At 34.1% G+C, this 142361-nt stretch overlaps 19 protein-coding genes and 1 pseudogene across 27 annotated transcripts; 7 read left to right on the top strand and 13 right to left on the bottom strand.

Moving 5' to 3' along the window:
• Positions 1–3927: 3927 nt before the first annotated feature.
• Positions 3928–4756, bottom strand: LOC140876228 (zinc finger protein ZAT5-like). The gene has a single exon (XM_073280135.1). The coding sequence runs from the start codon at positions 4721–4723 to the stop codon at positions 3932–3934; it is 792 nt and encodes a 263-aa protein (XP_073136236.1). The 5' UTR covers positions 4724–4756; the 3' UTR covers positions 3928–3931.
• Positions 4757–8207: 3451 nt separating this feature from the next.
• LOC140882281 (pentatricopeptide repeat-containing protein At3g49170, chloroplastic) lies at positions 8208–20954 on the bottom strand. Of its 4 annotated transcripts, none has more exons than XM_073288219.1 (2): positions 20939–20954; positions 8208–11543 (listed from the first exon to the last, which is right to left on the bottom strand). In XM_073288219.1, the coding sequence occupies exon 2, from the start codon at positions 10960–10962 to the stop codon at positions 8392–8394; it is 2571 nt and encodes an 856-aa protein (XP_073144320.1). In that variant the 5' UTR covers positions 10963–11543; positions 20939–20954; the 3' UTR covers positions 8208–8391. The 4 variants fall into 4 exon arrangements, with proteins under 4 accessions (XP_073144320.1, XP_073144303.1, XP_073144312.1 ...); XM_073288202.1 differs by lacking the exon at positions 20939–20954 and adding an exon at positions 11783–11932 and having other exon boundaries at positions 8208–11641; XM_073288211.1 differs by lacking the exon at positions 20939–20954 and adding an exon at positions 11783–11932.
• Positions 20955–23233: 2279 nt separating this feature from the next.
• Positions 23234–26674, top strand: LOC140875635 (E3 ubiquitin-protein ligase RZFP34-like). 3 transcript variants are annotated; one of them, XM_073279396.1, is made up of 13 exons: positions 23234–23381; positions 23910–24021; positions 24213–24300; positions 24400–24459; positions 24923–24955; positions 25050–25127; positions 25213–25256; positions 25360–25400; positions 25487–25569; positions 25658–25749; positions 25822–25891; positions 25983–26024; positions 26315–26674. In XM_073279396.1, the coding sequence occupies exons 2-13, from the start codon at positions 23936–23938 to the stop codon at positions 26465–26467; spliced, it is 870 nt and encodes a 289-aa protein (XP_073135497.1). In that variant the 5' UTR covers positions 23234–23381; positions 23910–23935; the 3' UTR covers positions 26468–26674. The 3 variants fall into 3 exon arrangements, with proteins under 3 accessions (XP_073135497.1, XP_073135638.1, XP_073135576.1); XM_073279537.1 differs by lacking the exon at positions 23234–23381 and adding an exon at positions 23472–23526; XM_073279475.1 differs by lacking the exon at positions 23234–23381 and adding an exon at positions 23609–23768.
• A 359-nt stretch (positions 26675–27033) lies between these two features.
• Positions 27034–29511, bottom strand: LOC140875623 (uncharacterized). The gene is made up of 4 exons (XM_073279350.1): positions 29178–29511; positions 28621–28731; positions 27803–27871; positions 27034–27312 (listed from the first exon to the last, which is right to left on the bottom strand). Exons 1-4 carry the CDS (start codon positions 29322–29324, stop codon positions 27262–27264), a joined length of 378 nt encoding a protein of 125 aa, XP_073135451.1. The 5' UTR covers positions 29325–29511; the 3' UTR covers positions 27034–27261.
• Positions 29512–31357: 1846 nt separating this feature from the next.
• LOC140876584 (serine/threonine protein phosphatase 2A 57 kDa regulatory subunit B' beta isoform) lies at positions 31358–34539 on the bottom strand. The gene is made up of 2 exons (XM_073280505.1): positions 33036–34539; positions 31358–31936 (listed from the first exon to the last, which is right to left on the bottom strand). Exons 1-2 carry the CDS (start codon positions 34200–34202, stop codon positions 31634–31636), a joined length of 1470 nt encoding a protein of 489 aa, XP_073136606.1. The 5' UTR covers positions 34203–34539; the 3' UTR covers positions 31358–31633.
• A 2996-nt stretch (positions 34540–37535) lies between these two features.
• LOC140893109 (protein NUCLEAR FUSION DEFECTIVE 4-like) lies at positions 37536–39445 on the bottom strand. The gene has a single exon (XM_073302179.1). It carries the CDS (start codon positions 39364–39366, stop codon positions 37645–37647), a length of 1722 nt encoding a protein of 573 aa, XP_073158280.1. The 5' UTR covers positions 39367–39445; the 3' UTR covers positions 37536–37644.
• Positions 39446–42404: 2959 nt separating this feature from the next.
• Positions 42405–45654, bottom strand: LOC140882255 (ACT domain-containing protein ACR10-like). The gene is made up of 6 exons (XM_073288151.1): positions 45109–45654; positions 44334–44543; positions 44034–44139; positions 43489–43825; positions 43071–43355; positions 42405–42951 (listed from the first exon to the last, which is right to left on the bottom strand). Exons 1-6 carry the CDS (start codon positions 45260–45262, stop codon positions 42811–42813), a joined length of 1233 nt encoding a protein of 410 aa, XP_073144252.1. The 5' UTR covers positions 45263–45654; the 3' UTR covers positions 42405–42810.
• Positions 45655–49543: 3889 nt separating this feature from the next.
• On the bottom strand, positions 49544–51690 carry LOC140875300 (dual specificity phosphatase Cdc25). Its single transcript, XM_073278958.1, has 3 exons — positions 51537–51690; positions 51317–51455; positions 49544–49975 (listed from the first exon to the last, which is right to left on the bottom strand). Exons 1-3 carry the CDS (start codon positions 51617–51619, stop codon positions 49805–49807), a joined length of 393 nt encoding a protein of 130 aa, XP_073135059.1. The 5' UTR covers positions 51620–51690; the 3' UTR covers positions 49544–49804.
• A 478-nt stretch (positions 51691–52168) lies between these two features.
• On the bottom strand, positions 52169–54677 carry LOC140879480 (S-adenosylmethionine synthase 2-like). The gene is made up of 2 exons (XM_073283197.1): positions 54551–54677; positions 52169–53609 (listed from the first exon to the last, which is right to left on the bottom strand). Exon 2 carries the CDS (start codon positions 53600–53602, stop codon positions 52430–52432), a length of 1173 nt encoding a protein of 390 aa, XP_073139298.1. The 5' UTR covers positions 53603–53609; positions 54551–54677; the 3' UTR covers positions 52169–52429.
• A 1277-nt stretch (positions 54678–55954) lies between these two features.
• Positions 55955–60852, bottom strand: LOC140875628 (protein PTST homolog 3, chloroplastic). 2 transcript variants are annotated; one of them, XM_073279358.1, is made up of 12 exons: positions 60388–60852; positions 60067–60186; positions 59611–59753; positions 59314–59505; positions 58142–58283; positions 57995–58058; positions 57802–57852; positions 57653–57706; positions 57391–57510; positions 56678–56805; positions 56535–56586; positions 55955–56256 (listed from the first exon to the last, which is right to left on the bottom strand). In XM_073279358.1, exons 1-12 carry the CDS (start codon positions 60543–60545, stop codon positions 56158–56160), a joined length of 1323 nt encoding a protein of 440 aa, XP_073135459.1. In that variant the 5' UTR covers positions 60546–60852; the 3' UTR covers positions 55955–56157. The 2 variants fall into 2 exon arrangements, with proteins under 2 accessions (XP_073135459.1, XP_073135460.1); XM_073279359.1 differs by lacking the exon at positions 60388–60852 and having other exon boundaries at positions 59611–59748; positions 60067–60181.
• A 14113-nt stretch (positions 60853–74965) lies between these two features.
• LOC140881128 (ABC transporter B family member 1) lies at positions 74966–81413 on the top strand. The gene is made up of 10 exons (XM_073286189.1): positions 74966–75767; positions 75854–75908; positions 75998–76173; positions 76257–76457; positions 76538–76797; positions 76893–77209; positions 77308–77531; positions 78612–78985; positions 79078–79792; positions 79884–81413. Exons 1-10 carry the CDS (start codon positions 75318–75320, stop codon positions 81141–81143), a joined length of 4032 nt encoding a protein of 1343 aa, XP_073142290.1. The 5' UTR covers positions 74966–75317; the 3' UTR covers positions 81144–81413.
• A 10919-nt stretch (positions 81414–92332) lies between these two features.
• On the top strand, positions 92333–94205 carry LOC140866771 (glucomannan 4-beta-mannosyltransferase 1-like; annotated as a pseudogene).
• Positions 94206–97144: 2939 nt separating this feature from the next.
• Positions 97145–102180, top strand: LOC140881004 (glucomannan 4-beta-mannosyltransferase 1-like). The gene is made up of 9 exons (XM_073285950.1): positions 97145–97462; positions 100018–100116; positions 100201–100453; positions 100713–100823; positions 100925–101061; positions 101152–101265; positions 101373–101572; positions 101671–101862; positions 102021–102180. The coding sequence occupies exons 1-9, from the start codon at positions 97145–97147 to the stop codon at positions 102178–102180; spliced, it is 1584 nt and encodes a 527-aa protein (XP_073142051.1).
• Positions 102181–104462: 2282 nt separating this feature from the next.
• On the top strand, positions 104463–106132 carry LOC140875246 (UDP-glycosyltransferase 86A1-like). Its single transcript, XM_073278884.1, has one exon. The coding sequence runs from the start codon at positions 104516–104518 to the stop codon at positions 105959–105961; it is 1446 nt and encodes a 481-aa protein (XP_073134985.1). The 5' UTR covers positions 104463–104515; the 3' UTR covers positions 105962–106132.
• A 930-nt stretch (positions 106133–107062) lies between these two features.
• LOC140875212 (BTB/POZ domain-containing protein At5g03250-like) lies at positions 107063–109710 on the top strand. The gene is made up of 4 exons (XM_073278816.1): positions 107063–107123; positions 107561–107630; positions 107730–108944; positions 109058–109710. The coding sequence occupies exons 1-4, from the start codon at positions 107065–107067 to the stop codon at positions 109568–109570; spliced, it is 1857 nt and encodes a 618-aa protein (XP_073134917.1). The 5' UTR covers positions 107063–107064; the 3' UTR covers positions 109571–109710.
• A 1011-nt stretch (positions 109711–110721) lies between these two features.
• Positions 110722–113334, bottom strand: LOC140891966 (large ribosomal subunit protein mL102 (rPPR5)). The gene has a single exon (XM_073300688.1). The coding sequence runs from the start codon at positions 113199–113201 to the stop codon at positions 110907–110909; it is 2295 nt and encodes a 764-aa protein (XP_073156789.1). The 5' UTR covers positions 113202–113334; the 3' UTR covers positions 110722–110906.
• A 2100-nt stretch (positions 113335–115434) lies between these two features.
• On the bottom strand, positions 115435–116031 carry LOC140882401 (auxin-induced protein 15A-like). The gene is made up of 2 exons (XM_073288776.1): positions 115996–116031; positions 115435–115817 (listed from the first exon to the last, which is right to left on the bottom strand). Exon 2 carries the CDS (start codon positions 115804–115806, stop codon positions 115435–115437), a length of 372 nt encoding a protein of 123 aa, XP_073144877.1. The 5' UTR covers positions 115807–115817; positions 115996–116031.
• A 6888-nt stretch (positions 116032–122919) lies between these two features.
• On the bottom strand, positions 122920–123969 carry LOC140875944 (transcription factor TCP11-like). The gene has a single exon (XM_073279779.1). The coding sequence runs from the start codon at positions 123729–123731 to the stop codon at positions 123081–123083; it is 651 nt and encodes a 216-aa protein (XP_073135880.1). The 5' UTR covers positions 123732–123969; the 3' UTR covers positions 122920–123080.
• Positions 123970–134526: 10557 nt separating this feature from the next.
• LOC140893436 (UPF0161 protein At3g09310) lies at positions 134527–138022 on the top strand. 3 transcript variants are annotated; one of them, XM_073302523.1, is made up of 6 exons: positions 134527–134740; positions 134873–134942; positions 135047–135106; positions 135395–135535; positions 135768–135849; positions 137699–138022. In XM_073302523.1, exons 1-5 carry the CDS (start codon positions 134615–134617, stop codon positions 135824–135826), a joined length of 456 nt encoding a protein of 151 aa, XP_073158624.1. In that variant the 5' UTR covers positions 134527–134614; the 3' UTR covers positions 135827–135849; positions 137699–138022. The 3 variants fall into 3 exon arrangements, with proteins under 3 accessions (XP_073158624.1, XP_073158612.1, XP_073158618.1); XM_073302511.1 differs by having other exon boundaries at positions 135383–135535; XM_073302517.1 differs by having other exon boundaries at positions 135383–135535; positions 137662–138022.
• A 1026-nt stretch (positions 138023–139048) lies between these two features.
• LOC140874799 (scarecrow-like protein 9) lies at positions 139049–142042 on the bottom strand. Its single transcript, XM_073278212.1, has 2 exons — positions 141988–142042; positions 139049–141704 (listed from the first exon to the last, which is right to left on the bottom strand). Exon 2 carries the CDS (start codon positions 141614–141616, stop codon positions 139301–139303), a length of 2316 nt encoding a protein of 771 aa, XP_073134313.1. The 5' UTR covers positions 141617–141704; positions 141988–142042; the 3' UTR covers positions 139049–139300.
• Positions 142043–142361: the final 319 nt, after the last annotated feature.

Genomic DNA, 142361 nt, shown 5'->3' with positions numbered 1-142361 from the left:
CCGGCTGTTGCTTTGTTTTGTATGTGTACTTGGCAACAGGTGAGTCAGGAACAAGTCAGAAGAGGCATGTTTAGCTTCGAGGGAAAGATGTAGAAGTGAGACTCGGTCTAGAAGTCGATTCCAGCATGTCAATCTAGTTTATGTTAGAACATGTTTAGTTATCGAACTTCATCGTTATATTGTTGTTGCATGTTCTCGACTTTGGTTTGGTTGTTGAACTCCAGAACTCCTGTTTTAAATGGAGGAATCAAGTTTGTAACGCATGTTTATGTTTCGGAGTATTGTATGGCTTGATGTTCTTGTTTTTGGTGATTCTAGCACCGGAGCAGCCAGGGAGGCGCGCCCGCGCGCCTGCGCCCCTTTTCGGGCAGGGCGTCATGCGCGCCCGCGCCTGATGAGGCGCGGCCGCACGAGCCCTTTTATAAAAAAAAAAATGTGTTGGCTTTTAATGCTTGCTTATTTTTAATTACTCCTTTAATTGATGTTTAGAACTGAGGTCTCACATAATACGTGTTTAAATTAGATATTACTATTATTATTGCGTGTTTTGAATTTTTATTTAATTATTTTGTTAAAAAAATAAAATCAAGTTGGTTCGAAATGATAGGATTAGTCTGCTTAGCCGGGTTTGGATTGATCATTTTTGGGTTGATCATGAATTGGGTTCGAGTTGAGAAATTTTAAAATACACCCAAATTGACATCCCTAAATACGGAGACCACAAAAATAATCTATGTGACGGTCTCTTCTCAATATATTTAAAATATAATATTTGTTGTCACACTTTTCTTAACACACATTTGAAACAATAGATATTACATTTTATCTTTTTAGAGATGATCTATACTATATATAAAAACTCTCCATATTAGACAAACGAGAATGCCGTCTTTTTTTTGTTAAAATTGCTCTTATATAATATAAATATTACACTTTTGTTTTTTTTTTAATTTCGATATTTCAAATTACAATTTAGTCTCTCGATAATTTTACAATGTGATAAATTACCTTTACTTGAATATAAATCAAAGTTGTATTTTCATTTATATTCTCGTAACTTGTACATTGTTTTCATTTTTTTATGCTCTAACTTGTATTTGATTTCATTTTCGATCTTTTTATGACCGACAAACACGATAGACTCCGAAAAATTAAAAATGATGAAAAAAAACTGAAGATATCATACAAGTTAAAGAATCAAAATGAAAGCAATATACGAATCACATGATTACAAATGAAAATTCATCACCGTAACAGGATTACAAATGAAAAAAATATGTAAGTTACAAAACTGAAAAATACAAACTCACTAACGTGACTAAAGTTTGAAAAACATACAAATAACAAAACAAAAAATATAGTACCTCTCTCTCAAAAAAAAAAACGAAAGGGAAAAAAAGAAAAGAAAATGGCAATCATATTAGTCTGTATTGCACCAGCAGGTCCAGCACGTTCAAATCATGACATAAATAGAGTAATGTATGCTGCGAATTATTTAAATTAAATGTTGATGAATTTTACGAATTCAGTCTTCTTAGCTTACTCTCCCAGTTTAGGTGTTTTTCCGGTCTAATCAATTTTACAGATTTGCATTTTTTTTTTTAATCTTATTCCTTTTCATCTGATCAATATGGATGTGAAAATTGACATAAATCAAAAAATGATAATGTAACAACATACATTACTGACACGTTTTGTATCACGTCGTCTTTACCCGATGACAAATGACTAAACTTGAAAAATAAAAAATAAAAAATAAAAAAACACTGTAATAGTATAATAAGACTATGAATCGATCGAAAATATGACTAAAAAAACGAACATGCAAATTACAAAACAAAAATGTAATTTCTCATATTAATTAATTGATAAAATCACATCGTTTGGTTCGGGTGATAAGATAAATAGTACCTGGATAAGTAATGTAATGTAATAAAAAATAAATAAAAAATGATAGTTAATATAATATTTGATTTGATTGATAGATTATGGTTTTTTTGATTTGATTGATTAAATTTTATATAGAATTATAAATTACCATTTTGTCCTTTTAACAATAAATAAAATATGAATAATATTATTTATAAGGGATAATATAGTAATTTAAATTCGATGATTGGATTGATGTGAAATAAATAATTAATGATTTGATTGATGTATAATAAATAATTAATAGATGGATAAATAATATGACGAGAAGAACGCGATATTGGACATGATAACTAGTACCGAGACTATTAGTAAAGTAACCAAACATAAAAGTATAATAATGTCGATATCATATATTATCTATCTCCCAAGTAGTTACAACATGCATGTTAATGTAACCAAAATTAATTGATCAGGGCTGGTGTTTATTTTTATCGTTCACCTTGACTAAAGATAAGAATATTTGGAGCATGATGAGTCCATTCCCATTTATTCTCTGAAATCTGAATTGGTCTCAAACGCTATAAATTAATGTCCTCTTGGATGAACAACGTTGTATTTTGAGAGGATACAAATTATTGGAAAATAACCATTTTGGTTTATTAACTTATACTATTTTGGGATTTAATAATTTAAACTAGCCAAATTATGGTCAAAATCTAGTTTATATATATAGATATTTGCTTCTTCTTCTTCTTTTTTCCCCCTTAATCTCGATCTTGTTTAGATCGGATTAATTAATTTGATCGCAAATTGTTCGCTAGACCACGGAGCTTGGACATCAAATTCAGTGATCTTATCTTGTACATGGCAATTTTAAGCCATGCACCTTGACGAATTAGATGACTAAATCTCGGAATGCTCTATTTATCGGACTAAAATGGTTTTTTGCCCTAAAAAAATTAAATTAAATGAAATTACACATTTTTTTAATTAGAAAGAACGCGAAAGCACTTGCATGTGTATGGAACAATTGTGGTTAGATATAGTTGGTTAAAATCAAATGTGAGCCACATCTCTCGGATGGTAGGATAGCCAAGAATTTTTAAAAGTGCAATTTTGTGCGGCAATCATGAAAGAGTGTGACAACATTAATATAAGATGTAACTGAAATTCATGCACAAACAGCAAGAAGCATGTGCACCTCTCCATCAATTAATACCGAAACTTTGACACAAAATGTGTCATTAAATGTATGTGTGTGACATTGCATCTAATCATAATTCTTGCAAGCCACAAAACATGGAGTGTGTTTCTTGTCCCATTTGAACTAGAGACATGTAACTAATAATCGTGGGAAAATGTCAATAACCGAAATTGCATTTGTGGGCTCTAAGAAAATGTTATTACTCATCCATACCGAATTTCGCATGTCAACCCAATAAAAACTATTGAATGAAGTAAAATATCAAAAATATTTTTTTTTTAAAATGCAATCTCAAATACTACTTTAATCTACAATATAGTCATGAAATCGCTTGTTCAAGACGCGTTTCAGCAACGTAAAATCGCTTGTGATTCGAAAAGTAATTTTTGGATATTTTATTTTTTGTGTGTTAATTAATCCTCCTGAGTTTAAATCATGTGTCCGCAAATTGCACCTAATATCCAATGATTTTAAATTTATTACACACGTGATCAAAGCATAATTAATCTAATAAAGTTTATATTATTAGAGAAAAATAGTAATACTTTTGATATCTAGCACACCACTTTAGTTTGTGTTGTAGAGTATGCAATCCCCACATCACATGCTGTCATGTAAAAGAATTCGATTGAAAACCATATAACTTAATAACCAATATTAATTCTTCTACAATATAATTTAAAATTTTCATATGCAAAAGAATTAAACTATATTCAATTGATGATCACATTTATCTATGATCATAAAGAACAATATATAATTAAAAAAAATGTTTACAAATAATTGATTCACAATTTCATTAGCAAGATTAATTAAAAATAATAATAATACAGAAAAGAATTGATCGAAAACTAGCTAGTAATGGCAATTGATTAGAGGGGTACTGGCGGAGAAGACTAGCTCTTCCGGGGCTGGAAGATTGAGGTCTAATAACAATATTTTCCGGGGCTTCTTTTCTTGATCACGTGACTCGCTATGGCTGCTGTTTTCCGACGGCGGCGGCGCCAGTGGCCTGTGCCGCCGCATGTGCCCACCCAAGGCCTGGCCGGAGGCGAATTCAGCTCCGCATATTGAACACTCATGAACCCTTGACTTGTTTAACGTGCCGCCACCGCCTCCGCCTAAGCTCCTGATTTTGAGCGAAAGAATTGTACCACCAACACGTTCTTCCTGATTTTCTGCCGGTGGGTTTCCGCCTTCTGCGGTGGTTGTGAATGGCTTGACCACGGGTTTCTTGTGGCTGGCACGGTGGCCACCTAATGCTTGGAACGAAGAAAAGCTCTTGTCACACGTCTTGCACCGGTAAAATTCCTCAGCCCCCGCCACGGTCGGCGACGGAACCTGGCGGCGCCCTTTGGCCAATAGAATCAAACAATTCGCCATGTCTTCTTCTTCTAATTCTACGTTTTGCTTGAACTCATGATGACCGGAATTCAACGTCATGTAGCGGTCAGAACTGCCGGAAATGTCGCTCAGAACGCTGCTGCCGGTGCTATTACCGCCGCCGCCGATGTTGGCGGTGCTAGATGAGCTCGTGGCCATGGTTAATGCGAGAGGTGAACCCGATCTCGGTCTCTTGCCACGTTTTCCTTTCATGGTATCATCGTAATCCTCGGCCACCATTGCCGTTTGTTCTTGAATCTGCATACACTATACTTTTCGTGTCGTTTCCTTGTTCACTTTTTTAGCTTCCTTTTAATTAAAAAAATAAGATGAAGGAATTGAAGTGAGAAGGAAACTTTGCCATGCATGGACTATATATATACAAGAGTAGTGTGATAGATGGTTTAGTACATGCCGCTGTAGGCACTATCCTGCATGCGGGTGACGTGTAACATCATGATTAGTCAAAAATAATGGGTTCTACGTGGGACCCACTGATTTTCACCAATTATAAATCGCCACGTCACTCGCAGGACACTACCTTGCGGGTAGCGTCGACTCAACCGTGATAGAGATATATAGTACTACTTATAGAAAGGAATGACTTGATCAAGGGTTAGAATCTCGTGCTTGGTTGAGTTAAGTGGTTAACTATTCTTTATGCTACTAGCATTTCAGCTGCCTTTTTTATATTGAGATTATATTGTTTATAGTACTGTCATATCATGTTATCGGAAAAATACACGCAATCTCAAGGAAAATATATGTAACAATTAGTATAGATCATTCATGTTGTGTGTCATGTAGAATAATATCATTTTGTTTATTGACATGAATATGATCGTTTTACAATATAGATCTGTCGTAAGATCGTCTTACTTATAACTTATTCAACTGTATTATGCAACATAACTAAGATTAAATACTCCAATTTATCCTATTAATTATTAAGATTACATGTATCCAATCAAATGTAATTTTGTTCATAGTTTATTTTTTTAAGTATATCTTTATATATATCTATAAAATTTCGAATATAGGAGTTAGCTAGCTCGGTGAGAGTTAGACTCGAACTTTGTGATCATCTACAACTTTCCAGGGAATAGAAAAAAAAAATAAATAAATGAGAGAATTTGTATAAAATGACAACCAAGGAAAGAAGTGGGAATCGGTTGGCTTTGAAGCAAACTTATTACTTTTTTGTTTTGGCAACGATTCCTTGTGGAGGATTAGGGTGCAAGCAAGCCTGGCAACACAGAAATCCCGCTTCACCACCTCACTCCTCTTTATTTTAATAAATATAATATCATATTTTAATTTTCTTATATTATTTCTTCAAAATGCTTTATTCATATGATCATGTCCTTGTAACTAATACTATATATATATTTTGATATTGTCCTAGCTCAATTAATCGCTGCTTTCAAGTTTTCGATTTATTATTAATAGCTTATAATCACGTTGGTGGTTGTATATAAATTGTAAGTAGCTTTGTTTTTTTTTTTTTTTTTTCTTTTTTTAATATATATAACGTGTAAGTAACTAAGTGATAACAAGCTAAGTTGGCAATTAGGTTTCTCAAAGCTATCTATAATTTGATAGATTTAATCTCTTTTTTTCGAGGGTGGAAGTCCTATTTTTTTAGGAAAAAAAATAATATTGTTTCAATGGTGGAGTGGAGTGAGTAAAAGATATGTATTACAAAAATTACAAGTGAGACGATTAATTTGCGAAAATATTGAATCGAAAGTTTTTAATATTATATTAGTTATCTGGAGTCTCGGTATATTTTATTTTAAATTATATTGAATCATTATTCTGTGTACATCACGAAGTATGTATTTACAATACCTTAGTCAATATTATTCATTCATCTTTAATGCATTGTAGATTTTAAAACGAGCAATGTTAAATATATAATCAAATTTGTACAACAATTTTTACACCACAAAAAATTCAATACAAAATTTTAATTTATCAAATCTCACGATATATTGAATGCAAAATCTCACGATATCATATCAAAATCTCACGAGATAATAGTAAAATGTCACGACATAATTGTTGTAAATATCGTTGTACGATATAATGGTTGTACCTCTAGCATTATTTTTTTAAAACAGATATCATGTAATGCAACAAGGACCCCAAAAAAATGTCTTAAAGTTAATTTCGATAAATAATTTTTATAGGAATTTTTGCATTCACCTCCCCTATAAATTAAATATTTGAAATTTATATTCCTGATAAAGTGTAAATAATTATAATATATTAGAGACATAGATATCAAATTTATTAAATACAGCGAAGTGAATAGAAAAAAAAAGAACAAAAAAAATTGTTTTATTTATTTATTTATTACCTACACTTACTATTAATTAAAGGAGACGAGTGGATAGTAATTGAATTTTGATGAAGCTTTTTTAATATGTCAATAATGTATTTAATTAGTTTTTTTTTTGTTTTTCAAACTTTGATTTACTATTTTTTTGTTTACAAATATTATTATTTTATAATTTAATTACAAATATTTAGAAAAAAATAAATTTAAAATAAAATCATGATAGTACAAATATGCAATGTATGCTTCGAGACGCTAGTTATTATGATACGTTGACGAGAGCCATCACTACATTTGGGCCGATGGAGTTTCTTTTGGACTCTCCAATAGTTTACTAATAAAGAATTTCCCACGCAGTTGATGCCCCCAACTATCTGCTCCAGTACTCTGCATTGGCCCCAAATTCGTAATTAAGACCCATAAATTTCGCCGGTCAAATAATTAAATAGGCAAATTTTATTTATTTTTTTGAATAATGAGCATCTTAATTAAATTTCAGCCAATTATGAGAGTTGGTAAAAGTACACATTGCATGATACAACGTTGTCTTAATTCCTAAATTGCTGAATCATATTATGACATCTGTCACCAAATAATCTCGATTTAGTTTATTCTTAAACGACAAAAGTTAGATAATTGATCTGACCATGCTTATTCTTTTCTATTTTCTTGTTTCCAGTGTTTCGTGGGATTTAAGATAATGGGTTCATCATAAATCACATATAAAATTTAACCACATTGACAAGTTACATGTCACCAATGTGTTTCTTGTGAATTAGGAAACTGTTGTTTTTCCGATTCCGTTTCCGCAGTCCAAGCAGTGACAAAGACCGAGGAATATCTCAATTAAGCAGGCAACATTATCATGAATGTTTTGGATATGACTCGTAGAGAGAATTTTGTTAGTTTTTTTTATGCTTGTAGAAATGCAAACAACTTGGCTCATTGTCTAGCACAATTGTTGTAAAAAATATTTTTTCACGTTTAAGTTTGTTTTAAACTCGCTTAAGTTTGTGAAGCTTGAAGTCTGACCGTGACGCTTCGTCACGCTACGCGCTTTTTAGAACTTTGGCTAAATGGTATAAAATAATGGAAGAACTACGTTGGGCTTAGCATAAAGTAGTAGTAGTAGTTATTATTATTATTATTATTATTATTATTATTATTTACACGAAAACCGCAGTCGTTACTATTCGATGTGCACTCATTAAACCCTAAACTAATACAATTGTCTGCAAACTATGATAACCAGATAAACCGCACTGAGCAAACTCTGTACGACAGGGATGCCCGAGTAGATATCGGTGGGAAAGTTTTACTAATATCCCAGAGTGATCAGAGTAAATATGGAAGCTTCGGTGTCGGAAGAAACAAAGGCAGAAAATATACATCCGACTCTTTTATATTTAGGCTTGAAAACGTCAGTTTTTGCTGTTAATAAATATTGTACAATACATCAACAAATCTTGAAGTTTTCACTTTCCATGCCCCTTGATAAATGAATGCATGTTTGTTAATCTAATTACATTAAAAACAAAACAGAAATATCATTTTGTGATCATTGATCTAAGAAGACAAAATCTTTAAACATTCACCAATAATCATTACAGGAACAGCTCCCATCCTTAATATGGTGAAATCTGCTGTAGTCTCTCAATACTATCTCCCTCCCTGTTGCCATGGAAATATACTTCATAGCTGTGTGGCAATCTCCACAAACCCGGAGATTCTTAAAAATTCGAATCGGCGTCGGATTGGCAGTGCTAATGAGGCCAAATGCTAAAGCAATTTTCTCAGTGTGTTGAGACAAGATTTGCTCCTTTAGTTCCTCCTCCACCTCGTGAAGTACAAAATTGGTGTCTGGGACATAACCCATCTCCCTAATCCTTTGTCCCAACTGATCCAATTCTGCATATATTTGCTTAGCTTGGGGATGCTTGGTATCCCCCACATAAAATTTATGCACCTTTCTAGCTATTTCGATCCAACTACACCCCGCCTCCTTGACTAAATTCTGTACTTTCATACTTTTTCTAACTTTTGCCACATTTTCCCATTTACCACTTGACGCGTACAAGTTAGATAGTAGGACTAATGCTGCTGGGTCGCTTGGTTCTTGTTCAAGAATCGCCTTGGCTGCAAGCTTGCCGAGTTCTGTGTTACCATGAACACGACAGGCACCCAACAATGTGCGCCAGACAAGAGCATCAGCCCTAAAAGGCATTGTTTGGATGAACTGCACTGCTTTATCTAAAAATCCCATTCTTCCTAATGCATCAACCATACATGCATAGTGTTCCATTCTCGGTTTTCTCCCTACTTCTTTGTGCATCGAGTGAAAATGTCTCCACGCATCGTCTATTAACCCTGCATGACTACACGCAGAGAGAACGGCTACATACGTGATCTCATTTGGTTTCACCCCAAGATCAAGCATTTGCATGAATAATTCTAGAGCCCTGTTGGCAAAACCATGCTTTGCGAAACCTGTGATTATCGACGTCCAAGATACCACATTTCGATCTCTCATTTCTTCAAAAACCTGAAACGCTGCCTCAATGTTGCCACACCTGGCATACATAGAGACCAAAGAATTAGAAACGTGTTGATTGTATGCAAAACCAGCTTTCAGCAATCGAGCATGCATTTGTTCCCCTTTACCCACTGCTCCAATACTTGCAGCCCCACTCAAGAGACTAGTAAACGTAAAAGCATCGCCACCTGTGCCAGAAATTTTAGTTTGGCTGTAAAGTTCAAAAGCCTCGTTAGAATCCAGATTCCTTGCATACCCATCCATCATAGCGTTATATGAAACCAAATTCTTTTCAAATAATAATTCAAATGCTTTTCGAGCATCGTCCATTCTATCATTCTTGGCGTACATGCTGATGACAGAGTTACCTACACAATTGTCCGATGAAAGACCAAACTTTACAAGATGATCATGTATCTGTTCACCCAAATTTGGATCCAAAAGATTCCCGCAAGCCTTCAGAAGAGCAGCAAAAGTGAAGTGATTTGGTTTAACTATGCCTTCTGTCAACATTTGACGGTATAATTTTATGGCCTCCAAGCCACATTCTCCACTTTGCACATACCCAGTGATAATTGCAGTCCAAGACATGACATTACGTTCCGACATTCTATCAAAAGCCTTTCGCGAATTGCCCATTGAATTATCGACCGCACACTTTGCATACATATCCACCAAACTGCACCCCACACAGACATCCAACCAAAGGCCATTCTTGATAAGCCAGGAATGCAACTGCTGCCCGAAAAATAACCACCCCAATTCGCTACAAGCCGATAACGCGCTACTAAATGTGAAGCGGTCTGGGATATACCCTCCCAAAACCATATCCAAAAGCATCTCAATGGCATCTTTAGGAGACCCCATCTGTGCAGTTCTCGTAATCATCAAAGTCCAGGATACAGAGTTCTTCTCATGCATTTCATCAAACACACTCGTAGCTAACCCCAAATCATCAAATCCCTTGGCAAACAAATCAATTAATGCACAACCAACACACACATCAGACTTAAAATATCCCGCCTTCAACAAAAAAGCAAATATCGCCAGTCCCATCCACGCGTACTCCCTATTCGAGCACGCCTGCAATGCTGCAGAGAAGCAAAACTGATTCGGGTACTCTCCAAATTGCACCATTTCGACGAACTTCTGAACCGCTTCAAAATTTGAACCGCTGTGCGCATAACAAGATATCATCGCGCTCCATGAAACCATGTCCCTCATGTCACCCATGGACTCAAATATCTCCTCCGCCGTTTTCTGATCACCACATTTAGAGTAAAGACTGAGGAGGGAGTTGAGGACAAATGAGTCAAGTTCAAGCCCTGATTCCAATATTCTGGAGTGGACGAGTTGACCCAAACGGAAGTTACGCATCCGGATGCAGGACTTGAGGAGAACAGAGTAGGTGGTAAGGTCAGGGGCGAGATTAGCTCGAGACATGAGATCAAGGGTCGAAATTGCTTCGTCCACATGGCCAACCTCTGCTTGGCGAATCAACTGATCCTTGTAAGTCTCGAAAGTTAGTATTTCGAGAGGTCGCACACCGGTGACCTTTTTGCGGGAGCGAAGCTGGGGTAGTTGGGGTGAGGGCAAGACAGTGGAGGAGACAGAAAGACTTATCCACATCTTCTCTCAAATAATGTCAACTCTGTTTTAAATTTATAAAAACTTTGCCACTCTCTTTTATTGTCACGTACTCTTTGTTCAGGACACCCCGGACAAAAACCCGACCTGGATGATGATGAATGATGAAGGTGACGGTGTTTCGGGGAATCGGATGATGATGAGGTCTCAACTTTGACAGCACAAATTGTTCCGGGACAACTTAATTTTGCATTCTATGTTTCGTTAGTTGAATTTTCGAACTTTGACTAATCAGTTTGTGCCAAAGGTTTAATCTTCTTATCAGATACAGAAGAGGCTTCCCTGAATTTCCCTGATTCTGCAAAATTGCCAAGTTTTGGCCTATGGCCTCAAGTTTTGCATCAACAAAGGAATGGAGGGGTTCGAACCCACTAAATTATTGGCAGAATTTATGTTTGCAATGGGGGAATTCAGCCTCGCAAAGACCCCTCTTAGCTTATACGCAGACTTATCGTAAGCTAAGGCCGCCTTCTTCCGCTGTGTCGAAGGTTCCAAGCCAAAGTCTGGTACTGTTTTTCCGGACTCTAATCGTATAACTCTGGTCCCAAGCCTTCACCCGACACCTGTCCCAATGAAGTAGCCTTTGCTAAACTACTAAATACTAAAGCCAAGCATCCTTATTAGCATATTATCAGCTCATTTCCACGGAATAATTTACTTCCTAATCGAGAAATAGATTCAAACAACATACAAAGCCCATCAATTATCCAGAGAAAAAAAATGAATCATACAAAACCCATCTGCTATCGAGAGGAAAAAATTTGTCGACTTTCAATAGCTGAAACTTGATAACAAGATTTACCTCTCACAAGTTTCGATTTCTCGTCCGCTGGTTTTGGTTTTCTCCTATTTAAAAGCAACGGCAGTCGAGCATCGGAGTTTGGGAAGATAGAACTTAGCAGAGAGTGAGGCCGATGAAAGTGAGTGGGCCATCGCCTATCGGGCCATGGCAGGTTTGTTTACTGGGCCAGGTATTAACATTTTAAGACAAGCCCAAATTCCAAGAGAGGAAGCCATTTAAGATAAGGTCCCAACATTTTGTTTTGTTTTGTTTTTTTTAAAAAAATAATAATAAAACACTTACTCGGTTTAACCGAATTTTGTAATTCATAAACGAACCAAACCTAAATAACAGAATTAACGAAGAATTTTCAAATGAAAACCAAACTATCGAACAAAACGAATCGAATTTTAAAAATAAGTGTAGAAAAAACCTATAATTACTTATTTTTAGAGGTTGTAAATACTCTCTTGGAGGGTAGTTGCAATCACTTACTTTTAAGCTCTGGGAGCTTATAAGGCCCTATTTGGTATCAAAAGCCAAACAAAAAAAAGTATTTTTTGTTGGGAGTTGGGAGTTGGACCGACAACTCATTAATGAGTTGTCGGTAGTTGGGAATTTGGCCAATAAATTCCCCACGACTTGCAATTCAGAAGACGCGTAAAACGCGATTTGCACGCGGTTTCCTCGCCTATAAATAGATAGGTTCTGAATCAGTTTCAAGTATCCCTATTCGAGTTCATTTCTCAGTTTATAACATTCAAGTGTTTTGAGTGTATTTCTATATATATTTGTGATATAGTTTTTCTACTGTATAAGAGAGTGAGTGTCTCTTTGAAAACACAGAGAGATGTTGTAATTCTCGAAATATTATAGTGAAATCTTTTGATCTTGCCCGTGGTTTTTACCCTAATAATTTTTAGGGATTTTCCACGTAAATCTTGGTGTCTTTTTATTCTTCAATTTCCATAGTTTCTATCTCGTGATGCCGCACCTGAGACCAACAAGTGGTATCAGAGCCTTGGCATAAAATTTCTTAAAATTCTGAGTATGCTCTGTGGTTGCAGTTGTGACTGATCTTCTACATCAGAAAATATTTTTTGAAGATTTTATAAGGCAGGATTTTTGTAGTCAAGATGACGGCAAAATACGAGATATAAAAGTTCAATGGGAGCAATTTTTTGCTGTGGAAATTGAAGATGCAAGCAATTCTAACAAAGGAGCGTTGCTTGGCAGCTATTGGAGATAGACCGACGGACGTCACGGACGATCAAAAGTGGAATGATATGAATCACAATGTTGTTGCCAATTTGCACTTGGCTATAGCGGATGAAGTTTGTCAAGTATCTCTGAAATAAAAAGCGCAAAAGTTATTTGGGATACTCTGACAAAATTGTACGAGGTCAAGTCACTACACAACAAAATTTTCCTAAAGAGAAAGCTTTATACTCTTCGGATGGCGGAATCCTCATCGATGACCGACCATATCAACACATTGAATACTCTATTTTCCCGGATCACCTCTATGGGGCATAAAATAGAGGAAAAAGAACGTGCGGAGCTTCTACTTCAAAGTCTACCAGATTCATACGATCAACTCATCATCAATGTTACCAACAATGTTCTTTCGGATAATTTAAATTTTGACGACGTCTTAACTGCGGTTCTTGGTGAAGAGAGTCGTCGAAGGAACAAAGAAGATAGGTTGGTAACGTCAAAGCAAGCAGAGGCTTTACCGATGACGAGAGGAATATTGACGGAGCGTGACTCCAGTGGGAGCCACAAATATGGTAGATCCAAGTCAAAAAGTAAGAAGAAGAATATTTACTGCTTTAAATGTGGCGGTAAAGGGCACTTCAAGAGAAAGTGTATGAAAAGCATCGAAAAGGGATCTCAAGGAAATGTGGTCAGTACTTCAGGAAGTGGTGAAATATTATTCAGCGAAGCAGCAACAGTTGCGGAAGGCAGACACAGGTTTTGTGATGCATGGATTATGGATTCAGGAGCGACGTGGCACATGACGTCAAGGAAAGAATGGTTCGATCAGTATGAACTAGTCTCAGGAGGATCTGTATTAATGGGAAATAATCATGCCTTGGAAATCGCTGGGGTCGGTATCATTAAAATCAAAATTTTTGATGGTACTATTCGCACCATACAGGAGGTACGACATGTGAAGGGCTTGACAAAAAATCTTTTGTCTTTGGGAAAATTGGATTATATTGGATGCATAACCCGTATCGAGAAAGGGATCATGAAGATTGTGAAAGACGCGCTTGTGGTTATGAAGGAAGAAAAGGTTGCTGCAAATCTGTATGTATTGTTGGGGGAAAAATACAAAGAGGCGGAACTAGCTGTTGCATCAATTGGTTTGGGGGAAGAATCAACAGTGTTGTGGCATAGAAAGCTCGGGCATATGTCAGAACGAGGAATGAAGATTCTCTCTGAACGAAAACTGTTGCCGGGGCTTACAAAAGTGAATCTACCCTTTTGTGAGCATCGTGTTACCAGTAAACAACACAGATTAAAGTTTGGCACATCTACTGCCAAAAGCAAAGGAATATTGAAGCTGATTCATTCTGATGTTTGGCAAGCACCGGTGGTGTCCCTAGGAGGAGCGAGATATTTTGTCTTGTTTATTGATGATTTCTCTAGGAGATGTTGGGTGTATCCAATCAAGAAGAAATCAGATGTTTTTGAAGTCTTCAAAGTTTTCAAAGCGCGGGTTGAACTCGATTCTGACAAGAAAATCAAGTGTTTGAGGACTGACAATGGAGGAGAATATACCAGTGATGAATTTGATGCATTCTATTAGCATGAGGGCATCAAAAGACAGTTCACGACGGCTTACACGCCTCAACAGAATGGAGTGGCAGAGCGGATGAACAGAACTTTGATGGACAGAACAAGGGCCATGTTGAGTACTGCGGGTCTAGCAAAGTCATTTTGGGCAGAAGCAGTCAAAACCGCTTCTTATATCATCAATCGTTCTCCTTCAGTGGCGATTGATTTGAAGACTCCGATGGAGATGTGAACTGGCAAGCCTGCTGATTATTCTCGGTTACATACATTTGGAAGTCCGGTTTACGTTTTGTACAATGAGAAAGAAAGATCAAAATTGGATTCCAAATCCAGAAAGTGTATCTTCTTGGGTTATGCTGATGGAGTAAAGGGGTTTCGCTTGTGGGATCCTACTGTCCACAAGCTTATCATTAGAAGAGATGTTATCTTCGAGGAAGATAAAGTGAAGGGAGACAAAGGCACACTGAATTCAGAAACTACTATCATTCAGGTAGAAAATAAGACAGACGAAGATCAAGTTTCTTGTGAAGCAGTACCAGAGCACGAGGTACAAGAACCATTTGAGTCAGAAGTTTCCAAAGTGAGGCAGTCAACTCGAGAGAAAAGACCATCAGGTTGGCTTTCAGATTATGTCACTGAAAGCAACATTGCATATTGTCTATTAACGGAGGATGGTAAGCCATCGAGTTTCCATGAGGCTACTCAAAGCTCGGATGTATCCCTGTGGATGACAACAATGCAGGAAAAATTGGAAGCATTGGACAAAAATAAAACTTGGGATCTTGTTACACTACCACGAGGGAGGAAAACTATCGGTAACAGATGGGTCTACAAGATCAAGCGTGATGACAATAACCAAGTGGAGCGGTATCGTGCAAGATTTGTTGTCAAATGGTACGCTCAGAAAGAAGGTACTGACTTCAATGAGATATTTTCTCCTGTGGTTCGACTTTCAACAGTCAGGGTAGTATTGGCATTGTGTGCGGTGTTTGACCTATATCTAGAACAACTAGATGTGAAAACGACATTTCTTCATGGCGATCTTGAAGAAGAAATTTATATGCTCCAGCCAGAAGGTTTTGCGGAAAAAGGCAAAGAGAACTTGGTTTGCAGGTTGAACAAATCTTTGTACGGTCTCAAACAGGCGCCGAGGTGTTGGTACAAGAGATTTGATTCCTATATCATGAGCCTTGGGTACAACAGACTAAGTGCAGACCCTTGTGCGTATTTCAAGAGGTCTGGTAATGATGATTATATCATTTTGTTGTTGTACGTGGACGACATGTTGGTAGCAGGTCCCAACAAAGATCGGGTCCAAGAATTGAAGGCACAATTGGCTAGGAAATTTGATATGAAGGACTTGGGACCAGCAAACAAGATTCTAGGGATGCAAGTTCACCGAGACAGAAGCAATAGAAAGATTTGGCTTTCCCAGAAAAATTATTTGAAGAAAGTCTTGCAGCGCTTCAACATGCAAGATAGTAAGCCAGTTTCAATCCCTCTTCCTAGTAACTTCAAGTTATCTTCTGAGATGTGTCCTAGCAGTGAAGCAGAGAAGATGGAGATGTCTCGAGTACCATATGCATCAGCAGTGTGGAGTTTAATGTTCGCTATGATCTGTACAAGACCAGACATTGCACAAGCAGTGGGAGCAGTGTAGTAACCCAGAAAACCATTTTAAGATAATAATATGTTAAACATGATTAAGGGTTGGTATTTAACCAATTTCGGAGTGTTATTGGACTTCAGAAGTAAAATTTGGGCTTTTTAATTTTGGGCCGGATAGTAAGCTCCGATCCTAGATAGTAAGCTCCGATCGGAACGGAAGCTCCGATCCTGGAACGAAAGTTCCGATCCCCAGCTGCCAGCAATGATCGATGACTCAGTCGCGAGTTTTGACAAGTGTCGATCATAGAGCAGATCGGAAGCTCCGATCGTAGATCGGAAGTTCCGATCCTGGCGTGGCAGACATGCACGCAATGAGTTGGATCGGAAGCTCCGATCCCGAAATCGGAAGTTCCGATCCTGGCCAAGAAATTTGGCTATAAATAGAGCAGTTCTGAGTTCATTTCAATTACGAATTCCCGAGTTTCCTTCTTCAGTTATATAGTATGAGATATACACTTGAGGGCCCTATCGGTTATAATCGAAGTTCTGGAATAACCAAGTTGTGGTTATAGTCATCCGGGACTAGCGTCTTCAAAGGGCTTACTTCGGACGAAGGTATGGTCCGGGAATCGATTTAAGTTTTGGGAGTACTTATTAGATTAGTTAAGGCTTATAGAACTTGTGTAGTGATACGGTGAACTTTTGAATATAGGCTTGGAACCTAGGATCTACTTTACTTGAACTAGCCTAGAGGTACGTACACATTGACTGAGATTGTCAGCGAGTATACATGTTTATATGTTGCATTTATTTGGCATTATTATATGGCATGATGTATGATTTACCGTTTTCTATACTCATATGTCATGTGCATATACACGTTGAGCCTATTCCTTGTTATACCTGATTATAGAGCCGCTCAACTCTATACTCGATAGTCTGTCACTGAGAGTACCGCGACGGCGGGGGCATTTATGTCTGTCTACTCTGGTGTACTAGACGAGTGTGGTTGCACCCAGAGGTTGATCCGTGCGGTGACAGCACTCATATGGCGCCGGTTCTGAGTATGACTTTTCAGATGATCTTTTACCAGTCATCATGTTGCATGCATTATATACATATGTTTACTCATGTCTATGTACTGGGCGTTAGCGCTCACGTCCTAGTTGTTATCTTGGACACCCTATTCCATGGGGCAGGTCGCAGGATGGACGGAGCTGGTAGTTCAAGGCAGGACTAGGGAGCAGGAGCTTTGAAAGTTTATTATACAACATGATTTGTTAGCTGTATAATGTTTATTTTAAGAATTTCGATATGGTTGTATCATTACAGATTTAAGCCTGGATTATATTACTAAGCTGATATGTAATTTATGGTTAAGTTTCCGCACGTTTTTACTCTGTTAAGTATATTGCTGTATTAAGTTTAATGCATGCTATTAGTTGTCAGTTAGTAGGTGATTCCATGCAGGGTCACTACAAGCAGTCAGTCGGTATATGGCGAATCCTGAACAAAAGCATTGGAGCACGATTAAGAGGATCCTTGGATACATTAAGGGTACCTCGGATGCTGCATTATATTTTGGAGGATCAGATTTTACACTTAGGGGCTATGTGGATTCAGACTACGCAGGTGATCCAGATAAGAGAAAATCTACTACTGGTTATGTGTTTACAGTTGCAGGAGGTGCAGTCAGCTGAGTTTCAAAACTGCAAACAGTTGTGGCATTATCTACAACGGAGACAGAATACATGGCAGCTACTCAAACTTGTAAGGAAGCAATATGGATTCAAATGTTATTGGAGAAGCTTGGACACAAACAAGAAAAGATTCCTCTGTTTTGTGACAGTCAGAGTGCCTTGCACATTGCAAGGAATCCAGCCTTTCATTTCAGGACTAAACACATTGGAGTTCAATTTCACTTTGTACGAGAGGTAGTAGAGGAAGAAAGTGTGGATATGCAAAAGATCCATACGAAGGATAACATAGCTGATATTCTGACCAAGCCAGTGAGCACAGAAAAGTTTGAGTGGTGTAGATCCTCAAGTGGCCTAGCAAAAACGTAAGCAGCGGGAAAAGCAAGATTGAAAGGATGTGTGGAGATGTGTTTGATTCTCAATCAAATCTTCAAGTGGGAGAAATGTTGGGAGTTGGACCGACAACTCATTAATGAGTTGTCGGTAGTTGGGAATTTGGCCAATAAATTCCCCACGACTTGCAATTCAGAAGACGTGTAAAACGCGATTTGCACGCTGTTTCCTCGCCTATAAATAGATAGGTTCTGAATCAGTTTCAAGTATCCCAATTCGAGTTTATTTCTCAGTTTATAGCATTCAAGTGTTTTGAGTGTATTTCTATATATATTTGTGAGATAGGTTTTTTCCTGTGTAAGAGAGTGAATGTCTTTTTGGAAACACAGAGAGAGGTTGTAATTCTTCAAATATTATGGTGGAATCTTTTGATCTTGTCCGTGGTTTTTACCCTAATAATTTTTAGGGGTTTTCCACGTAAATCTTGGTGTCTTTTTATTTTTCAATTTTCATAGTTTCTATCTCGTGATGCCGCACCTGAGACCAATATTTTTTTAAAAAAAAAGTTTTTTTGTATTTGTAATGTGTTTGGATTGACTTTTTAGTGCTTAAAAAAACTTATTTAACTTAAAAATAGAGCTTTTTCAAAAGCACAAAATTAGAACTTAAAAAAGCACTTATTTTTTTTTAAAAAAAAAGTCTATAAAAAGTAAACGGGCTCTAAGTTGTTTTAGGAACTTATAAGTCGTCAGGTCTTATTTTAAAAATAAGATATTAAAGTGTTTGTATGAACTTATTTTTAACAACTTAAAGATATTGATGTGTTTGACATTATAAGATCTTTTTTATTGTCAATACCAAAAAGGGTACAATAATATGAAAATAATGTAAATAGTTATATATATATATATAGTTTTAGAATTTTATTATAAATTTTAAACATATATTAAAAAATAAAACTATTTTATATTTTAATTTTAAAAAAAATTGATAAATTATTTAAAATATGGGTAAAAGCATGATGAATATTTAATAAAATATATAAAGATAATATGAAAAAGTAAAAGATAAAAACAAATATTTCCTAAAAAAGTAAGAGTGACTTTAATTTTTTTAAAGCAAACACTCATATTAGACGGTCTCAAGGGTCATTTTCTTGAGACGGGTCTCTTATATGGGTTATCCATTTAAAAGTATTATATTTTATGCCAAAAATATTACTTATTATTATAAATATGGGTAGGATTGACCCGTCTCATTTGTGAAACCGTCTCACAAGAGTGTTACTCTTTTTTTAAAAACAGCTTATAAGCTGTCAAACAAATTATTTTAACAACTTATAAGCTGATTGTAAAAAAATTTACCAAACAGATTTAAAGAACTTGCTCAACCGAACACCTTCTTAGTTGTACTATAAACTTTTTAATTTTAGTATTAAGCACTCTTCCTCTACACGTACGAGTACTGTGTGTAACATCTCTTTGATCCTCCTAATATTTAGGTAATCAAATTTTTGTCTCATAAATTCATCGGTAATATTTTTGGCTCAAAGTATCAAAAGCATTAGATAGATTTAGTTTCTATCCTTATCTTTTCTTATCCATATACTTGTCTGATAAATATTAGCATATGTCGGTTCTGATCAATATTTTTTTTTTGAACTGATCAAAATATTCTGAAAGGCGAAAAATGAAATTAGTTTTAATTGGACAGAAAAGCTATGTTTCAAAAATTGGATCGGATTCGGTCCAGAATACTCCCAAAAATCGTTCTAAAGGTTGAACCGCTTAAAATCGATCAAAACCGATCGAACCAGTCGAACTAATTCCACCGTTTTTCAATTTTTTGTTTTTGTTTTTGAAAAATTAGTTTTTTTTAAAATTTTAAAACCTTACTTTAATATTTTATTATATATATATACATGTTTAATTTATTTGAAATTTTTACTTCATTAAAAATATTAGTTTACTAATATTAGAGTTTTTTTATTAATTTATTTATTTTACAAAAATATATAACTATAATTAATATTTTGAATATATTTATATAGTTATTTATTTTTCAAACTATGATAAATATATTTTTTTGTCTATTTATATACATCTTTCATTTTTTTAAAATTTAAAATATATTATTAATTATATTATATTATATAAAAAAATTTCGGTCCGACAGTCCGATTAAAACGGTTCGATCGATTGAATCATTTTTTAAAGATAGACCGGTCTGGTTATGAAAAGATTACGGACAGGGGTGTACTTTGGCAACCCTACAAATTTGAAGCCAGCTCCAATTTCAAATAATAAAGTTCAGTATAATTAATTTAATAAAATTTTATGAAGCATCTCGTGTTAACGATAATGTAAAAGAGTAGTCGAAAACAACTTTTTACTATTTAATAGGAAAAACCGTAATATTAATCATTTATATATGTTTATATGTGATGTTGGTTTTATATGTTGTCAAATTTCAGTTTTGTTTATTAATAATTTTGTTTTCTATGGAACATTTATTTGCGTGACTTTGAGATGGTGCTGATGTGTTCAGTATTACAATAGTAAAAAGATAAAATTGTCAAAAACTGAGATATAAATGATTAAAAATGAATCAGACAAAATATAAAAAAAAAACAAAATCGAAAAGAAATAAAAATGTAAGTTTTTCTTGTTTTATAATATGGATTAGTGAAGTATATATATACTTGAGATGCAATTTAACAAAAATAAAACGCGTATACCTCCGTTGTGATCCAAAATTGATTCAAATTGTGACATCCAAAGCCAAACTTTCTAGGTTGGTACATGATCCGTAATATGAGTGGTTAATACCTGAAAAAATAAAAACTCCATCAATAAGTTAGCGACGGGTGATATGAATGAACCGATCTTACACTAAAATGAGAGGTATAAAATATTTGATAGGCACTGCTCATAGAGATGCATTTTATTTTCGGGTGCTCTTTACATAAGAATTCCAAAATTAAACGTAATTCACTTGGGGCAACCTCTGAAAAGTTTCTCATTATTGTGCATATGAGTTGTGATATAAACACGTTGAAAAAACTTATCTAGTTAGAGTGAGATAGTCGACGAATATGCGGCATTACCCAAATACAGTATCCGGATTGGATATACATGGATCGACCACTTACACGTATTTGGCACTACTTTCATCAATATGAATCGAACCCTAGCTTTCATTAGGTTGCGTGCTTCTCAATAAAGGGATCTTTGCAAAAGTAACTGATGTTGCATTGATTGAACCAACTCCAACTATCAAATACAATCACCTTTGAACTCAAAAAACTAACACAAGTCATGCTAAATTTTCGAGACGATTTCGATTTTTTAAAGCATATCACATAAAAATTCATAAAATCAAGTTCACTCGATCACGATGACAACGGTGATAAAATTAACGAAACCATCTCATATTTTCACATTTTGGTGCGTGGATATATAATTAAAGAAAACAAATAAACGAGAGTGGATGGATAAAATAAATAAATAATTAACACCAACAAATCGAACGAAAGCAACAGTGTAGTGATCTGAAATCAAAGCTGGAAACTAGGGGAACAAGTCTTATCTTATGTGCCATTTTGCAAAGTTTCTTTTTATGCTTTTTGGGTCAAAATAATCGTCTTGAATGGACAAAAATGCAAAATTGTGATAAACACGAGGGAGCTTTCAATTCCTCCATTAACCCAGCTAGTTGTTGATGAATTGCTGATACGGACACATACTTTTTGGTCCTTATCCCATCCCCTCCACACTAATTCTTAGATTCTTCAAGCAAATCCGACGGCTTACACATATCTTCGACATAAACTAATACTGAAACACTACACATGGTTTTTGTGAGACGGTGTCATATGATATATTATATAGTGTATTCGTTAAAAACAACGAAAAAACACGGATTCGACGCATATGTGTAAAGCAGAATCTTTACGTATAGACAGCATAAAATGATTCAAAGGGAAGAGTGGAGGTATCTTTCAACACAAAATAAGCAAGGGGTTGCGTTGTAGTTGCATTAATGAGACAAGTTGGTCTAGGATGCGTCACATAAGATGTCAAACGTACGGTACCCTATTCCTTATCACCAAATCTCCCAGTTTTATCCACTTCTGCCCAGAGACGCCACCTTGCTCCTATATATCCCAGCATCTCTCTTTTCTTCTTTCTTCTTCTTTTATTTTTTTTTAAAAACATATTTCGACAACTTTACAATTAAAAGTTGTGTTCCATAAAGCATTATATAGATATACGTACATAAGAATTTATATATACAGAACTAATGTTAGCGTGTGAGAGAGCATATAGATTTATATATGTCTCCTTAATTCAACCTCAAAATATCGACTCGTCAAGCCAATTATGTGAAAACAAATGGTTAATTGAGACATGTTGTAATTAATAAGTGACGGTTCATGGGTCAATTTTGTAAGATAGATATCCTATTCAACTCGATTCATAAAAAAATTAAATACTATTTTTTATGTGTCGAATCGGATTAACCATTTTCAGATTCCATTTCACAAAAAGCGTGCTCGGAAACGAAATGAACAAATACTTCCTATCCTAACTCCCCATAAAAGCTCCTTGTCTAGATGGCTCAATTGAAATCATGTTCAGAACGTATTTAAGGACACATTAATTATGAGTTGTCACTGCAGCAAACAAAAGTATCAAACATTGATGATCGAAAACAAAAACATTGTAAAATGTAATAAGCCCCCTTATACATATTAAAAATTAATTTTAACGTGTGATATTTAATTTTACAATAAGCTCCAAATTCTAAAATATTCCTACTAAATATTTAATAAAAAGCAACGGCTTGAAAAAGCGAAACAAAAAGCATTGAAATCACACTATGCTACGAAGTTTCGATCGCAAAATTTTACGTGTCTACTCAAATACACGTGGGTGGTGGGGAAAGATGGAGCAACGTAAATGTTTTTTCTTCGAAATTCAAAAAAGGTAATAAAAACACATTTTTTTTGAAATATATAAAATTCAAGATTTTTCGATCCAAAGGAGTGAAGGACCACAGATAAAAGTGTCGCGCATATTTTTCCCCGTATAAATACGCCTACGCCAAGAGTGGAGTTATGTCATCATCCCATTTCCCAACTGTAATAACGTATCATTCAAGTGTTCTCTTTGTGTTCGGTACGAATTTTCCTTCACCGCCTCTGTTTCCCCAATAATTCTGAATTATTTATTGATTTTGCTGTTGCGTTTGTAAGAATATTATAGCAGTAAAATAATGGGTTTGAATGAAGCTGGCGCCTGGCGATTGCTTGCGTGTTGCCTAGTGAGTCCTAGTCATCGAGGAATGTGATTACGTTCATAATTATTAATGGCTTCGTGGGATTTTAAATGGGAAAATTAACGAAAAAGATGGAGGAAAATTAAAGGGCCCTCTTTATTTATTTTTATAATCTTGCAATTATTGTCGTAGGCTCATAAAGATCGTTTCTTTGTTGTTGTCTCATTGGAGGGTTCTTGTTTTTCCCTTCAGGATTTTAGCAAATCTTGATCGGTACTCCATTAAGGGTCTGGTTTTGTAAACTTTTCCTTTTTCAAATTTGTATCCTTTGTTTCTACTCGATCGTAGATCTGTTGTTTTTCTTGTTTTAGTTGCTTTGTGCGGAGACTGGTGATAAAAAAAAATCTTATTTGCGATTTCTCGGACAGATTCTGTGAGCTGACCAGGATTCAGAATGGACTGTGGTTTGAAGAGCCAGATGATTTCTCATTCTTCTGCAAATGATGAATACACGATGAAGATGGGTTTTGTTGAATATGGGTATGTTTCTCCGTCTTTTTCGGTGGTCGGGGATTCAAAAGTTGTTCAAATTCATGTTTATTTTGAAATATTTTAGCCCTTTTCATCTTGGTTGTTTTAATACTGTTTGATCAGTCGTATACATTTTCAAAAGATGAATTTGTGTGTGGGAGATAAATATTTATTTGGGGAAATATTTGATTTAATTTCAGGTGCATTCATTACCGGAGGAAGTGTAGGATTGTAGCACCCTGTTGTAATGAGATATTTGATTGCAGGCACTGCCACAATGATGCAAAGGTCCATTTTCTGGTGTTACTAAAGCTTTTTATTCATAATGAACTTAATTACTCTTGTTGTTTTAAATAGAGCTTAAATTTTTATATTCTCTGTAAACAGAATTCGATAGACGTTGATCCACTCGAACGCCATGATATCCCGCGGCATGAGATAGAGAGGGTTAGTTTTTGTTGTTGTTTTTCTTGTTTTTATAAGTGATGTGCACTTGGATGTGTTTTGAATATTACGAGTCATTAAGAGGCATTGAATTGTGTTTTGGTCATCTAAAGTAGAAAGAAGAATTGAAGAAAAGAAATTTTATTCATTTCTGTCAATTTTTCAGCTGGATTACATATCCAAAAATGATTCGATACGCGAGTAAGCATATGGCAATCGTCACCGATTCACAAGAATGCTGCAGCTTCTTGCGCACAAGCCATGGATACTCATTTTAGTTTGTTTTCCCTAATTGCTTGTGTTGTAGCTGAGCGACATGGTTATTTTCTCAGTCTGATCCTTGATTTTATTGTGATCGCTCTCAATTTTGTAGTGTTTTTAATGGCCACGTATACGGATGAATTTGCTCGAATTGTATGTATATTAGTAATTTGATTAACTTGACTTGATAAATATGTGTATTCAGGTTGTCTGCTCTCTATGCTGCACAGAACAAGACGTAAGTCTCAGACCTTAAGCTCATCTGTGGTGCTATTCATGTCATATTGCTTAAGCCTACTTGGATCAGTATTCATTTTTTTGTTTCCTTTTAGGTTCAAAAAACATGCATTAATTGCGGGGTTAATATGGGGAATTACTACTGCGGAAAATGCAAATTCTTTGACGATGATGTAAGCTTCTTTGGTCATGATTTTTTGAACAATGAAATATTTATTGTTAGTTTACTCATTTTAACCACACTACCTATTCTTTTAGGTTTCCAAGAAACAGTTTCACTGTGATAAATGTGGAATTTGCAGGTGAGAATATTATCCTTGTTGTGCATTTTATTGTTTCCTTCTTGCAACTTTGTTTCATTATGTAATGTATCCTTTTCGTTTACACTCATTTTGGTTAAAACAGAACTGGCGGCGAAGAAAACTTCTTCCATTGCGACAAATGTGGTAAGTTTTCTTAAATTTTTGGATTTTGCTCACTGAATCACTGGACATAATATAGACGAGTTGAAAGCACGTTCTCTCTTTTTCAGAATGTTGCTATGCAAACTCATTGAGAGATTCACATGTTTGTGTGGAGAGAGCAATGCATCACAATTGCCCCGTGTGCTTCGAGGTAAATACTTGCAAATTCATATGCACTATGAAAAGTATATTTCTAGCAGACCCATTTTTTTATTAACTTCCAATATCTACAACTGCAGTATCTTTTTGACACGACAAGAGACGTCACTGTGTTGCCATGTGGTCACACCATACATCTTGACTGCATCAAGGAAATGGAACGCCATTTCCAGTAAGATTTTAATCATATTTTTTTGTCGTCTCCCATTTTCAGCGCTATTTTGTTAACAGTAGACATATGCAGGTATTCTTGCCCTGTTTGTTCGAAGTCTTACTGTGATATGACCCGTGTTTGGGAAAAACTTGATCAAGAGGTATATGCATGAATGATACAGCTATGTATGTTTTACACTCGCAATTTTACGACTCTACTCTGATCTCTCTCGCCCATGCCTCAATTTTCAGGTCGCTGCTACTCCTATGCCGGAAATGTATCAGAACAAAATGGTGAGAAGCATCTTTAACTGTTGTCCTATGATTTATTTTGCGTGGGGGATGTAGTTGATTTCTTGAAAAAGGGGACTACTGTATGATCACCTGCTACTGTTCTATTAGAAAATAAAACTGGCTATTGCAGTGAAAAACAAGTCCATGTGGCCTGTCAGTACATTTCAATCACTAAGCCATATAGGCAAAAGCTATCATAGACGACTACAAATTCACGAACCTCAGCACTCCTTATTCTCCCCTAGTTTTAGAAAGATATAAACTGAGATGAATAATTCTTGATGATTCAGGTTTGGATCCTTTGCAACGACTGTGGCGAAACATCCGAGGTGAACTATCACATTCTGGCGAACAAATGCTTGAATTGCAACTCGTATAATACAAGGCAGACCAGAGGAAGCCATGCTTCTTGCTCGTCCAGGATAGCAGAGATGGTCAGATGACAGGCAAATTTGCTGGCATGAACATAGTCCAAGGAAGATGGAGACAAGATGGGTTGATGTGAATAATCGATTTGTTTCTTTGTTACTTTGTTGGTTATTAATTTCATAACTTTATCTCAGTATACTGAAACTTTCCGATGTAGAACATGTTTGCTGTACTTCTTTTACGCTTGTATATGAAAAGAGGACCTATCTTAGTCATTTCAAGATTAGAGGTGTATATTCATGTTTCTGTATGTGATGTGTGTATATATCACTGAATGTTGTAAAGAAAATTTAAGCATTACGATGGTATTTGAAAATGTTTTTCTTCACAAAATTTAAAAACTCAACATTTTCAAACACTATTTAAATCGTGATGGATTATGATATCATCATTTATTTAAAAATGTTCATCATCAGGCAATACAGCGTTGAAACAGTATTCAAACTTAATTTTTTTAATTAAAATTTTCACATAAGATTTTTTTAGTGAGAAGAATTTATTTGGCGGAGCTACTGGAACCAACCACAATCACTCCTCTACAGAGAGGTTTCACTTGAAAAAGTCGAGAGCAAAAACCAGAGAAGTATAAAAGTAGAGCAAAGATTTTCATTCTCTCCATAAATTTTATAGAAATCTCCCATGTACAGAGTCCGGACTGTTACAGTAAATAGTGTTTAGGAAAAATGGAACCATACAAGGAAGAGAATTGAACGAACTTCCTTGAATGTCTGCTTCCAGTATCCGAGCACCTGATATGACCAATCATTCTCACACCAATTGCATAGTGCATTTCACGGCTATCCAAGCTCTAGTTATCGATAAACGATTTGTTCATAAGATTGACAGCTGAATCCATGAACTGCAACCACAAGAAAAAGTATAGCCAATCATATATGAGTGGAGTGGTAGCATGTGGAGCAACATCCAGCAAGTTACGTCACACGTTTGAAAAGGATGCTAGAAGGGAACGCGACCCCCTCCAGCAATTTTACACACTAGTATAATCTTCATGTACGTTACATAAGACTTGATCTGTGTCACCCCCTAAACAATTACTTTGGACTCACTCGTCCAAATTAAAGTTCTGCTCCTATGCTTTTTTCTTTCCCTTTTTTGTCGAAATTTTTTCTATGTTTGATGGTACCTAAGCACTGACGGAAGATGAACTCTCGTTCCTTGTTAGCCACATGTTATTTATGACATTGACAAGTGGAATAAAGCTTTTTGCAACCTCCTTTCCTCATTCATGTGATTTTAAAGAACCCAACAACCTTAATTTGCTGAGATGTAGCATGCACTGAACAGTTCAACAGCTTGCACTCAAAAAACAATAAGAGTAAGAGCTCTACCCTTCCGATTGATTTGAGTTCCCGCGAAACTGGTTCCATGAATTTCAAGTCAATTTCAATGGGCCAAACCTGCAAAAAGGATGTGTAACTAAGAGTAACGAAAATCTTACCAATCATGTTCAAATGTGGTAGTGAAATTTCAGTGAGTTCTTCGAGAACATAACAAGGCCATTAGTGGAGTAATCGAGTATGGATAAAACTTAATTGGACCTGAAGAAATGGGATACAATGAAGCTTGAAAATCTAAAAAGGAATATCACAAAAACGAAACGATAGACACCAGCAATAAAAATGACTAGCGCCTAAAGTTAATAAGTTAGAAAGAAGAAAAGGAAGAACCATGATTGATTGTTGATTGAACCACCACAAGATTTTACAAGATGCACTGGCTCTTTTCTTCTAAAACAAAACCGGAAGGTGCCAGTGAATAAGGGGCATGTAGGTTATGAGCAAACCAATGGATTACAAATTCCAAAATTGACCCAGCCAAAGAGAAAGAAGACAGTACCAACAAGAAAAGTAGCAATTAAATGCCGTACAAAACACAGAAACCGTCATCGAAACATAATATATCTTGATGACAACCAGATAGCAGATATTCGCAAGAGATAACTAGGGATCAGGGAACCATAAGCGGAGCTGCGGACATATAACATCACATGTTATATACAACCATGTCACTCATTTTACGTTTATATTACATCAAAATTTTCTATAACCGAACTGGAAAATTTCTACCTCTTAAGCATATCACAGTCCATTAACAAAAATGGTGATGTCAAAATTAGAATGAAACCAGATGGAGAAGAAAAATACACCTTAAGACCAAGTAGTTTGATAGGTGCAACTTGTCCTGGCACGATGCAATCCGGCCCTGCAGCTTCCACTACAGCCTCTATCCCTAGGCCGTCTCCAATGGGATCTGGATGCTGAAAAATGAACTTCTCAAAATCATAACTAGTTCAATTTAATCATTAAAGAACATATATTTGTGCAACCTTAGAATCAAATAAATGAAAAATCTTCACAAGAAATGTATGAAGGGAACCGAACATCAGAAAGTTTTACCTAGCAATTTCAAAAATATGATAATGTATCATCCACACCCCAACACATAGTAATTGTCTTGACCAAATAAAATCTCAGAAATGCAAAGGGATTACATTCAAATACTTCCTAACTCCCGGGAAAAGAATGGAGCGTCAAAGAATAAAAAAACTTCACCTTGCATTAATACCGATCAACCTCAATCTTTAGACACTTTAAAATTGCCTTTACGATTCAAAAACTTAAAAACCCATGTGAAAAAACACACAGACTGCGACTTTACGCAAAAAGATTAAATACAAATAAAAATATAATACACCACAATCACCTTCATAACAGATATAGCATAGTTTGAATAGGAATTCTGAGACACACGAAGAACAGGCGAGTGATGAATTTTCGGAACAGGCTTTACAGCCGAAGATGCCCTCCAAGGAACATCATCTTGTAAGGCGGCCGCTCCTTTCTTTGACATTGTTTATAAATTTTAAACGAATAATACTGTAATCAGTGTATGTGTATGAATCTAAAAACAGCAACAAATTACAAAAACCAAATATTTACTTGGAGATTTTGTGTGAAGATAAGAATTTGGATTTTGCAAACTAGCGAGTGGTATCTATGAAATGAATGGGGAAGGCCGATTTTTTTAAGTATGTTTCGTTTCGGTATTATGAAGAGTCCAATTGGATTTAAGAGTCTAAAACCTCTTCGAATCAGTTTGGTAAATTTTGTTAAAAATAGCTTATAAGCTGTCAAATCTGTTTAACAGCTTATAAACTGTTTTTAAAAAAAGTAAGGGGAAGATATTTTTTTAAAAAAGATCTTATTTTAACATTTTATCTCTTTAAAATATCCTTAAATATTTTAATAAATCTCCATCATATCCTCCACCCATTAAATATTAAATATTATTTTTTAAAAAAATTTCAAATCACATAAATTTTTCTAAAATAAAATATTATAAAAATTTTATTTTTTTAATATATGTTTATTCTAAAACTATTTTCATATATGTATAACTCGAAACATTATTTTCATATAATTATACCATTTTTGGTAATTTTGACGATAAAAAGATCTTATAATACCAAACACATCAACATCTTTAAGTTATTTAAAATAAGTTTATCCAAACACTTTAACAGCTTATTTTTAAAATAAGTTCTAACAGTTTATAAGCTCGTAAAACAGCTTTTAAGCTCTAGGAGCTTATAAGCTCTTTTTAATAAGTTTAGTCAAACACCCTCTAAAAGAAAATTAGCTTGCAATTATAAATACTAGCATATTTGCACACACATCCACACGACGTGCGTGACGAAAGTTTTTTTTATACTTAATTTTAATAAAAAAAAATCTAATAAATTTATAGCAATAAAAATAGATAATAAAATGATTGTATTATATATTAAATAAAAATAACTAAATAAAAAAGAAAAAAATATAGATAGTGGAGAAAAATAGTTTTAATGTGTGTTTTTTTATAATATTTTTTTTAAATATTTTGACATACCAAAAGACCAACTAAAGGTTTATTGCATAATAATAGTAACATATATATATATGTAATATGATAATATATAATTAATTTAATTTTAAAGAAATAAAAATGCAAATATATAAATATTTATAAACATGTTAAGCATTGAATATATAAATAATTTGTATTATTTGATTCATCGAGAGGAGAAGAATTAATGTACAAAATTAAAGAGAATGAAAATGGCACGCTTCTTTGATTATAAAAAAAAACTTTAATATATAACATAAATAATAATAGTATCCAATAACGAGTTTCTAAAACGAACCAAGCGTGAACCATAGTTAATTTTAAAAATGTATTTTTATTAATTTAATTATGATAAATAAAAAACACACTAACGAATAAAATTTAAAAATAAATATAAATCTAACAATTTTTTTTTTTTACAGTAAAAAACGACCATAGAAGATAATACCATGTTTTAACTATTTTTTTTAAAAATAATTACTAATTAACTTAAAATTCAAGATGAAAATAAAATCTAAAATTTTATCGTATAATCTAGCTCAATCCAGAGTGTTAAGAAATAAGAACAGCGTTCATTGGTGTTGGTGATGGAAGCACGCTAGATACACAAGAGGAATTGTAACTCGCAACGAGTCATCCGAGTGGGATCTTTCTCTACTTATAATATACGATCAGTTAAAAAGTATTAATAAAAAAAATAAATGATGAGTTCAAAAATAAGCCCACGAACATTTGGTGGTATTGGAGCAAAACGAGCAGCTTGACGGAAAGATTCTATGTTTCACCGATAAAAAATACTCTTAATTCTTTTTCAAGATGTTCATGTGAACTTCTAACGAAAAAAAAAAAACTGATACGGCCCGCATGATTTTTCAGTGGCATGTTCACGCGTACATCTGGAACAAAAACATAACAGAGTATTTCTCCGATGCAGCATAGAATATCCCACATCAACCACATGCACATGGCATTGACAGGAAATCGAGCAGAGGCACCAATTACCAACGTCAAAATAATCGAAACATAGACAGACGAGAGTAAAATCATCTGACTACCAGATAGTAAGGACATACATGAAGGCACTTCACGAGCCACTCTAAAATTATGCAGCACATTTTACATATAAAGTCGTCTTCACTTGGCCTGTTGCTTTGCCTGTCATATTTGATGATTCGGCAAAGTCTATTTCTGAAAGATTTATAGATGGATACACCAAAGCCAAGAAATGTCACCATGGTCTAAACGCATCCATCACGGATAACAATAATTTGACTTCAGCCTCCTTGAGCTGCAGCTGCTGCCAATCTCTGCCACGTTATTTCTCGTTGTTCCTCCAGTTCCCTAGTTCTCGCCTCCCTTTGTGCATAATGCCTCTCGCACTCATCGAATAACTCGGCATCCATTGCCAAGAACATTTTTCGGACATTAACAGTTAGACCATGCACTGCCTGGTTCCAGTGTGAGTGGATATTCTTTTCCAAAGCCTCAATGATGATCGGTAAAATGATACCACGATTCTGAGCAATCAAGGACACAATATGCTCGTTATTCCATAGAAAGAGAGCTCGTTCGGCAACCTGCAATGCTCATTAAGTCATAACCACATAAATATCATCACAGTGATGCAATTGTACATAAAATTCATAGTGATGCAAGGGTACATAAAAGTATTGCAGTCCTTTTAATAATCAAGTAGTTGCGATCGGGCATAAAGTCGTTCCATTAAAGTTCTCGAAGTAGAGTTGAGAACAGATTTTCAGTGGATAAATTTTAACGGACAGAAGAATGATAGCGCAAGAAGCAAAACCAATAACCACATCACATTCTCTGTACAACATAAATTACAGTTTTCACTCGTCTTCTTCCAAACTGTAAAGTGAATGGTGCAATGCTAATCCAAGAAAATTTGGAGAAGATGACTGCAGTAATAAACCATTCAAAATTTAACTTCTAGTTTAACAAAAGTAACCTAACCTTTCAGTCATCATAACAAGCTTAATCCAAATTTCCACAAAAGCCACGTGATTTATTAGGCATTATTTGTTTTAATAAACCATCTCTCACATTCTTGCAAGCACCTTCCAATCAAATTATACTCGGTTTCATCATGCAAGTGATTCCAAAAGCACCACAAACAATCCTCTAGCTATCAGCTTTCCTACTCTTAGGCAGAAAATTAAAAATTGGAGGGACATGCAATTAAGATATCACCGGAGCAATCTCCACATAAACTAATGGCGTAATCATTAAAGCAGATCCAAATTCATCACAACAAAGGTGGAAGAAAACAATGGAGACATGTATGTGTGGTTTGGTATCCAAGATATGATATCCCATTCTCTTTTCGGGAAGAAAAATGCAAGTTAGCAAAGAAAGCTACCAAAAGCATGCCATTAACCACGACTTAATTCTTCTTTACAAATCAACATATGTTTTTCGAACGTCTAAAAGGTAAAAGGAAGAAGTACATAAACTACGATGAAATCTAAGTTCATACTTCTAAGAAAATGGCAAATAGAAAATCGGAAAATGAGCAGCATTGATCAAGCTACTAAAGACAATACACAAAAGAACAGAATATAGCTATAAAACAGCTAAATAGATAAACACAAGATCGGAATACAAGTGAGCAGAAAATCAACTGTAATACAAAATACTCGAGTAAATTTCTTACACCTGAAAATGAGAGCTGTTGAGGCAGCGAGCAATCTGTCGAAAAAGAGGGACCATGCAACGTTGAAATGCCGCCGCCTGTGTTGCCTCTAACACTTCCTCGAGTTCCCCTAGAAAGAGAACCTCCTTTTGGCAATTGGTGACCGGCCAATATTTCAGCAAACCCCGAATAACAGTATCAGCCAACTTGTAGTCCTTTTCCACAAACTGCGTGATGCAATACGACAGCTGATGGTGGTACGTGGCTACCGGCTTGGGTTTGTGGAGTGGTATCAAAGCTCTGACTAAAAACAATTTGTGCTCTTCCTTCATTGGCAAGGCAAACCCATTAATTATGCTCCCGAGTATCTCCAAAAGCTCTCCAATCCCGCTGAACCTCTCTGTCTCGTATATAAACCTATAAAAGATATTGTTTATTGCTTTCCTAATAAAGGGCCTATGCACCATGAACTTCCCGTATATTCTATGCAGAATAGTCTTCAAATATTCCCTCTCCCTCGGATCTTCAGAATCAAACAGATCAAGCAACTTCAAAACAAAAGAATGGCCAATATACCTCTTGGCAATCTTTGTATCCGTGTCCGATGAGACTACATATCGCAACAGCAATTCATAAACCAGCTGTAAATGTGGCCACGATGGATCAAGGTACTGGTCCTCCTCTTCAGCGTCCGCATTGTCAGACCCAGTATTTTCATGGGAGGCCGGGGGCAAGCCACGAAATATATTAACAGATACCATTCTAATCATCTCCTCTTGATTAGATTCAGTTATCTTACCTGACCCGGACTGAATAAAATCCACAAGCTCCACAAGTGTTTGTCTTTTAATCTCTTTTTCCCTCACCATCTTCAGTGTATCAGAAAAATCAAAGAGGAAGCAGCAGATTTGTAGCTTCCGCATAAATAAACTCTGACGCTCGGTGACCGCGACATCCTTAAACATAGGTTGATTCTCAATGGAACCCGTTGGAGGAGGCACTGCAGCAGAAATCATATGATGTTGTTGGTGTGAATTCGTAACCGCACCGCCCCGAGAGGCATGGTTGACTACGACGTCAGACGTAGACACCGAGCCGGAGCTCCGGTTCGACGACACAAAGGCATAATCGGCCTCGGATTTGGCCACCTTCCGGTGGCCTCTCTTCATTATCTTTATCTTATTAAACATCCTCGCCCTCCAAATCACATTCAAAACCCTAAGCCTAAACAAGGCATTTGCACCCGTTCATATTAAAATCAAATGAACAGAAAAATTCCGCGCAGAATATTTGTCAAAGAATTAATGGGAGAGAAGAAAGACAACGATCGAAACGGATAAATCAATAAATATTGATAACTGCGGAGATAACGGAGCCAACAAATTGAGCAACGGGAAGCAGAAGCTGGAAAATACCGAAAACGGGAACGGAGGACGAAACCGAGAGCCAATCAAGAATCGCCGGCAATCGAATATTCCGGCGATCAAATGATGGAAGAGAAACACAACCGAACGGTGCTGATATATATTTATACACACACACACCCTATAATTTGTAGGAGAGAAGGCGGATAAACTAATACTTATTACAATAACTCCCTCGATTTTATATATTTATTAATTGGTCCCCCAAATTTATTTTATCTAATTTTTTGTTTTATGAGCAAGAGGAGGATGCTGGATCTGTCTGTCACTCTCATGCGAGAAATTAACAGGTGGTTCGATGCCAGTGATTGAAGCAAATAATTTTCGCATGAATTTCAAATTTATAGATTTAATTTTTAATTATTTAAATGTATTTTTTACGTTTAGAAAAAAATAAATCATACATTTTATATTTACTACTTACAAGTTTAATTAGAATGTTATTCAAGTTCAACCAATAAAAATGTCATATTAAATAATTCTACTTTCTATCACTATTATGCAAAATATTAAAGTATGGATTTAAGATTTGATATATTATTTCATTGTAAAACATAAAAATTAATCGAAATTTATGTATTTCAAATCCATCTTTCCAAGTACACTTTAGAAAATAATTCAATTTCTATGTTTTTTTTTAAAAAAAAATTACATAGTTTGTTTTGCCAAATTACAGTAACCAAAATTATTCAAGATTGTAGCAAGTGTTAACGTTTTTATTTCTTTCATTTTTTTTAACAGTAGAATTTCTTGAACCAAAGCCTTAACAGCGATCATGTTATCAAGTAAAAATAAGTAATGAACTAAGCAATTCGTTGTAAGGAATGATGAGATGAAGCTTGGAATGCTAGAAATTTTGATAAATTGCACAATAAATTTTATAGGATAATATTCTTCAAATATTTCAATGTTGTGGCTCATGTAGTATCTGATTGAGGTAATGTTTGGGTTGAATTTTTGTGAAAGATAAGATGATAAATGCTTTCTAAGAACATTCACTAACACTACCACAGTGTATCAAATTTACGATTCATTCATGATACTTGGTCATGCTCATAACACATATTAGGCCTAATTTAGTATAGGGAGAATTCGGAAGCATTATTGTTAATTTTCACACAAATTTTTTGTTTCGTAAAAGATATTTTTCACGATGTTATCATCGTTTCAACATCAAACTAGCGTAATTCGTGTGAAGGGATCAATTGCTTTCTATAAATAGAGAATGACCAGATTATTGGGGTTGACTTTAGTTTTACTTCACTCGACGCATGACCAAAACAAAGTTTGGTCTTTGGAGTATTGAGAACTTGAAATTGCAAAAAAAAATTAAATAAATAAATAAAAGAGATATTTGGTTATCGGAACGCTGTGTTTGGATTGAATGAATTTAAGTAAATTTAGAATTTATTCCACATCAAATCACATGATGTGTAATTTGAAATTCATATATCAAATCATTCTCAAAATCAAATACATTATCCACTCGTAACAGAGAATATGATTATTAAATAATTAGTACATAAATGATAAAAAGAATTATGGATGTAGAAATGTAATATAAGGTGATAAACTAGTGTTATATTTGATACAACTTTTAATTGAGGGATAACCTAATAATATTTTGTACTTTTAGACAAAATTACCCTTGAACTATATTAAAATTCTATTTTTTCGGGTGTAGGAAAAATGTAGGATTGGAAATAATTGGTGTGATTAAAAAAGTGATAATTAATAAAGGTGGAGGTAGGTTTATTTTCCTTCAACTAATATAATTTTTCATTCGAAAAATAGATCAATCCAATCAAACACTAATTAAATCAGTCAAACCAACCACAATTCAAACTAATCCCTTGTACCAAACGAGTGTACACAAAGATACATAATATAACTCACGTGTTCACACAAACATGATATTGATAACATAACAAAAGCTTATTGGGCATTTTCTTCATCTTTGTATGTCTCTGGGCTGCCCTTATGGTTAGGCCCATTTATAGTCCATTTGTTTAAATTGAAATTATAAATCGAACCAATTTATAATTTGAACATTTATTTGGTTTGCTGTTTGTGATCCGGTTCAAACGGATTTTGATATAGCCCATTTGATTGATCCAGAGTCCAGAGTCCAGACAACCAATCCGATCGAATTTTCAAATACTCAAGATTTTAAATCTTTTACAAGGGTTTTTTTAAATATAATTTTTAGTCAATTTTAACACAAGTTAAGTTGCTAACTTGCTTATTGCCTATTGGGATGATATTAATAAATACATGCGTCCTTTTTTTTTTTTTTTTGACGATTAGAAGCGTTATTTAATTCATAAATTGTTGTTTCTAAAAATAATAAAAATGGGTTCATTCGATTTTTAAGTTTTGGATAATTATTTTAAAAAAAGAAACAGTTCGATTGGAAACCAAACCCGAACCCGAACCCGGTTTGCTCACCGCTATTTGTTCATTCTTTTCGCGACATTTAGTTAACAAAATCAAAACAAAAATAACAAATATATGAACAAGTTAATTTCCTAAAATTGGTTCAAAAATCAAGTCAGACATGCCGCCGTCTATTTTAACTTATTATTGATTTTTTTTTAAAAAAAAAAAAATAGATAAATACATTTGCACTTAATGGTTCAATCATCTATTCAATAATCCGGAAGCATCAAAAGTCAAAGGAAGTTCCATCTACATTCTTTTCATACACATTTCTTTCTAACAACAGTCCATGATTGAAATTGGTAGCATTGGTTTATTCAACAAGTTGCAAGTGTGGTCCTTTTGTACTACCGACCTGTGAGCCCACCTCTCATCAAATGTGGTGGTAGCTTGAAAATGAAAGGATTTTAATAGCTCATTCCCAAACCTAATTGAAATCACGTTGTTCAATGATCATTACATTAAATCAGTTAGAAAATTCAAATTCAAAATTTGTTCTATAGTGAATTTTTTTTTTTAAATGAATAAATCACACCTCAATATGAACCACACTACAAAAATTTTGCAGAACTTGTATGCACCAACACATCCGAAACTTAAAAGGTAACCAAACACAAACATGAATTTCATTATATAAAATCGTCTGTGATATACGAAGACTTGAAATCATCTTGAATATCCGATGATATGTATTGAAATGTATGCAAAATACATAGTATTTATGTTTTACGCTGTGTGTGTCTGATTACTGGTACTGAATGACGATCTTCTATTCCGTGGCCTGCTCTCTAAACTTCTTATATATGTCCCCTTTATAAAATTTCCTCGTCCTAAGTACCAAAATGAAGGAAACAGAGCATCCGACCAATGTCGCCGCCGTGATTATGAGGAAGGCGAGCTTGTAGCACTCGACGCCCGTGCACGACAGGTCTTGGCCTTGTCTCCTCTCCAGCCCTTTAGCAGCCATTTGCCTGAGAGCCACTTTATCATACAAATGACCAGTTATCCTTACGTTGAGGATATATGCCCCGAGTGGGCTTGCTCCCCCGCCTAAAGTATGCAAGGTGGAGTAATATTTGAGCCCAAACAGCTCAGATATGATGGCAAATATGAGCGGCCATTGTGCTCCGAAGCAGAATCCGATGATGACGGAGGAGAAATAGAGCGAATTGGGTACCCCGAACGCGATCAAGAGATGGCCGACGCAGGATAGGAGAAGTACGAATGTGAGCATGAGTGGGCGAGGGAATTTGTATTTGGCCAAGAAAATTTCAGAGCTGAAGCCCGAAGTGACTCGTCCGAGGTAGTTCCATATGCTGACCAGTGAAACGAATGTGGTGATGCTTTTGCTTGGATACCCCAAAGCCTTTCCCATTTGGCCTAAGTTGTCGATGGCGGTGAGAGTTCCTCCGACGCCGAATGTGACGGCGATGAATAGAATGATCATGTCGATGCTGAAGAGAGCTTGCAGTATGTTGTAATCTTCGCCTCTTTCCGGTGGGTTGAACACGTCCCGCCACCAGGGGACCGGCTCTTTGGGACCCGGCTGAGCCGCCGTGTTAGGCGGTGGTGGATGTGGTGTTTCGGCTGATGATGGTGGATTTTCCGAGGTTATTGTTAGCTGAGATTGGTCGTTTTTGGGTTGTAATTTCTGGGTTTTCCGATTCTTGAATTCTTCTCTGATTACCACAGCAATTGGAGCAAATAGGAAAATTGTAACTACGGCGGCGCCACCAGCATATGCCGGCGAACTGAAAGCGAGTGAATTCTGTAAAATAATCAGAATCATGAGGAAACCAGCTAAACCCAGCGAGATGTAGAGAAGATGGTAAAAGATTTTCTGCTCATTTTCCAGTCGAGACAGTTTCATGAGCCGCACAGTTCGTAGGAAAAAGCAATTCACCGCCGCCGGAAGCCAGCCGATGAGAAAGATTAGATCTTTGGAGTTATCCCCGTACATGGCGCGGTAAATCTGCGTGATAATGGCGCCGCTAAGTCCGGTGAACCCCTTGAGCAAACCTATGACAATCCCTCTACTCTCCGGGAAATTCTTGACGCAGGTGACTAACGCGCCTGTGTTCGAAAATGTCTGCGAATTCGCGCCGATGCAGATGAACAGGCACATCTGCCACACGGGGGGCTTCGAAATCCGTCTGGTGACGGCCAGCCATATCATGAAGTAGCCGGAGAAGTTCATGGCCACGCCGACGGCGAGCACGACCCACGGCGGCATGACCTCATTGATCACGCCGGCCATGATTCCAATGTTTCCTCCCAGATCTTTGAAGAATCCAAGGAGGTTCAAGGTTGTTTGATCGTAGGCCAGTGCACTTTTGATGGCGCCGGAGTAGGCGCCGAACATGTAGGTGGCGCCGGACATTGACATGATCAGCAGGGAAGCGAAGACCATGAACCACCTCCCGGTGATCGCTTGCAGGACGAAGCGTCTCGTGCCGCCGCCGCCGCCGGTGATCAGCGTCGCAGCTGCCATGCTGATTTCTTCGTAAACTCGCAAAAGTTAAGCTCCCCACTCTGAGGTTTTGAAATGTCTTGTAAAATCCAAGAAAATGATAAATATATATAAGCTATGTGTTGTGTTAAAACCTTATCTTATTCTCACGTGACACGTTGATACCTCATTTATAAAGATTTACTCGAGTATAATAATAAGTTTCATAAATAAATAAAACAGTATTTGTTATATAAAATACATCCCACGGTGACTTTGCTTGAATAATAAAAACTATGGGTCATTTTACCTCCTACAACTTAGGAATTCAACTGTAAGTAAACACGCATCTTGTCTTGTGGTTGCCATAGAACGAGGAATTTGGGACATATGAAATGTAAAGCTCGTGTGATAGGAAACTTTCATAGATTTGGGAAGTGAAGTCGAATTATCATGCAAGAAAATTTGTATGATATCATAATGTAAATCAATTTTAAAGATGAATCTTCGATTATGATTATTTAATATTAAAATAATATTATTTTTTATTATAAGATACTGTTTCTTTTGCTATATAATTAATCTATATATAACTTATTTTATCTCATCTCACGTTATTTTTGTCATATTATTTATCCATTTATTAATTATATATCTTACATCAATCAAATCATTAATTATTTATCATACATCAATCAAATCATTAAATTTAAATTACTCCATTACCCTTTATAAATAATAATATCCATATTTTATTAATTATTAAAAAATCAAAATGATAATTTACTATTTTTATATAAAATTTAATCAATCAAATTAAATATACTATAATCTATCAATCAAATCAAATACTATATTAACTATCATTTTTTATTTATTTTTTATTACAATATATTATTTATCTTAATATTATTTATCTAATCATTAACTTCCAAAAATACTTAAATATCGATGAAAATAACTCATCCTAATCTCACTTGTGGCAGTGTCGTGGGACTCTCTCACTCGTGAATGATAATGCTGAGTGTGGACCTTCTGATTGACTCTTTTATCGATATAGTCAATCCACCATTCTTGACCCTTATTCATTGTTATCAGTTTAATATCATTCTTTTTTTTAATACATACATATATATATATTGTCTCAATTGATGAACTAATTATTATTAATCCATCAAATTGTAGAAGAGAATAGAAACACTATTTCTATTATTTCATCGATTTTTTACTTAAAATAAATAAAATTATAGAAAAAATTTAAAGCACTATTTTTTATGTTTAAATTTGTAACCGGTCGATTGATTTTTTTTTTTATGATGTGAGAATCTGCATTCACTTTTATTTTTTATATACCGAGACCCGAGTAAATCGCATTGGACAAATCCGATTCGGCAGCTTGTTTGAAAACGTGTAATGTTGATAGAACCGTGAGAATAATCAAACTTATAATCATTTATCAAATATTCACATACTCCATCAATTCAAACTATCATTTAAATACGTAAACTCGATTGATCTCGTAAAGCGTGAAACTTGATAACCGCGATTCATCGCGTTTCATGCGTTTTAGAATATATAATAATTGAATATAACACCGGAAATAATATTTTAGGTAGCAAAACTATCAGACCAAAAAATTACATGTGTTTAATTCAAGTCATTCTTTTGCTAATTACATGTGATAGCACAAAAATCACTTGCAAAAAGTTCACATGTATAAAATATTATATCCTTTGTAAAAGAACATTATTCATTTTAAAATATTTGGTGATTTATTGTAAAATCATTAGGGCATCTCCAACGGATCACCAAAATGGTGCAAAAATGCACCATTTTGATGCAAAATCAATCTCCAACCGACCAAAATAGCGCCCATTAACTCCCAAATTATTATTTTTTTTATATTCTTAAATTATTTTATTATTTTTAAATTATCAATTTTTATTTGTTTATTAAATAATAATGAATTTTTTATATTTTATTAGTTTTTAAAATTATATCCAATTCTTTAATATTTAAATTATTGTTTTAATAATTAAATATTAATAAAAAATTATTATAATAATTCATTTAATTTAATCAATATTAATTTAATATTTATTTATTAAAAATATATTGAATAATATAATATATGTGAAATAAAAGAAATATTTCGAGAATATTCTTTTTGGTGCAAGATTTGGTGTAAATGGGTTGGAGATCAATGTTGTATTTGATGCAGAAATTACTCCATTTTAGTGCAAAACTTGCACCAAAATGGTTTTTGTGGTTGGAGATGGCCTTAGTATGTGTATATCTAAGGATGTAAACAAATCAAACATGTTCGTGAGCTTTTCGAGTCGGGTCGATAAATATTTGATTCGTATTCAAACTTATCGAACTAGAGCCAAATTTGAACATTTTAGAACTTTTTTTTCGGGCCAAGCTCGAGCTAAAATTATTTTGTTTTATAGTTCTCGAATAGTCCGTGAGTCTTAATATTTAATTAATATAATATAATTATATAATAAATATATATAAATTTCGAACTTTTTCGAACATTTCGAGTTTTTCGAACCATAATATCTGAGCAATAGTTCACAAATAAGTTCGAATATTTTGAGCCGAACTCAAACTCGAACTTCATTTCGAGCCGAACTCGAACAAAAATATTTGAAATTATCGAGCTTCGAATCAAACTCGAACTCGAATATACTTATATCGAGTCAAATTTGAGTTTTAAAATTTTAACATTATTCAGCTTGATTCGATTCGTTTGCACCCCTATATATACTCCTAACAAATGGTTATTTGCATTTTAATTGAAAAAAAAATTAGTAAAAATATTTCGAAAAACATTTTTTTATATGTAAAATTTACCGATCAAATATTCTCTTTCGTGATACATATGATACATCACAAAGTTACATATTCCCATATTCGGGATAATATTTGGAGAACTGTGGATATATATGTTAATATTACTTCTTGCTTCAAAATATTATTTTCTTAAAAACCATTATTTTTAAATAAAATGAAGTACCACTTTTTTTAAAAAAAATTTGGAAGCAAGAGAACACTTTTTCAAGAACAAGAATATGTAATTTCTGAAACTTAATCTCTTTATAAAATACAAGAATCGCTTGGCAGATACACAAACATGCTTACAACAAAGCACACATACAGTACATACAAGCATCAAGAAGCTGCATTTCGGATGAATTTCCTACAACAGTCCCAGATTCGTATACTACACATTTGTCGCCACTTAAGAAAATGGAAAAAAACGTCTTTAAACAGATATTTACATCTTCTCCTCGATACCTCGTCTCAAACTAGAAGGTAGGCAGTGTTTGAAGGTAGGCTGTGCAAACACTAATCAAGAATCGCGAGCTAAATTTTTTGCAGTAGATATATACATGGAGTAGACATATTTACATTTCGATGTGTAGCCTATTAAGATTTGAGGTGTACCATGGTTGAGGAGCTCGTTGTATCATAGAAAAATTATAGTTCCCAGCTCATCAGCATCCTCCATACGGTCTCTTCTATCAAGGTTTTTGATACGGCGACATTGTCTCCTTCATCGAGTAAAACTCTGTAGATTTCCCATTCACGATCCCCGATCATGTACCTTCCTATGTCGGCCTTTAAAGATAACATATGTGATGTGAAAAGGTGAAGATCGTAATCATCAATATACAAAAAATAGTACAATAAAAAAAAAAAAACCAGAGAGCTACTCAAGAAGGTTCATTGAGAAGTACCAAAAAGACCCCTTTATCGAGTAACTTGAGAGCAAGGGTTATATCATAGAAAACGAGGGGGCGGCCCTTGCCCGATAACTCTACGGGATTTGCGACTAACAGTTCTGTGTCAGGGCCACGATTGATCAATGCTACTCTGAGAGGTCTGCTTAGCTCCACTCGAAGGCGAGAGTACAACGACTTTTGTTTACTGGGGTCGATTATCTTCTTACCATCTGCTTGCATGATAAATAAGTCCAGTTCACATTCTGACTTCTCTTTCTTTGTGAACCGACCATAAGAAATCTGGGGTACAAAAGCATTAAGCTTACAACGACATTGGTAAAAAAAAGATGTCTGAAAATGTTGTGAAAAAATGACTTAAAATGATGATATGTTTGCATAGGATGTTACGATTTAGAACTATCAAATCACATACCTGGATGTTATAATCCTTAAAAGTTCGCATTACGTCAAACAATAAACCTTTGTGATCTTGGCAAACAATTTGGACAAGAGTGTGACCCGGACTCAATGAGTTATCTATCGTGATGGATGGACTCTTGAATGCCACAGTGCTATTTTGGTGCTCGTCTGGTGTCTCTACGTAGAACATCTCTTCCGTAATTGCATCTGAAAGAAACGAGGGCCCCTGTGACGAATTCATAATTTCTGGACCCACCATTTCGATCTCGCAACTTATCATGGAATCCCCAAGAACAGCTCTTAAATGGTTGTAGGTGTCATCCTTTCTCTTCTTCGTATGCAAAAGTTCCCTAATAAATCATCGAGAGGCATAGTAAGACACGACATAATCATACTCCAACAAAATTCAGGAATATCCAAAAATGGAGCTAAAGCCTAAAAACATGTAATCATGAATACCCCACAAAAAATTTGCCTTTAACGAGCTGCAAAATCAAAGCATAGTTAAACGACGCAAACTCATGCTAGTTTCAAGAAAGTGGTAAAAAAATGAAGAACCTTGTGTCGGTTATGAAGAAGAGATCCATCACTCTTCCATCTGGAGTCACTGAAACCTTCACTTTCTTTATTATTAGCTCGAGCTCACAAAGAACCTCCGTCACATCTGTCAAAAATTTCTCCATATTTTCAACTAGCTAGTGGGGATCTAACAAAGACTACCTTCTCGAATGAGGTACTTTATCATCAACAAGATGACAGAACTAGGGGAATACCGAATGCAAAATACAGAATACAGACCATCACAATTATCCAATTTGAATTTACAGAATCTTACCGCTGCAAAATTACAGCATTTACCGTGCAAAGGACCTTTTCGGTCATGACAACAGAACTTCAGGAGGAAAACATCGGAGGGTTTTGCTTCGTCCTCTTCGGATAATATCACAGATGCCAAAGAACAGGATGGGCACGCCTCCATCAATCTGTTCTTCAATAAAGTCCATCTTGTATCCCGTTTGCCCATCACCCAAAACACTATGTAACACCATTTTCCATCCGTAGACATATCTTCAACAACATAATCAAATGGACAAACATGAAGGAAAATTTACAACATAATTAGGAAAAATCTACCATCTATCACATATGAAGAATTTCAAATGTAACAGCTGCATTTCTAGCAAACCATCTTCTATAAACCGTAAAAAGACATTCCATTTTCAAATGGTCAACCAATATTTTACATAATAAAACTTGGAAAAAAAATAAAACCCAAAACAAATTCAAACTGAAATTTTGGCAGGCTATGTTTAAAATTTTCCCACTTGGCTAAGATTAAGTTTGCACCTGACGGCAGCCAGCCGATTTCTTTTACAATAATCCGGCAAATTTAGAGAGAATAATCTAGGAGCAACACAATATGTCAAAGAACTTTTACACCAATCCAACAGGCAAATATCAGACATATCAATAAAACATTATTAAATCCCAGAAAATATACACAACACAAACTAAATTTATGAAAACAAAACATGAAAATAGATAATCTCGCATACTTTTGAATCATGATGTGTCTCTATGTTCTTGTTCTCAAATGCTACAGAAAATTAAGCTATGGTGAGAAAATATTTACCAGTTCTCACAACTGTTAGCCCGAAGAACAGAATTACACGGCAAAGATCACATCCTAAACCAGTCTTGTCCCGACAATTCACAGTTATCACACTGGGTTCCTCCTCTTCCTCCGACACTCTAATTAACACCGCATCATCGTACAAAATCCCCATCTCTTCCCGCCTCTGTATCCTCAATTTTCAACCAAAAAGATTGAATCTTTCGCTAATAAGAGACCCAAAATTTCGTTTTTCAACAAAAACAACAAAATGGGCAGTGATTTTATTTGGGGACTGGAAACCACTATAACCTCTTTTACATCAAAAAGGGTAACAAGTAGTTTTCACTGGCCGTAGGCACCAACAAACATACTGAAAGAGGACCGAAGTAATATTTCTTTTTTTAAAAAAAAAAATAGGGAGAGAAGGTTGGAACTGTGAAACTGAAGCCGGTGAGTCACTATTTCTTGTGAATCCACTCGTGCTTTTTCTTGGTCAGGTGAAAAGTTTCATCAAAAAAATAAATAAATAAATAAAAACATAAAGAACAGTTTCCTCAAAGAAAGGAAAAAAAAAAAAAAAAAAAAGCATTAAAAAATGGATGCAATGAATGCAGGCATCTCACGAAGTTTCCAGTTTCACACTGACAAAAATCTTGGCCCTATATAAGGGATGGGAGATATCAAAGCATCACGATAAAATTTGACTCATAAATTTATCATTGGCTATACTTTTCCGATTGAAAATGTGCTCTACTATTTTATTTTATTAAAGGGAAAATTGATTTTTTTAGTTTCGTGTGTTTGTCACTATGCGATTTTGATTCTCTATATTTTCAGATTTAAGTTTTAATCCGTTATCTTTATTTATTTTTTTTTGTAATTTTAGTATTTTTTCTGTTGTAGCGCTGATGTGGCACCAATGCAGAGCTGATGTGGAGCTGATATGTATAGTGTCATTTAAGCATTTTCGAATAAAAAATACTGAAAACATAAAGGATCGAAATCGCAAAGCGACAAATATAAAAGATCAAATTTTTAGTTTTTCTCTTATTAAATTAAACATATATTTCTTTTCCAGAACGTTTTTTAAAGGGAAAAAAAACTATAAATTACTTTAATTTTTTTAAAAAAAAAATTGGAAATAGAAATCTAAATAGATAAGAACCGGGTGAGATTGCCCGATGTCACTACAAAATGGTACTGCCAATAATTCGATACTTTATTATTCAAGAATATATATGGGAACTCAATGTTGGGATAAAGTTTGGAATATAAAAATATGGTGGGTATATTCAACTTTCTATTGGGCCAATCTGGGATTTAATGTTCTGTGTAACCTGACACCATTTTCCAAATATAAATCCTGCTTATAATATTGAATTCGACTCCCGAAGAAGCATGGATTCAATAAACTCTTCTAATAGTTTCAAACTTTAAATAATAATAATAATTATTATTATTATTTATATGTTTGTGTATGGTATGGTTTGAAATTTTTTAATTTGATTGAGAATCAATGTTTTTTTTTTATTTATCAAAATCTTTGTCGTAAAAAAGAGTGGCAAGGCCAACTAAATATCTGGTACCATGAATTACATTATTCACATCGAAGTTAAATATTATACGAACAAGTGGCTACAAACTAATGGTATTATATATGAATGGGGACTCCATAGATTCGAGGAAAATGAAATTGTCGATTAGACCAAGCATTAAAAAAGTATCAACAAAAAGCCCACCGTCAGATTTATTGAATTAACCTTTTTTATGATTCTTACAGCCGTCGGATCTTGGTCTTTTAGAACATCTAAGGTCCTCGTGACGCCAATCCATGACGCAATTTTTCGGTATTGATTACGTAAGCAATGGAGGCAGTATTATTATATTTGTAATTTCTTAAATATATTTAGATTAGATATGTCATATGTACTTATCTTGATACAGAGAGATCGAGTCTCGAACTCGATAACTCGTTCAAAATTTAATATTTTTGGCATTAATTGAGATCGATGTTCAATATCACTATACCAGTAATGGAATCATAGGATGGAAAATTGAAGAGGGTTATATAATAACATGAATTCTAACACAAAGAAACAATGTTAAACTACAAGGAAATTTCGTGGGTTAAAACGCAATTAAAAAAAATGATGACTACCAATCCCACTTGATGTTGTCTTTTTCAGATAAATAAAATATTTAAAATAATTCGATATTATAATTAATTGTGATTGGAATCGTTAATGGGAAAACATTTCAAATAATAGTGGGTTAATCAGAAATTTAAATTTTAAATTTAAATTAGATAAAAGTCAATGCACGAGATTATTGGAGAGCTGCCTGCCTGCCCACGTACCTGCTCCGAAATTTGTGCGCATAATGAAAATTAAATTGATAACGACACCATACAGGATATTTTTTCAACTTTAAATTTGAGTGTGGATGGATTTTAAAGCAGAATTAGCTAGAGATGTGTGTCATGTAAAATTTGGTACTTGGAAATTCAGTTTTTGCACTAGTTTGTTGTCATATTGATCGACCAAATTGGTCATTTTACTATCTCGATTATAATTAATAGTATAGACTAGTAGCGTGTTTGTACAACTCGTTTTTTAACGAAACCAAAAAATAAAAATAAATTGTAAAATTTTAAATTGCGTTTCTCTAAAAAAATATTCATAAAAACGCAATAGTTATATCTATTTTATAAAGCGAGTAACATTTTTGTAAATAAATAAAAAAAATCAAAAAACTTAATGTGAATGTCATTTTGGTAAATAACAAAACATCTTTGAAAAAAAAAAGTCATGTAAAATGACTAATTTGCTTAATAATTTCGGTTTTATTGTAAATTAAGTTAAGATATAGTAATAATTTTAAATAAAATTTCATCAATTAATTTCAAATTAGTTAATTAAACGGTATCTACTATAATAATATAATAAGATAAACTCAAAATTCAACTTTCACGTTTAGGGGGTAAAAAAAAAAAGAGTTTCACCCATTTTAAGTTTTATTATTTTTGTTAGTATAATTAAAAAATCCCGAACAATGTGTAAATTTACTTCAAAGCCCTTAACTCAAACTTAAATTTATGTACAGTTCATCTCAGAAAAAAGGTCTTTACTCCCCTGATCTATAAAAAAAACATTATACACTTTCTGGGCTAACATGTTTTTTTTCGAATAAAAGTCGGTATAAAACATTGAAAATATAAACTAATGTATGATTTTTGAATACTCAAAATGTATGCAATTATTGATATTAATGACACATTTGTTTTTTTGGATGAAAATCGGTACAAAACATTGAAAATATGATATTAATATATGATATTTGAGTACCAAATGTGTTAGAACTATTATAAATATATGATTTTTGAGAACTCAAACATATGTTGCAAATGTTGATATTAGCCGCACTTAAAATCCAAGTACTCTACCGTTGAGTTGACAACCTTTTATATTCAAAATCTTATCCGTTATATCGGATCTAAACTAATTAGTACTCCAATATCATATATTGACATCATATTTTAATGTTTTGTACCAAATTTCATTCGAGAAAAATATATGTGGGCCTCCGGGTAGTGCAACAAGTTTTTTTTTTTTTTTCGGAATGGAGTGTAAACACCTATTAGTTTTTTTTTACAAGGTCTAAACACACATTTGAGTATGGGTTTAAGGATTTAAAGTAAATTGACTTCAAAGAATCCCATATTTTTCCTCTAAATTTTTTAAACTATTATTAGACAATCATAAAAGAACACAAATTTGAAAACTATAGAGAAATATAATATTTCCAAAAATCTTGTTCTACTTTTCTTTAAGTTTCTTTTGGAAAAGGAACAAGCTCGAATGATAACGTGTAACTAGCGAGATTGAATGAATTTCCCGGAAAAGAGAACCGTAATTTGGAATGATAAATCCCTAATTCAATAACAAGACTCATGAAAGTCAGTCTGATTTATGAAAAAAATATTATACAAGAAACGTAATAATTTCAAAAAAAAAGTACGAATTGCAACCTTGCTGATAAATTCATAAAATTCGAAAACGACCAATAAAACCGAGATTTTTAAAAATAATTAAATTTGAATTATTTCAATCTTATAAAGAACAATGCTAAAGATTTAACAAATATCATGTATATCACGTGAAATTTTGTATTTAATGTATTATGATATTTTGATAAATAAATTTTTTGTATTGAATTTTTTGTGTTGTATAAATTTCGTTGTACATGTAACATTAATCTTTTGAAAATGATATATATATACATGACATTTAGAATCAGCTAACTTTTCTTAGTTCAGGTTGGCACTCAAAATGTCAATTAGCATATCTTTACGTTTTACATGATATTTCTCGCTGTGTAACATAATCTTTGGATGGATTATGTCTATTCCCACTCCCCGCCATCTTGTATTGATTTTTTTTTTTTTAAAAAGGGATCCGATCAACCACAGAAATTCACAAGCAAAGTCTCTGAAGCTAAAAACCGAAGCCTTTACAGTACATAGGAAACATCGCGACGAGTAAAAGCATATTATCACGTTGAATCCAATGAGTTTAAATTCCTTAAAAAGTCAGAAGAAAACATTATCTGTTATTAAATGATACAATGTAAACACACCATTTTGAGACATAATTTGATATTAATGCTCCAAGACATCATAGCAACATGAGCATTCTTGGTTAACCAGAGCAGAGACTTAAGCTTTCTCCCCCTTGCACGGTATTTCAGTGCAGCGGCAAATGGGCTTTCCAGAAGCCTCCCAACCATTATATCCGCGTTCCAGAACCATGACATTTTTTATCCCCGCGTCTTCTTTCACGGTAGCAAGATAATCGGTAAGCCTCCGTGCGCATTTGGGTCCTCGTACCTGAAAAACAGTTAAGGCTTTCATTGTGGTGGCTTTTCACTGGCATAAGTCAAACTTATGGGCTAACTATAGGCAGAGGTCTACTTTGATTCTAAGCATTCTCATTGCACACTAGATACGTACCTTCAAGTTTTGCTAACCTTATCATGCTCATTGCACACTATTTCCAACTTCTAACTTGGGATGCACACCAGTTTAGACTACAATTTGCAACCCTCTCCCACCCAAATCAAATACCAAAATCCCTACTTTTAGAAGGTTTGATTGATGGGACATTAAACCAGAAAGAAGAAGATCCTGAAGTAGAGTGCGGTTAGTTTGCCTTCCATGTGTCATTTGAAATAGAAGAAGTTCAATGATACAAGATCACGCCATGAGTTTACCTTAGAAATACATAAGTTTTTTGTCCACCCTGAAGATAATTATGAGCAGCTAATGCTTCGGTTCCTTTCCCGAGTTCATAAACATTCTTAAAACCCCGATAATATAAATTTCACAGCACATGGAACAGAAGAGAACTACAGCGAAGTGTGAACATGAAACAGAGGCTAGCATGTCAGATCCACTTAGAAACTTATCTATCTCTTGTGACCTCATTCTTACGATCATCTAACTGATCAATTATTAATGAATACAAGACAAGACCAAAGATATAAAGATTTAGATGAAGATTAAAAGAAATCCCAAAAAGAAGCATTAGAAATTACAAGTACATGCTTTGTGTCTCATTTGAGAACCCCAAATCCCTCTGCCTAAAAAACAATTGTCAGTCTTGCAGTAGGATACTAGTTCTATGAAGACATGAATACTCGTACCATTGGGAAAGTGAGCTTGTTAACAACCAAGTTGTCCATGAGAGCTCAATTTAATTTCCTCAATCTTAAATACAACTCCAGACTTGCGGAGTCGATAGTGGACTCATGAAATTATCCAGCCTTCCCTCGAGGGATTTTTCCCCACCCATGATACTACTTGATTTATGCACCTCGGTAATCAATCACAGTACACAAACTTAGCCAGTCTCGGCCATTCCTAAGCCATCGAGGAACAAGTACTAACGTTAGATTGAAAGAACCCACAACTAGTATACTAAATGAGAAAACTCTCAAACTTAAATCTCTCCATAATGGAATGCAAAGTCAACAGTTAACAAAGCTCAAGATGATTTTGAAATTGTATCTTCCTCGATACCCAAACACGATCGAATATAAACCACAGCACAGAAAACTTATCAGATCATATCAAACAGTTACAAAGATCAAACTCCAACAACCCATACGCGCAATCCAGGGAGAAAGGGAAAAACCATGGCAAAACGAAACGTAATCCAGTAAATCACACCTGGCTGAGAGCACAATGGAAAACAAGGGTATCTTTGCCTTTAGCAGCTTCAATTAAATTGGGCATTTTGTCAACAAATGAGTCGCTAGAAAAGTGAAGCGAACCAGATATATGCCCATCGGTGCTCCTTTCATCATCCCTAAAAAAACATCAACATTTCCGAACAAATTATCAATCATACTCGCAAAATCAAACACAAATGGGTTCTCATATTATATACCTGACATCCACAATGGCGATATTCGGGCTGTTCCTGAGAGAGGAAAGCTGAGAGCCGGTGATGTATGTGATGCTCCGAGCCATCTCTTTCTTCTTCTACTTAGCTTTTAAAACAAGCAAATTAAATTCTATATTTATGCATTCCATATGTCCAAACAGAGTTTGACCCCCTTTTTTTTTTTTGGAAATATTGACCCCGTAAATTTAAGAATAAAAGTAGTTAATTAAAAAAAATTAGAGTAACAGTTATTTAATTAATTATTAAATAATGAGCAAATATCTTAAATACGTCAAAATTAGTAAATATTTTTAAAATCTGTAATTAGAAGTTAGAACTTTGATCAATGAATATCTTATAGCATATATGCGTGAAATTATTTTATTTAAAAAATAAAAATATCATTTTATGGATATTTGTTTTTTATTTTATGCTTTATTACTATCCATTTGTAGAAATATCCAACAATCACAAAGCTACAGAATGAATAGAAACATAACGATTATATTTGATTCATATTTATAAAGGGTAAAAAAACATCTTATAGATCTGTAAGTATTTGGAGGATACATAGACCTTTTAATAAAATAAGACATAATAAAACTAAATGGATTATCTTTCATAAAAGATGAGACTAAAATGAAATTAGTAATACAAAATCTTATTATGAGAGCCGAAACTGATTCGATTCCCCCGATACACAACTGACTTACTATTGATTAGACATCTTCAATGATAACAGACCAACACAAACTTAAAAATAGAAAGAAAAAAAAAACGACACAGATACGCTTCCTTCTAAGAAGCACTTTTAAAATTTGAAGCACAAAACAATCCAGAATCATTTTTATAGACCCCTGCTAAGAACCAGTGATCTTAAGTATCTGGCCACAGATTCAAGCTTTAGGCTTCAGGATTTTAACAGTTTCCCAAGTGAAATCAGTATCATCACGCCCAAAATGACCGTAAGCAGCAGTTTTCTGGTACCTGAAATTTCCCCCTCTCTTCAAATCGAGGTTGATGGCGATCATTCCAGGCCTAAAGTCGAAGTTCTCCTTGATGAGCTCGAGTATGTCCTTGTCTGGAATCTTACCGGTCTTGTAGGTGTCGACAAACACTGAAAGTGGTTCTGCTACACCGATAGCATAGGAAACTTGCACAATGCATCGACGAGCAAGTCCTGAAGCCACTATGCTCTTGGCTGCCTGCCTAACGACATATGCCCCACTTCTGTCCACCTTCGTGGGATCCTTTCCGGAGAAAGCACCGCCTCCATGAGCACCCCAACCACCATAAGTGTCAATGATGATTTTCCGACCAGTGAGTCCTGCATCTCCATGTGGGCCACCAATGACGAATCGGCCAGATGGGTTAAGGTGGAAAATTGTGTTGTCATCAAGGTACTGGGCGGGGATCACAGGCTTGATCACATGCTCTTTCAAGTCTGCTGCAATCTGATCATTCGTGACTGTTTCGTCATGCTGGGTTGAGATGAGAACTGTATGGACTCGGATAGGGATCATGGCCCCATTGTCATTCTTGTATTCAACTGTAACTTGTGTTTTACCATCAGGTCTTAGCCATGGGCAAGTGTTGTTTTTCCTCACTTCTGTGAGCTTGGCCCCAAGCTTGGTGGCAAGGACATGAGTAAGTGGCATAAGTTCGGGTGTTTCATCTGTGGCATATCCAAACATGTGACCTTGGTCACCAGCTCCAATTTCCTCAGGTTTCTTGGTGAGGTGACCATGAACTCCCTGGGCAATGTCAGGGCTCTGCTGTTCGATGTTGACTAGAACTTTGCAGTGGTCAGCATCAAGGCCAACATCAGGTGATATGAATCCAATGCCTCTGCATGTATCACGAACAATCTTCTCATAGTTCACATTTGCCTTTGTTGTGATCTCACCAAAGACCATTACCATATTTGTTTTGGTGCATGTTTCACATGCAACTTTGCTCTCCTGATCCTGCTCCAGGCAAGCATCGAGAATGGCATCAGAGACTTGGTCGCAGAGTTTGTCGGGGTGACCTTCATTTACAGATTCTGAGGTGAACAGGAAGGTATCCATATTATGCCTGAAAAGTATTCCAATGAACGCGTTAATCCATATGCAGTTTTGCGTTGATAATGTTCAGATGAAAAACATCAAATCCAAAGCATATAAACCATGTGCATTAAAGGACGCAACAATGTGGAATCTCAGACAGATCTATGTTCAAACTCTAGGAATTAATACAAAAACAAAAGCAAAATGGAAACACGGAATTCCTTTAAATAAAAAATTAATTTTGCCGCCTAATCTAATTTGCAATGTCAAGTCTCCATCACGAGAATCTCAAATAGAAGCATAGAACACAAGTAGCTGTCGGCGGTTAGAAAACAGTCTTTATCAATTCCACACAAAATTGATAAACCAATATCACTTCCAGTACCAAATTCGAATTCTCGCAAAATACCAAATGAAAATGCATCTCAGAATCCATGTTCACATTTTGTCGATTATTCCTAGGTATACCCAAAAAATCTAAACACAGAACTTCTCAACGAAAAGCAGTTCTCAATCATAAACCACAACATCCTCGCACGATGTGATACGTTCAACGAGATCTGAATCTCACGGGGAAAGAACATGCAAAACCAATTACCTCCACGACAACTGAAAATCTACCCTCTTCAAATCGATTAAAATTTATAATAAAACCGGAAACATGAACGAGAATCATTAAAAGATAGTTCCCATATCGCAACACAAATATGCAACGGATCTGGAAAAAAGAGTACAGCATCTTTAAATTTATTCCATTTGTCCTCATTCTCAGAACATTTCCACCTCAATTAAAATCAAGAAAACTTTTAAAGAAACCATCAAATCTGTCAACATTCAATCTAAAAACATGATTACGAATCACAAAGTAAAAACACACATCACATACCAAGATAACACGGATCTAAACAAGAGAGAGAGCGATTTAACCAGATCTAAAAAAGAAACAAGCTTTAAAACGCAAATGAGTACCTTTAATCAACACAGAAGCTTCAGATCTGAATGTATGTTATTATTCCTACGAAGATAAAGAAGGGAGGGAGATCTGAGAAATTGGAAATGGTATCAAAGTTTGAAGAGACGGGGCAATATATATAGGAACGCGGATCTGAATACATTCTAGTTTCCGTTGGCAAACCAAAAACTACTCCATCGGTAGAGAGTGGGCCCTAATTGGCTTTGATATGGTGCCAGCTGGCAATTGAGAACATCTGACGGTAGATATTGGGTCTTATATTTTTATTTAATTTTTATTGGTAGGTAGTCAAAATTAGGGAAAATTAGATAACCGTCAAAGTTTGCGGTACTTGTACTCTGTGGATGAGAAAGTGTACGTGAGTTGGTGGGATGGAAATTGGGGTTTTGTACATGCCGCCCGCAGGGCACTACCCTGTGGGTGACGTGTAATCCCATGATTAGTCAAAATTAATGGGTCACACGTGGGGCCCATTGATTTTAACCAATCATGAACCGCCACGTCACCCGCAGGGCACTACCTCGCGGATAGCATCTACTCAACCGGAAATTGGAATGGCGCACTCGTGAGTTAGTAGAAATTTAAAATTCACAAATTTTTTCATGAAATTTCACGAGTTAAATCCATCTTGTAGATATATATCCGTGTATATATCCATGAAAACGTCTCACTCCTTATTTTTTTGGCTTAATTAGTATATTAAGTTTACATAGATTGCTATTAATGTTAGAGAAGAACAAAACATTTATCTATATTAACAACAGAAGCACACACAGTTGTGTGTGTGATATAATATATGAGTATTTTATGAATTTTTATTTATAAAATAATATATTATTTAGTAATTGAAAATTAGTTATTGGAAAAATAATAATAATTTAATATGCTAATATAATAAAAAAGGCGGAAGAGAAAAGGAAGTTGAGAAAAATGTTGATAAAGGATAAAATCGAAAGTTATTTTTGATGTGTCAACAGGTACTCAAAGGCCCCCAAACTTTATAAATAGTATAGATTATCTAGTTTTTACACTAGTTCTTGCATTTTTGGGGGAAATTTCATAATATTATCCTCACCTGAAAATATGAACATCACATTTATTGATAATATTAATCAATACATTAGCACACTCTTAAAAAGAAAAATCGCATTTTTATGTTTTAAAATTGAATTGAGAAAGTGACTAAAATGTTTAGTTAGAACTGTAGTTTAATTTAAAAGATTTAAGTTATATAGGTATTATCTGTTGTACGTGAGCAAACCTTAATGATAATGATATGTTATATTAAATTTTGATATTTGGAAATAAAAATGATAGATGCGTGTTTAATTAGAACGGCTCCTCTAGCTTAGACATTAATTAATAGTATGAGATTCATAAATGAACTCGTATGCATGCATCTACATACACCTCAAAACAAATTTATCCAACGATAGTTAACCCATCCAACGTATCTTAGTAGATATGGCTAATGAAATAGAATAATCAACAAGTGAACCGAACATGTGTTAGAAATCTACTCTGATTTAATCTTCTGTACCAAACACTTGTTGAAAATTTCATTTACAAGCTAAGGACTTTGTCCAAGCAAAGGATGGTCTGGTCATCTACCTACTTTAAGGATGTTGTTGTGCAAGGAGTCCCTTGTAACTGATTCCATTGAAGGATCAATCCTCCAATCACCGTCGACCACGAATTTTATCTGCCAACCAGAAACAATATTGTAAGCAAACAAACAAGATGTAGTGTAGAGTGGTAACACATTCAAGAAATGAGTGTGTTTCAAAGAAGCAGTTGAAAGTCGAAGGCACCCCCAAATTTTTTGCAATATTCTTTCATCCTCCTGTGTTCGTAAATAGAAAGAGACGAGTTTTATTGGATTTTTGGAGGGATGTATGCACGATCAGTGTCCCCGGTCCTTGAGGTTCAATTTTTTTTTCTAGATGATAGTTAAGAACACGCGGTGATCTGTAGACAAACCTCATAAATTCCGGGATAGAGCCACAATACTGTTCTCCAAAGTTGTGATCTCCTGGAAAATTTTAGTAGTGTGTTTAATTTGTGATCCTATTCAATAAAATGCATTGGTTGAGCACTGATATAGACGAAAATGAACATAAAACCTTGTTTCAGTAGGACCGACACCAACCGATGATGACTGTGGTGGATCCATTTTTATTTTGTGATGCCAACCGTTGAAGCTGCCGGCCAGTTCTACGATCTCCCCATATCCTGTATATTTGACCTCAACCTAAAAGAAAAGGCAACTTCACCTCAATAAAATTCTTTATCCGAAACAAAGAGATGATATCTTTAATCTTGAGAACAAAATTCAAAATCCACGGTAAAATGAAGTTTGGCAAGGATAGAAATGAGTAGGAAATGTTTCCAAAATGTATTATTGCAACTGGACTAAAGCTCAACTAAGATTCAGTGTTGACTCGACAAAAAGTTTGTTCCGGCCTTCTGCCAATTGCCAAAATTGCCTGTCAACAGCTTTGCCTGCACATCAAGTGTGTCTGTGGCAAAGTTCCAATTTCGAGGATTTCATACAAATTACCTACCATCCACAGACTTTGAATTCATCTAGATAATGAAGTCTATAAAAAACTGTTTTTTTTTTTAGAAAGTCATTTTGGATAGAGAAGTTTCAAGACAGTGCTTAAAAAGGGCCAAAGCTAGAAAATGTGCCTTTTACTATTGTCTTAAAACACAAAATTACTTTTGCTTATTCTAAAAAGCTCTCTTGATAAAATATTTTTATGCTAAATATCTCTGTATCCCTGACCCAACTTTTTTTTTTCATCGTCAATGTAACAAATAGAAAATGTGATACCTCTTTCAGTCCAGATAAGCTTCCTTCGGCAGCGTATAATTCAGTCTCTTTTTCAGAAATAAGTTTCTGTGCTCTGTTGATCTCTATTTCCGCATTGTTTTGTAAAGCAGACAAAGCAGCCTGAAATATTCAATCAAAAGTGTTTTCATTTTCCATTTTCTCATTGAAATGGAATTTCTAGAGCTTTTGTAATTTTTTACAATTGAAATATAATTTAAGCTCGTGAAATCATGAAATAGTTTTCATGCATAAAAATTTGTACCTTTTCTTTCTCAATCTGCTGCTTCAATTGATCTAGTTCTAATTCCTTCAGATGCTAAGAACATACAACAATGCACTAAAGTGATCACATGAGAAAACTCAGAAGAATAATCACCATGTTATAGTATCGTTAATTACTCAAGGATGTACCAGTATGACCTTGAGGCGATTAACCTTGGCTAGATTCTCTGCTTTCATTTTCTGCCGAACAACATCAATAGCAGTCAAAAGCAATCATTCAATCCAGATAAACCAAGGTGAATTTTGAAGAAAATGGAAAAGCCATACAATTTCATGATCCAGATAAATAATGGCCAAGATTGAAATTATGACGCACACGGACCTCATCATCTAAATCATTTTTGTGATTCACCGGTGTTTGCTCTTCTTTTGAGACATAAATGTTCCTGTATAAATCAGACGCAATGATGGAATTGAATCAGGAAAAAGAAAAGTGACTGGGATGTTTTCTTGGAAGCAGATGAAGTACATGGAATTTCCATTTAATGTTTCACCGCCACTAGAGCTATGGATCAAACGATTGTTGTTCCCTTGATCACTTGAGGTATTTTGTACTTCATGTGCAACTTCTGATTCAGTACTTCTCTCTCCTTCGCTGGCATATATGTCATCTGTAATCAGAAAGTCATGATATGAACATTAAGAAAATATATCCGACAAGAATTCAATAGATATTTCCCTGCGAAATATCAAGACATGGAGATAGAAAACATCGAGGAAGATGGACTCGTTTTCTTCACAAGTAATGATCAAATAACCCGATTTGGCAAACATATTCCAACATATTCGAGAAGGCAAAAGGAAGGCATCATTTCTGACCTTTGAAGAAGGTCGCTTCTTACATATAGGTATAAACATTAAGTAAGAACCCACAGCATTTGGAATCAACTATCTAATCCAATTGCAAGACAGGAAAAGTGGCTTAACCCATTTCTTCTTTTCTGGCAACGTACTGTTATAATTAATCATTGCACATTGGAATCTCACTTGCCAAAATTACAAAGAACTAAAATTTCAAATTAGCATCCCGGAATAGAAAGCACTAGGTAACAAAGCCAATGGCTGGAAACATTTCAAACCCGCTGCAATATTTGCTCAACAGATCTATCTCAGTATTCATATTAGCAGTAATCAGGTACAGCCATCAAAACTTTGATATTATAGCTGTTGCTTGTATTAGGAATTGGGAACAAGTTTCCCTCACAATTAGCATTAGCCATTAGTTAGCTCTTGTGAGGAAATGATTCATGGTTTTCCACCCACTTTACCCAACTTTCATAGATTATAACAAGCATCCCAACCAGAGAAACAAGTGTCATTTATTTTAAGAAATATTACAGTTGATGGTGAAATGTAAATAAAATATATTAACCAGACAGGAGCATAAGCACAACCACCTTTTAATTGGTGCACCACATAGAACAATATGGACAATTGTCACTTCCCAGTTCCCAACAATCTTTAATTCAATAAAAACAAAAACAAAAAAAAAACAACAATTTGCATCTAATTGGAATCCAAAAGGTAAAGCAATGACATCAGAGATCAACTCTAGGCGATAAACACATTAGGCCATCGAAGGGAAAACTGTGAAGTTGAGAAATATCGAAGAATGAATAGAAATTAGCCACGAGAACTAACCATCAATTCCAACCAAATTGCCATGCTTAATAAAATTAGCGACCTTCTCCTGAATGAAATGGATCTTTGAATCTGATGCCAAAGACCTCTGGTCACTTGAGACGAGGTTTCCATCTTTTTCTTGATATCTACACAAGTCTCCCTCTTCCATGACATCCCTTGATAATACATCACCTACTTTCTCATTCTGACCTTTTCATACCACAAAATATTCTATTAAATACCAGTCAAATATTTTAAATTGCATATTCATATCAAAATGCAAATAAGCATAACATTAAAGTTCCACGTATTCACCTTCAGATCCCCCGAGCATCTTCAAATTTCCTGTTTTGTCCATCTCTATATCGGATTTGATTAAGTTTGTTGTAGCTGAGGACTCAAGAATCTGTCTAATGAGTTTGTATCCTCTTCGCCTGACCACATGTGCAAGGTCTTTCCTAATGTAAAATAAATGATTGTCTAAAATTTAGAAATGTTATGTTATCCTTACACACCTAAAAACCATAATTGAAATAATAGAATATAGGGGAAAAAAACACATAAACCTGGACAAATTTTTCTCCAATGTATACATCCTCACATCCCACTCCTACACGAGTTCAAACAATACATACATTAAAACCACAGATGATGGATCATGTCTCATGCTCCATCATTGTTCAAATATATGTGTGCACGTTGTCGCAGTGGTGAAATGTAACACCGATCATAACACTAAAAATTAGTAAATAAAATCCATGAAAATCGAACCTTCCATGCTGTGCAAGCTCCTTCATGGAGGGCACATCATCTTCAGGATATCCAACGGTGGATAAAAATTCTCTAATCTCACTGCAAAGATCTTCATTGATTTTCACCTTCTTGCTAGCTCTAAATCAAACACAAGCAACTCAATAAATCATGACCATTGACCAATAACTACAAGAAACAGAAATTTCGCAAATACAAACACCCCGCAATGTTCTATAGCATATTAAGTGCACTAACATGTAAAAAAAAATCAAAAATTTTGAAGCAAATACTTGTACCCTGCATCAAAGAAAGAACCCATTACGAATAATCGACGAATACCTGGATTTCTTGGATGAAGAAGCCAAGAATCTGGAATAGCAATGCTTGTGGCGGTGTTGGTGGTAAATGAACAAGGTCTCTGAGAAGATTTGGTTCGAAAAGAAGATTTTATCAGAAGATAACCGATGAAAAGTTGGAAAGTTGTAACAGGTGGCCATGAGAAGACGGTGGAGTGCGCTGCGGAGTTGGGTTTTGCAGCATTTGAGGGATTTCGCTCCGAATTCCCGAGAATTTGAGTATGAGAACTGCAGTTTATCAGCTGTCTGAATACGAGGCAATCAATTTGGATATATACATATTACTGTGGAATCTCACACATCCCAAAAAAAAAAAGATTACCATTGAACACTGTTTGATTGAAATGGAATTACGGAAGATCGCAAATCATTTGTCCATTCATGGGGAATATTGGGGATCCAAATCAAGTCGAAGTCTTAAATTTTCCGAGGTTTAAGCTTACCAATTTTTTCGATCAAATGGGAGCTTTGGAGCTAGTTGCAGGCTATACGTTCATTTACATAATTTTTTTGTTAATTAATTTTCATATTATTTTAAAACTCAAATAATGAATTAGATATTCAAAATTTTAAGGGTTCGTTTGAAATGTAGGATAAGATAAATAATATAGAAATAAGTAATATATTGTAATAAAAAATAAATAAAAAAAAGATAGTGAAAATAAGATTTGATTTGATTGATATATTATGGTTTGTTTGATTTGATTGGTTATATTTTTATATAAAAATAATAAATTATCATTTTATCTTTTTAATAATTAATAATAATATAAATAATATTATTTAAAGGGTAATATAGTAATTTAAATTTAATGATTTGATTGATTTAAGATAAATAATTAATGATTTGATTGATGTGATTTAAGTAATTGAAAGATGGATAAATAATATAGCCAAAAAAACGTGAGATTAGATAAAATTATTAATACACAGATTATTAATATGGGACTTCAAACATGCCCTAGGAGTGATAATTATCTAATCTAAATCTTTAAAAAATATACATATCTAATCTAAATTTAAAACTTCAAAAATACAAACAAAGATAGCGATATGTCATTTTGGTAAATAATATTGTTTTCAGTGGCTAAAAAATGAGGTGATTATATAAAATGACTAATTTGTCTAATAATTTTGGTTTTATTAAAAATTAAGTTAGAATATAATCGTAATTTCATATTAAGTTTCACCAATCAATTAAAAAATAGTTAATTAGAAGGCCTCTATTATATTCATTGACGGACCTAGATGGTCCCGAAAGGGTGCGACCGCCCCCTCCCCCCCTGAAATTATAAAAATTTTTAGTACTATATACATAATATATTTTTAAATATAAATTTAATTTTGCGACCGCCTCTTTGAATTTTTTTAAAAAAACTTCGTTCTATATATAATATATATTTTAGAATGTTGATTTAATTTTATATTGATTAGAATGATATTTGATGAATAAGATAATAATAAATTTATTTTAGACTATAATAGATTTGATAGTATGCTTTGTATTGGCTCATATTTGTTTTTGAAAAATGAAATGTTTTTTATGCTTGAATGTGACACGAGAAATTTGATTCTGTTTACTCAATTTTATCCACCTGATTTCTTCTTGATGAATTTAATGCATCTTGAGTATCAACTTCATAACTTTATTTTTGACATGCGAAGTAACAATCAATTCTCTAAGGCTGGGGGATTAGCGAGATTGCTAAAATGATGTTCCAATCAAATAAAGATCGATTATATCATTTGGGATATTTACTTTTAAAGTTAACATTGTTATTACTTGTTGCAATTGCTACCGTAGAGAGAGTGTTTTCAACAATAAAAATAATCAAAATATTACCTTGTAATCGATTGGAAGATGATGTGTTAGATGATGATTTGATACCATATATTGAGTGTGATGTGTTTGCAGTTGATATTGAAATTATTTTTATTCAACATTTTCAAACTATAAAAATTTCGGAGTGTATTGTAAAATCATATTAAATTAATATATGAATTTTTATTATACACTTTGTAGTGTAATATTTTTTTTAATTTATTAAATTCACCCCTCCTAGTTGAAAATTCTGGGTATGCCACTGGCTATATTAAGATAGTATGATAATCCAAAATTATATATAGATATAGCCATCATTTGTTGTAATACAGTCGTATAAATTTTGTAAATAAATTTTAAGAAAATATTAGTTATATGTAAAAAAAAAATTAAAAAATTATTCGATATATATATATATATAAATAACAAACGAAAATGATTATTAGGTCAATCACAGACTTTTCTTTTCATTTTTAATTGTGGATTAAGTGTGTTTGTGACCAATTGGTCATATGTTCAATTCTTTGTTATCGATCGAGCATTTTGATGAACTTGTTTAATGTGATTTACTTGTGATTGTAATTTGTACTTTGCATGTTATTGTACTTATCTCGATGAGTTATCAATTTTGCATCTTTCGATAAAGACTTTGAATTCTCGTCATATATAAAAAAAATAAAAGATAAGCAAAAACCCAAGCTCGATTCAATAAAATGTAAGATAATATTTACAATTTACAACGTCAAAAAAAAAAAGTTATAAATTCTTTCTTAACAAATAAATTACTTGACATTCACAGATATATTCCGGGTTTTTTTTTACATGGATCTCTTAGGCCCGAACTATTTTATTAAAAAGCCTTTGGACCTTTTTCTACTATTTGGACCCAACAGAATGAGGAATCAAAGCCCGAGAAAAGGGTAGTGTGGTCTCGTGCTATGGTCATCAAAAAAAAAATTACAAAAAAAAAATTAAAAATTAAAAATAAAACCAAACTTAACCGCAACAATCATTTGTCACAACTTTCGTTCTCAACTAGCTTGATAAAAACGTGGGAAAGAGGCACTACGTGCCACAATTATACCACCACTTTTTCTCTATCGCAATTTTCATATATTTGCACTCCAAATCAAAATTAAAACTACTCACTCACCTTAACATAACAGCCACGTTATGCCCAAATATCAACTAAATTATATTTCAAAATTCATTGCACATTAAAAATATATCATGTTTATTTATTACGTTACACACATAACGTATGTGCGTGGTTGCTAGTATAAATTATCTTACAACGTAAATCAATTCCCATAAAACATTGAGTTTTCACTATTATCTTTAATTTTAATGGATGTTACAAAGATAACAAAAAAAAAATGATTATACAATCTCTTTTTTTTGAAAGAATTTAAATATCGCATTCGGTATTAAATATAATATAAATATATTTAAATGACGTCATTTTTTAATTATAAAATTACCTTTCAAAATTTTGTTAATAAAAAGTTGAGAAATCTTTTTTATATTCAAAATTTGGTTAAGAAAAAAACTAAGAAATATTTTTTAAAAGTTCTCTCAGACATCCCTTAATCTTTATTCAATCAATATCGTGAACTATTAATTAAATTTTCTTTACTCTATTAAAATATTCATTAAATGATGACGAAATGAGAAATTGTTTTATGATTTTACATTTCCAAACACTTTCACACACAGTATTAAAACACATGCAAACTTATAATTGAATGAGACAGATGAAATATTGTTTAAATCAACATTTTTAATCGATTTTCTACGATCTCGATTTCAAGGATTTTTATGAAAAACGAATCCCATGATCTATCATACATCAACGACGACTTTTGTGGGTTGAAATCTTTGATAATTGACTTGAAGCACACAAATTGAATACAAGTTTGAAAACGAAGTTGTTTCAAGTCACTATATATTGTCGGGCTCTCGTTGACAATGTGCGCCTCGGTGAAAGATTTCATACATATATGGCCAATTGGTAGTGAATGCACATTTTTCTTTGGAATTTCACAATTTTATTTTATTATTTACGATAAAAATTTTACCACGTTTTATGTTTTATTAATTATTAATATTAAAAGGATGTGCACACCCAATTTTGTATACATTAGGTTCTCGGGCACGTGCGATTGCGTGCATATTGTTATGGTTTTTAATTGTAGGGTCACACGGTTTATGTTTCACAAAAAGTTATAAATTATAATAAATGTGTGTCTCAAATATTTTAATTACTATGAAGTTTCTAGAATTTAATATATGAGACGTTTGAAAGACATAAATATATATTTTTTGAAATAAAAACAACAACAATAACCCAAAATCGAAGTATTCTATTAAAGGGATAAATAAAAATAAAAAAATGGATTAAAAAAAAAAAAAGAAAGAAAGAAAGAAAGAAAAAGGGGAAAAAAATGTTGGATAAAAATCTAGTATCGGGGCATGGCCCGTTGGGCTAAGCAAGCTTGACTTTTATGAAGACATTTGATTCATGAATGGGTGACTTAGGTGCATCGATCATTGCCTAATTGATAGTGACCTAGAGATTTTTTTTCCTTTTTTTTTTCTGGTTAAAACAAATAGAACCAATTATAATAATACGAAAATTTGAAATGATATAAAATTTTTGATAAAATCCTCGTGATATATAGGTAGTATTTGCAAGTTCTAAAACAAGTGATTATGAATTTTTTATTTACAAATTTGCTGTAAATAAAAAATTCATAATCACTTATTTAGAGTTTGCTACGCTACAATAATATATTTTTATTATTATAATTTTAAATATGTAATGATTGTGAAAAAGATTTGTTTTACGAGTTGTAATTATGTTAATTTTAGGAATTTATGCAAGGTGACGGATCTCTATGTAGATACAATGTTAGTTATGATCCATTCGAAATACACCCGAGAAACGTGTCGTTTTCAATCTATCTTTCAAATTCCTCTTCAAATTAAATCTTCATTTTTAAATAAAATCCATCTATCCAAAACACAATATTATATATCTTTTAAAGAGGATTTTTCTATTCTACCTGTTTAGTATATGACAATTGATATACTTACAACACAACTGAATTTGTCATGGCTTGCGAGCTTCAACAATCCAATTAATTATGAAAATTAAAAAGTATTGCTACTAAATTATCATATATATCATTATATTTCTATGTGAGATAATTCAGAAAAATTAAATTCCAAAACATTTAGACTGATTTTCTTTTCGGAGTTGGAATAAAGTTTGTTATAATTGATTTCGAACTCGCGACATCTTCTGTGGACTGAATTTCTAGATCCACAATTAATTATATATATTAAAATAAAAAATTAATTTACTTTTTTTGTTCTTGTTTTTGTTACCTGCCCCAGGCCCAAAAGTGAGACAAAGTATGACTATCTTTGTCCGTACAATCAAAGCCGGGACGGTGTGCCATGCTTTGACAAAAAGAAAAAGTGGCCAATAAATATTCTTTGGAGCAAAAAAAAAATCTTTGTTTAAATATTTATTTTAAAGGATCACTGGAAAAGAATAAATCTCAGTAAAAAAATTCAAAAATTTAAAAAGACAAAAAAGGTTTATGGAGGGCCTACCTCTCATGGAAGATGCTAAAAAGTGGTCACAAAAACAATCAATGAACATACATAATCATACTCACATTTTCACGCTTGGATACAACTTTCCACCTCCCACTATGAAATTTAATAATAAGAGTATTATGTTTCTTGTGAGATGGTCACGCAAACCTTTATCTGTAAGATACGTAAATAATATTTATATTTATAATAGAAAGTACTGACATAAAAAATAATATGGGTATTGAAGATTCATCTCATAAAATTTACAAGTGAAATCGTCCCGGATTTTTGTGAAATAATAATTAGGGGCAACGTATGCACACTTGCGTTGTGTGAGTATAATTATTATATAAATAAAATAATATTTGGTTATTATAATTTTTAACACTGTATGATTGATTTAATTTGAAATGGTTTGTATAGAAGGGTAGAAGAAGAGATTGAGGAGGAAAATTAGGGAAAGTGACAATTGTAGAATTTGAAGTTACGAGGATAAATATAGAAAGTTTCACCAACACACCAAATACTTAATATTAATGGGAGTTTAATTAACTTTAATATATACAACGTAATAAAGATGATGATGATATATATCAAACTCTGAAAGTTAAAATCATTAAATTATCACTTTTTTCGGAAAATTATTTTATCATTGGATCCATTGATCATGAAATCACAAATACAAATGATTCACTCGCTCTTTTTGCCATTTTATCGAAAGGTCAACTTTAGTACACTTGTTAAGGCATAGTATGCACATTACATAAAATTATAGGGGATCGGATACCAACTCGATCTTTACAAAACAGTTCGCATCCATTTGAGTCATTATTACCATACAAGTTCTAATTTTGTGAATATACCAATATTTAGAGTCATATAATAACATACATACACATATATAACAATTTTCTAATCAAATATCTATCTCATCTATATCACAGGTCGACCATTTTTACACTTATAATGTACGTAAAATAATACTTTTGACAAAAAAAATCATAACATTTATTTCACTCCAATTAACATATTTTATACAGTATATTTTTTTACATAAAAACAATACTTTCATCTCAAATCAACATATACTACACAATGCTTTTTTCTATAACATAATCGACAAAAACGATACATTTGTGACGGAAAATAATACTTTGAACATAAATATAATTCTTTTTAATGGTCGGAACAGAAATTTTTATTACAAAATTGACTTCAAAGGATCTAACAATAGTTAATTTGTGTGTGTGATCCACTTATAAAAATATTTGTGTGTGTAATATTATTAGTTTAATTTAGTTCAAGTTAAGTTTGCCATGCACGGTTAAGGATACCTAAAACTTATAAAAATTGGATTTTATTCTTCTTCACGAGGATCCCACCACCAAGCCGATCGAGAACCAACTGTACCAAAATTCTTAATTTTCATGCAATTTGTTTTAAATAAGCACGTTCATTTCGGTCTCATAATATATTATATTTCATTTTAGTTAAATTTAAAATCAGGGCTTTGATCTAGCTAGCATCTTATGTTATGTCCATCGTAGCTAGCTTAAATATTAATTTTTTTCTCATCATGTGGTGAGAAAAATATATAATAGAGAACATGCATTGCATTTAAAAATGGAAAGAAAGCGTGGCCAATGAATCATTACTACATTTTCTCGAAATAGTTGGTGGGATTTGTGGAGACAGTTGACCTAATACCCAATATATTTTACAAACTATGAAATGAAACTAAAATAAATATAAATTAATTTTAAATTGAAATAACCAAAATTTTTTTTTTGAAAAAAAATTAAATTTACGTGATTGTTCACATTATATAATGATTGTTTTTCATACATCCTTGGACATGATTTCGAGTTAATTTTAACAATTAAGTACTATGATAAAATTGATATTTTAGATTTTAAAAATATTAATATTGAACATGTATATATTGAAATTTTAATATATACCTTTCAATATTCATATATATATATATATATATATATATATATATATATATATATTTTAAAAAAGTAAAATAACATGTGTATCGATGGACATATTTACTGGACCGCTGAGTTTTCAACTTTTCTAGGATGCAATTTTAATTTGCAGCACGTCTGGTTGTTGGTGAATTATATATTTAATATGTCGTAAATAATTTAACGAGATATCATTAGAATTGGTATTATTTTTTAAATTTTGATAAATTGTTTTTAGTTGGGATAGGTAAAGTGTATGCATCAAAGATGATGTTACATTATTAATAAAGAGAGTTTTGTGTAAAATGAATATTGTTACTTTAATCAATTGTGGGAAATAATGTGATTGGCCAAAAATGACACTTATTAATTTGAAGAGAGGTACAAGTAACTTGGAAGGACATGCATTAATAACTTCCACCAAGATTATAACTTATTTTAATTGTCACAAAAAAACAGCTAAAGTTTTATTTGGATAATATATCAAAAAAAAAATTAGTGTTTTATAAGTGAAAACAAATTAAATTATGTGTTTAAATAATATTTTATAATTTTTTTGAAATTTTTTTAATTTTTTTTTATATAAGTATAGTCTTTTCAATAACAATTATGATATTTTTATGTTTTTATAATTGAAAGCAATAATAAAAACCAGTGTTTTAAAAACCGGACCGAACCGGTCGGTTCGACCGGTTCGACCGAGAACCGGTCACTGGTCCGGTCCGAAATACCCATAAAAACCGTTTTAACGGTTCAACCGCTCAGAATCGGTTAAGAACCGGTCAAAACCGATCGAACCGGCCAAGAACTAGCCAAGAGGTCCCAAGAATCGGCCAGAAAACCGGTTGAACCGGTTTTCGAATTTTTTTATTTTTTTAAAAAAATTGATTTTTTTTTTAATTTTAAATCTTAATTTAATATTTTATTATATATATACACATGATTATTTGAAATTTGTACTTCGTTAAAAATATTATTTTTCTATTATTATATATTTTTTAATTAATTAATTTATTTTTAAAAATATAGTATATATAACTATAATTAATATTTTGAATATATTTATTTATTTTTTAAAATATGATAAATATATATTTTTATTTATGTACATCTTTTAGATTTTTAAAATTTAAAAGATATTATTAATTATATTATATTATATAAACGGTTTTTCGGTCCGACCGTCCGGTTAAAACGGTCGAACCGGTTTGACCGTTTTTTTAAGGTAGACCGGTTCGATCACCGATCCGGTTATGAAAACATTGATAAAAACAAAAAATATTAATTTTTAATTGTAAAAACGTTTTACATAATTATTGTTCAAACACATAGTATTCTTAAAACAATTTTAAAAAAATTATAAAAAATTTGTAAAAAAACACTTTTGTAAAAAATGTTTTATAAGTATTTGTTCAAAGAGAACATAAGTTGAACTTTGTATCAATAAAATCATTTACAAATAAGGTAAATATAATGTTTAATTTTAAAAATACAGGGCTGAAATATGCTTGATTTTTTAAACCACCTGGATGTAAAAGCCCATCAATTTTATGCGAGGGATTTTGTAATTTATTTATTTTTTTTACATTTCTACTAGCGCATTGTTTGGTTCAATTGTTAGGATTATTGAATGATTATTAAATGAATGATAAAAGACATGATAAATAAGGATTGATAATTTATGTCAAAAATAGTATTGTGTTTGGTTTGATTTTTAGAAATAAGATTAAATAATGGTTTAAAATTTTTTGCCAAAAATATCATTTATATTTTATTGGATGAGTGATTTTTAAGTTGGAGGGAAATGATAATTATGGAATTTATGTGTAAGATAAAAACAAGGATAAGTAATACTAGGGTGGGAGGAGAGTTTAGTTAACCTACTATAACACAATTTTATCCTTTCTAGGTTAGAATAGTTTGTTTTAATAAAAATCCTACCAAACAATGGATAAAATCAATTATCACACACAAACTTATCTAATCCCTTGTACCAAATACTGCGCAGGTGTAGAATGCAATTTGCCCTATCTTCCACACTTTTTTCTTAAAAAAATCAATTCAAAGAAATGGTCAATGCAGCTAGTGATGGAAAATAAAGAAAGCTTGATGAGTATTATTTTTACTTCTTTTTGTTCTTGAACTTTGAATTGATTTCCCTCTGCATTGGAAGTGAGAATTCAGAATGGAGAACTCCAAACTTTGACATCCCTTTTAAATTCACAAGCTAGTGCCCTCTCAACGAGACATTAAAAACAATTTATATAAATCAGTACTAATTATAAATATCCCTAAAAATTCTCTGCTTTGACTTTCGATTTACGAGTCTCGGTTATCCGATCCTTGAAATTAAATTTTGTTTAAAACTTTTTCATTGGCGCACACATATAACCGACCGATGTGATGCATGGACATGCAGTGAACATCAACTGCTTTGACACTTATGTGATTGCCGGTTGATATGACTTTCTGTACATTCAATAGATGGACGTCACTTCAGTCGATGTTGACAGTAGATGTTCACAATATCAAAAATATATTATACATATGTATATGGTTTAAGTATTCAGAAGTTGGGGATGTGGATTGGAGGTGTACACAAAACCGACTATTAGGATGTGACCAACTTAATTAATAATAATGTCTGTTGGAAAGGAGATGTGAATGGATGATGAATTGAGGAGTCAAATGTTACCTTCCATTTTCACTCTTATTTCTTCCTCAATTTGAATTTTGAAGTTAACTCGGGGGACTTTTAATATTTTACCCGGCTTTGCCGGAAAATGAAAATCATTTGTGCTCCTTTCGGTCTGTAGTATATCTAAGGTTGTGTGTGTTTTTACTTTTTATATATACTAGCGTATTTGCACACTTACGTTATTTCGTTATGAAAAATTGATTTTTTTAATTAAAATTAATCTCAATAAAAAATATATTATGATAACAAAAAAATGAAAGGGTTTTTTTAACTTAAGAATAATAATATAGGAAGTAGTTGAAACTTGAAAGATAATAAATTATATGTTTTTTTTTAAAAAATAGATTATATTAGTTATTTCTCACTCTTTTGTTTTTTAAATAATTTGAAATTTTAAAATAGATAAATACATGAAATTAAGGCTATAATACCAAGAGATCATGCAATTAAGGACTTTTTCCTTAATAAATAGTTATAGAAATTTTTTTGAGTTTAAACATATTTAAATGAATGTTAATATTAAATATGAAAAATGAATTATATATCCAGGATCGATTCCAAAAAGCTTGCAGACCAAGTCAGATCAGATTCACGCTTGCTTTATATGTTCTCAATTAAAATATTGCTGATCACTGCATTGATCAAGGACTGATTTAATTGTTTATATTTTAATTGAGAATATATAAATCATATTGTTTAAATGAGTCGTTAAAACTCATTTAGATTATATATATTATATTATGTTATGTTATATTGTTATTTGGTTGCTAACTCCAGCTCAAAAAATTTTATATATTAAAATTCGAATTGAGACCTTGAAGCCTGAAAGCTTGAAAAGCTCACAAGTCTCTGTCAAAAAAAAAAAAAAAAAAAACCTCACAAGTCATAAATCCTATTATAATTATATAAAAATTATACTTAGACGATTTCACGGATAAATTTTGTGAGACAGATCTTCAATATTAATGAGTCACCCATGATAAAATATTATTTTTTATCTAAAAAATATTACTTTTTTTTTTATTGCAAATATGAACATGGTTGATTCGTTTTATGGATTTATGAAAGATCTACTTTTATAATTAAAATATTATTTTTAAAATTTATCACACACTCTTACTATTTTTTTTGCTCTAGTATTGACTGGATTGTATATATATATATATATGCTTCTACAAAGATATATATTTTTAAAAAAGAGTTGAGTTCGATTTTAATTACTAATTTTTGTTCTCGAACGAGTTTGTCACGTGGAACCTACAAAATATATTTTAATTGTCTAACTTGGTTGCAGGTTATCACGTAGTTTGAAAGTTTACCAAATGCACAACGAATAATAACTATTACATGTTAAAACATCATCATTATATAAAAAAAAATGATGCATAAAAAGTTTGTAGCTTGTTATACTATTAAAAAAATGATAAACAATATATCTAAAAATCAAAATTATATTTCAAAAGTAACAAATACATATATACACACATATATATGTATTTGGTGTGGGCGAATCAAAATAATTGATTAAAATAAAATTCTGATTAATCGTGGGTGTATTATGTTGTACTTGCTTTTAAGACTTTATTAGGTAAATGAACTGATTTTGGTGGAATCATGTGTTGTGTTATTCGACAAATTGGAGCTTAAAGATAAAAGGGTCGTTTGTGGACAAAATTTAGTGGGCATTTTATTGGGACATAGTTGGCATTTGTGACTATTTCATTTGTATTTTTTTTTTGCCTTTAAAATAATATTACGCATCTTGGTAGCATATGCGGTTAGTTATAAATCGTTTTATTCATATTAATTAATTTTTATAAATATATAAACCACAAAAAAGATAAACTTTTTTTTATAATGATGTGTCAAACTAACGTTATGGTCTGTAAAACATGCTAGTCAAAGTATACACACTAAGTAAACCTTGTGTGACATGTTCGCTCGAGATGATTTTAGTATGTAAGCTCATAATCATTAAACAAATAATCATTTATTTTATCAACTTGAACACGCTTTTGATAAATAAAAAAGAGGAACTTATCCATTAAACTAATGGTTCCCATCTAGTGTACGTTAAATCAATAATTGCTTGGGCTCGATATATATAATTTTGTCGAAAAATAAATATAAGAAGCCAACAAAAAAAAAGGACAAAGAAAACAAATACTAAGAAACAAAACCGAAACTACTTAAGGTAGTGAAAATCTTACTTTATTTAATTCCGCATTTTTAATGAAATATCCTATTTTTCCTATTTAAGGGCGAATAATAATAATAATAATAATAATAATAATAATAATAATAATAATAATAATAATAATAATAATAATAATAATAATAATAAATAAATCGAAAATAGAAAAAATAAAAGTGTAGAGGTTCACGAAGTACGAGAAAGCCCGCCGGATTTGTAGGAGAAATACGATCAAAAAGGTTTGAATATGGACTTTTTCACCCGACTTCTAAGTTGTAAGTTGTAACGTAACTTGTACCATAAGCCAAATATTTTAGACCCTTTCAATTAATTAATTAACTTAATTAATGTGTAAAAAGATGAAAAAGTAAATAATCCAACACAAATTAACTATTTTACGCCGTTTTTTTGTACAAGAACTCCGATGAGGTCGAGTTAAACTCGATTGCGATCTAATTGAATCCTAACTAAGTTAATATATGATAATCGAGCTCCAACTTAACCGAATCTCGACTTCGGTAGTAGGAGAATTTATAGGAAATATTTCTAAGATTTTTTTTAATAAAATTTCACAAAATTTCAAAATTTTGTTAAGGAAAAGTTGAGAAGTACTTCTTAGAAACTTTTTCAAACACTACATTTAAATTGACTAAAGAAGTGTTTTGGATAACTTTTACTTATTTAAAAGTGATTTTTGTAGATATTATTTTGAAGTTGGTAAAGCTAAAGTAGAGAGTGTTTGGAAATATAAGTTGAAAGCTAATACAAGCTAAAGTTTAGTGTTTGGAAATTAATTGCTTTCAAACTTAATTTTAATTAAATGACAACCATGTCCTTATTTAATTATTTAATTTTTGATACTCACACACTATAAAAAATGAGTTATATTATTACATTATGAATTTTGTATCAAAAATATTTTATTTTTTTATAACATGAATACTTAAAAAAATATAAGATTAATAAAAATAAAATATAAAAAAGGACACAAATTTGTATAAATATACAAGATATGTACAAAAAAATTATTAAAATGAAATATATATTTAAAATAAATGATTTTAATAACAATGTAAAATTAAAAAAAATATTTCATTAAAAAATTAAAAGCATATGTAATATGTTGAGTTTAAGGATATAAATGTCAATTTGTAATTTTATACCTTAAACAAAAAAGAATTGAAGCAAAAAAAAAATCAAATTTTTTGCTTCTTGCTTATGGATAAATGTAATAGAAGTTAAAACAGAATTTAACATTCACAGATACTCAAAGTCAAAAACACTTTCATGTAGCTAGAAGCTATGAAGCACTTTGTAAAAGGTCTACCAAACACTTCCTAAATTGGTGTCAACTTCGTTTAATTTATTAAAGGTAATTTTACTATATTATGATGAATCTACAAGCCCTTAAATTAATTGTTTTTCAATTAATTTAACTAAGTTTGAGATGAATTTACGATTATATCATGTAATCATAATTTAATTTTCAACAAAAAAATTTACCTCTTATTTTTTAGCCATTAGTTGATTTCTTATTTAGCAAAATGACATTTAATTTGTGTTCTTTGCTATTTTTTTTTTGAAAATGTCATCCACATTTATACAATATATCTTTTCCTATATATAAATAATATGTTCCCTTAAACACCATCTTTTTTTAATACTAACATTGTCCTTGTGTGATATATATTTTAAGTTTTTGTTTTTTTTTAAATTTCGATATTTCAAATTGCAGTTTAGTTCATCGATAATTTTTACAACTAAGATATTACTTTTATTCGAATATAAATCAAATTAATTACAAAAATATTATATACCCATCAAAACACTGGTATATCTAAATTATCTATTGCGTTTTATGATTATTTATTTACAAAAATGTTAAATTTTTTGTTTTTATTTAAAAAAAATACGGAATGTACATGCACACATCGCGATCATCAAATACTAGTTAACATTAATGAAAGACTTATTAGACAAGTTGCTTGTGCATGAAATCGAGACAAGATACTATTTAAGTTTGACAAAACCGAACCCGAATTGACTTTGAAATAATATGATTTCACAGCATTCAATTTTATTTTTTGAAAAAAAAATGATATAAAAAAATAAAATGAAATATATATATTTTTTACCATTGACAAGTGACGGTGCATAATTCATAGTCATTTATTTATTTAACATTCCATAGTATGTTCTATGTTTGGTCAAAAACTCAACCTCTCAAGTTTACACACAGTATTCTTTGTCGGGTGCCAAAAATTTTCTTGCCTTTTCTCTCTCCCTCGCCTGCCTCATCCTCCCTTCATCTGTCATTTTTCATGTCTCTTCTTTATTTTCCAACCTTTTGAATTGGGAGTTACATAGCAAGGTTAAAGCAACTGTCACCCCAACTGTAAAAAAGGAAACTTTAACAAATAGACAGACGACCAATTTTCTTGCCAAACATAAAAGGGGTGGTGGGTAAAAATAACTGGTGTGGACATTGGAGCCGCTGAAGACGACAAAGAGAGTTTATATGTACAAAGGGGAAAAAAAAACACGAGCTTTAAAATATTGAAAAAGATGGAAAGATAATCAAGGGGGTGGATTTATTGTAATCTGTGAAGCGAATAAAAGAATGACACAAAAAGATTTTGAGGAGATAAAGGCGATAGAGCAATGGAAATGGTCTGAAATGCAAGGCCTCGAGCTTGTTGCGTCGGCTAACTCGGAGAACAGTCTTTCTTCTATTAAATCACACGATAAAGTTAACAGAGTGGAAGGATTCTCACAAGATTTTGTGGAGAGAGGAGAGACGGTGGCGGCAATGGAAGTGTCGACTTCTGAGGAGAGGAAAGATGGTGACGGAGAGGCGGAGAAGCCCGGAACCCAGCAGGTTTCTGTTGGGTTTGGGGAGCTTTTCAGGTTTGCAGATGGGTTGGATTATGTTCTGATGAGTATTGGAACAGTTGGTGCCATTGTCCATGGAAGCTCGTTGCCTTTGTTCCTTAGATTCTTTGCTGATCTTGTGAATTCTTTTGGCTCCAATGCGGACAATGTCGATAAGATGACACAAGAAGTTTTGAAGGTTAGCTTTTTAATGGTTTTTTTTTATTTGAAACAAAGATGAAGAAGTTTGATTTATTATTTCTTTGTATTGATGGTTATTTGCAGTATGCATTTTATTTTCTTGTAGTGGGAGCTGCGATATGGGCATCTTCATGGGCAGGTAAATTTGGGGGAAAAAGTGACTCGTTTTCTTGCTCTCGAACATTCGTTTCCTTGATTGCAAGGTAATTCGATTGGTTCTTGTTTCAGAGATATCATGTTGGATGTGGACCGGGGAGAGGCAATCAACGAGGATGAGGATCAAGTATTTAGAAGCAGCATTAAGCCAAGATATTCAGTACTTTGATACCCAAGTTCGAACATCAGATGTAGTTTCCGCGATCAACACTGATGCAGTAATGGTTCAAGATGCCATAAGTGAAAAGGTGAAGTAAAAAAGAAGAAAAATGAAATGATTTGTGTATGATTGTAAAAAGTTCCAGTTTTTCATTCGACCTTGTATTTTCAGCTAGGAAATTTCTTGCATTATATGGCGACATTTGTGTCTGGATTTGTGGTGGGATTTACCGCAGTATGGCAACTAGCACTTGTAACTCTTGCTGTGGTTCCTCTCATAGCTGTAATTGGAGGAATCCATACAGCAACTTTATCCAAGCTCTCTGGCAAGAGCCAGGAAGCTCTGTCACAAGCAGGGAATATTGCGGAACAGGTAAGAAAACTATGAATAGTCCTTGAATCTGAATATAGTTGCTTGTAAAAAGATATGCTGAACTGAAAAATTAATTGCAGACAATAGTCCAAATTCGGACCGTGTTGGCATTTGTGGGCGAGTCAAGAGCATTGAAGGCCTATTCCGCAGCACTCAAGATTGCACAAAGAACTGGTTACAGGACTGGATTTGCCAAGGGAATTGGACTTGGAGCTACATATTTCACTGTTTTTTGCTGTTATGCGCTTTTACTCTGGTACGGAGGATATTTGGTTCGGCACCATTTCACCAACGGAGGGCTTGCAATAGCTACGATGTTTGCAGTAATGATTGGTGGGCTGTAAGTTCTTCTCCATTTTGATGATTTATTTGTTTGAAAAATCTGGTCTTTTTTTAATCTATGGTTTTTGTCCTAATCTTGTTCTTGCTTCGTAGTGCTTTAGGCCAGTCTGCTCCAAGCATGGTTGCATTTGCGAAGGCAAGAGTTGCAGCTTCAAAAATCTTCCAGATTATTGATCATGAACCAAGTGTTAACAGAAACGATGAATCCGGTTTGGAATTAGAGTCAGTAACTGGACAATTAGAGCTTAAGAATGTGGATTTCTCCTACCCTTCAAGGCCAGAAACTAAAATACTTAGCAACTTTTCTCTGACCGTTCCGGCCGGCAAAATGATAGCTCTAGTTGGAAGCAGCGGGTCTGGGAAAAGCACCGTCGTATCCCTCATCGAACGATTTTACGATCCCACTTCAGGTGATGAATCAACACCATCATCATCGCAATTTTACCGAATCATGTCTTATGTTTGTTCATGTACCATTTACAATCTTCCGTGGACAAATTTATTACAGGACAAGTCCTATTAGATGGGCATGAGTTAAAGAAACTGAAGCTAACATGGCTGAGGCAGCAGATTGGTCTGGTGAGCCAAGAGCCGGCTCTATTCGCCACAACCATTGCAGAAAACATACTTTTGGGTCGTCCCGACGCCAGTTTGATCGAAGTAGAAGAGGCTGCACGAGTTGCAAACGCTCATTCATTTGTTGTCAAACTACCAGATGGCTATGATACTCAGGTCACATGCTAGTTTTTTTTTATTACCTAAATATCGATGAATTCATGAATTTCTTGCAATCAGGACTCAACATTAAACTTCATCCAACCAGTATTATTAGGTCCCACGAGTCCTATCAAGATAATTGATTGGATAAGAAATCTCTCTTTAGTTGCAAATTAGAACTTTGCTTCAAGGACCACCATTGATTTAGACATGAACCGGTCACTATTGGAGTATAATCATCTTCAGCCACATGTACCTGTAATCTGTATCTTTCAGCCAAACACTTGTGGAAAAAGAACAAAAATATTAATCGCTAAGTTCAACTCAAACTCGTATTAATGCGTCAAAATAAGAGTTGAAATGATGCATGTACTTTCTAATAGTTGAAAGGGAAAGACAGTGCTCTGGAACTTATTGTGCATTTACTATGCTTAGGTATTAGATGATTTGAAGTAGTGGGCATAGTGATGTTTTGTGTTTCTTTTGTCAAGATATGGATTGACACGGTGATGAATTTTGTCATGTTTCGAGCTCGCGGACCCGTCGGACAATGGGTTGGAAATTCAGCTATTTTAATCATGGCTGCACATCGAATAACCAATGATGTACATGGATTCCGATCCGGCCTCTAGCTTATGTTTCATATAAACTTGCGTGTCACTCTCAATACGTGACAAAAACATATTACAAAGTTGGCCATGGATCCCCACACTTTTGGGTTTTCGAACGTGAGATGTCTGCTTTTTTCATGATATATTCATTGTACCACTGATTGAATGGCATGTTTGGTAAAAATAACAATTAAAAATCAGCCTAACATTCAAGTATGAAATCGAGATGTGGCAAGTTTTTGAACATGCATTAGTTCAAAGTTAAACGATTTCGAGTCATAAGTTCTTGTGCATGACATGGTTTTTATTTATAACTCGTGGAGAAAGCAGAATGAACAGCAGTAATTTTGGTGTAATTAGAAATTTAATTTAATGAACCATAGCATGAACTTCGTGAATCCATTTTTTTTTTCTTTAAACACAGCTTTATTTGCCTACTGAGATTCGTTGCACAGGAAGCTATACTAACTCAATACTGTAACAGGTAGGGGAGAGGGGATTGCAACTTTCCGGTGGACAAAAGCAGAGAATAGCCATAGCAAGAGCAATGCTCAAGAATCCAGCAATCTTGCTGCTGGATGAAGCGACTAGTGCATTAGATTCTGAATCCGAGAAGCTGGTGCAAGAAGCATTGGACCGTTTCATGATCGGTAGGACTACTCTAGTAATCGCCCACCGCCTCTCAACTATACAGAAGGCTGATCTCGTGGCTGTACTACAGCAAGGCAGCATTTCCGAAATTGGATCCCACGAAGAGCTATTTGCTAAAGGAGAAAACGGCGTGTACTCCAAGCTTATCAAACTGCAAGAAGCGGCTCATGAAGCTTCTGTCAACAATGCAAGAAAGAGCAGTGCAAGGTTTCTTGGTCGTCCCCTTCGCGTTTTGAGATAAATTTTCAAATTTTCTTCTAGAATTTAGTGTTCATAGTGTTTTAGTTCTTTATCTGCAGGCCTTCAAGTGCGCGAAACTCTGTTAGCTCACCGATAATCAATAGAAACTCTTCTTATGGTCGATCACCTTACTCGAGGAGATTATCTGACTTCTCAACCTCTGACTTTAGTCTCTCTTTGGAGGCTCCATATCCTAATTATCGTCTTGAAAAGCTGGCGTTCAAAGAACAGGCTAGTTCATTCTGGCGGCTGGCGAAGATGAATTCTCCTGAATTTCTATACGCTTTCTTCGGTTCTATAGGATCTATAGTGTGTGGCTCGCTTAGTGCATTCTTTGCATATGTTCTAAGCGCTGTTCTTAGTGTCTACTACAATCCTGATCACGCTTATATGATCAGGGAAATCGCAAAATATTGCTATCTTTTGATTGGCGTGTCATCGGCTGCACTGATTTTCAACACATTACAACATTTCTTCTGGGATGTCGTGGGAGAAAACTTGACAAAACGTGTTAGAGAAAAGATGTTAGAAGCGGTGCTGAAAAATGAAATTGCCTGGTTTGATCAAGAAGAGAATGAAAGCTCGAGAGTTGCTTCGAGGCTCGCCCTTGATGCAAATAACGTCAGGTCAGCAATCGGGGACAGAATCTCGGTCATTGTGCAGAACTCCGCGCTAATGCTGGTTGCCTGCACAGCTGGTTTTGTGTTGCAATGGCGCCTTGCCCTTGTACTAGTTGCTGTTTTTCCTCTCGTCGTTGCTGCGACTGTTTTACAGGTTAGTACACATCTTGGATATATCTGATAATTGAAATGTCAGCACTGTTCTTTGACAAGACTATGTGATGATTTTAATGCTATTTGGACAGAAAATGTTCATGAATGGGTTCTCTGGGGATCTTGAAGCTGCACACGCCAAGGCTACGCAGCTAGCTGGGGAAGCTGTTTCTAATGTAAGAACTGTAGCGGCCTTTAACTCGGAATCCAAGATTGTTGGCCTTTTCATTTCCAGCCTCCAGTCGCCATTGCGTCGCTGTTTCTGGAAGGGACAGATTGCTGGAAGCGGGTATGGAATCGCGCAGTTCTTGCTGTACGCGTCCTACGCCCTCGGTCTGTGGTACGCCTCTTGGCTCGTGAAGCATGGAATCTCCGACTTCTCAAAGACGATCCGTGTCTTCATGGTCCTCATGGTCTCTGCCAATGGTGCTGCTGAGACACTGACTCTTGCTCCTGATTTCATAAAGGGTGGCCGAGCCATGCGCTCTGTGTTCAACCTTCTGGACCGAAAAACTGAAATCGAGCCAGACGAGCCTGATTCAACCCCCATACCAGACAGGCTACGCGGCGAGGTGGAATTCAAGCATGTGGACTTCTCCTATCCCACCAGGCCTGATGTCTCCGTTTTCCGGGACTTCAATCTCCGCGCCAGGGCTGGGAAGACTCTTGCTCTCGTCGGGCCTAGTGGCTGCGGTAAGAGCTCAGTCATTGCACTCGTACAAAGATTCTACGAGCCCTCATCAGGCCGTGTCATGATCGATGGGAAGGACATCAGAAAATACAACCTCAAGTCCCTTAGACGGCACATATCCGTTGTCCCACAAGAACCATGCCTATTCGCCACCACCATCTACGAAAACATCGCCTACGGGCACGAATCCGCCACCGAGACCGAGGTCATCGAGGCAGCAACACTAGCAAACGCACACAAATTCATATCCTCACTGCCAGACGGGTACAAAACATCCGTGGGCGAAAGGGGGGTCCAGCTCTCTGGAGGACAGAAGCAGAGAGTTGCCATCGCCCGAGCTTTCTTGCGGAAGGCCGACATAGTTCTCCTCGACGAGGCCACCAGTGCACTCGACACAGAATCAGAAAGGTGCATACAAGAATCTTTGGAGCGGATATGTGCGGGAAAGACAACGATCATCGTTGCACATCGATTATCGACTATACGAAGCGCGCAAGTTATCGCTGTTCTTGATGACGGGAAAGTTGCGGAACAGGGTTCACATTCTCATCTGTTGAAAAACTATCCCGAGGGTATATATTCACGTATGATTCAGTTGCAGAGATTCACGCATGGCCAAGCTGTGAGCATGGTGTCGGGGTCGACTTCTCGCGAAGATTAAATATAATGGTAACGGAAGATAAAGGATATTATTAGTTCTTGAAACAAGTTAACATCAAATACATGCAAGCGATTTTTGATATATTTTGAAACTATATAGTATATAAAATTGTGTATTAAATATAATATTTTCCACTGCATTAATGTGTTTCAAGCAAAGCTATGTGAGCTTTTCAAAATTAATTTCTGAATTTTACTTGATCGTTGTGAAGTTTGAGTAGGGAAAATCATTGTTGGTGGTTATAAAGTTCAAGAGTCCAATTTTTTGGATTGGTGAACTGTTGTTATTATTATTTAAATATTTGAATAGGAGATGGAATGATATTAAATAAATAATAATATATTTGATTTGATGAATTAAATTTGCGAGAAAGTAATAAATTGTAATTTTTCAAAGACAGTGAATATAAAAAGAGAGATGTAAAAGATATTGTAATTTGATTTAGTTATGTTATTGGTGGATGATAATAAATAATTAATTATTTGGTTAATGCATGATAGATAATTAATACACAAATTTAGAACTGAATTGAATTATTAATGCTATCAGGCCAAACAAAAGCAACCTAAAAAAATGGGGATTTTTTTTAAAGATGAATTTTTTTTAAAGTACATATACAATTTTGATCTAAAAAACAATCATATAAAGTAAATATCCGCTGTAGACTTGAGACATGCTAATCTTGAAAAAAAGAATTACAAATAAAACTTTTAAATCTGTTTAAATAAATTAAAAAAACTATAACGTGAAACGAACCTGACCAAAGTTGTTTCAAGTTTCAACCTTTAACCTTAGACTAGGGTCTCGTAGATTTTTTAAGATGAAGTTGTCGAGGGGCCTATTATATTGGTTGGGCCTCTTACCGAGATGCAACTATTGGATACCTAGGATTTGGTGGGCCTATTATATCAGTTGCAACTTGCAAACTCTTATCTGCGTCAAGCTTGTCCAAAAAATTATTAATAGGGGTCCAACGCATAAACGGTTTTTTTAAATCTAAACATCTAATTTTCTTTTTCTTCATCTCCAAGTTTTTTTAATAATTTCTCTGTATCATATTCAAACTCAAAATTTACGATATATTTCTCATCATTCGATATAGTTTGATGGACATATATATCAAATAATCTTTAAAAAAACTAATTTTTTTTTTTAAAAAATACATGTTAATCTAAGAGGCCATCTACTTGACGGATTCATGTAACGGAGATGGCCAGATTAATGTGTAAGGGAAAAAGGGTTGCACATAAACAGTTTGAGGTGTTGTCATAAGGTGTTGACAACACCTACAATAACACCTTGAGTAATTTGCAGCGGAATATAATTAAAGCATAAATAAAATAGACAAGCAACCAAATAAATAGACTCAATATGATTTAAGAAAGAGTATAAAATACTCTTGCAGCGCGCCTCAGGGCAAAACTTCACTAGAAAAATAATCAAAGAGTTTTACAAACCCTAAAACTAGTGATTACTGTAAAATTCAATTTCTCAAAACAAGTGAGAAAATAAAGAGTAAAAGTTCTCCTAAAAACATTTTATATGAAATAAAATAACGAAAAACAAAGTAAGGAGAAAAATTTTGAAGCCAACAACACGTAAGACGAAAACACTCTTCGATCAACTATCTTCAAGTGTTCTTCACTGCTTCAAGTAATCACGACCGATACAAGCTTCAACAGCTCTTTCTCAACGTACGTATATTGAAGCTTAAGAAACTCACGACCTCTCTCTATTTTGGTCGGTCACGCCTATCTCAATATATAGGTAAAAAATCCTTCTTCAACATATTTCCTTATAGACATATGATTCTAGATCTTGTTCATTTTTTATCAAGTCAAATCTACATAGTAAAGGAATTAAATCATTAGAGATAAGATAATAAATATTATGATAAACTTAATCATATCTCAAATCAAGTTAAGCAAGAAAGTAAATAACTTATTTAAAATTACTTCATGTCCAAGAAAGATAAAAAATATTAAATAAGATCTTTTTCAAAATAGGACGATTTTAAGGAATAAAATATTCCTTTCAATCTCCCCCTTTTTGCCTTTCTGGACAAAACACATTTAATTCATAAACAGATCAACTCAACTCCCCCTGAATAGATTCTCCCCCTAAGTATATCCAGAGGTGTTGTCGCGAGATGTTGGCAACATCTAGCTATGACACCTTAAATCAGAAACCATAAGAGCAAGGAAAAATACAAACAAGAAATCATACCAGAGTTAAAACCACATAAAAACAGTTTTGATTAGGATCAAGAAAAAATCAAAACTAAACAAAAATAAAAAAACTAGCAAAAACCAAAAAGAAAACTAAAAACTAAGATTAAAATTGATTGTTCTCGGATTCCGCTTCTTCTGCTTCACTTTCTTCTCCCCATTTTTATTCAGAAGGGCCAGCTCCACTTAATAGTGATTCATAGTGAGCCTTTAACCCTTCGTAATAAGCAAGGTCAGCCTGCGTTTGTGCAATCTTCTGCGCAGCATGCACCAATTGAGCTTGTATGAAAGCGGGATCAACATCTTGAGCAACAAAGGGGGGGGGGGGGGTACAAAAATAGCAGTGGCAGAGGAGGTGTTGGCAGCACCTGCCACAACACCTGCGGCATCAGCTGACTCAGACCAAGAAGGTATATCTTTCGATTTCCTTTGAGCAATACAGGTGCGATCTTTAGCAACTCTCCTGGAGCAATAAGTGCTTCATCATCATCCTTCTCAATCTCTTGAGAGAACAACATAGAATAGATGAGTGATGGATAAGGCAGCTTCAGTGTAGGTTGAGCACCATCTGCAAAAGCCATGACTGTGTCAAACACGAGTCGGCCAAAGTTGAATGCAATTCCAATACCAATAGCATACAAGACAGGGGCTTGATGCTTGGTAACCACACTGGAATTTCCGGATGGATTCCAAGTCTTCACGGCAGTTTTATGGAGGACAGAGTAAAACGAAGTGAGCTTGACTGCTGGCAATTTCTTAGGATGAGCTGGGTAAACAGTGACATGTCCTCCAGTGATGACAGATGTCATTTTATCCATGGTAGGCAGAGCAACATCATCAGAGGCAGGAGTCTGGAGAAATCCATTTATAATGGCAGAGCTGAAAGAGAAGATCTGCCCACACACATAAACTTTCCCATACTTCATATATCTAGGATCCTTCACAGCTTCAGTGAGATTGCAGTAGAACTCACGCACCAGTTCTCTGCAACAAGGACCAGCAGTAGTAACAGTATACAGTATGTTCCTTACCTCAAAAAATCTCACCATGTTCTGAGCTCCATAGCTCTCAACATCAATGTTATGCTTCTCCAGAAACTCTCGATCAACATAATTCTCCCAGCAATCAACAATCTCCTTGGAGTAAAAAGCAGATGAATAGGACGAGTTTACCAGATATTCTTCGCCTAAGGTGTTGTCCAGGGTGTCGGCAACACCTTCCTCAGCACCTTCATCTTCTTCTTCAGAGTCATCAGAATCTGACTCTTCTTCCAACTCTTTCTCAGCATCTGAATCTTAACTCGAATCAGATCTGGAACTCTCAGAAGGTTGTGGGCAGTTGTCAGCAAATTCTGCGAGCATCTCCTCGTCTGGTTCATCTTCAGATTCTGGAACAGGAGCTGTAGCAGTGGATGAAGGCTTCTTTCCTTTAGACTTCTTCATTTTAGCCATGAACTCGGCTATTGACATCTCTTCTTCATCGGACATAACAGGAGGAACAGTAGATGTCTCCTCAACAGTAGGAACAGATGCAGGTGCATCTTTCTTATCAGCCACAGCAGCAACAGGTGATGGAGTTTCTGACTCTGTGGAGTCCTTACCAGAGGAATCAAGTGCGGATTTGCTTTCAACAGCAAATGGAACCAGAATAGCATCTCCAGATGGTTCCTGGGTACTCGATTTTCCCCTTTTTCGGCGGACTAGCTTAAAGTCTTCATCAGAGCTCTTATCCCCAGAGGTGAATTCAGTGTCCACCAGAGATGGTCTTGATGGTTGTCCTTTTCCCACGGAATCGTTTGGAGGCAGTGTAATCTGGGTTGTATCCAGCTTGTCTCTTGGAACGGCGAGTTAAGGGTTTAGTAGGAAACACCTTATTCACCATGCTCATGTCTGGTAAATTCTCTACATCGATGGCATTGCCAGGCTCTCCTGGAGCGATGGAGTCCAGAGGCACAGGTTCCTCGGCAACATGAATGATTGCTTGCTCAACCACAGGGTGTGGTGATGTAGGTGCTGTGATACATTCCGCAGCATCTTCCGTATATCCCATCTCAGAACGAATATCGTGTGAATCAAAACCCTTTCATGCCATTAGAATATGAAAGAATGAAGGACAAATAAATTTTGAGCAATTTTGAAAATCGTGAGAACAAAGAATACACTAGAGCGATACGAAACAAGGAAGTAGAATATTTCCTTAAACAGATAAGAACACAGATATATTAAGCACAAAATCTTTTCCTATTCTAGCTCGGATTCTGAGTAGGCCCCAATGGTAACAAAATCCCCAACGGTAACTCTTCAAAAACGGTAACAAATCCGATTTAAAATAGGCAATAAATCCCTTGATTTTCACCGATAATCTAGGCCCAAATATTTCATCAAATATTTCCAAATTTAACTCATCATCAGAAATTAACACCACTGTAACAAAATCCAATCACATTCAAATTCAAAAAATTCACAGGATAGGGCAAAAATCGAAATTTTTATTTGATCAGAATTTGTAACCTTTCGGCCAAATATATTCATAAATATGCATGCCCTAATTATGTTTAAAAACAGAGTGTGACATAAAAATAAAATGCAATTTTATGCACAAATAAATGTTGACAAGTGAGGTGCTATCCACGATGTTGGCAACATCTTCCAGCAACACTTCAGGATTCCGAAAAAATTATTATATCCAATTCATTATTTTTGCAGAAGTGGCTGCACACTAAAGGAATGATCTTCAAATGGACCCCTCTAGGTAGCTTTTTCCATTTGCTTCTGATTATCAATCAAATTTGATGATTGAATCAATTCAAGCTTAGTCATCCTTGTTCTTTTGATATTCTGATTTTGCAAAGTCACTTTTCATTTGGGACAAGATCATGGAATACACGAACGTCCCTCCACTACTTCGTGACTCAGTCAGAATTCTTCTTCAATTTATCCGAATTAAACTGTAAAATATTTTGCAAAGAATCCTGAGTGAAAACCAGTCAATGGTTACAAGGTATCCAACACATCACAAAACAAAATAAATGCATGAATGCAGTATGCCTAAGATCCTAAAGATACACATGCATGAAAAAGTGTTGTCACAGGGTGTTGGCAATACTCCTGACAACATCCCGGTTCTGTCTATAATGCACACATACTGAGAGACTTCTTTAGACTGAAAAATCTCTCGAAATCCAAAGCTTTTGTGAATATATCAGTTAATTGGTTATTAGTTCCAACAAACTCAATTAAGATCATGCTTTTCTCGACCAAATCTCGAATGAAGTGATGTCTAATGTTAATGTGCTTGGTTCGAGAGTGTTGTACTGGATTTTTGGATATATCAATGACACTAGAATTATCACAGTACACAATAGGAGTATCACTCTTAACACCATAATCATTTAGCATTTGATTCATCCAAAGTAGTTGTGAGCAACAACTACCAACAGTAACATACTCAGACTCGGCAGTAGACAGTGAGACACAGTTTTGTTTCTTACTATACCATGACACTAAGTTATTCACCAAGTAGAAACATCCTCCCGAAGTGCTCTTTCTCTCATCTAAATCCCCAGCCCAATCAGCATCACTAAACTCTACCAAATTTGAATTGGTTTCTTTAGTGTACCACAAACCCAAATTCAAAGTCTCTGCCACATATTTCAGTATACGTTTCACAACTTTCAAATGAGTAATTTTTGGGTAGATTGGTATCTAGCACACAGACAAACACTATACATGATATCAGGTCTAGTAGCACTTAAATACAAAAGACTACCAATCATACTTCTGTAGAGGGTGTTGTCAACACCTTCGGCAACATCCTTCCTAGACAATTTTTCATTAGACCCCATAGGTGTGCGCATGTGTTTAGTGTTATCATTCAGAAACTTCTTTATAAGATTTTTAGCATACTTGATTTGACACAAAAATATACCATCATGCATTTGTTTCACTTGCAAACCCAAGAAATATGTTAACTCACCAACCATGTTCATCTCAAATGTAGAAGACATGCACTTCACAAAATCATCAACAAGTTTATCATTTGAAACACAAAAAATTATATCATCCACATAAATTTGGCAAATTAAGATATTACCTTGAGACTTTTGCACAAACAAAGTTTTATCAACTTCACCTCTTTTGAATCTAATATTGAGCAAGTACTCAGTAAGTCTCTCATACCATGCACGTGGTGCTTGCTTCAATCCATAAAATGCTTTTTTTAACTTATACACATAATCAATATGATTTGGATCCTCAAACCCTTTAGGTTGTTTCACATAGACTTCTTCATTTAGGATCCCATTCAAAAATGCACTTTTTACATCCATTTGAAAAAGTTTCATTCCCATGTTGCATGAAATAGCAAGCAAAAGTCGGACAGACTCAATGCGGGCTACAGGAGCAAATTTTTCATCAAGATCCACCCCTTCAACCTGTGTGTACCCTTGAGCTACCAACCTAGCTTTATTTCTAATGATGTTTCCCGACTCATCAGTTTTATTTTTGAAAATCCACTTAGTTCCCATGAAATTACCATGAGCATGACACGGTACTAAGTACCAAACATCATTCCTAACAAATTGTTCTAATTCTTCATGCATAGCATTGAACCAAAATTCATCATTTTAAAGCCTCTTCAACCTTTTTGGGTTCAATGTTTGACACGAAACATGAGAATCTTACCTGAGAATATGTAGAACTCATGCACAACAAACCTGCCATCTTTCGATAATCCACTTTCTCTTTCCTTCGAGTTTGCAAGTCTCCATGCACATCTCCAATGACCTGTGAGGTTGGGTGATTCTTCTGAATTCTGCTTGGAACATTCTTTTTAGCTTCATTTACCTCATTGTTCTCATCAGTAGGCTTTTCAACTTTTGATTCTGGATTTTCTATAGGAGGTGTTGTCGAAGATGTTGGCAACACTCCTTTGATAGCATCTGAATTTCCAGAATTATCCAGCAGATCATTAACTTCATCCTCAGCTGTTTTCTTCTTTAGATCTGCAAAGTCATCAAAAACAACATTAATTGACTCAAAAATAGTCCTTGTTCTCAAGTTATACATCCTATAGGCTCGGCTATTTGATGAATATCCAAAAACATACACTTATCACTTTTTGCATCAAATTTAGCAAGATGATCCCTATCATTCAAAACGTGACATACACATCCAAAAACATGAAAATATTTAAGGTTTGGCCTCTTTCCCATGAGAATTTCATAGGATGTCATAGTAGTATCATTCCTCAAATAAACTCTATTTGAAATATGACATGCAGTATTCAAGACTTCAGCCCAAAAACGTTTTGAAATATTTTTCGAACTCAACATCACTCTTGCCATCTCTTGCAAAATCCTATTTTTTCTTTCAGCAATTCCATTTTGTTGTGGAGTTTTAGGAGCAGAAAATTAATGAGAAATACCTTTATTATCACACAGACTAGCAAAAGAAGAGTTTTCGAACTCCTTACCATGATCAGTGCGAATGCAGATTACCTTCAGATTATGTAGATTCGTAATCTTAGTGAGCAGTTTCTTGAAGGCATCAAATGTGTCCGATTTTTCTCTCAGAAAGTTTACCCAAGTATATCGTGAGAAATCATCCACACAAACAAAAGAATATTTCTTACCTCCAAAGCTTTCAACATCCATTGGACCCATCAAGTCCATATGTAAAAGCTCAAGGCAGCGTGTTGTCACAGATGTTGGCAACACCTCGTGTGACACCCTAGTCTGCTTCCCTTTCTGACACGCTTCACAGACAAATGGAATACCAGATTTTAAGTTAGGCATACCTTTTACAGCATCTAACTTACTTAAGTTCTTTAGTTTCTTGAAATTTGCATGTCCCAATTTTTGATGTCATAGATCAAACTCATTAACTTTGGTGTGTCTACAATCTCTTCTCCGAGTTGATAGTAGTTGTCAGATGACCTAGTACCTGTCATGACACAGAGATTTGAATCATCAAAAACTTTGCATAATTTCTTATCAAATTGCACATGCAAATTATCATCACAAAGTTGGCTTATGCTTATTAGATTTGCAGTTAATCCTTCAACATGAAGCACATTGCGAAGCTTGGGCAGACCAGCAACATTCAGAGTTCCCTTTCCAACAATGTTTTCCTTTGAACCTCCACCATAGGTTACTTTTCCACTTTTTTGTTCAACATAGTCAGTGAGAAACTTCTTGGAACCTGTCATGTGATGAGAGCTACCGCTATCAAAGTACCATGCACCTGAAACATTAGTTCTCAAAGCAGTATAAATCATATGACATTGAATATCAGCTTTTGGTACCCAAATCTTTCTTACATAAGATCTGTTTCTAAGGATATTGTGGGGAGGTGTTGGCAACACCTTAGGCAACACCTTCGATGCAGATCTATACCTGTAGTCTTCCTGCAGCTTAAAATAGTACGGTTTGATATGACCAGGTCTATGACAGTAGTGACATATGTACTTACGTTTCCTTCTATACATTGAAGAAGCAGCAGTATGTGGCTTTGGTTTTGAAGGATCAATTTGTAAGGCCTTTTTGCTTGAGCTTTCTGTACTGCTACTTTCCTTGACAAACACAGGGCCTTTCAAAATTTCACCAACCTCAAATATGCTGTTTTCAAAACCTAAACCAGCCGTACCATCTCTTCCCATCATGAGTAACGAATCAAGCTTGAAAGTTCTTGAATTAAACTTGGCCAATGTAGCATTTGCTTTTTTGAGTTCTTTCTTCACTTGGCTTAATTCCATGTCTTTCTTACTCAGCATGACTTCCAGTATTGACACATCAGCCTTTAGATCAGAATTTTCCTTTGAAAGAATATTATTCATCTTATTCCTTTCAACCTAATCAGTATGAAGTTCTTCAAACATCATCCGAGCTTCTTCCATGGACATTATCTCTTCACCTGTATCATTATCACACATATTATCAGTAATGGAGGAATTCAAACAAACTGACCTTTGGGAGATGTTGCGGCCAGGTGTGGCAACACCTAAAGGATTGACTTGAAACTTTTTCTTGCTCTTCAGTAGGGCCGACAAGGCAGTATGACTTTCTTCATCTTCCTGTTCGTCTTCTTCAGACTCTTCATCAGTCAAAAACGTGTTCATCCATTTCCTAAGCGTGTTGGCACACTCATTTGCATAGTGTCCAAAACCTTGACAAGCATGACATTGAACAGTGTCCAACTTCTTTGAGACAAAATTCTTCTTCCCTTCCATCATCACTCGAGGCTTAGGAGTATCAACAGGTTTCCTTGGTGATTGTTCTGGTTCAGTAATCCTTAAAGGCTTGTTAGAGAACATTGGAGCCTTGAGTTTTTTATCCGTATTTCTTGACTCTTTTATCTTCTTCAGATAATCATTGAATTTCCTAGTAATGAGAGAAATCGAATCATCTTCTAAATCAGATTGATGGACTTCTTGATGAAATTGAACATACTCCTCGTATGAGGGTTTCAAGGCTTGAAGGGCTATTGATTTTCCTTTATCCTTCTCTTGTTCTGTGTTGTTCATCTCAAAAATTTGAAGAATGCTAATTAGTTCAGTCATCTTCATCTTTGAAATGCCTTTTATTTCTTCAAGTGCCCAAATATTCCCATTGAATCTTTTAGTCAAAGATCGAAGAACCTTGTTCACCATAGTTTCACTCGCAATAGGTCCTCCAAGATCATGCGCCTCTGTAGCTATCTCCCTAAGTTTCTTATCATAATCAGCAATAGATTCATTCTCATCCATCCTGATATTCTCAAATCTTGCGTTTAACAATCTCAATCTTGTTCTTCTCATGCTATCAGTTCCTTCACAGTGTTCTTGAAGAGCATCCCATGCATCCTTAGCAACAGTGCAATCAGCTATGATTCCATACATCCTCATATCAATAGTTGCAAAAATTGCATTGAGTGCTTTAGCATTGTAGCTTGAACTTTGTGTTTCTTCGGCAGTCCAAGTTTCTTCTTGCTTGATGATATAGTCTCCATCTTCATCTAGCGTCTTTGGAGGAGTCCAAACAGTTAGAATACTTTGCCAAGCACGAACATCCATTGCTTTAATAGTATATCGCATCCTATTCTTCCACAGTGCGTAATTTGTGTCATCAAGGACCGGAGGTTTCAGGAACGAGTTCGCAACAGACGATGAGTCCATATTATTCCCTGTAATAAAATAAACAAATCAAGATCAGTTCTTAGTGTATCAAGAATATGGCTCTGATGCCACTTGTAAGGGAAAAAGAGTTGCACATAAACAGTTTGAGGTATTGTCACAAGGTGTTGACAACACCTACAATAACACCTTGAGTAATTTGCAGCAAAATATAATTAAAGCGTAAATAAAATAGACAAGCAACCAAATAAATAGACTCAATATGATTTAAGCAAGAGTATAAAATACTCTTGCAACACCCAGGGCAAAACTTCACTAGAAAAATAATCAAAGAGTTTTACAAACCCTAAAACTAGTGATTACTGTAAAATTCAATTTCTCAAAACAAGTGAGAAAATAAAGAGTAAAAGTTCTCCTAAAAACATTCTATATGAAATAGAATAACGAAAAACAAAGTAAGGAGAAAAATCTTGAAGCCAACAACACGTAAGACGAAAACACTCTTCGATCAACTATCTTCAAGTGTTCTTCACTGCTTTAAGTAATCAGGACCGATACAAGCTTCAGCAGCTCTTTCTCAACGTACATATATTGCAGCTTAAGAAACTCACGACCTCTCTCTATTTTGGTCGGTCACGCCTATCTCAATATATAGGCGTAGTGTGTTTTAATAACGCCAAATAAATAGACTCAATATGATTTAAGCAAGAGTATAAAATATTTTTGCAACACCCCAGGGCAAAACTTCACTAGAAAAATAATCAAAGAGTTTTACAAACCCTAAAACTAGTCAAAGCGTAAATAAAATAGACAAGCAACCAAATAAATAGTCAAAAGTCTACACAAAATGACATGCGAATTCTTCTTCCTCAGGTTAATATGCATTACCCATCTTCTTATACCAAATCACGAACATTTTAGAGGGTGAACTGAAACTACATTGAGAGAACTAACGAAAAATGTTATATTTATTTAGGTTTACAAGCTATCAATTGGAGCTGTATCTAATCTTTCATGGCCATCAGACCGACTTATTGTGCAAGTTTTAGATGACTCTACCAATGCAGCCTTACGGGTATTCAGTCTCAACTACAAATTTAGTTATGATTTCTGTCATAATCTTGTCCGTGTACTGATTTCAAATACCAAATTATGATATACATTGGTTCAATTAGAGTGCCAAAAATGGATACGCTGCGGCGTGAATATAAAGTATGAAACAAGAAACAACAGAAATGGTTACAAAGCGGGTGCCCTTCGAGAAGGTTTAAAAAAGACTTATGAGGAAGCTTGTGAATTTGTGGTCATCTTTGATGCAGATTTCCAACCAGAGAAAGATTTTCTCTGGAGGACCATTCCCTACCTACTTGAAAACCCACAATTGGGCTTGGTTCAAGCGAGGTGGAAATTTGGTAAGGCAAAAAACATCATACTTGAAATATATTCGTGACTCAAGTCAAAACACTCAAAATTTGAAAGTATTATTTCATTTAACATACTATTCAAATCAAACGTGTAAGATTTGTGTGCTCAAATATTTAACCATGATCATAATATTTCAATCTTCGATTGAAGTAAATCACAATGGGCGGTGAAATTTTGCCACAACACAGTCATTTAATTTAATTATTTGCTTGTTTTCTTGAAGCTAAAGATAATTTAAATTTACAGTGAACGCGGATGAATGCATAATGACTCGCTTTCAAGAGATGTCATTACAATATCACTTCAGTGTTGAGCAAGAAGTCGGATCCTCAACATGCTCGTTCTTTGGATTCAATGGTTGCCCAATACTGATATTTCAGTCCTGAAAGTTATTTTTTACTTCAAAAGTAAACACTCTCTATGAGTAAAGGTGTTAAAATATTTGACTATTTGTATAGGTACTGCTGGTGTTTGGCGGATGAGTGCCCTAATTGATGCCGGTGGATGGAAGGACAGAACCACAGTAGAGGACATGGACCTTGCTGTTAGGGCTAGCCTCAAGGGCTGGAAATTTCTCTTCGTGGGTGACCTGGCGGTAAGTGTTTAATATATCACGTAAATATGAAATATTTACCAAGATAATATAATTTTTTTATTGTGTTGCACATGATCATCTTTCATCAGGTAAAAAATGAGCTTCCAAGTACATTCAAGGCATATAGATATCAACAACATCGCTGGTCATGCCAGCTAATCTCTTTAGAAAAATGTTCATGGAAATTATCCTTTGTGAGGTAATGTAAATACAGCTGTTCCCTGTTAGTATCAGTGACAAACTAGTTGTACAATTGTAAAATTTGAATTTTTCGAGTGAATTTTCACATACCTTCCTTAACTGCAGCGCGTGTCAATCTGGAAGAAATGGCATGTTATATATGCTTTTTTCTTTGTAAGGAAGATTGTTGCACATTGGGTTACATTTTTCTTTTACTGCATCGTGATCCCAATAACAATCTTAATTCCTGAAGTCCATCTACCAAAACCGCTAGCAATTTATCTTCCAGCTGCCATTACCATTCTCAATGCAGTGTCCACTCTTAAGGCATGTAAATTCAAACAAGAAAAATGAAAAGTTCTACATTACTTTAGTTATCTATCATGGAATTAATTTTTCTATGTTTCTACTTTACTTTGTCACAGGTCTATACATCTTCTAGTATTATGAATACTGTTTGAAAATGTCATGTCTCTTCATAGATCGAAAGCGGCAATAATTGGACTTCTTGAAGCTAACCGATGAGTCCATATTATTCCCTGTAATAAAATAAACAAACCAAGATCAGTTCTTAGTATATCAAGAATATGGCTCTGATGCCACTTGTAAGGGAAAAGGGGTTGCACATAAACAGTTTGAGGTATTGTCACAAGGTGCTGACAACACCTACAATAACACCTTGAGTAATTTGCAGCGGAATATAATTAAAGCGTAAATAAAATAGACAAGCAACCAAATAAATAGACTCAATATGATTTAAACAAGAGTATAAAATACTCTTGCAACGCCTCAGGGCAAAACTTCACTAGAAAAATAATCAAAGAGTTTTACAAACCCTAAAACTAGTGATTACTATAAAATTCAATTTTTCAAAACAAGTGAGAAAATAAAGAGTAAAAGTTCTCCTAAAAACATTCTATATGAAATAGAATAACGAAAAACAAAGTAAGGAGAAAAATCTTGAAGCCAACAACACGTAAGACGAAAACACTCTTCGATCAACTATCTTCAAGTGTTCGTCACTGCTTCAAGTAATCACGACTGATACAAGCTTCAACAGCTCTTTCTCAACGTACATATATTGAAGCTTAAGAAACTCACGACCTCTCTCTATTTTGGTCGGTCACGCCTATCTCAATATATAGGTAAAGAATCCTTCTTCAACATATTTTCTTGTAGACATAGGATTCTAGATCTTGTTCCTTTTTTATCAAGTCAAATCTACATAGTAAAGGAATTAAATTATTAGAGATAAGATAATAAATATTATGATAAACTTAATCATATCTCAAATCAAGTTAAGCAAGGAAGTAAATAACTTATTTAAAATTACTTCATGTTCAAGAAAAGCAAAATATATTAAATAAGATCTTTTTCAAAATAGGACGATTTTAAGGAATAAAATATTTCTTTCATAATGTAACCACGTCTAAAATCATCGCCTCTCTAAAAATCGAAAGCAGTAGACGACCGCCCAGAATACGTCTCATCGAAATACATAATGTTTATTCAAGATGAGAAAATGTTATATGTACAATGAAAATTACGTGTTGGGTTACATATTTTCTTTAAAATTACAAAATTATCCATATACTTTATTTAAAAAAACTCTTTCAAAAATACATTTAAAATATTTCTGTAATTTTAAATGCAATACATAACCGGTCATTCGACAGATAACATAACCCTACAAAATATATATGACTTGAGTTATTTAAAATCAAATTCGAATATATTAGGGATCTTTCGAACCAATGAATTTCAAATTCATCCATATAACGATTCCGAACCAATGAGAAATTTAAAATCAAACTCTTTTCTTAATTAGAGTTTGCCAACGAGTTCGAGCCAAGACTCTCCCGAGCAGGAACTGTCATTTTGTTTTTGGTACTTTTAATATGTGTAAGTGTAAATAGATGGAATTAAACGTCAGCAATCCCATTGACTGATCAGTCAAAAGTCTACACAAAATGACATGCGAATTCTTCTTCCTCAGGTTAATATGCATTACCCATCTTCTTATACCAAATCACGAACATTTTAGAGGGTGAACTGAAACTATATTGGAGAAATAAACCACTTCACGTCTATATATCATCTTTAAGTTCCATATTCACATACACTTTCCAATTAGAACAAATTTACGATCGACTGAATCAAAATAACAGCTAGGTTTTAATTATTCCCAACCATAAACTGGTACTTACCAAACTCACAACTAGTTCTTACAATAATATTATTAATTAATACGATGATGTCTATACCTATTATTTTATCAACTTCAAATTGAATAAGACCAAGCAATGAGTTTGTACACATGCAAGTAGCGACAATTATCATATTGCGTGTCGAAAATATATTTTCAGAGTCATTCATCCACAAACAAGTCGACAATATTATAGATGAGGCGATATATAAACAATGACGACATTCAGCTTTAATGGACACTAAATTACTTATAATTTTCCCATGCCATAAATTAAATAACAAGAAATGAAAATATAATTGTGACATGCATAAAGTATAAAGTTTATCTAATATTGAGGCAAACCATGGTTTTTAGCAGAGGCTCAAATCTGATAATCATAACAATATTAAAATCTTGAAGGTGATTGATTGTATAATAATGCCAACTAGTCAAACTGACCCCGAAGAATAAATCTACGCTGCAAAAATCCAAGTCAACCGTAAAAAAATAAGATCATCAAAAAACCAAGCTGGTAAATAAGCAATTTAAATTTTCAAACATTCATAAACATATTCTTGCTTATTAACTTCCAGTCAATCTTATTTTCAAGTCATTTATTCAATTATTCTAATTTGTCAATTAACCTCTTTTCGCACACTTTTTATTGGGCAATTGACATATATTTACAGTCAAGAAAGTTAGTGGTTCATTTGACACCTCAACTGAATTGATTTTTGAAGCAAAAAATTTTATACGTAGTGTATATTCAACCCTCTCTATACACCAAATCGATCCTAACAAAAGGTGATTTATTGTCTCATTACACATAAGATCATAAAAAAAAACCAAGCTGGTAAATGAGCAATTTCCCTATATATGGTAGGCACTAAGGAGCTGCCTCTCTCTCTCACTATGTAATCAACTTGAGGTAAAAGGAAAATTATCCGTATTTAATTAATTCTTCAACTGTAACATGCATCGATCGGTGAGAAAAGCCATAATTCCAGCTAGCAAGTATACTACGTTGCAGCAACTTCATTTGCATGCACACCGTGTGTCTCTTAGAACAAGCAACTTCACTTTCTATAAAATGTAAACTTTTTCTGCGTCTTCCACCTAAGCCATTTAACGTGTCGATGCACCCTACTACCTCTGGGTTTTCCCCCACGCTTATTTAAAGCAAGAATCTAAGCTGCATGAAAGCAATATTGTAACCACATCCTTTGCATTTTGACTTAATCTCTTGATTTTCTCTTCTTTTTACACTCAATTTATCATGAGAAACGTTGGTTTTACTGGGCTAGAGATCAATGAAACCTACAATCCCACTAGAGGCCTCAATTATGCTTGGGAGCGTATGAGGTTTCAAATACTTGTGCCTCTTTTGCAGATTGCGCTATACACGTGCATAGGGATGTCGATAATGCTTTTCTTCGAACGGGTTTACATGGCTATTGTTATAGTTTGTGTCAAATTTCTGGGAAAGAAGAGATATGCAGCATACCAGCTAGATGCCATAAAAGAAGACCTGGAGAAAAACAACAGCAACTATCCTATGGTGTTGGTTCAAATCCCCATGTATAACGAAAAGGAGGTAAAATATATGCTAGAATTTGATTGCCTGTGTTCATATTATTAGGGTGTCAATTCGCGTGGATTCGAGTAGGGCTGGCATATGAATGCTACTGCAAAATTTTTCAACTCGAGCACCACCTGAACCCAAAATCGGCTAATCCAACTCACCCAAACCAATTTTGGTAATATTTTAAAAAAATAAAAATTTTACAAAATAAAAATGATGAAAATATATTATATTATTATATAATAAGTTTTTTTTTTTTCAAATATACAATATAAAAAAATGTATCAAATTTTTTTAAATTTTATAAAAAATAAAAATAAAAAATTTCGGATCATCTCGGTCAATCCATATTGACCTGAACACTATTAATTTTTTTGGGTTAGTTTTTAGGTCCAATTTATTTCGTCCTGAAAAAAAAATTTCAATCTTAACTCGATATTTTTCGAGTTTATATCTATCGAATTGACAGATTGAGTTCATTTTTGATATTCCTATATCCATTCCATTCCTGTTTTCTTCTTGTCGTATAAAGTGTATCGATTGCATAGCACATTTGCACAAAAATAATGATACATTATTAAAAAATGATTTCATTCATGTCGTATAAAGTCGTATAAAGTGTATCGATTGCATAGCACATTTGCACAAAAATAATGATACATTATTAAAAAAATGATGATTTCATTCATGCATATATATCATTACATGCACATATGATCGAAATAAAAATGATATGTTTTAGTAAGAAATAAAAAATTTGAGTTTCTTCAAAAGTGATGAAAAAACTTATAATTTTTTCACAATAAAATGAAAGTTTCTTGAATAAGGAATGAAGATCAATGTAAATATTGACAAATTTTTCGTGATAAAAGTGAAAGTTTCTCTGAAATAAAAAATGCAGAATGATGCAAATAGTTACTTTATAGTTCAGAGTTTTTGACATCATATCTTGATTATTTTAAGGCTTTAATATCGTATGATTAGGAACATGGATAATTAAGCAGACATCTAGCTAACAACTTGTTACATTGACGGGGATATCTCAACAATATTCATTGCTTTTCTCCCCTGACGCGAACAAAAGACAGTTAGTTCACTCAGGACAAGTAGTTTCTCGCAGCCTTTTCTTGTTTTTCTAAGACGGAATTCCTCGATGCATCCTCATAGGGATGGCAATTAGTTTCTCGCAGCCTTTTCTTGTTTTTCTAAGACGGCATTCCTCGATGGATCCTCGTAGGAATCTCATAGGGATGACAATGGGCCGGGTCCATGCAAAACCCGTCCCATCTGGGGCGGATTAAAACCCGATCAAACGGGTTGTGGAACGGGTCTTATTCAACGGGTCCTGACCGGACCCGAGACGGGTCCCGGTTTTTGGTGAACCCGTCTCGTATATATATATAAATTTATATAAATAGAAATAGAATATATATAATATATAATATATTATGTACATATATATATTATATGTATACGTGAGTACATATTATATATATATATATATATATATATATTATGTACCTATATAATATAATATATTAAATATATATTATATATATTTATATAAAATATATAATTAAATATGTACTTACATATATTATATATATTTCATTTAATATATATGCATGTATGTATATATAAGAAATAATAATTTAATTAATAAATTAAAATTAAATCTAAGCGGGTTGCCGGGTTGGACCCGCCGAGTTTTAATGCGGGGCGGGGTGGATTCAAAAAGAGACAGGTTCGGGTCCAATTTTTACCCGGCGGGACGGGTCTTAGGTTGGGGTGGGTTTCGGGTTTGGCGAAACCCGCCCCAATCCCGCCCCGTTGCCATCCTTACATCCTCGTTTGCGTTTGCTTATGTTGGCATATTAGAAGGCCATTAGACTCACTTACTTCTTCTTTCTTGCGAATTGTCTTCGATTCGTTGCCCTTACCCTGCTAACTCTTTGATAGATTAAAAGTTGCACGATAAATGAAAATATTAACCACTTGTTCTCTCTCTCTCACACACACACATTCACCATCTCTCTATCTATTTTTGATTGATAAAACATGATGAAGTTTTATTTCCAAATTTTTTTTCATGGTTATGCATACATTTTTCCTTTGATCAACAAAAATAAAATTCAGTTTTTCTACTAGTCTGCATTTTTTGTTGCAGCAAATGTACGATGATCATTAAATATAATTATTTCAAATCTTCGTACTTAAATACAGGTCACTCACCTAAAGGTAGCATACATTCATATATAGCAATTTATTAATCATATGAAATATAGTAATTTAACGTACAATAATACTCTTTTACTATAATAATTCACCAATGCCTCCAAAGAAGTTGATCTTTGATCATAATATGCATATAATACACCAAACATTATAGATTTAACACAACAACATTTCAGGTTATAATTTCATATATACGTACTAGTTCATATGGTGAACTAGTGATTCACTCTGAAAATTATTTGATTTTAAATCCTTCATACTATAAAGCACATGATCATTTTGAGAAATGTGCAGCATTGAGAGAACTAACGAAAAATGTTATATTTATTTAGGTTTACAAGCTATCAATTGGAGCTGTATCTAATCTTTCATGGCCATCAGACCGACTTATTGTACAAGTTTTAGATGACTCTACCAATGCAGCCTTACGGGTATTCAGTCTCAACTACAAATGTAGTTATGATTTCTGTCATAATCTTGTCCGTGTACTGATTTCAAATACCAAATTATGATAGACATTGGTTCAATTAGAGTGCCAAAAATGGATACGCTGCGGCGTGAATATAAAGTATGAAACAAGAAACAACAGAAATGGTTACAAAGCGGGTGCCCTTCGAGAAGGTTTAAAAAAGACTTATGTGGAAGCTTGTGAATTTGTGGTCATCTTTGATGCAGATTTCCAACCAGAGAAAGATTTTCTCTGGAGGACCATTCCCTACCTACTTGAAAACCCACAATTGGGCTTGGTTCAAGCGAGGTGGAAATTTGGTAAGGCAAAAAACATCATACTTGAAATATATTCGTGACTCAAGTCAAAACACTCAAAATTTGAAAGTATTATTTCATTTAACATACTATTCAAATGAAACGTGTAAGATTTGTGTGCTCAAATATTTAACCATGATCATAATATTTCAATCTTCGATTGAAGTAAATCACAATGGGAGGTGAAATTTTGCCACAACACAGTCATTTAATTTAATTATTTGCTTGTTTTCTTGAAGCTAAAGATAATTTAAATTTACAGTGAACGCGGATGAATGCATAATGACTCGCCTTCAAGAGATGTCATTACAATATCACTTCAGTGTTGAGCAAGAAGTCGGATCCTCAACATGCTCGTTCTTTGGATTCAATGGTTGCCCAATACTGATATTTCAGTCCTGAAAGTTATTTTTTACTTCAAAAGTAAACACTCTCTACGAGTAACGGTGTTAAAATATTTGACTATTTGTATAGGTACTGCTGGTGTTTGGCGGATGAGTGCCCTAATTGATGCCGGTGGATGGAAGGACAGAACCACAGTAGAGGACATGGACCTTGCTGTTAGGGCTAGCCTCAAGGGCTGGAAATTTCTCTTCGTGGGTGACCTGGCGGTAAGTGTTTAATATATCACGTAAATATGAAATATTTACCAAGATAATATAATTTTTTTTATTGTGTTGCACATGATCATCTTTCATCAGGTAAAAAATGAGCTTCCAAGTACATTCAAGGCATACAGATATCAACAACATCGCTGGTCATGCGGGCCAGCTAATCTCTTTAGAAAAATGTTCATGGAAATTGTCCTTTGTGAGGTAATGTAAATACAGCTGTTCCCTGTTAGTATCAGTGACAAACTAGTTGTACAATTGTAAAATTTGAATTTTTCGAGTGAATTTTCACATACCTTCCTTAACTGCAGCGCGTGTCAATCTGGAAGAAATGGCATGTTATATATGCTTTTTTCTTTGTAAGGAAGATTGTTGCACATTGGGTTACATTTTTCTTTTACTGCATCGTGATCCCAACAACAATCTTAATTCCTGAAGTCCATCTACCAAAACCGCTAGCAATTTATCTTCCAGCTGCCATTACCATTCTCAATGCAGTGTCCACTCTAAGGCATGTAAATTCAAACAAGAAAAATGAAAAGTTCTACATTACTTTAGTTATCTATCATGGAATTAATTTTTCTATGTTTCTACTTTACTTTGTCACAGGTCTATACATCTTCTAGTATTATGGATACTGTTTGAAAATGTCATGTCTCTTCATAGATCGAAAGCGGCAATAATTGGACTTCTTGAAGCTAACCGAGTAAATGAATGGGTTGTTACTGAAAAACTAGGGAATGCGGCTAGGAAGAACAATCCAAAAGCAGTCACGAGGCCTCGATTACGTATTGGTGAAAGGTAAATTAACTTAAGAAATTTTTATCTTTCAATAATACAGAAGTCATGTAAATAGTCCAAATTATAAATGTGGATAAATGAATTATGAATAATAACCATCCTATAAAGAAAATACAAAGATTTTACAACCCATTAACTTAAATTCATTATGTAAACAGGATCCATTTCGCAGAGCTTACTCTTGGATTGTTTCTGCTACATTGTGCCATTTACAACATGCTATATGGGAACGACCATTTCTATATTTACCTATTACTACAAGCAACTGCTTTTTTTATTGTTGGAGTTGGATACGTCGGGACCATTGTACCGAATTAAAGATGATAAAGAAAGGACAAGGATGCGTCGATGCAAACTACAAGATCTAGTATTAATGTCAGTCTACGTATTGACATAGTATGCAAATAAAGGTCATGTAATTATCTATCTGGTTTTTTCATAAAATTAAATAAGTGTACTAAACGGTTTGATCTATTTGTATTTTTTTGTTTTTTGTGTATCTACTTCACATTATGTAATTATGCAACATGATCAAAATGGTATTTTATCACACAGAAATTCCAAATTCGAGGGCATTGTATTAAAAAAAACGTTAACCTTGTTTTTGAAAGTTGGAAGACGAGTCACGAAAAGAAAAATTTTCTACCAGACTATAATTCCTGGTTGAATAATGATCCATCACCTTCTATAATATGATCCCTTGGGAGGTGGGACAAGGGAAACAATATCAGATTAAAACAATTTTAATTCCATCAATATTTTTTAAGAAAAAAATTACATAAATATTGCGCAAGCTAAAATAAGCTCTACAACTACATATAATAGAAGGGTAGTATTTACATTGTTATATAAAGTTTGCAATTTCTCGATCTAAAAACACCCAAATTTCACCACAACAATCCAGTAAAACAAAATCGTACCCTGAATTTATATCAGAATTTTAATTTGACAGCTACCCATAATTCATATATTTACAATTAACGAAATAGAACATAATCCAATTCAAATCCGCAATGATTAATCCCAATTATCCAAATTCAACACATTCATGATTCACCTTATTAAGAATATTAGGGAAAAAATATATTTTCTTAATTTGATACCTTAGCTAGAATAAAATTCTAACACAATCCAAAAAAATAAAAAATCCAAGATATGTCCATCCAAACTTTTGCCGAACATGAATATGCCCATAAAAAATAGCAACCGAAAAAAACATCATTTCACGGTCACCAGGAATCAAGATCGCTGTTGGGATCACCCCACAGACAACTGTTTCTTCGTGGGAATGTGATTTGATTTATCAAAGGTGGTGTGGGCGTGGCGGGATGTGGAGGAAGTAATTTGGGAGTGGCACGTGAAAATTAAACACGAGATTTGAGAACATGCAAGTTGCATCGTAAGCATAGATTTGAAGACAAGTGGTTGGGGTAGGTGGGAAATGTGATTGGATCCATTCACATTAGTTCTAATGCATTTAATACAAATATATTTTATGAATCAAACTTGGATTATATAATAAATGAATAATTATTATTTTTAAGAAAAAGAGTAATATATTATTACAACCAGATCGATATTTACATTGCTTTTAGAAGAAAAAAAAAAGCTTTTACGAGCAAGCACGTGTGCAACTTGGTTAGCACTCCAAAGACGGGACGAAATCCTCTGCTATATTTTGTGTTACAAACCGTGCTATACTTTGTTAAAAACAACCCCGTTTGCACAAATTATAAAAAATTAAATTCATTAAACAATATTGATGAATAAAATATAATTAATCATTGATAAAATGTTCGATTCACCTATTTTTTCAATTAAAATAGGCAATAATTTTTTTTAAAAAAAATAAGTTTACTCTCAAATTATACAGCATCACAAGTTCAACATAAAAACTAAGAGCAATGCTATTTGTACAACCAAATTTGTACATCAATTTGTAAAAAGCAAAAATTCAATACAAAAATTTTATTTATCAAAATCTCATTATAAATTGAATATAAAATATCACGATATAATAACAAAATCTCACGATTTATTTGTTGTAAATATCGTTATACACTATGGGCTCGTTTGGTTACTTTACTAATAGTCTCGGTATTAGTTATCCTATCAAATCTCGCGTTCTTCTCGTCATATTATTTATCCATCTATTAATTATTTATTATACATCAATCAAATCATTAATTATTTATTTCATATCAATCCAATCATCGGATTTAAATTACTATATTACCCCTTATAAATAATATTATTCATATTTTATTTATTGTTAAAAGGACAAAATGGTAATTTATTATTTCTATATAAAATTTAATCAATCAAATCAAAAAAATCATAATCTATCGATCAAATCAAATATTATATTAACTATTATTTTTTATTTATTTTTTTATTACATTACATTAATTATCAAGTATTATTTATCTTATCACTTGAAACAAATGATACCAATATATGTTGTACTTATAGCATTATTCAAAAAGTAAACCATTTCACGAAACAATTTTGTGAAAAATGAATCTCTTGCATACCACGAATGCTTTAAAAGAAATTGATATAACAAATATATTAATAACAGAGCATCAAGGTTTGCATAATTGGCCACTAGCAAAAGTATAACCTTATAAAGTCAAAATTTACAGAAGCAAGAATGGCAAGTTCCGGATCAAGTCAAAAGCAGCCACATGCCATCATGATTTCAATGCACCTGCAAGGCCACCTAATCCCATGTATAAATCTAGCTATGAAGCTTGCTTCCAATGGTTTCACTGTCACTTTTGTTCATCTTGAATTCATTCATCACCAGATCGTCACTTCTCAAAGCGGAGACCAAACCACGGGGATCGACATATTTTCGGAAGCCCGCCAATCCGGCCTGGATATCAATTACGCAACGATCAGCGATGGTTTCCCCCTCGAATTCGATCGTTCCAAGAATCTTGACCAGTTTCTGCAATCGTACGTAAATGACTTTCCGAGTAGAGTGGATGAATTTGTCGGAGAAATCATGCGGACCCATTTGTCTTCGGATTATGAATTCTTCTTGGTTGCTGATACTTTCTCTTTCTGGGCTGCGGAGATCGCGGAGAAGTACGAAATGGTTAGCGTTTCATTCTGGACCGAACCGGCCACGGTTTTCTCTTTGTATTATCACTTGGAGCTTCTGAAGGAGAACGGCCATGTCCCGGTGAGCGGCCGGGAGGAAGAAGTGGATTACGTGCCCGGAATTCGATCGATCAACACGAAAGATTTCATGTCGTATTTGCAAGATTCGGAGTTAACTCTGTTGCATAAAGCAATCTTCGGGGCGTTCGAAGACGTGAAAAGGGTAGATTTCGTTTTGTGCAACACTGTCGAAGAACTCGAAGAAGAAGCCGTTTCGGTTTTACAGAAGAACCAGCCGTTTTACGCCGTCGGGCCTCTTTTTCCCCGGGATTTACTCAAAGTTTCGGTTCCCCGGAGCTTGCTGCCCGAATTCGACTGTACAGAATGGCTGAATACGAAGTCCCCTGCATCAGTTTTGTATGTTTCATTCGGCAGCTTAGCGACGGCTGAGAAAAAGGTGATTCTTGAAATTGCCGGGGGGATTTTGCGAAGTGGGGTGGACTTTATCTGGGTTCTTCGGCCTGGAATCGTGGGTTCCGACGAGGATGGAATGCTGCCTGATGGATTCCGAGACCTTGTCAAAGAACGAGGCCTGATTGTGCCATGGTGCAAGCAGTGGCAGGTGCTGTCGAATCCGGGGATCGGAGGATTCTTGACGCATTGCGGATGGAATTCTACTCTGGAAAGCATATGGTTCGGGGTTCCGATGGTTTGCCATCCTCTGTTTACAGATCAGATTACTAACAGGAAGTTGGTGGTGGATGATTGGAAAGTTGGATTGAATCTTTGTGATGGGGAATATGTGACAAGTGAGGAAGTTGTGGAGAAGATTGGAGCTTTGATGGATGACCAAAAATCTTGTAAATTGAGGCAACAAATCAAGAAATGGAGAAATACCCTGCGGAATGCTTTGAGAGAGGATGGATCGTCGGAAAGGAACTTTGCTCGTTTTGTTGAGGATGTGAAGAATAAAGTTCTCACAAAATGTTAGACTTAATTTGAGGAGTAATCGCATTCAATTCGATGATGATTTAAGTATTTAACAAGCATTGAATAACTTGTTTCATTGGTAGGGTTGACCCCGAAGAGACTATATAAATTTTTTGTGACAATACTTGGTATAGATTTGATATTTACTTTCTACATAGTGATAAAGATTTAAGTGTTTAATACGAGTTTTCCAAATTTTTACGATGCTAGGTCATGTTGTACATTTTTTTAAATGAACGAAAGAATTCATTAAAAAGGTAAATAGAGCATGTATGATTACGCCGGACATTTCCGGGATATTTACGTTCGAAAATAAAACGAAACCCAGTGGCTAAACATCAAAAACCAAATACATCAATCATATTTCGAAAACATACCACGCAAAATAATAATCTTAATACATCTAACCAATTCTTCAACACATGGTTCTTCATTCTCGAAGTGAGCCCAGTTACACGCATTCCAAACAAAATATAAGCAAGCTGCCAACCCCATAACTCTCAGTCATTAGATCATGTACGCAGGATATCGGATTCTAATGATCAAATCTAAGATGACTAAATTTTTTAATGAATTTATTGGCTACACTCGTGGATAGTTTCGCTCAATTTTTTAATTTTTTTTTTTCAAAAGAAAATTATATGATTATATTAGTAATTAATTGGTTTGGATGGATTTAATTAATTAATTTTCTTATCTAGACAACGACTTAGTATAAAAACATAATTTAAATTCTTCTAATTTTTTTTTAAAAAAATATATCAAAAATGAAAATAAACCTTTGAAATTATATTAATGAATTTAGTGTCTTATACACACAGACTCATGCAACGTTCAATGTTCACATCACAGTGCCCTCAGCAACGAATCTGAAGTGTACAGCAAAGCAAGAACATTTGGATAACCTCAACCGATCGAGTTTTTCGCCATTGCCCTTTTCTCCTGTAGACTCGGGCTAGCTCACTCTACAATGGCCACTTCCCCATCGACCAAAACTTCTAACATCACCTTTTCAGTTCGCTTCTGTTATATTTTTGCATCTTCTTTTCTTGTCCGTTCCCATCCCATATATATTTCTTGGAAATTCAGGAGTGACATCGATTCATGGCGTGCCTAAGGCTGGGCTCAAAAACTGAATCGTTTCGCCGCGATGGCCAATCCTGGTAATTAGCTGTGAAAAGAGATTATATTACGCTCTGTTTAGCGTTTGTTTTTTTTTTTTCTAGATGGAAGGTGGTGAAATTTTGTGGGATTTCTTTGTTTGCAGTTATTACTTTTATTATTAACACTTTCATATCTATTCGATGAGACAGTGGAATCTTAACATTTCAGAGGAAATTGGAAAAGTAATGCTTTTGAGTTTCAGCAATCTGGAATAAAATGTTCAAGTTCAATCAATTAATTCAAGCCCATTAATGTCCGAATTTATGAAGCTTTTACTTCGTTTTGTTCAAGTTTCACGGGGTAGTTTAGTTTCATTACAGTTCACAATGGGACTAATGCGCATCGACTGAGCCAAATTTTGCACATCTGGCATATTATTCAACCGCTCTCAAAAAGTATAGAGCTTATAATTCGAATCATTTCCTGTTCCCTTTAGGAATTGCACATCTGGCCTCCCAAGTGATGTCACCATTGAAATCGGAGAAATGTCCTTTCATCTTCATAAGGTATGAAGAGTGGAATTTCTCTGGCCTTCAATTTACTTTATGATTCTGCAAACTTTGATGTTTACACGACAATAGGTAACATGTGTTCAAAACATACAGTTTCCATTGCTGTCAAGGAGTGGATTACTAGAGAGACGTATGGGTGAATCAACTAGTTCTGATGTGCCCGCTTGTGTCTTGCAACTCAGTGAGTTACCTGGAGGAGCCAAATCTTTCGAGCTGGTAGCCAAATTCTGTTATGGTGTCAAAATAGAGCTCTCCTCGATGAATGTAGTATGTCTTAGATGCGCAGCTGAGTTTCTTGAAATGACTGAAGAGTATGGAGAGGGAAATCTCATTGCACAAACAGAAGGTTTTCTCGCTGAAGTTCTCGGCAACTGGACTGATACAATAAGGGCTCTTGAAACCTGTGAAGAAGTTCTACCGTTTGCAGAGGATCTTCACATTGTGTCGAGGTGCATAAACTCGTTGGCAACGACAGCTTGTGCCAATTCTAAGTTATTTAATTGGCCTGTCTCTGGGTTGGTAGAGACTGGAAGAGCAGCTGCTGATGCTGTTTTGTGGAATGGAATATGTACCTTTACAGATACGAAGCCAACAACTGATGACTGGTGGTACGAGGATGTTTCTTTTCTTGCTTTTGCTCGGTTTAAACGCTTCATCCAGGCTGTTGAAGCAGGAGGTATGAAACACGAAAATATTGCTGGAGCCTTTGTGTTTTACGCCAAGAGATACATCCCACAAATGAGCAGACAATCGAGTTTTAAGAACTTGAATTCAGGGTCAATGATTTCCATTCCTTCCGAGGCAGATCAAAGGGCACTTCTTGAAGATATAGTGGAATCACTTCCAAACCAGAGAGGAGTCGTACACACAAGGTTTCTTCTCAGGCTGCTCCACACTGCGATTGTTTTGCAAGCCAGTCCATCCTGTAGAGAAAATTTGGAGAGACGTGTCGGGGTGCAATTAGAACAAGCTGCAGTGGAAGATCTCTTAGTTCCAAACATGGGTTCGTCTGTTGAGTCTTTATACGATACTGACTGCTTCCAAAGGATTCTTGATCATTTCATATCAATGGACCAGGCATCAGCTGCTGCGTCTCCTTGCATTGTGGATGAAAGCCAACTAATGCAAGGGGTAAATTCTTTGGCAGCTATAACGATGGTGGCTAATCTTGTGGATGCGTATCTGGCCGATGTTGCATCAGATGTGAATCTGAAGTTCCTGAAATTCCAGTCCCTTGCCGCTGCCATTCCTGATTATGCTAGACCAGTTTCTGATGGGATTTATCGCGCCATCGACATATATCTGAAGGTAAACTCCCGTAAATTCTCTCTCTTACAATATACCCAGAGGATTCAGCTGTAGAAATTTTTTATTTTCAGATGTAAATTGTACTCTCACTTATCAAAATACAATAATATCAGGCACATCCCTGGCTCACAGACTTGGAGAGAGAGCAAACCTGTAGATTGATGAACTGCCAGAAGCTCTCGTTGGAGGCCAGTACACATGCTGCTCAAAACGAAAGGCTGCCACTAAGAGTGATCGTGCAGGTTTTATTCTTCGAACAGCTGCGTCTACGCACTTCAATCTCAAGTTGGTTTTTTGTTTCAGACAATCTTGACAGCTCTCGCAACCCAGATTCAGCTCTTGATCTTTCGAACCACAACGGTGGTCGCCAGAGGGGCGTTTCACATGGTAGAGGATCGAGCTTAGACGATGTGAGGGAACGTGTTTCTGAGCTAGAAAAGGAGTGTGACAGCATGAGGGAGAGGTTTCAGAAACTGTTGAAGACGAAGAGGAGTTGGAATATATTCTGCAGGAGGAAATCTCATCAATGCAATAACGAGACATCCAAACATAGTGACACGAAGCCAAAGCCACAGCCACAGCCGCAACCACAGCCACCCTTTGTTACCGGACATCGGCAACATTAGATGGATCGTAGTGGTAAGCTTTTGTGGGCGTGGCGGATGAAGCTTCTCTTGTCATTTTGTGGTTCAATGTTTGCAATAAGTTGCGTAGCCTTTGGCAGCAGAAGTGAGAATTGAACTGGAACTTATGTGCCAAGTCATGCTTAAACTTGATATTGTGATTCACTTGGTATTTCTTCTTATGTTTTTAACATATAAATAAGTAAAACCTAACATTTAAAACAAATAAAATTTCGTGTATATTACGTAAAAGTGGAACATAAGATTTGAAGGAATCATTTGTCACAGAACGAAAATTTGGGAATAGTCATGGAAACATTTGATTCGAGTTTGGTTATTGTTGAATACGAATACATTTTATATTATCCTTGAGGATAATTTTGATCACCTGCACCTACGTGAGCAATTTTAGTTATTTTTTTTTGTTTTTTGAAGCATTAAAACCCACCGGTGGGTTTTTGTGGTTGCACACGAAAATCCTGTACCCTAGGGCAGGTTATCAAAATTATCTTTGAGAAAATGATATAAAATTTTGTCAACATTATTTATTTATTTTTCTATATTCAATAAACACAACATCGTATGCTCACACGCAATATATAGGTATAATAACTAAAAGTGAAAAAATGAATTGTAAACATACACCTGCCGCCGTTAAAAAAATTGATCCAACGTGATCTATTTTACTTGTATAATTCCCTCATTCGTAGTCACACATGGGCCAGTTCATCCACAAATTGCTCCATAAACCACTCAAAATCAAACTAACCGTCCACAGACATCGTAGAAACACCAAAATTCTCAACATACAAAAATGTTTTATACATTACACACACACAAAAATATGATTTAAATACTAAAAAAATTTTAATTTTAATTTGAACCCTTGCAAAATTTCCGACCCAACCTCAGGCCTACGCCAAAGTGAGATCCCCCACAAAAGATAAAATGGAAGGTAACTTTAGCTAGTACAAAACGAAAACAAGAAGAAATAGTATAGAATGGGCATTTTTAAAAAAAATAAAAATAAAGAAATAAAGATACATTAATGAATTTACCAAATTTATGGTTGAATAAGCAGTCAAAAAGAATAAATTGAACCTGGTAATCAATTGAAAGAAGCTCAGCCGAGAGTTATTTTATTTGAAACAAGCAAAACAAAACTCAGCCAACACTCAGAACCAGAGTAATAGGCCATCTACTTTTGCCATTCAATCAAATGTTTCTTGCACAGTGCTAAGAAATGTGTGTACTTTTTAACGGCCAGAGCTAATCTACAATAAATTTCAAGTACAAGTTCTCACCAATGATATAGCTGCAAAATCATAAACTATTTTGATTAGTGAGCCACTGCTGATTTTTTCTTACCTTTCTTGCCACCAGCCTGCGCCGACTTTCCCATGATCATCCGAGAGAGAATATCAGCTTGTTTTGTGTTCCCCTCTTGATTGAGACTATTGATCAAATCTTTGCAGCATTTCCAATCCTTTACTCCTCCTTTCTCCATAAACTTACACAAGATTGAGTATGCATTGAGAGTTTTCCCCGCAGATAATAGGGCGTCCAACACCTTCTCGTAGCTCGAAACATCAATCATGAAGTCTCTCTCCATGCCAAAATCTAACAGTTTCATGGCAGAGATTGTCTTTCCTTTCTCACAAAGAATGGATAAGAGGCTATCGTAATCCAGTGAGATGCCACTGTGCATAATCAGTTCGATTCTTCCAAGGGCCTCCTCAACATGACCCCTTAAGAGCAAACCTTCCACGATCTCAGCAATCAAATCCTCATGATCCTTCACCCCCTTCTCCAACATAGTTTTCATCACTCGGCTTGCAGTCTGAACTCGTCCATCCTTGAATAAGCTATCAATTACAGTTCTAAACATTGATGAATCTGGAAGATACCCATTCTCAATCATACTATCCAAAGCAGCCTTAGCATCGGCAGTCTCATTCTTTTCCAAGTAGCATTGGACAAGAGATTCATGTGAACTTTTTTCAGAAAGGATGTTTCTCCTAACCATGATCTTCAGAAGTTCAAAGGCAGGCTCGGGAGTTCCCTCTTTCGCATGCCCACGAATCAGATTGTTCAAGGCGATGGGATCTTGCACACCCAACTTCATCAACTGCCGCAAAAGTGTTTCAGCTTTTGCGGTCTGACCATTGCTGCAAAGATACTCTATCAGAGGGTTGTACGCACTAGCCTCCATATGCAAAGTACTCTGAGGTCTCGAGATGATATCTTTTTCAATGAGCTTATCCAACAACTTTACTGCTCTATCATATTGACCAGCATTGCAGCAATTTTCAATCAGAACACTATAATGCCCAGCTTCTGTAGGAACACTCAACCTAATCATAGTCTTGAACACATCTGAAGCAGCATCCAAATCACCCACCTTGCAGTGACCAGAAATAAGCCTCATGAAAATTGAGGAATCCTTAGGTGCAATATATTTATCCATCATCTCTTTCAAAATTTTACGAGCTTCAGACATCTTATTTGAATCACACAAACCTGGCAGCAACGTTGAGTATGTGATGGCATTCGGCTTAATTCCAAACCCCTTCATCTCCTCCAGCAACCTCAATGCATCATCAACTCGCTCAGCAGACACATACCCCTTAATCAGAGTCGTATAAGATACTATTGTTGGCTCAATGTTCCTCCCTTTCATCTCTACAAAATAACGTTCAGCTTCCTCCATGTTCTTAATTCGACAGTACCCATTGATTAATGTATTATATGTGACCACATCCGGAGTTATCCCCCTGCTCTTCATATCCTCAAAAAATCTATTCGCAGTCTCAACCTTTTCTGAAAGAAAAAATCCCCAAATCAAAACATTAAATGTATGTCTAGTGGGTTCGATGCCATCATTCAACATCTTGTTATAATATCTCTTGGCCATCATATACCTACCCCTACGCATGATCACCTTAAACAAAGCATCATAAGATTTTAATGTCCGTTCAACTCCATGCTCCTCCATTTTCTGAAATAACTTCACGCTCTCCTGAACTATACCCGCTTTTCCATAACTATCGATCAGCAAAACCCACAAATCCTCATCCCATTCCAAACCCTTTTTCGGCATATCTAATAAAATGCACCTGGCATGATTGAGCTTCGACGCCCGTCCTAAAATCTCGATTATTTTTACATGGGTCTCTTTATTATGTTGAAAAAGGCCCGATCTTTCAACCCAGCGAAAAAATTGGAGCGCGTGCTCCGAACTCTTGGCGCTGTGCAACACATTGTAAACTAGCTCGTGATCGAAACTCGGAACTAAGTTTCGAATCGAGTTCTGTAAACGAGTTGTCCAGGCCCGACTGGCCATCATTCTACACACTAAATCTTCTATTTTTTCAGGGGATTTCTGCCGCTTACCTTCGGTTTGCCTCGATGGAATTGCTGCCGCCGCTCTAGTGTTTCTTGAGAAGGAATCCGCGGTTTGATTTGATGAGAAGGAGGGCTCATCGGCGCCTGCATGTAGGTCAATCTTCGAGGATTCAACTTCGGAGGTGGCGGAGGAGCAGAAGAAGGAATGGGTTCCGAACGAAAATGGGGATGAAAGCCTGTAGAGATTTGGTTTAAAATGAGATTCTTTCAATGCAGCTAGATACGCCATTTCTTCAATTAACCAATTCCAAAATGAGTTCAATTTTGGCTGATAAAATTGGGACTTCGCCTAAAATTGAGATATAGATTAGGGTTTTGAAAGTGAGCTGTCTCAGCCAAACTAGGAGAAAGGAAAGCTTAGGGTTTAACGCAGGCGAAGGTGCAGAGTTCAATTAATTTTATTTTATTTTTATTTTTTTTTGGAACTAGCATAATTCATATTTTTTTGAATCAACATAATTCATATTTCAAGATCAGAAAATTAAAATTTCTTAATTAAAAATAAAATCATATTAGTGCCAACTAAAAAACAAATCGTATAATAGTGCACTAATTGATTTAATTAGTATTTTATGTATGTTTTTTTGGAAAGCAAAAATATTATTAAGAAAAGTCAGTAATATGACGAAGGAATCTCATTGAAAATTGAAATATCATTTATTCAAAAAATACATATTTCTTTTATTTCAATTTCAATTTCAATTTTTATTTTGTTTTTTTATTTTATTTTTGGAAGCAAGTTCTAAAATGAATTTTTTTTTTCTTTTTTTGAAACGAAGTTCTAAAATGAATTCTAATGCAATCTAAATAATAAATTCTAACGTGAACATTGTGGCGAAGGCCCGTCACAATATAGGGCTAGTGACGTCTGGACAAGAGCCTAAGCCCATTAAGCAAAATTTTGGGATCAACAGAGGAAAGTTCGGTTTTATTTATTGGTTAGATTATTATAATTGGATTGGTTATTAATGAATAGTCAAATTTTACACTAATTTCATAAAAAACAATCATTAATGGAAAAAATAATTGATAAATTTATATTCCTAACTTCAAATTATTATTCCATTTGTCTCTATTGAGGTGAGGGGTTCACCGTTTCATGCAATACAATATGTTACGAGTATATCTATTATAATACGGTATCATATATCTATATTCGTGAAACCGATCGATCGGAATCATATTTATAATTAAAGTAATAATAGTTTTTGATGAGTATTGGTTTTGTTTGGTAGCTGATCGATTAAGGGAAAGACACTGAGTTTAGCTATTGAGTCTAGCTTGGATTTTGTAACTGATTCAGTTATGCTTTCAAGATTAGTTAACATAACTGAATTAGAGCTAGTATATTAACTCATGTTGCCACTATTCAAGTAACTTGTAACTCAGAATTACTCTCATTATCAAAGAAATTCTCTTGGGGTGTTGGCTGCCCTGGAGTAGGTATTTCGATACCGAACCACGTAAAATCTTCTTTGTTAATCTTCTTTATTTCTTCATGCATATGTGCTGCGTATGATTGTGTTAATCATCTTCAATTATATTCAAGATCAAAGGGAACAATCACAACAATTTTAAAATTAAAAAAAATATTTTTTTGTGAATAGGGTCGAATAGGAGATTCGTATCACAAAATTAATAATGTGATATGAGTTTTTGTGATCGGTTACATATTTTGATTTCAATTGAGGGTTTGTTTCGGAAACTTTAATTTGAAGGCCTAGGTGGAATGATTCTAAAGATAATAAATGAAATTTTCAGATATATATTACAATTTTTTTAATTTTTTTTATGTCAGTAAATACAAAGTACTTATTGATAAAAAAAGTTAGTTAAATCATACTTGGGGCATGTCGGGGAAATAAAAAAGAACAAGTATCATATGAACCTAAATGAGCTATTTCCTCGATTTGCACCAACACACATAAAATGCTACTTCCAATGTAATCGCATTGCACCAGAAGCAGAGCCAGCATAGGTAACCCAAGAATTGGGATGAATAATCATGCATAAAACTTTTAACTTGGTTAAGTCTATTGTCTATTATTTCTTTTTTTTTTTATGACGATGAAACGCGAGAGCAGCTACTGGTAAACCATAAAACATAACCTTGCATTAGCTAGTAATTAATTAAGATAGCTTAATTCAGAAAAATCTCAAGCTAAGTTGAAATAAAAGAATCCTCTGCCGGCTGCAAATTAACGAATACATCATCAGAATAACGAGGCATGCATATTGTACAAAATGGTTCTTTCAGCTTCTGCATACACACTATGGTAGTGTTTGAGAGAGCTTCTTGAAAGCACTTCTCAGCTTTTCCTTAACAAAATTTTGTTAATGAAAAACTGAGAAGTGTTTCCTAAAAACTCTCACAAACACTACATATATATAGCATTATTCCACATTAAGAAAATGAGGAAAAGACATAAGAAGCATGATCGGATCAAGCCGTGGCACGATTGTCACATGTGTAGGCAATATCCTTCCGGTGGAGAGTTGGCGCACCGGACAACGCTAAGGAACATGTTCTCGTCACAGGGAATGTGCAGCCTGGAGTCGTCGGAACTGAAATCGTATATCTCTTGAGCTTGATCCAGCAAAGCCTTGAACAGAGGATGCCTCAGTAGCTTGATCTTGATCACGTATCTCTTGTTACATTCACCTACGTACACAACAAGGTGTCCCTTTGGGACGTCGCTCGGCACGACCATTTCTGAGCATGATTGACAGCAGGAGACGCAACAAGCTGGCACCACTTTTCGACCCACTACTCTTTGGCACTTTTTCATGCATGTTTTGAGAAATCTCTCCTTCTTGCAATATTGATCATCCATATATATATCCTCTGTATGGAAGTGAATTGAAGATGTTAGTTTATGTATATATACTACATAGATTTGAGTGGAATATCGGAGTTGGGAGAAATTAAATAGTAGACAGAAGTGCTCTGTACTTATAATTTGTAAAATTGACTCAGATTTTAAAAGTGCAGCCTAGATCACTGCAGAATGCTCTGCTGTTACCTTTCTCTCCCTTATTTACTTTATGTATCTTGATATAGAATTGTACGAACATGCATTACATGATCGTGAATATTATTGAATATATATATATATATATATATATATATATACACACACAAAAACTAAAAAATAAAATATCTTTTTTGAGGGGTCTAAAGGTTAAGTTAGCTGGCGCACATGGTCTTTTAAAGTTCATATATTTATAGTGTGTGTATATATATTTTTATTCGGCTTTTTTTTTCAATAGTATATACTATATAGTATTTCTCAGTCCACCCTTATGATCTCAGGTACTTTTTTCTTTTTTTCTTCAGAACCACCCTTATGTCAAGTTCTAATTATCTTTTAGTTTCTTGATTGTCTTTGCAAATTCATTATAAAAAATTTTTGATGTAAAATAATTTTTTTGCTTTAATAGTTTTTTTTAAAAAAAACAGTGAAGTTCATGATGAGATATGATACTTATATATAGATGAGTTATGGAATAAAATATATTTTTATGTTTTTTTTTTCATCGAATAAAAACGGATTAATTTTGTGATTCGAAAGAGATATTTTTGGTACTTCAAAATTAGGCAATGACAACAGAAAACGGTTGTTAAATGTTCCAAAATTCGGGTCATGTCTGTTCAAAGACTAGAATTCACATTACTTGAGTTGATACGTAACTTATATTATTGTATAAGTAATCAAATTAATATTTTGAATTCAATGGGCATGTCTTATTGATTAGAAGGTTGTATTGAAAAAGGTTCATACGTACCTTCTAGACGGAAATTGATCTTTCTTCTTGGCTTTGTGTAATACACAACTATAGAAATTTGTGAGTATTTGATTTTTTTTTTTTTTTGAGGATGTAACATGTAATCGCAACTTTTCGATTCACTTTAGTTAAATCTAAGATCGATGGAGTAGCCTGCAAATTAAGCTAGAGTACTGAGATAAATTGGACTTGATATACTGTATATATACTATACGCTCGCTCAAAAAAGTGTTCGATAATTATTTTATTTTTCCTTGATTGATGGGCAAGCTGATTATCTTAATTAATTGCTACCGTGCATTTGTACTGGCCGTACGTTGATGCAATTCTTTATATGGGCATGGGCAGGTACCTACCTTTTATCGATTACTCATTCAAGAGTTGTGACAAATCGGGAATATTTTATCTTCCTCCCATCCATTTTTCTTGACTTGGTCACCATTTTTGCAGGAAAGAATTTATGTATGAGCATGAAAACAAGGAGAAGGAAATTAAAGCTAGAGGTTTTTCTTACATCGTAGAATGGATCAAAGAACACCACTTGATGCCCAAAATCAAATAATTTACAATAGACCTATTGATTTGTCACTCTTCTTTTTTGGCTAGTTAGTTTAAACCAAAAATGGGATTATTCTGTACATATTATTTTATGAGATAATTTTTTGACGAAATCCCTTTAAAATACACTGCTGAGCACCTTCTCTAATGAAATAATCTAGTACATACTGATCCTGTAAAAGAATTGGATACATGCATATAATTGATGTATATAATTTTTCTCTAAAAATAATAAGAAAAATAATTAGGCCGATCATAACGATTAAAAAAAGTGTTTCAAGGGAGACCATGCATTACGATATTTGTTTGTTGGCACTAATAAACAAAGGACACGTGACACATACGTAAAAATTTAAGTAATATTGATTCAAATAAATGTTTTATATATTCTGATTAATTTTCAACAACATAAAAATAGAGTTCTTTTACAATTTTTTTAGGAAATATTTCATTCACAAACAATCACAATTAACCACCAATTAGAAGACCTTTATGTACAACCTGTTTCACAAAAATTAAAACGAAATCCCAATAAAGCATAATAGTATGTGAAGTTAATTAAAACACCTTGGAAGTCAAAATACATGCCACAACATTTGCCTCTCGATCAAACACAAAGTAGCGGAGCCACACTTATAACCATCCGGGCTGAAGCCCGGTTGGCACAAAAAAATTTTAAAAAATTATATGTATTAATTTGGAATGATTTTGGAATAATTTGATGGTAGCCCCGGTAGTTCAACTCAAAATAATGAAACATTCGGGAAAAATTTGTAGCCCGGATACATTAAAATTCTTGGCTCCGCCCTTGCTAGTGATACACAAACATCACTAATTGATGCAATGAGGTAAGGAGAAGGAAGCAAACTGTTGAATAACTTCAACGACTGTTTGTGTTGTGCATCGCTCGATTAACCATTGTATATATACAGTAAAAATATGTTGGAGTTGTATATTTAGCTCAATTTACGTTTTACTATAAATATTTTCAATTATTTCCATTTCCTTTTTCTCGAACATTAAATCATGAGTGATGTGATATAACATATATGTGAGCAGGATAATAATTGAAAAGCCAGCCAATTGATTCATCCCCCAATAACATAGGCATATAAACATAAACCCTCCACTCTGACACACATTTCCTAGTCTCTCTAACTACACTATACTCATTTAATACATTTTAATTTACATTGTATATATATAATAAAATTTGATTGGGACAATTATTTTTTTTATTTTATGCATATTTAACGCGATTTTGAAAAATATCGAAGTAAAGTCCTCGATTTTTAGATGAAATAACAAATTAAACAAGATATGTGGTATATATAGTCGTGAAATGGCCCATGAAGACCACAGAGAAAGCATAAAAATAAATAATACATATGCCACATTCTGGGGGGAAAAAAACTTTAATTTATGGGAATTGAATTATATTGACCATTTTCGTCTGTAACGAAAGCAACGTCGAATAATCTTTGTCACCCACAAACAATAATGCATGTATAATTTTCCGACATACTTGAATAACTCAAATGGAGTGTCTTAATAAAGGAAACCCACGCACCCTTTTCTTATACTGATCGATTCAGTTTAAGTTTCTTTCTTATCATCTCGAGTCTCCACAATACCCTACATGCATGGAGAGAAAAAAAATACTTTTATAATTTCAAAATATGTAAATAATTAGAGTTTATTTTGTGATTTTTTTTTTTTCGCAATTATAAAAGTTATAAAAATTTTCATGTGACAGGTAGAGTCGCATAACTAACTTTGAGAATTCGAGATAAAGTTATGATACGACAATAGTACTAGTCGTTTATCATTAAGATAGATGTCAAGAAAATTAGAAGTAACTCAAACTGGAAATGTAGGCAGTTCGATGGAGTGAGACTCAGGGACGGATGAAGCATTTAATTAAAAGAGTAGTCTTTCCCAATCTTCAACACTTACATACATACATATATTTATTTGTTTAATTTAAAATTTTATAATATATAAGAGGATCGGTGTACTATAGAATAATATTTGTATGATATCTTGGTGAAATCACAAAATAATAATTTGAGATACATTATAATGTATAAATTTACCATTTTCTGTTCACTGAGGAGGAAGAAATGTTGAGCACATGAGGACTGGTCGCGAGGGGTAGGAATAGGAGACATGCACGTTGGTGACACCTCAAACTAGTTCATGCACATATAAATGCAATCATAATTTCTTTTTTATTCTATCTACATATATATATATATGTGTGTATAATCAGATAATCGATTTTATTTATACATATTGTTGAATTTCAGAATAAATTCAATAAAATTTTTAATGTAATTTATAAAAATGTAGAATATTTACTTTAATTGCGCCATATTTTTGGACATAAAATTACATATTTATTGAATTTATTTGGGGTTTTTTTTTTGGGGGAAAGAACACCTATTATTTTATATATATAAGTTTTTTTTTTTTTTTTTGAATTTGTAGGAAGTTGGAACTTATCTATCAAATTGGAAGAAGGATATGCGACACAAAATAATAATATCTAAGCATAATTGGGCAATGGTTTTGATATGATTGGACGGGTGAAATTAAATTTCACGTGTACGACTCAGGTCCTATTTTTTATATATTGGCTGGAAATTTTAATTTCACCCAACTAAACATTTGTCTTCTATTTGTATCCGCTCGTTCATCGAAGTAATTGATGGGTCAATTAATTAGGTTTTTTTTTTTTTTTTCATAAAAGAGGGAATGATTATATAATTTCGACATTCTGCTTCCTCTGGGGTGGCAGTGTTTCGTATGTTTTTAACATGATTTTGAGGCGAGCGGTTCGCCATTTTGAGGGATTAGAAAAACCTAATCTTGAACCCAATTCATATGTTTGTCTTATATCTACGTACACTATCTTCATTATCTACGTATATAAATAATAAAATACATAATGATAAAAATAGTTGAAAATTCAAATATCAATAAACCAATATATAGTAAATAACGTAAATAAAAAAAAAATTCAATCATTTTAAAAACTGGGGATGGATGAGGAAAATCAAATATTAGTAATTATAAAAAAAATTTAATGGGGTAAATTGCATATTAGCTTCTTTGAGAAATGTGAAAATAGTTGATAAGTGAGAACTCTATATGAAAAATAAATAGATGCTTAACCTTTTATTTTTTTTTAAAAAAAAAAAAAAGAAGCTCAAATAAGATCAACCTCATAAGTATAGATGTAATTGCTTCTAATAATTCTGAAAATCTGTAATTTACATGTAATGCATCTGAATGTATGAAAATTGCCATTCATACAACAAATGCTTTTTACTTTTTACAGTTAGAATGTAATTTTTTTTGTAACATGACAATATTAAATGATCAAAGAAATAAAATTAAAACACCAAAACTTAAATAAAAAACAAAACAAAACAAAAAAAAAAAAATTGGTATATGTTCATTTGTACTGACTATCATATTTGAATTATAAGAGGAAAATATGATGAAAAAATATTTTGTATACAAGAATAGGAGTTAGAATTATATTAGTATTTTCTTATAGGGGATCCATAAGCATTTGTTTAAAAAAATGGCATAAGAGGTTGAGCGTCTATTTATTTTTCTCAAGGTTATTTGCATTTTTGAAATTTCACAAAGAGACGGCCAAATGCAATTTACCCAAAACTAATTGTTAAAATAAATACAGAGGAGCTGACCTTGTTTGACTCACCTCAAACTAGTTGATAAGATAGTGACTCAACTGGGTTTTTTGTAGTTCATATATAAAAATTCGGCAGCTAGCCACCGAGGAAGCATTATTTTATTGCTAGCATTCGATATTGAAATCATCTGCTTATTTAAATTAGTCTTTAATCTCGAATCTTGAATGCTATTTCTTTTCTCTCATGCCAATTTTCAGTTGTTTTGAAGATTAAAAAATTATTACTTGTGACATTTCATATTCTTTCAATATTAGTGTATTAATATATTTCAACTTCATAGATATTTTCTTCTAGTCCAGGGCATCGATCATATATTAGTATCTATTAAACATCTGCTACTTATTTGGTCCCTATAATATTCTGAAACTTTGCACAATTTTTTTCCTATTATATATAAGTTTCATATCTAGAGAGATATTAAATGCTATATGTACCATAAAAAAAATATGCTATATGCATATATGTTGTATATTATGGATGAAATTAGTAACCGGTAGTTTGGGAGTGAAACCATCTGCATGTGTCCATGCAGAAAGAAGCTACAGACTGCAGTACTGTTGGCAAAAGAAGATAATACTTACAAGTTACAAGCAGCAATAATTATATATATAATACGATTATATTTGCATAATTATAAATTTTTATTTATGAGAGCGATAGAAGGAGATGAATTTCAAATCCAAGATCCAGCAATTTCTGGTTTATTTTTTCTGAGAGATGATAAGCAATCTCAATCTTGAGATCAAAATTAATGGTATATTTAGGATGTAAAATAAAATTGAAATTTGTATTGCATTTCAAGGTTGCTTCTTGCTATTCTACTCCTATTTACTATCATCATTTCTTGGTTCTCTGTATTCAGTTCAAGAATATCCAACACTCATTGTGCCTCACCCTTAACGTATCGGCAACGAGAAAAAAATGGTTGTCGTTTTTTCTTGCTCGAACTTTTCGCACCTGGTGTTATGTTAGCGTATTTAGCTCATTCCATTTTCGGTGTTCTGTTTTGTCAAGATGGGCAACTAGTGTATCATGCATTAAGACGGATGCTTATAGAGATCACCTTCCGGGGTTGGAGATTGTCGAATGCTCTCCTACATCAGGACTATCTCAAATATAAACCGTGGCAGGCTCGATCACACTGCTCTGTTGTCTCCAAGAAAAGCTGAAGTAGTATATATTGTTGTCCTCCAAGAATACCAACCGAGAAAGAGTAAAGTTCATGTTTTGGAGACATCAATTGTTAGTATGTTACAGGATCAGTTTCTAAAGAGATGCAGGTAAATAATATGATAGTAACACAGTCACACAGAGCTTCTTCTGCAGTAGCCACACAATTCACCTTCTTTACTTAGTAAACGAATTCTCGGTTTAAGGTCGTGGTCCACTCAACAGCCTCGGTTTCTTTGACCCAATCCGTGTAACTCTTACAGTGGTGGGGGGGCCCTATAAAGGCCCCAAGTAGTCCAAGCTGGTGACACCATAAAAACGATCGAGATCTCAAGTTTGGGACGAGGTCTCGGACAGCAAACTCAGCCTTAACAATCACATTCTCAACTAAAAGAAATCAAAGATATAAACAAAATTATAAAATTAATCTTGTGTATTTTTCCTAATCCTATCAAGTATCAAATCCCCATGATTCGCGGATCTCCAAGATTTCCAAGGTAACCCCAATTTTATTTTCTACACATATATACTTGTCATCATCAAATTGTAGACTTGTATAGCAAAAAAGATTCAAGGGCGTTTGATCATGATAACCTATTAGTACCGTGTAGGATGTAACGCCAAATATAAATTTTCCTTAAAAGGACCAAACCAACAAATGGTGATAAAATAAATGGTAGTAAAAGAAGACTCTTTTTTTATGAAACAAGAAGCCTTTTTTATAAATTCATTGCAAATGATGTACAATTCTGGCAAGCTCATTCATCAGTCTCTTATGTTGTATATGTCTCTGATTCTCACCAAATTCACGAAAGACCCCACCAAAACCACTAAATCTCCAAAGTAATAAATTAATGGTACTTAGTAGATTATTGGTTGCTGCCACTGGTTTCTTGACTCTCCGCCTCCTCGTCCGCCGCCGCCGGCTGCAGCAGCAACGCCGTGAAGGGCATGTGTCGATATCCATTAGGGGAGAAATCCAACGTCATCGACGGAGCTGGCTGGCAGAGGTCCAGCCTGCAGCTCGGCTGCGGCGGAGTCCAGGAGAAGATGCCATTTCCGGCTGAGATGGTCACAGGATGCGCCACCGTGGTCACCGGCGCGTAAGAAAAGGCTGTGGATCGTGAAGGAGGGAGTGTACCGGACGTGGTGGAAACAGCCTCGGCCGGGACGGTCCCCGTACCGGTGGCGGCGATGATGGAAGGCTCAGCTTGACGTAGCAGCCACTCGATCGTCTCGCCGTCGGAGCGGTGGCCGAGCTCCCGAGTCAGCTGGAAAACTCTGGCGGCGCAGAGAGCCGGCATTCTGACGCGCCTACCACGGCCGTTAACCTTGGTGTGCCGATCTTTGCTTGAAGAAGAACCGGTAGAAACCCTTTTAGAAACAGCACCGAACTTTGACTTGGAATTCATAGAGGAAGCGATAGACGGAGGAGGCAGGAGGTGCACGACGGTGGTTGGCATCGACGGCGGCGAGTCGGAGGGGGAGATTTGGCGGAGGACCATATGTGACGAAGCCATTGACTGCTGTTGGACTCTGTGTGTTTTTAGGGTTTATTCGGTGCTTCGTGCCTGAGTTAAATTAATGGGCCCACATTGCCAAAGTGAAGGGTATTTTGGTCAAATTTTGTCTCGGGGATTGTGATCGGGCCCATGGAGAGCGTGCTCTGCTGTTATATGATGGGCCACCCGAGATCTACGTTTACATCAGATAGCGGGCCCAACACATTAATTTTCTAATTATTATATAAAATTAAAAAAATTCCATAAAAATCATGAAAAATGAAATAGAGGTAGAGCTCGAGTATTTTGATCTTTTTGTCTAAGAAGAACAAAGTTACTGTAAATGCGATACATAGAAATAACGGTTAATTATAATTAAGTCCCCAAATCTAAACAAAAATTAATGATCAGTCCCTGTCAGAAAAAAACTTTGTTTAAACTCTCTGGGCCCACATGTTTTGTTTCGGATAAAATTCGATACAAAACATGAAAAATATGGTACAAATACATGATATTTGAGTATCAAATGTGTTAGATCTAATATAAATATATGATTTTTGAGTACTAAAAAATATTGATATTAATAACACATTTATCTTATTTGGATGAAAATCGGTACAAAACAATGAAAATATGGTACGCATATGTGATTTTTGAGTATCCAATGTGTTAGATCTGGTACAAATATATGATTTTTGAGTACTCAAACACATGTTGCAAGTTCACGTTAATAAAGATGTTTAGATTTTATACTCAAAATTGTATTTTTTGTACTCGATCTTGAACAATTAGTGCTCAAATATCTTGTATTTGTACCATATTTCAATGTTTTGTACTTAATTTTATCCGAGTAAAATAATGTGGGCCCAGAGAGTGCAAACAAATTTTTTCTGACAAGGGACTGATTCTTAATTTGCTTTTGGATTTAAGAACTGAAAAACAATTCACCCTAAAAATAATCCATTCCTTGAATTCCATAATTAGATCCGGGATCTTGATGCTGAGCTATTATTTGTATATGTAATAAAACAAAATCCGTTAGTCCATCTGACTCGAAAGTCTCAAATTTATTACCAAGGCTCGACGTGAGATTCAAATTTTTTTTAAAAATAAAAATAAAAGCCCCCTAAAACCTGTCTATAGTTTGGAGACGCGTTTGATGGTGGACTTTCCAAATTGGGCTTGTTTTCCCCACGGAATTTTGAGAAGCGTATGCAAGCAAAGGAGAGCAATTACTCAAATAACAAACCCAGAATTTAGGTAGGGGTTTAAGTAACTTAAGCCCAATAATTTGGCCCATCACTGTTGAAGTTTCTGTGTTAAGTAACTTATTTACCAAAAAGAAAAAAAAATACATATCAATAAATTAACGACAAATTCAGAATCGTGTGAACTAGAATCAGAATCAAAGTCACCTTTAGTTATAAGGTTTGGAGTGCTACATATACATTTTAATTAATATAACTCAAATTGCTTAATTTGTATTAGTTATACTTAGACCCTGATTCCTTTTCATATAAAAATAATTTATAATATATTATAGCATAATTATTGAATAATAAATGATCTCACAAGGTGCAATACTATTTTTTCGATGTTAAAATAAATAAAAATAAATTTTATTTAAAAGCGATTCGAACAATAAGGTCCCACCCATTTATTGTAATTTGATCCATAAGAGTACTCTGATAGAAAAGAATTGGACTTATCGAAACCACAGGAGCCCATGAATAGTTCGAGTCTGTAAAATAATAATTGCAAAAGCAATAAATGAAATTTGACTATTTTGATTGTAAATTAAAATGGTTGTGCCAACAATTGATAGTACTAGAAGGCATTACTTATCATAAAACCATGGATAGGAGAAAAAGTTTATCGGTGCATGCAAGCATTTGGAAACTATATATTAATTGAGTGATATTAAACAATCAATTAATTAAGATAATATTTAACAGTACCACTCTACGTACTTGATCACTGAATTCTTTCATCGATAAGATATACACTTTCACATCCTATGCAAATATATGACATCTTTATGACATCTCAAGACATAAAATCGATCTTAGATGAGAGCGAAAAAACACACTCTGCAATAAAAAAAAAAAGAAAAATTGCAGTATTTTTGTCGTATATGCTGGTTCTTTATTATTTTGGTCTACTATGTCATCAAATTTCAGTTTTGGTTCTATATCTTTCAATTATTGACAATTTTAGTTTTTTTTTTTGAAATCATATGATTACTGATGTGACACAATACATATCAAGTAATTCACATTGAAAAAAAACTAAAATTAACATAAAAACACTAAAACTTAACAACACAAAGACCGGCCAAAATCGTAAAAACACGACCGAAAATGCATATTTATCTAAAAAATATATCATATACAAATAATGGAAGAATACGTGTGACGTTTCAGAGACTACCACTCACCTAGCTAGCTAGGTCATGTAATGAATAAACTTTCACAAGATTGGCACTATCCAAAATATTTATTCAGTAATAAATAAAAGAAATGACATGAATTTATTTACTCACTGCACTTTCTTGTGATAGTATACAGTTCACACTTCTTCTTCCGGGGAAAAACTTAGTCCAGTCTCCCAACTCCTGTTTGCAATTGGATTTGTACTCGATGCAACAACTGACATTAAATACATTATACCATGCGCTAGCTGTTACTATATATGAAGTTTTTTTTTCTTTTTTCACCATTAATAAAAGGTAGCCCACTACTATTTTTCCCCCTATATATCATCATTACTTCACTCTCAATTATATATATATATATATACATATATATATATATATCCCTCGATTAATGCGATGCTTAATTCGTACCTGCTCTATGATTTCCTATTCCTACTCGATAAACCATTAGACAAAGAAACCCAAATATATATTGATCAACTTGGTGAAGTCGATCGCCTCACGTGTCCTAATCAATTTTTTTTTATAATTTCCTACACTTGTAAATATATATATATGATACAAGAAGATTATAATTTTAGTGAAGATTGATTTCATGGAAGGGAGTGAAAAGGGAGGTGATTGCGCGACTTGCAGATCGTCTTTGGCGGAGAAATGCAGCCGGTTTGCGAAGAAGCAGAGGGCGAAATTCTACATTTTCCGACGTTGCATAGCAATGCTCGTTTGTTGGCATGAGAGAAATGAGCATTGAAGATTGATGCATGAGGAGGCTGCAGCTTTTGTTCATTTTTTTTTTTTAGTGAAGATGGAGATTATTTGTGTTCTACATGGAGTACGTACGTACGTATTACAACAATTCATACAATTCAGTGCAATAATTTATATAGTATCTTATCCTTTGATTAAGTTAATTGAGTTTTCCAAGAATCATATGCGCGAGTATTAGTTTTTTTTTTAAAAAAAAAAAAAAAAAAAAGAAAACGTATATATGACTATATGAGCTAGGTTGGTGAGAAATTTTTAGGTTGTGTTTGGATCGATAAATTCAAAATCATTTGATTCTAAAATTATTAAAAACTTGTTTGGAAAGATTTTAGCTATGTGTACTTCGCATTTACTCGTTTTTTTACTTCCCAAAAAAATATTTTTATTAATAAATGTGGATAGATTTCATGTCGTACGTATAATTCGTATTCCAAGATATGTGTAATTTGAAATCATTCATCAAATTAAATCTCCCTCCATCTAAATTAATCATAAGTGTAGTATATGTATATGTAACTGTAAATTGACTTTGGAAGAGAGGATATGAGATTATTGGATTTCAAATTCTTCAATCTATAGTAAATGATTAATGAGAGAAAATTTTATATCTTTAATTTCCAGATGCAGTGTCGAGATTATAAATTATGTTCATATATGGTATAAATTAAGATTTCAATCCCTTTTAAACCTGATAAATCTTGGAAAATTTCAATAAGAGGATAGTAATAATTGTTCTGGTCAGATTTACAAACGACTTGTTTTAATATTGATTTTCTTAAAATTTTAGATTAGACTTAGTAATCAGTATAACACTATAATAATCAAAATTATTTTGGCTTAAATGTTTTCAGGGTTTTGTTTTAACATGATATCAAATTCAAATTTCTCGAGTTTCTTTCATGAAGAAAGTCATAATATTTGTGGAAACTTTTTATTGAGCTCGAATCTTATATACATGTGAATTTATCTTAAACATTATAAAATTCTTAGTTATTTCTTACGGGGCTTATAAAAACCTTGAGAAACTGATAAAATTGGAAAATAAAAAATAAAGTGTTGTACGTTTGGGATAAATATTGTGCACGTTGATTTGATCGATAGGTTATAGTTTATTTGATTTGATTGATTAAAATTTAAATAAAAACGATAAATTATCATTTTGTCTTTTTAATAATAAATAAAATATTAATAATATTATTTTTTAGAAGTAATATAGTAATTTAAATTAAATAATTTGATTGATGTAAGATAAATAATTAATGATTTGATTAATATAAAATAATTAATTAATAGATGAATAAATAATATGACGAGAAAAACGCGAAATATAATAAAATAAGTTATATATAGATTAATAATATAGGCTACCAAACATATCCTTAAAAGGTATTCTGAATTATGTTTAAAATGAGTGGAGCAATAATATTGAGGGTCTCTTCTACATATCGACAGCTCATTAGACTAAAGAAGATAATTTAGTAGTCAATCTTCCCACAATTATTTAGAAAACATAAAAGGTAACGTACATAAAAAGGTATCACGTCCTGTTTACGGGGAGAAACAAAGTCATATATGTACTTTCGACACAGGATATGCATTATTAAGAAAAATTTTAACAAAAACAATGGATATTTGATTTATTTCATGAAATTATTTTCTCATTTATCGAGTAATTCTTCTTCTTCTTCTTCAGCTTCTTTTGTCTTCGTTAATCTTCGACCAAAGTTTTAAATAGGGTGGGAAATTGTATATCTGGTGACGTTATTTGTCATGATTTTATCATTGTCGTATTTATTTAGTCTCAGTCAACTATTTATTTTTTTACTATTTTAGTTATTTTTTTAATATGACGTTGACATATATAGTGTAACATAAACAGAACACTCAAAATGAAAATTAACTAAAATTATAAATAATAATAATTGTAAGATGTTTGGTTAAACTGAAATTAGATGATATATAAAACCAAAATTGCAAGAAAACAAAATACAATAACAAAAATAGATCACTTTTCTCTTCTAAATATAGGTATCATCGTTTTTTTTTTTTTTCGGAAATATGTATCATCCTTTTCACATATATCTCATTATTTCAAGTTATTAATGCATTCCTTGTCGATATACGCATACTTTGCTATTGTATTAAAATCATTACATAATTTGAAATTTGAAAAACGCCTACGTATTCATTATTTATATAAAAATCAATTCAAGAGAAACAATATAACGTTATTGAATAATGAATTAGCTAGTTAGATTTGTGTTGTTTTCTAAAGTATATAATAAAATAATTGAATGTCAGTAAATTAAACTTGCATGCAAGAACTGAAGAACTTCTTGTTACAGCAAGGGGTTAATTGGGAAATATAAATTAGTAAAGAAGTCAACAAATTGAATAACAAAAAGGTAAATTGGGACAACGTTAATGTGACACATCTTTTTCAGTGGAAATGACAAAATGGGGATCGTAGCAGTACGAAAATACATGGAATTGGGTGGGCGCAGGCCGACAGCAAGAATCCTTAGGAAAGCGCGCCAGGTGATACGCGACTTCTTCAGCGTTTCACGAAGTCGCTATTGTATAAGCTCCCCCAACCCGACCCCCCATCCCACACTCGTGCGGCCCTTTCTTCTCGACTTTTGCAGGCCTTTTCTCACGTTTTGTTTTGACTTCCCCGCACTTGCGCAAGTGGATTGTTTAGGAAATAGGGTTTCATTTATGAACTCGTTAACGCGTTTTGCAAAGAAATTCGTAGTAACCTCGAAAAGATTGACTAGACGCATGAAATATAATGATAGCCTCCTAGTTATATACACACAAACTCGCAAAATAGTGAGAAATGTGCTAGTTAGAAGTGTTTTTTTTTATCGTAAACTTTTTTATGCTCAAAACGAATAATCATGATGATGAAAGAATAAAAAAAAAAACTTGATATATGAGTGAATATATGAATTATCGAATGAATTAAGTATTGTTGTATTGTCTTATCACACTCTCTATGCCACGGTTCCTTTGGCTCGCATTCTTGAGAGAGAGGTCGGTCAAGTTCAATATAATGTCCGACTTATTCAACTTTCTTGATGTATTTCTTTTTGTCAGGATCTATGGAGGTCGATCAAAACAAAAAATCACTATCAGACAGGTCCTTTCAATACATCATATTGTTTTTTTTATAACTGAGAGTCGTCGAGACCTCTACATTTTTGAAGTCATATATGTCTCCAAGACTTGAATATTCATGTCTTGCTATGTGGATCACAGATGTGATTTACAACACAGAGATCATCTTATCAGATTATCAAAACCATTAAATTTCAACTGAAAAACAACTTGAAGATTAGCAAATGTAGCCCCATATCTTATATAGTTTAGGGGTTGTAACAGGAAGATTAGTTTGATATAGAACTAATTTTGTCATGAATATTTTACTGAATGTACTAATTAATTAAATGGTACTATATAACTTCAGGTATTTCGCATATTAATAATCAGTTTCCATATGCGTGAGTGTAGACTTTTGATCTCCACGACAAGTTAGCTGAAATTGGTAAAAGGAATTGAGAGAAGAAAAAAAAAAAAAAAAAAGTTCCGGAGAAAATTTGAAGATTGAAGGGTTTAACACGTGCAACTCTGACAAATCCTGAAAACAAATAGTTGTAGGTGCTGTCTCGTCTCCTCCAAAATATCAAAGTATTTGCCAGCTTTTCTAACCTCCCCACGAGGATATGTCAAGTGCGGGCCCAATCTATTTTAGATATTTAATCACTCGATCCGTGTGTATGTCATACCATCATATATACATTCCAATTATATATATGTATACATATGTGTTCGTTTGATCCGCGACGAAGCCAAAAAAATTCAATTACGAGAGACAAATGTGATTTTTTTTCGGACGAGAGGGGACGAAAGTGTGTAATTAATCATTTAGAAAAAATATTGTTATTACAAATTTGAAGGGTAACATACTATAGATGAAATAAAGTTGAGGAGGACGACTGCAACCACTGGCCTCCTAGGATCAGTCCTTGCTAATATAATCTTTGAGCGAGACGCTTTGAGTATTTTCTTCTTCTATAGATCTATGTTACAATCAATGTGAACAAATGTATGTGAATACTTGAGCAACAATAGAGTAAATTTAAGTTGTATTTGGATTCAATCATTTGAAATTCATGATTTCGGTTTAATTTTCATTGATATCCTGGTGATTAAACTGAGCACAATGGATTTCGAATGACCCACATATTCTAAAGCTTTCATATCCTTTGTGATTAGTACGGTGATAGTGTAAATAAGTTGAGAGCTAGATTTTAATTTCTTTTGATTAATTTTTTAAAATAATATAAATATATTTAAATCAATGGATTTTAAATCATTTTACACACCACCTTACAAGCTGAAAATCAAATTGTAACAATATACAATATTATACTTGGACAAAATCTATTGTAAATTTATCACGGATATATCGATGCTGATAGATGGGTACTGCCAACATCTATGGACCAGATGATTTGATCTGCAAAAAAATCTGGCCCATTCAATTGCTCTTTGGATAGCCTACCCGAAAGACAGCATGAACTGGTCTTTTTATCACGTGTCTTTTTAGATATATAGTTTTCCCCGTGCATGATTTGTAAAATTAAAAGCTTCAAAGGCCCAGTCCACTACTGAGGCCCAGAGTGACTTACAAATGTTAACATCCAGAACAGTCTAACTAGTTAGGAAACAAAAATGTAAAGTCCAACATCTTAATTTGTACTAGAATTGAAGCCCAACAATCTAAATTTATGTTATATAATGTAACATATTTTTTTATTTAATTTATTTACACGGACTCGAATTTTCAGCATAACACATATTAAATGGATAATACAAAAATCATTCGACATTTAATTGATGAGATATTAGCATAAGAGTAATATCGTCGCATTGTGTCCAAAAGTCCGGTTTTAATTTGGTTAAATGGAGTCCCTGTATTTTGATATTTCCATAGCCCTCACGTGTCATTGTGGTGCGGCACACTCAAACCTAATAATTAATATGGCATATAGTACTTGTCAAGAAAAGCAGTTACTATAATATTTATCTAGTGACGATAATATATTTCTGTAAGACCTATGTAAATTAATAATATTGAGATAGTAATATTAATATTAATTTTTAAAAGTATCAATCAATTAATTTATTATTTTAAATATTTATTAATTAAGAAAATATAAATTTAATTACATAAAAAAATCATTGCGTTTCATTGATGTTCAGACATTTTTCTTGATTCAAAATAGAAGGTAAGATTCGATATTAATATATTAGTAATAATTTGCATTCATTGTTTTAATTATAATTAAACAATATTCATACATACATATATAATATAAACAATTCTAAAAATAGAATTGTTTTTCTAAATTCCATAGATAACATGAGCATTTTGAAACGGCTCGTTTTCATTTTGTGTAACACATTCCTATATATTATAAATAAATAATAATACAAATTAAAGCTAAACCCAAGCCCAAGCTGCTTCTCGCCTGGTCACACAGTCGTCGAAAAAGGAATCAAGCTCAGGAGGGTGAAAGTAGCCATTATCCGGCGGAGGCCGCCTCCTTCGTGGCTCCATATTCTTCTTCTTCTTCCTTGGCGGCGGCGGACACACCAGCGCCTCCTGTATCTGAAACTCGTGGTTCCTCGGAGTCTTGCACTGATCACTTTCCTCCTCCATTTTCACATGCAGCTACCCGGCCCGGCCCAAATTAACTAACTGGTAGATCTTTGATTGATATCATATATAAAGACTAATATTCCTGATATATATATATATATGCATGTGGAGTTAGCTAGCTGCCACTTTTCAACCATTCAGCAGAAATGTAATGAAGCTAGCTTTTAATTAATTGATGGGTTCACGGAGAATCTTGTGCGATCCATTAAATTAAAAGTTTTGTGTTAGCTAGCTAGCTAGCTAACTTTGAGCCTAGCTAGCTAGTATATTATATATGAGAGGTGGCGGCAGTTAAGAATTAATTGGCGTGGAGCATGCATGCCATGCATTTATCGGAATTAGGGCGGCGCGTGGAAGTGTTTAGGCTACCTTTTATTTCAATTCTTCGGTTTCAGCTGGAGACATGCGACTTTGGAAGGTATACGTAAGTACAAACAATACAACATGCTTCCCGCAATGGGTTCTCAATTTTTGTGAGAGACGATATCTCGAGTTCGAAAAATACATGCTTCTTGTATTTTTTATTATGGGAGATCGGTGCCACTTAGGCTAACAAGTCTTGTGCTTATTATTTTATATCGCGTGATATATATATTTTCATCTTTCTAATCACCATCTTTATATCTCTAGTACTCTCCCTCTTTCTATATATAATAATATATATAGACACATGGTAAAAACGATTTTCTTATTTCAAACTGCGCGCAAATTAAAGACATAAAACATTCATTTTAATTACAATAATTTTTTTGTAAGATGATTTTTCATCCATATTTGTACTGAAAAATAATACTTTATACGTAAAAAAAAAAAAAAAAATTCATAAGATGGATTCGAAATCCATCGCATAAAATTGATTCGTGGAACTATTTGATAGGAGTTTTTGTTTTAAGTTAATTTATAATTTGATGCAAATTATTCTTAAATCTAAATTCAATACTAAAAAAAAATTATTCGCACACATGCAATGTGTGTGCTTGATATATGTAATAATACTATTTTTTTTCTTTCTTTTTAAACAAAAGTTTTTATTATAAGTCACCCAAAAGATTAGGGTGGAAGAAACACCGAGAAACAAAAAGAACACCATTGCAATGAAATGATTTTTTTAGAATTGCAATTTTTGATTTCATAAAAAGTTTAATTGTGTGTTCCATTCAAGTTTTTATTTATATTAGATTATGCATCGCACTGATCTCATGTTGTTGATATGATGTCATATATCTGAAAACAAATTTGGATGCGATATCAGACAAATATTTTTAAATCTTACGCACGATTTCAAAAAAAATTATTGAAGATCTTATTAATGAAAAGCTTTTTAAGACTACAATGAATAAGAGAGTGTTTGCAATCACTAAAAAAATTGATTGTTAGCTTTTAACTTTAAAAAATCATTTTTATGTGTTTCTTAAATCTAGATTATGTGTTAGCTTATGCTTAACTTAATTGAAATCCAAAAGCTAGCTAGTCATGTGGTGATTATGATTCTCCAAAAGTGATTCTAATAAGAAGGTCATTGTTGAAATCATTATAATCACTTATTTATCAAACACTACCAAAATTTGATTTTTAGATTTTCACATTTGTTTTAAAACACTACCAACTTTTGATTTTTCTTAACTTTTTTATAATCTATAAATTAATCACTTCTACAAAAGCACAATCTATTGCAAACACTCCCTAAGTATTACTCATCGTTTTAATTCTTATGCATTATTCTTTGATTCTCGTTAAAATTTCTAGCCCCGATGGATTTTGGATTCTACCTCCGCCATTATATATATAATGTTATATATAAACTTAAAATTATTATTATTATTATTATATAAGCAAGCGTACCACCGGTTTCGAATTATTTTTAATATCTTTACTGTATACTAGCGCACAGCTGATCAAGAACTACAAAATACAAGCGGCAATCTTGAGCCGTCACCGAGGCCACCAAAAATCCCGGGAGCCGGCTACACAAAAATGGCCTTAATTTTGACTATCAACTGCAAATATTATCATGAACCCTTCTGCTTCAACACCCTTGATTCCAAATCCAATCCTTCCCAATTCTCTGGACGGTTTCAGAAGCACAATTCTTCCTTCACTGTACGTTTTGAACTCGTAATTACTCCGTATTTCAATTTTTTTACATACCCATTTGTCGATTTTATAGCTATTTTGCTAGTCATTTTATTGCTTATTACTTTCTACGGGTTTGTCTTCTCCATTTTTTGGCAGTGGAAAGAACGACGTCGTTTTGGGGTTGTTCATTGTTCAGGGGAGGATTCGAGTCAGGGCGGTGCACAAGGTGAGCTTGAGTGATAATTTTATTGAGTTATGTAAGCGTACTGAGTGCACATCATAAAATTATTTCAGACTTTTTTGTAAAATATTTATTTGGTGTTTTGTCAGATGATGAAGAGGCTAGTGTAGGTGTTAAAGCAGCATTGCATATGCTAAGGTTCTACAAACGTGAGTTCTTCCTAACTCAACGTTGAATTATTTGACAATGTCGATAAATCTATCAATAATTTAGTAAACTTTCATTATCTGACCGCAATAAAACATGAAATGAACTATGATGGGGAATGCCGAATGTTAGCTTGAGTAGTCGAGTAGAGAAGTTGGTAGAATCAAGTGCTACGGTTGTTTTACCCGTGTTTTGCTTTATGAAATACTGGAAAACAACTGAACGTGCTGCCGCATTCAACACTTCGTTGGCTAATCTTGTTGGGCGTGTTCTAATAGTCATCATAACAGGGGAAATCTCCCCCTTGCTGCCAAATAGTTGTCGGTATGTTCCGACATGTAGTGAGTATTCGATGATTGCTTACAAGAAGTATGGAGTTGCAAAGGGGACCTTATTGACTGCTTGGCGCCTTTGTCGCTGCAATCCTCTTGGTATTACCCTTTTTCCAATTTCTTGTCCCATATATAGAAGTGCAAATCATTCATATATTTTTTTGAAAATGTTCCCTGAATTCTACCGTAAACCAACTATTTTAAAAACTGAGCAGTGTGAAATAATTGGGTATTTTGAATCCTTGTATAAACACAAGTGATTGGTTTCGTGACAAGCTATTATCATCCTTAAATAATAAGATAAAAAGAGGTTGATTTTTTAACGTGATAGGTGGATCCGGCTTTGATCCTCCTAGATGGTTTGATGAGGCAACTCCACCCGAGCAGTGAATTACTTTGATTGGGAAGACATGGTAAATATTTGCTTATTTTGCATTTGAAAATTGTCGATAAATATGGGACAGACAATAATTTGTCTCGCATAAAGCTAGCATCTATTGTTCCTAATTTTTGAAATGTTATAGAAGTTTCTCGGATTTTATTATTGTTGGGAAGTTTCGTATTTGAAGATTTTAATGTCCTTGAGAACAAAAAGTTCAGCAATTTCTTAAGTTATGATTTGAGCAGTGGTTTATTTGCTGCTACTGCTGTGGAAAGTACGTAGAAAAAAATACTGCCCCTGCCCCAAAAGCAGCAAATCATGCAAGGGATCATGAAATCTGCTTCAAAGAACATCAAAGTTTTATGGCCCTCAATATTATTTTGGACTGAGTCTTGGTAAATGGGCAGATAATAGGATCTCTTAGAAGTTTATCATCGGTAACTCTAAAATAACATCTGCCCTAGTACAGAAAGCTGGATATGGTCGAGTGAAATATGCATGGAATTGTAAAGATTCTCCCTGAAATAATATGTGGATGAGCATGAAAATACTTGGCTGCCTAGTTTTGTTCCATTTTCGTGATTACTGGGTTGTCCATCACTCTATGGATGAAACTTTTTTAGGTTAGTTATCAGCTACCATCTATTCATGATTTTTAATGGTAAGAGTCCAGGAATTTTCCTTTTCGCCTTTGGTCTGATGTTGAGTACGTGGATAGTGGATACTGTTTTACTTATTACAAATACAGGTATATCAAAATATTCAGTTGTTTGTGGTCCTCTCAGTGATAGGAAAATTTCCTTTCAGACAATTTATAATACCCAGGCAGCCAAAGTTTTTTTTTTCTTTGGCACCGAAATGAGCGAACCTAGGAGTTGTTATGCGATTCATATTAAAATTAAAAACAAGAACAACCTAGAAATTAGAAAATTACTTGCATTCTCCATGACTATTCAATTTCTCACAATCAAAATTATAGTCCACAGACGAAATGAGTTCTGAAGCAGATAACGTTTTGGTTTTGTTAACAAAATCTTATCTTCAAATTTATTCTATTGGAGCTGATATTGTGTCTTTCAATTCTTGGAAAGGTGCCTTCGAACATTATTCAGATAAAGTAGATAGTTGTTTATACTTTGTTGACAGTAAGAGTTGTTTACACCAGTGTCAGATTAGTCTTTTTGGAAACCAGTCTTTCTGCTATATTGTGTAAATTTGTGTTTTTGATTTTGCAAAGAAGCTCTCTGTTCAGTACTAAGTAGTGGTTTTATTAACCAAACAACGCGAGGAGGATAGTTCAGAAATCAGAATATTCCTAAATTTCAGATATTATGATGTCGTATGAATTGGTTAGGAGTTTCCCAGTTGGCCTGTTGCTTACATCATTGGTTGGAAAAATTGGGTGCATGCATTTCTTGATATTCAGATTCATATTACCTCATCTGATATGATAAGGTTTATCAAATGGTTTGACAGATCCTTGTGGGCATCTATATATATAAGCACCTAGTCAACTATTGTTAAACATAAACGCGTGAATTAGAACATGTTCCTACCGCATGAATTAGAACAGGTTCCTACCGGTTGTGACTCTTTGATTGGGTTAATGCATATGCTGATCAACAGCAGAAAGCTCTCTGTTATTACAGCCTCGGCTTTCTTTACGCTTTCGAGAGTCGTGGTTCATCCATTACCAACGAAATGGTTGTTATCTCAGTTCTTGTAATATGACTGTTGTTTAGATATTGATATACTGGCGCTATCAGCGCCATGAAATCATCCATGACCACCACTGTCTTGACTTTTATTTATATCATAATAATAATGCCAATAATTCTTGGAGTCCTCGCAATCCAATTTGGGGACTTTTTTTTATGTAGCTGCAGAATACGATGCATCAGCAAAATGGAGCCGCAGTTTCATCCAATCACCATCAACGGAGGTTTTGACTTTGCATTGGCTGAAAGAGAGTGGTTGAGTAATCTCGTGTTTGATCTTACATATACAGGTCTAATTATGATCCACTCCAAGTGTATATAAATTATATTAGTGTAAGTGTTTAGTAGAATATGATAGTGGTTAAGCTACAAGCCATTATTTTTTAGAAATTTATTTTTCTTGCGTTTCGTTTACTTGCGCGTCTATGTTATGTGTTGTAACCATTTTGATCGAAGCCACCCGATTAAAATAATGATCTTTATTTACATTTGGTCAAGATAAATGAAGTGATACTGATAATACATCAAGAATTAGTCACTTCGAGAACATTTCAATTCATTTGTTAAAGGATTGATCTTGGTGTTGGGTTTCTGGGAACAATATATCGAAATATGATATTTAATATTTTAATGATATTCAATATTTTTATAAGATTTAAAAGTTTCACTAGTCGACTAGGTCCAAAGGTGAAGAAAGGATTCCGTATACTTTAATAATCATTTATTAATTGCATCGTGGTGTACCATCATTGAAAGCCGTTGGAATTGTTTTATCATTATTTTTTAAAAAAATTAATGAATAAAAAAAAAACCCCAATTGCATTTGCAGGTGGGTTCAAATGCTTTCTTGATCTTGCAGATAATAATATTTTGCACAGTTAGATTCGAGGTAAAGAACATGTTTGGGGCATTAACGTTGTCAAATAGGGGCATTGGTTTGTGTGTCATTATTGTACTCAACAAGTTGTTCTCAAAAGTAAACTTTTTGTGGTGTCCCTCAAGTAGATGACATGCAACACTGAATAATTATCTTCTTTCGAGGCCCCCACAAGTTGCTCTCATTTTATTTATTTAAGTAAAATAACATCTACTTTTTCAGGAATCTCAGTTAAACAAATGGATTTTTCTACTGTGATATCTCTACTGGTTAAAATAACTTGGATTTTCACTACATTACAATTTGGAGATCTTGGCTGGATGGGAGAATTCTGTATATTTTAAAATGCATTTATGATAACTTGCTAATGATTCTAAAGAAAGCTGCACAAAATTAGAGGTAAAACTTCCTATATTTTTCCTAATCAACGCCAAAGGTCTTCCATGCATATTTCAAACAGATTGAAAAAAGTCACATTCATGAGACATGGAGGATTTTAGTTTTTAAGATCCAACTGTATCATCATGTGAGTATGGAATTAGCGCACCAAAAAGTGCTGCAAAATCGAAGCAGAGGATTCGAACGCGGGAAGAACTACAAAAATTTCATCGCGGCGATAATGAAGATCACAAAAGCGTAAAATGGAGCAAAGAGGGGCAGACATTCATGCATGAGATATAACACAAACATTTTCATTCAAAACAACGAAAAAGAACTCTTTTCGCGTAAACCAGACCGCCAGACAACTCGTTAATCCCTTTGCATCAGAATGGCAAGGCAGCATCAGCATAAAAAAGTGCTGCTACATCAGAGTTTGTATTCGAACAAGTGAGAAGAGATGCATGCTAACCTCGAACCATTTGATCAGTGTCACAAATCTTGTAGTCTTAAATAGGTTTCCAACACGAAACGGCGTAGATTATCCGCCCTTTCCAGCCCATTAACAGCCAATGACCATCTTCATCTATCACAAAATCTTTGTGGTAACACGTTCTCACCTTATATATCGCCCCTTTAATGATCTCTCCGTCGAAAGGGGTGTGCATGAAACCCGCCCTAAGATCACGTACTTGCCACTGTTTATAAGTTTCTGGTCTTTCAACTCTCTCCAAGCCTTCACAAGCTATGACATTCAGTGCTTCCTTCCCAAATATATCTTTCTCAATCAGCAGTCTTTCCTGTTTCTCCCGAGGTATGTTTGATTCCAGCATGTCGAATAGTGCAGAGAAGTGGAACAAAACTTCCTTAAACCTGGTGACAAAGAACGGCGTGCTATATGCTCCATTGAGTACACCATGGATGAATAAAGAGGGATTGATTTTCCTAATCAGGTTAAGAACCATTTTTCTTGGACTTTCTGCAGCCACTGACTCATCAAGTAAGTTCCTGCCTCGATACAAGCAGGTGACTACCACAAATTCGTCCTTGTCGATCTTGAGATCCTCCATTCTGATTGTTTCCCACTTTTGGGCTATAGCATTGTACTCAAAAGGAACATTAAACTTCTCGGCATAATGGGCCAATCGGCGACCTGTCTCCTGAATTCTTTCCGCAGGTCTGAAGCCAGGTTGCGGGAAGTCTATTCCAGTAATCCGAACCTTAGGTGGACCACCTTTTCGCGCAGCAATACGCTGAATAAAAGTAGGCCACTGGAAGCCATAAAGGATACCAAAATCTATAACATGAACTCTCATTGCCTTTTCTGATTTTGTGATGATTGTCTTGTTTGAGGCAAAATTAGTTATCTTCCTGAATGGAGATGATGCAAGATAAGTATAGTAAGCTTTCAAGTAATCGGCAGCAGTTGTTCTTCTATTAACAAGGGCTTTATGTATTTGGCTACCAGTGCCAGCCAAACGTGCTTCTAGGCCATCGGCAAAATAATGAGTCAATCTCTGATTCCCATCACCAAAAGGAGACGAATGCTGCCTGATCTGTTTCAGAAGTTCGCTGGCATTTCGATGATCGTCAGCAGCAACAGCTTGGGCACAATTAATCAAAAGGGTTCTCAAATCAATAACTTGTTTTTTCCGGCTCTGTTTCTTGCCACGGCTCTTCCCACCACTCGATCCCTTGAGTTTCCTATTGCATTGCATACCTTTACTTGCTGCACATTGCAGGTCAGCACGATAAGCTGCAAATTTTTCTCCATGCTCCCCCAAGGAAATAAGCAAGACATTATCAAATTCTTCCATAGGCACATCAGACTCCGTATAGATAGCAGGAAGCTTGCTATTTCTCTCTTCTTCAAAATCAGAATCAAAATTATGACCATTTTTCTTACCCTTTGATTGAGAAGGTGAGCATTCTTCCACCTCATCTTTCTTCCCCACCTCAGTTACCCCTTTGACAGATTCTTCTACTGGATTTTGAGCTAAAAAACCATTAAAATCCACATTGATTAACAATTTATTTTCACCGGGAAGGAACTTGTTTGCTTCTGCCACCCCCTTCTTGAAATTCCATACAGAATGACTTTCACTATGTATTTTACGCAACTGCCGAGGACTTATAGGCGAGTTCGAGAAAACATCAGCAACATTATATAAGCTATTTGACATACTAACAGACGAGTTGGGAATGTGATCGGTTGAATGACGTCCTACAGTTGAAGTATCTCTAGATAAAGAAGCGTTGATCCACCTTGGATCGACTACATCAATTAGATAACCATTGCCAATACTATCGCTATGTGATAAATTATGGGGATTTACATAAGAATCGCCATCTGGGATCTCACCGAACTGACTAAACAGAGCTGATTGTGGCTGAGGAGAAGGTGGATATTTCTTACCAAGGACATCATAGAATGACTTTTCTTGTGCTTGAAGTTCCAAAGACTCTTGAAGCATATGTGTCTTGTCCTCCATGTCTTCTTCCATGAGCATTTGATCTATAAACCTCAAAACCGCATCCGAAAAGTCACAATCATCTCGATATTCATCCTCATTGTCCACACAAGAACTAGAGATGGTACCATTCGAAACGGGCTGGTTTACGACCGAACCTACCTCTCCAACATTATGTTCTTGAAAGCCACTTTGAAACCCTTGCCCATTAACTAGCTTCTGATCTGAATTACTAATATCTGACCTGCTTCCATTTACTAGTTTCCGACTGGATAACTCGCCCATGGATTGATTCCTCGATTGAATTCCATTCGAGGGATTCAAGAGTCCATGAAAACGTGGATCCATTTCCATCTACTTTATCAAGAAAATGTATCTTCTGTAACATAAATTCTCAAAACTTCCAAAATTTCCACTGCAATTTGTAGCCCTCACACAAAAACTTTTAAAAGAAAAAAAAAATGCACCACGCGCAAATGTTAACAGCAATTTCAACTCCGAAAATCATCAAGACTGAATCTTTGAACATGTCATAACTTATACATGCTAAAAAAAAAACAGTCATTGGTCAAACTCTGTACATTTTCCCCAGAAACAGTCATTTTTTTACACGATTTCTTGCACAGAATGAACGTAATTTCTTTCTGGGTAGCCTCATGAGAGCCCAAGAAACGGACTCAGCGTGGAAGAAACTAATAAAAACAAACGCATGCCAATTAGCGTACCTCAGGAAAAGGGAAACTCTAGCGGAAAAGTGTAGAAAGATTCTTTAGTCCATAGAGGAGGAGAGATTTAGGACTGGAATAGAAAACAGTACTGCTTTGAAGTTTGGTCACATATTATAATTATAAATAAATAGTACACATACTTCTTTTAAAATAAAAAAAAACAAGCAACCTGAAGAACTTCATGAATGTGACGTGGGAGGAATCTGGACCGTTGGTATATTTTGACCTGGTTAGCCGGTAATTTTTTCTTGTTCCGCCTGATCATTTGAATCAAAATTATCGTGACAAGTGTAGAATCATACTTCAAACTATGAAAAATGATTAATATAAAGAAGATAAATTAATATATTTGAATAAAATGATTATGCATG

Source organism: Henckelia pumila, chromosome 1 (assembly GCF_033568475.1).
Source record: "Henckelia pumila isolate YLH828 chromosome 1, ASM3356847v2, whole genome shotgun sequence".
Lineage (NCBI taxonomy): Eukaryota > Viridiplantae > Streptophyta > Magnoliopsida > Lamiales > Gesneriaceae > Henckelia > Henckelia pumila.
The sequence above is the reverse complement of the archived record's forward strand: the minus strand, read 5'-3'. Positions and strand labels throughout refer to the sequence as shown.

Bases quoted from the DNA above. Each gene is read 5' to 3' on its own strand.
- LOC140876228 (XM_073280135.1), bottom strand. From the start codon at position 4,723: ATGCAGATTCAAGAACAAACGGCAATGGTGGCCGAGGATTACGATGAT.
- LOC140882281 (XM_073288219.1), bottom strand. From the start codon at position 10,962: ATGTGGATAAGTCTTTCTGTCTCCTCCACTGTCTTGCCCTCACCCCAA.
- LOC140875635 (XM_073279396.1), top strand. From the start codon at position 23,936: ATGGACTGTGGTTTGAAGAGCCAGATGATTTCTCATTCTTCTGCAAAT. The intron at 25,570-25,657 runs GTAAATACTTGC...CTACAACTGCAG, and splicing joins ATTGCCCCGTGTGCTTCGAG to TATCTTTTTGACACGACAAG. The intron at 25,892-25,982 runs GTATATGCATGA...CTCAATTTTCAG, and splicing joins GGGAAAAACTTGATCAAGAG to GTCGCTGCTACTCCTATGCC.
- LOC140875623 (XM_073279350.1), bottom strand. From the start codon at position 29,324: ATGTCAAAGAAAGGAGCGGCCGCCTTACAAGATGATGTTCCTTGGAGG. The intron at 27,872-28,620 runs GTGTATTTTTCT...TCCTTTTTGCAG, and splicing joins TCAAACTACTTGGTCTTAAG to GTTTGGCCCATTGAAATTGA. The intron at 27,313-27,802 runs GTAGAGCTCTTA...TTGTGGTTGCAG, and splicing joins AACTCAAATCAATCGGAAGG to TTCATGGATTCAGCTGTCAA.
- LOC140876584 (XM_073280505.1), bottom strand. From the start codon at position 34,202: ATGTTTAATAAGATAAAGATAATGAAGAGAGGCCACCGGAAGGTGGCC. The intron at 31,937-33,035 runs GTGTAAGAAATT...TGAGCATTGCAG, and splicing joins TCAACAGCTCTCATTTTCAG to GTTGCCGAACGAGCTCTCTT.
- LOC140893109 (XM_073302179.1), bottom strand. From the start codon at position 39,366: ATGGCAGCTGCGACGCTGATCACCGGCGGCGGCGGCGGCACGAGACGC.
- LOC140882255 (XM_073288151.1), bottom strand. From the start codon at position 45,262: ATGGGGATTTTGTACGATGATGCGGTGTTAATTAGAGTGTCGGAGGAA. The intron at 44,544-45,108 runs GTAAATATTTTC...ATGTTGTTGAAG, and splicing joins GCTAACAGTTGTGAGAACTG to ATATGTCTACGGATGGAAAA. The intron at 44,140-44,333 runs GTAAATGCTGTA...AATTTTTGACAG, and splicing joins CCGAAAAGGTCCTTTGCACG to ATGTGACGGAGGTTCTTTGT.
- LOC140875300 (XM_073278958.1), bottom strand. From the start codon at position 51,619: ATGGCTCGGAGCATCACATACATCACCGGCTCTCAGCTTTCCTCTCTC. The intron at 51,456-51,536 runs GTATATAATATG...ATGTTTTTTTAG, and splicing joins ATCGCCATTGTGGATGTCAG to GGATGATGAAAGGAGCACCG. The intron at 49,976-51,316 runs GTGTGATTTACT...ACTGTTTTTCAG, and splicing joins TCCATTGTGCTCTCAGCCAG to GTACGAGGACCCAAATGCGC.
- LOC140879480 (XM_073283197.1), bottom strand. From the start codon at position 53,602: ATGGATACCTTCCTGTTCACCTCAGAATCTGTAAATGAAGGTCACCCC.
- LOC140875628 (XM_073279358.1), bottom strand. From the start codon at position 60,545: ATGGCCACCTGTTACAACTTTCCAACTTTTCATCGGTTATCTTCTGAT. The intron at 59,506-59,610 runs GTGAATACGTGG...TGGTATGAAAAG, and splicing joins GATGCTCGGGGGATCTGAAG to GTCAGAATGAGAAAGTAGGT. The intron at 56,587-56,677 runs GTTTTATGTTCA...AAAATTTTCCAG, and splicing joins GTCGGTCCTACTGAAACAAG to GAGATCACAACTTTGGAGAA.
- LOC140881128 (XM_073286189.1), top strand. From the start codon at position 75,318: ATGACACAAAAAGATTTTGAGGAGATAAAGGCGATAGAGCAATGGAAA. The intron at 76,798-76,892 runs GTAAGTTCTTCT...CTTGCTTCGTAG, and splicing joins GCAGTAATGATTGGTGGGCT to TGCTTTAGGCCAGTCTGCTC. The intron at 78,986-79,077 runs GTTTCTTGGTCG...CTTTATCTGCAG, and splicing joins GCAAGAAAGAGCAGTGCAAG to GCCTTCAAGTGCGCGAAACT.
- LOC140881004 (XM_073285950.1), top strand. From the start codon at position 97,145: ATGAGAAACGTTGGTTTTACTGGGCTAGAGATCAATGAAACCTACAAT. The intron at 101,062-101,151 runs GTAAGTGTTTAA...ATCTTTCATCAG, and splicing joins TCTTCGTGGGTGACCTGGCG to GTAAAAAATGAGCTTCCAAG. The intron at 101,266-101,372 runs GTAATGTAAATA...CCTTAACTGCAG, and splicing joins TGGAAATTGTCCTTTGTGAG to CGCGTGTCAATCTGGAAGAA.
- LOC140875246 (XM_073278884.1), top strand. From the start codon at position 104,516: ATGGCAAGTTCCGGATCAAGTCAAAAGCAGCCACATGCCATCATGATT.
- LOC140875212 (XM_073278816.1), top strand. From the start codon at position 107,065: ATGGCGTGCCTAAGGCTGGGCTCAAAAACTGAATCGTTTCGCCGCGAT. The intron at 107,124-107,560 runs GTAATTAGCTGT...TGTTCCCTTTAG, and splicing joins CGCCGCGATGGCCAATCCTG to GAATTGCACATCTGGCCTCC. The intron at 108,945-109,057 runs GTAAACTCCCGT...CAATAATATCAG, and splicing joins CCATCGACATATATCTGAAG to GCACATCCCTGGCTCACAGA.
- LOC140891966 (XM_073300688.1), bottom strand. From the start codon at position 113,201: ATGGCGTATCTAGCTGCATTGAAAGAATCTCATTTTAAACCAAATCTC.
- LOC140882401 (XM_073288776.1), bottom strand. From the start codon at position 115,806: ATGGATGATCAATATTGCAAGAAGGAGAGATTTCTCAAAACATGCATG.
- LOC140875944 (XM_073279779.1), bottom strand. From the start codon at position 123,731: ATGGCTTCGTCACATATGGTCCTCCGCCAAATCTCCCCCTCCGACTCG.
- LOC140893436 (XM_073302511.1), top strand. From the start codon at position 134,615: ATGGCCTTAATTTTGACTATCAACTGCAAATATTATCATGAACCCTTC. The intron at 134,741-134,872 runs GTACGTTTTGAA...ATTTTTTGGCAG, and splicing joins AGCACAATTCTTCCTTCACT to TGGAAAGAACGACGTCGTTT. The intron at 134,943-135,046 runs GTGAGCTTGAGT...GTGTTTTGTCAG, and splicing joins GAGTCAGGGCGGTGCACAAG to ATGATGAAGAGGCTAGTGTA.
- LOC140874799 (XM_073278212.1), bottom strand. From the start codon at position 141,616: ATGGAAATGGATCCACGTTTTCATGGACTCTTGAATCCCTCGAATGGA.